A 107,022-nucleotide genomic window follows, 5' to 3' on the forward strand; every position below is an offset into this window, starting at 1 on the left:
AAAATGTGGCATTTTTATTAGTTTAGGGTACATAATTATAGATAATAGTACTTGGTAATTATATATTACTAATATACTAAAAATATTTGGGTAATTATATATTGCTAATATACTAAAAATATTTCGGTGTACAGCTAGCTACACACCCTTGTTTCTAACTGGATTCGCCACTGAAATTTTTATACACCAAGATCGTATCGTATGTATATGTACACAGTACATGCATATTGTATTATGGGGGCGGGCTAGTATTAAACTATATGGCTATACGCGAGACTCACCGCGTGATGATTCTCGATGGGAGTGACGTCGTGAAATGTAGGGCCCGGTCGGGCAGTGATGTGTGAGGACAGGAGGAGGAGGAGGAGGAGGAATGTTGTGATTATGCAAATAGTGGTGGTCGTGGTTTTGCCCATGATGTGGATTAATTTCTAAGTAAGGCCAAGTTAGGCAAGCTTAAGTTGGGTATATATGTAGATGGTAAGAGATCGGATGGTCAATATTTTACTACTAATTAATGTTGGAAATTTATATTCGGACGGCCGAAGAGATTTTTCAGCGTGGCTAAAAGGATGCTACGCCTCTATTTTTGACTAATTATAAATTTATTAAGGAAATTAGTTTACTCCCATTTGCTATTTTTAACTTGCCAAAATATTCTTACACGGAGAACAAATTTTAATTTTCTCCCTTTATATAATCTTATCTAGAACACAAAAACAGCAAAAAATATTAGAGAAACAGAGCATACCTAAACAAAAGGAAAAGCTAGGTTACAATTACATAAGAGAAAAAAAGAGCTATACAAACATATATACACTACAACCTACAAATCACCCCTGAAAAATGGTCCTCCAAAATATGAGGTGGAAGTTCCCCCTACATTAGGGAAGAGGGTTAGGAAACATATGAGGAAGAGCACACACCCCCAAGCAAACCTGTCGTCTCCCAACGGCGTAATCTCGTCCTTTGCAGGGATCTCCTCTCCCCCTCGGAAGAAAGTCGCAAAGAGCCCCCACGCCAAACACAGCACGCTTCCACTTAAGCCGCCAATCCCTAGCAGGAGGGAAGTCGCAAAAGATAACAAAGTGGCACTGTTACGTCCCAACATAGCTTGGGCAATACGTCCTCCTTCGAGTCTCCCACAAGGGAGCAAGTTCAAAGAAGTCACAACCATGCCTGTCCAAGAAACATCCAGTTAGAAAGCCGATTGTAATGGGCCATGGGGTAGTTATAAATATGTTCGGATCACAAGGAGACGAACCTAGCAGTCCAGCAAAAGCAAGAGGATCGACAGGGACTCCCACACCTTCAACTGCATATGGCAGCACATTGCCAAGGTCGTCCGTGTATGGCCCTACCACGTATTGTATAAAGGAAAGAAGGGGATTGTTGTAGAAGAACTGAGGCCTTATGTACCTGCATAAAAAGAAGGGAAACTGAATCCAGTGAACGTGAGTGAGGCACTATATTGTATGAAGGAGAAAAGGGTTTCTTACAGTGCGTTGTCACCCCCATTAAAGCTGCCATCAGCTATAAATGCAGCAACAGTGAGGACCAATGATGTCAGATAAGCACTGGCTGTTCGTGCCACGGGAATGTCAAACAAAGCCTTCTTATTGGGAAGTAGAGACTCGTAGTTATTCATAACACCGAGGCATCCAGTCCAAGTTGACGGAACGAGAAAGGAAGGACTGAGTTTAACTCCATAACGAGCTGCAGTCACCCTTGTTGCAATCTAAGGAAAACAAAGAGATTACCTACACAATTCATAGTTCTGATGTGGACAAAATATAGTAGAAGGCTATCATATGATCCAAATATCCAAATAGTAGTCTTGACACGTAAAGGAAAAGGTGAAGAAAATGAATGCATCAAACCTAACACACCCAAGGTTTCTACCACAATTCCACTCTATGTTCAGAAAGTTTTCCTAGAATACAATTATTATCAAAGCCAAATTATTCTTTCAGAGTTATGTAACTAAGATTGTATTATGGATACAAATTGGCACCATAGTACAATCAAGCATTTCCTAACATAATATTTAGTCGTCAAGTGCAGTAAATCATCTATATACCAACATTTCAACCAGGAAACTCATTATTTAACACAAAATAATGATAATATACTAAGAGCTTATGAGTAATGTTACCTTCTTCAACTTGTCAATAACCATACAGCAAGTTGGGAGATTAATTCAACACGTACCTCAGAGACCGCAATAATGGTCAAGAATCCACCAAACAGAGGCGCAACGTTATTCAGGTAGTCGTCAACGGTAGCATCAGGCTTCAGGAAAAAGCCACTTGTCAAAGCACTTGTCCCAAATGTTGTAACACATAGTGCTACTGCACTAAGATAACCCCATGGAGTACTTAGTTTCGTAGATTCAAACTGGAGATCCATCTCGGCCTTGGGCTGCACCACACATGCCTAACAAACACAAATAATCAACTGAGAATCCCAATATGATACGGCATGAGAACTCTATGTACATAAATAACAAAGAAGCTATATACTTCCAAACAATGCTAAATTGAAATTTACATTAAATGCTAAACATACCTAACAGACAAATAATCAACCAAGAGTCCATATACGTATACGCAATTGGGTTAGCAGGTATTGAATATACCTGTTTAGTGATATCATTTGTATTCTCCTCCATAAACCACACAACCACGTCCCTCCCTGCAGCTTCCGACAACTTCTTCTCCAACTTAGGTATCACTTCTTCTATCGGTTTTCTCAAATTCCCAACAAAAATCCCACCATCTCCAAACCTCCTAACATCTGTGGCGAAGAACGTATCGAATCCAAAACAGCTCTTCAGCTGCAATTTGTTTCCACCCAAAAAAGGCAGGCAGACAATCAATCAATATGTTTTAACTCAACCAGGTCTTACAATGCGATCATAAACATGAATCAACGAAATCAATAAAGCAAAACATAATAACCTTGTTAAGATCAAGAGCCTTGAAGGTCTCTTCCACTTTCTCCAACCTTTCTTTCTCTTTCGACACATTTTCACGAACCAGATTGTTGAAGAAAGCAATTAGAGGGTTATCACTCCTTTCTCGATCAAGCTGCTTGAGCTTCCGATCAGCCCTCTTCTTCTCGAGCTTGATTGCAGCCTCAATCGAGGGGTTCCCCATGAAATTCTTGAACTCCTCATCAACCTTCCAGTCCATTTCTTGCCGCGCTTCTCTCTCCTCCGCCTCATCCTCGTGCTCGGGGCTACTCGACCCATTATCTAAGCGCAATTCTTTCTTCTCATTCACTTCATCTTTCGGTTCCTCCACCCCCACGGACGAAGACGAAGATGAAGAGGGCTTATCTGAATTCTCAGCTTTCACACAAAAATTGAATCTTTGGCGCGAAAATCTCGCCCTTTTGGAAAAGGAAGAGTGAGAAGAAAAGGATGAGATGTGAAGTGAGCTTTGCTCGACAATCCGCGAAGAAGAGGAGCACGGAACTGAAGTGAAGAGAACAGTTGCCATTGGAATTGTGATTGGAGTGATTCTGAATTGAATAATGAGGGAGAGAAAGAGGCTTTTTAGAGAGGAGCATGATTTTTCCAGAAAGGTGGAGGAGGTTCTGGAGGGAAAGTGAGACTGTGAGAGTGAAGGTAGTGACATGGACAAAGGGAAACAGGAAGACTGGAATCACATCAAACACAGATACCAACAGATGTGTTTAATCCGGAGAAGATAATGTGGGGATTACTTCAACTTGGAATTGCTGATGGATTTGTTGAGTTTGGATACATGAATCTGTCTTGTTTGTTCCTCAATCTCCACGTGTAAAGAAACAGAAAACTCTATTTCTATCTATGTTTTCGAAAAACAATTTAAAAAAAAGAAATTTCAGAACCTTTTAAAATTTGGGATTAAATTCGCTGACTTTTCAAAATATGAGATTGAAGCGCCGAATTTTTCGAGATAAGAGTTTTTTTCATTTTTCCTGTTTTTTCTTCTTCTTTTTCTTATTAATTCCATCACAAAATATATGATTCTGCTCGCATACTGATAATTTGAAACTTCCACTACCAAACCACCGTCTCACCCAACCACCATCCATATCTGATAATTTGGTTAATATTGTAATTGGGGAAAAACAAATAAATTTGTCCATTGGGATAAAGTATTCGATTAAAGAAGGGCTTAAATATCGAAAATAGGCTTGTTAAATTGTAAAATCTTCAACCCCCAACCACCGAAGCTAGAGAGAAATTGGGGTTTCAGAATTAGGGATTCAAATTATCAGAGACATGCTAAAATTGAGGTTTTAAATCTTGGGATAGTTTAGTCCATTCATATATTTTTTGATGAAATTAATAAGAAAAAAATAGAAGAAAAAAGTGGACAAATGAAAAAACCCTTATTTCGAAAAATTCGCACGCCTCGATCCCATATTTTAAAAGGTCATCAAATTGGATCCCAAATTTTGAAAGGTCAAGGAAATTAATCCCTTGTCCCTTTAAAAAATGTGTGAATTATTTGGAAAAATGAGTAATAGCGAAAATCGGCAACCAAGCATTATATGTACCCAAATTTTTCTGAAATCTCAAAATAGTCCCTCGAAAGTACTAAAACCTGTCAAATTCATCCGAGCCGTCTCTTGTAGTCAGAGCAGAGCTCCCGCCGCCGTCACCCTTCGTCCTCAGCATCTCCATTAGAGCATCCACAACCGTGCTCTTGCCAGCGGCACGGTTGTGGGCCCGGGCGGTACTATTCATGCCTGCTCTCTGGCAAGAGCACAACACCCACAACTGTGCTCTTCCGCAAGGACGAGCACAATTAATTTAAAATTCAATTAAACAATAACATTTCCATAATATTAAAATTCATTTAAAAACCACAATAAATATTACAAATGACAAATAAAATTAAACATTACATAATTAAAATCCTAAAAATGAAAAATTACATAATTAAAATCCTAAAAATTAAAAATTACATAATTAAAATCCTAAAAATTAAAAAAACCACTACTCGTTGCCGAATTTCGCCCACATATGGTTGATTAGGTCTTCTTGTAGTTGATTGTGGATTCGAGTATCGCGCATTGTGTGTCTTGTCTCGATCCTCTGGCCAACCGTCGTATGCTCGCCTCGGCGTGGGGGAGACCTCGCTGTTGAGCTTCCGGCTTCGTCCTCGTCGTAGAAGCTAGCCACCCTCGGCCCTTCGTCGGCTATTGAAACGAGGTGTTTTTTTAACACGTGTGCACAGAAATAGATCACTGCAAGCGCTTGGTCAAGACACCACGCTCCTTAAATCCACTAGAGCACAAGGTCTAGGAACTTAAGAGAACATAAAGTGCTTGGTCGTTGGACACACATCGACTCCCCTTCAAAAAAATATAAATCCCTCAACCCGAATACTATGAATTAGTATAGGGAAGTGGGGTCGATCCCACAGAGATGGACTCGCAAAGTAGTGCTCAGAGACTTTGGACAGACAAATGGCTGCTGCCACGCAACAAAAGGGTTGAGAATTTTAAACTAACTCTAGACCTAGGCAGAAAATGTAAATGCTAGACCTAGGACATGTTAAACTTGTAAATTCAGACTTCGACAACAAGAAACATAACCACTTCCTAGACAATGTAAACAACTACCTAATCTAGCTAAACAGAATATGACTGAAAGTGGGGACCATAATTCCAAAAATGGCAAGTACGGAAAGAACTGCAGATTAACAAACTCTGACGCTAGCTCGCAGCAAAATGCATCCTCTCAACCGAATTAAACTTGCAGATGAACAAAACAGAGCAAAAAGCGAGATTCGACAGAATATAGAGATTTGGTCGTCGTTATCTTGCTGCAACTCGGAAACACATCAGATCTGCGTACACTAGACGGAATGAAAGAAAAACACATAAACTAAGCATGAAAATCAGATCGAAACTACTCAGATTCACGTCAGAATACTTGATCCACTCCGGATCCAAGACATCCGAACCCAACAACCAACAAATCCAGCAAATCCAACCAAAATTCTTCCACAATCCAACTCCAATCTCCCAGATCTGACCATTAACCTACAATAACTCAGTAACAGCTGCGAAACGCATCCAACTCAGACAATTTAAAACTCCAAAATCTCAATAAGCGAAACGATCAAACCAGAAATCAACACAATCGCCATAACGGAAAATCAAACTTGCATTTAAACCAGAAACTATTCGGTGAAAACAGCGAACCGAGCTTCGAACAACGAAGCTCGGCAGAGTAAGTAAAATGCGGAAAGCGGAAAATAAATTGTTTCTTCGCTCCTAACAAGAGCGGTGTTACACCATATCGGAAGCTAAGATGAAACCCGAACGTGCGAACTGAGATCTCCTCAAAACTAGTATCAAGTGTGTGTGTGGGAAAGTGAACTAAGCAACAGGCTGTGGTGAGGTCTCCCCCCGAGAAGATCCCTCCAGCTTGCATGCTTCTGCCTTTTATAGATGCGGACATAGCCCTTGAGTCTTCGTAGAAATCCCTATTCTACCCTTCAACTCTGGAGCTTCCTCCGTCGAGCAATTCTCTTCATAATCGTTCACTAAATCGCCAGTTCCTCGACCTTGTGATTTTTTGGTCTTCTTTCCTGGACCTGGCGAATTCCTTCACACACCTGGCTTAAAACGTGCGTTAGTCCTAGTAAAATCATGAATTAAATCCCTAGACCCATGCATGAAATTAGCCTTATCAAACTGCTCACACTTAAACCATGCTTGTCCTCAAGTATGAAAGACAAGAAAAAGAAATAAGGCGAATTTCAATGCACGCCCCCCCCAAGTACTATTCTACAAACAAAACAGACTCCTAGACCTAGACAACTACAACACGAAACACATAAAAATCACAAAAGAAAAGAAAACACATAAGCGCATAAACTGGTATTTTCCTAGCAGCCATCCCCACAAGTTTAAGGTCAATCCAAGCGTTTACAGCCTCAGATTCCTCCCCTTCCCTTCTTCTATCTAGTCGAGTTGTCAGTTCGTCAAGATAGCCTTCTGACTTCCCAATTGTTAGATTCACTCGATCACTCATTCCTCACCAGGGATGTTAGGATCGGATCGCTCTTAAGTTAAAGTTACTCCACTGATGCATTGGGTTATGAGAGTTTCTCCTTCCTACCGTCTCCTTTTTATTCCTGGGTCTGGTTACTACTGCTTCCTGCCCTTAAATTTTTTTTTTTTTTCCCTGGACTTCGTCCAGCTTATACCTCCGGTTCTATTATTTTAACTCCTCCCCTGGACTTCGTCCAGCTTATACCTCCGGTTCCTGGACTTCGTCCAGCTTATACCTCCTTTTCCTGGACTTCGTCCAGCTTATACCTCCTTTTCCTGGACTTCGTCCAGCTTATACCTCCTTTATTCTCTACTCCCTAAGCATCAAGTGGTAGCCCATTCTTTTTACAAGTTAGCTCAAAGTGTATAGGCTTATAACTCGCTCTTATAGTAGGGCTGCACAACTGGGTTATCTAAGGCATCCTCTATCGTTCTTACTTCATCCAACTGACTTTGATTTATTAAGAGAAAAGGATTCACAATTTAGCATGTATTTTCTCTTCAATTACTCTCCCTAAGGGGCTTTTTACTATTTATTTTACCAGTTATGCAAACACGAAACCTAAAAAAAAAACTTCTACAAACTCCTAGACCTAACAGAATATGTTCAAGACACTAACTGCACTAACTGCGTCCCCCCTCCCACTTCATTTATGCTTGTCCCCAAGCAATCCGTATGAAGTGGAAAGCAGGCCAGTTAGTGGCGACATGAAACGAACTCAACAAAACACAAACTTCTCACACTTAGACCAAGCATTGGGCTAAGTGGGAGAAGGAACAACATACAACACAAAACATGTTATGACATATAACCCCTTCTCACACTTAGACCAATGCTTGGTCTAAGTGGAAGGGTTCAACACATATATACAGAACCTAGCATGCTGGCAGGTAAAACAGAAATAAAACGAAAGAACTGTTAAATAAAGAAAGAAAAAGTTACTTGGGTTTGAGGGGAAATTCAATTCGGTGTCTGGCCCCCGTGGGAGCCAAACTTTGGTGGCACCGTCGGCTGGGTCACCTTTGCTTTCTTCCTGGCCGGCATCTCCGGCTTCTCTGGTCTGTCATCAGTAGGTCGGGGTATGGCTGTCCTCAGGATCACGGGTCTAGCGGAAGAGGGGGTGATGTGAGGCCTCGGGCCTTGTGATGGCTTCTTCGCGGATACACTTCCTGGACTTAGCGTTGTAATGTTGCCGCTAGACCCAGGAATAGTTTCTGATGCATCCGGGAACTTTTTGTGCAGCCATTTCAGCATGGTCGTCATCAAAGCAACACCCTCCGCCATCCTGTTGGTTTGCTCACTTGACGAAGCCACCCAATCGGTGATACGTCCCCTCAGGACTGCGGCCTCTTCCCTGCTTTTTCCGAATTCCCTTCGGATCTCAGTCATTTCCTTGCGTACCCCGTCGATTCCTTTCCTTACTTCCTCAACTTCTTTCTGAACTCCCTGAACCATCAGCCTGACTTCGTCCTCAGTGGCTTGATCCTTTACCTCCACACCATCGGGTTCCTGCTTGACTTGTGCCTCTGACTTACCGACCTCATAAAAACACACCTCCTTCCCTCGGGCGATCAGCAACCCCTTGTTGAAAAAAAAGTCGAAATTGAAGACTTCCGGGGCTGAGCACATCTTTACTACACGGCAGGCCTTGCTGATTTTAATTACAATGTTGCGCTGCAAATAGGCCCCGAGAAGATGGCACGTGTACAGATGCCTGGACGGGTTGGAGGTGACTTGATGGCAGGCTTGGGCTAACCAATAACCCAAATGAACTCGTACTCCTGTGGCCATGCACCACGTAAAGTATAGGTCGGCGGTCGTCAGGGCGTTTGGGCGAATCAAGTTGTAGCTAACAAAAGTTTGGGCGAATCGCAGGACCCGATTTTCTATATGGTGTGCCTTCGAAAAACTTGTTTTAAATTGACCCACTCTTGAGTGAGTCAAGAACTCCCACGCACCTTGTGCCTGAAATCCTGGCGTCAACTTCGGCGGACCAACCATTCTGTCGTTCCACAGGCCCTCATCATCTTCTGTTCTCGTTAGCAAGCCCATCCGCAGCGTCCACTCCCGGATACTCATCCTATGTTCTTCATTAAAAAGCCTGAAAGCTATGGAATCCGTATCCAAATCGGCGGTGGATTTGAACCGGAAGGTGGAAAAGAATTCACGGGCCGCGTCGACTGGAACTTCGAAAGTGCTGTGCTTTAGTAACCAATCAAAACCGATTGCATCTATATACCCCCTGAACTCATCGTTAGAGCTAATATGTTTGAGTTCCGCCGGGTGGTACATTTTTCCGGACTTCGCCACCTTTCCCTCAGCACTCTTTTCCTTGTATATGGCCACACGTTTTGGATCGTCAAATCTTCTCATATCGTCTAGCAGCTCTTTTGTAATCCAAATCTCCGTCGGCTCAAAGTTCAGTACATCCTCGTCTTGCTCCTCCTCTGAATCACTGGACCTGGCAGGATTCTCGGGCTCTGTGGCGTATGGTACCTTGGCGGGTGGAGGAAGTGGGGATTCAGTAGATTTCCCCCTCTCCTTCTCGGTCGAGGAGGAAGCAATTTGTTTCCCTTTCCTCTTCTTAGCCCTCGCGCGGCGCCCCTCTTCGTCACTCTCCCTTCCACTCGGCCTGGGGGAGTCTTCCTGCGCAGACACGGCTGTCGCTAGGTCCAGCGTATCCTTTTCCTTTTGTTGGGCAGATACGTCAATGTCATCAAGAATACTCCGACGTGTCCGTCTCCTTGTTTCCCTTAGATTAAGCTGCGAATCGGCCTCCTCAGAGACCTCAGTTAAATCCACTATCATGTTGAGTCCTGCATCGACAGTTTCTTGAGCACCCTCAGAATCGAGTGCTCCACTTTCCTCTGCTAACAATGGGGTTGCCCCCGTGATATAAACATGGGTTTCTAACCCCGTAAGATTTCCTTCAGGTTGGGCTTCAGTGCCCACAGATTTGTCGGGAGTCCTTCCCGCATCAACATCTTCCTCAGTAAATTGGGCTTCATCGCCCCCAACTACGTCTAGGGTTTCCTTTTCTACATCCTTCTCAGAATTTAGGGCTTCTCCGCCCACTTGAACATCATCATCATCAACAACGGCATCCCTCTCAACAGACGCCTCCAGAACAGGGGTTTCCCCCTCAACCCTACTAACAGTAATAGCGGTGTCCTCAACTACCGCAACAAGAGCATCTACCCCCCCAACAACACTCTCCACCAAATTCATAGCAGAAATATCAAGGTTTACTCCCTCTGAAACACCATCACCTCCAAACTTTAAAACAGGGGTTTCCTTCTGAGAATCAGAACCTAACCTGGGTTCACTTACGGCCAATAACGTCAGTCCCGCGGCCAGATCTGTCTCTACTTCGCGAATCTCCGCAATGGGTGATCCTGGAACGGCGGGCACTGCATCGTCCTCCGGCCTGGTGGCGGTTTCTGGGACTGTGTCCTGGGCAGATGTGGTTTCTTCTGGAATAATGGTAGCAGCCTCCGGTGCGGTTTCTTGTACAGCAGTGGGTGGTGTCTCGACAACCTCCGGTTGTGTCACGGTGGTTGTTGGAACGGCTGGCATGGGTTGTCCCATTGCAAACATCGCGAACGCTTGCATCGCTTTATCGGCCCCTCCGAACTTCTGAAATAGTTCATTCATGAACTCCGCCGCACTCTTCTCGGCGGATCCAGAAGCGCTGCTGGTTCCTTGTTGGTTATCCATGGTATTCTGCAGAAAATTTTGAAAAGAACTTGGGCGAAATTTTCAGATTAGGGTTAGAGAGAGATTGAAATTTGGGGTTTTTGATTTGGGAGAGAGAATATTTGGAGAGAGAATGAGTAATGAGAAAATAAGAAGGCCAAAACCGATCATAGTGTAGGCATTGGAGAGGACAGTTTCCTTTTGCAGGCGGGTGCAGGTGGTGACGCTAGCGACCGTACGCCTCCCCATAAAGTGCTCTTTGAAATCCGGACCGGTGCCAACTCCCTCCAAAACTCTTTTACCCCACAATTCCTTGCTCAAGTAAATTCCTTCTGCCAAAACACACTAAAAAAAACATCAAACTAAAAAAACAAATATGAAACGCCAAACTCCCCGGGTCTAGGATATGACAGCATCAAAAACATTCCCGATGGGTCTGGTGTTTCGAAAATATTTTTGGAAGAATAAAAATTTTTTATTTGTTTGGATTTTTCTTGATTTAAAGAAAACAATTAAATATTTACAAAATTGTTGTCAAGTGTTCTCAAAATTTCCTGGATCAGGGTATGGTCAAACTTTTAATTACTAGACCCAGGAGATATTTTAAAAACACTTCCTTCCTAGACTGGTTAGGTGATATCAAAGAGTGCGCGTAGTGGCACTTCGTCCACTACACACAACTCTGAGCTATCCCTAAAGACCTTTATCCTATGTCCATTGACAAGAAAAGGTATGGAATTTGGTGCACTTCCCTGGATTTCAACTGCTCCGTTTGCTCGAAGTCCCATGATGATGTAAGGCCCAATCCATTTAGACTTTAACTTTCCAGGCATCAACTTGAGCTTGGATTGAAACAAAAGGACTTTCTGTCCTACCCTGAGTTCCTTGACCCGGAGATTTTTATCATGCCAAAGCTTAGTTTTTTCCTTATACCACATGGCAGATTCATAAGACTCAAGCCGTAACTCTTCCAGTTCCTGGAGCTGCATCTTCCTCTCTTCTTCACAAGCCTGCGGATTCATGTTGATCTCTTTGACCGCCCAGTATGCTCTGTGTTCGATTCCCACGGGTAAGTGGCACATTTTTCCGAATACCAACCTATATGGTGACATACCAATAGATGTCTTATAAGTTGTCCTATAAGCCCATAATGCATCATCCAGTCTCTTACTCCAATCCTTCCTAGACGGGTTCACCGTTTTTTCGAGAATGGCCTTTATCTCCCTATTTGATATTTCTGCCTGGCCGTTGGACTGAGGATGATAAGGTGTAGACAACCTATGGTGGACTCCGTATTTCTTCATGAGAGCCTCTATTGTACGGTTCTTAAAATGGGTTCCTTGGTCTGAGATGACAGCCCTAGGGATCCCGTACCTGTTGAAAATGTTAGACCGCAGAAATTTGGCTACTTCCACAGCTTCGCAGGAGGTCGTAGCTTTTGCCTCTATCCATTTCGAAACGTAGTCCACCGCCACAAGTATGTATGTATTCCCATATGAAGATGGAAATGGACCCATAAAGTCCATACCCCAAACATCGAAAATCTCACAAACAATCACCGGAACTTGTGGCATTTCGTCCCTTCTAGAAATTCCTCCAATCTGCTGACACCTTTCGCAATTCTGGCAGAATTCGAATGCATCCTTATGTAATGTAGGCCAGTAGAAACCACTGTCTAGAACCTTCCTTGCAGTCTTCCTAGGTCCAAAGTGACCCCCACAAGCTAAAGCATGGCAATGATTCAGCACATCCCTTTGCTCCCACTCCGGAATGCATCTCCTAATTACCTGGTCAGCTCCCATTTTCCACAAATACGGATCGTCCCAAAAGTAGTATTTGGCTTCACTTTTTAATTTCATCTTCTGGGCCCGGGAAATTTCGTCGGAACTGGGCACTTCTCTAGTGACCAAGTAATTTGCTAGATCAGCGAACCATGGCTCTGCATTCGCCTGGCATTTCCTTTTTTCAGCATCTCCTGGACCTGTTGCTGCCATTACTTCTTCCCAATTGATAGGTCTAGGAGAATCGTTAAAATAATAAAGATGTTCTTCCGGGAACGCATCAGGTATTGCTTCATCCGTCTCACCTTGGTAAATGCGACTCAGGTGATCAGCCACCTTGTTCTCCGTCCCCTTCTTGTCTCTGACTTCCCAGTTAAACTCCTGTAACAGTAACACCCATCGGATCAACCTTGGCTTAGACTCCTTCTTTGCCAGTAAGTACTTTATCGCAGCGTGATCTGTGAAGACTATCACCCTCGACCCGAGCAGATATGGTCGGAATTTTTCAAAAGAGTACACGACTGCCAACATTTCCTTCTCCGTGGTGTCGTAATTTTTCTGGGCTTGATTTAGCATTTTTGACGCATAGAAAATCACGTAACTTTTTCCGTCAACTCTTTGACCTAGCACCGCCCCTACTGCATAGTCACTCGCATCGCACATGATTTCAAACGGCAAACCCCAATCAGGTGCTCTGATGATGGGGGCAGATACTAATCTGTCCTTCAGCAGCTGAAAAGCCTTAATGCACCCCTCATTAAAAACAAACTCAACATCGTTATGCAACAGATGAGTGAGTGGCTGAGCAATTTTGGCAAAATCCTTTATAAATCTCCTGTAGAATCCTGCGTGACCTAGGAATCCCCTCACTTCCTTTTGATTTGTCGGGTGGGGCAGTTTTGATATCACGTCCACTTTTGCTTGGTCCACCTGTATGCCCCTTTCCGATACTACATGCCCCAGGACAATTCCTTCAGGGACCATGAAGTGGCATTTCTCGAAATTCAAAACCAAGTGCTTCTCTTGACATCTTCTCAGCACTACATCCAAGCTCGCCAGACATGAATCAAATGAATCCCCGTATACAGTGAAGTCGTCCATAAAGATCTCGATGCAATCTTCCAGCAGGTCTGAGAAAATACTCATCATACATCGTTGAAAAGTGCCTGGTGCATTGCAAAGGCCAAACGGCATTCTCTGATATGCATACGTTCCGAACGGACACGTGAAAGTTGTCTTCTCCTGGTCCTCGGGGTCCACGTAAATTTGGAAATACCCACTATATCCGTCCAAGAAACAGAAATATTGCTTGCCTGCTAATCTCTCCAGCATCTGGTCAATGAACGGAAGGGGAAAATGGTCTTTCTTGGTTGCCTCATTCAATTTTCTGTAGTCAATGCACATCCTCCAACCGGTGACTAGCCTGGTCGGTACCAACTCATTCTTGTCGTTCTTGACAACCTGGATTCCCGACTTTTTGGGTACCATGTGTACTGGGCTAACCCATTCACTGTCTGGTATGGAATAAATGATTCCTAGGGATAACAACTTCAATACCTCCTTCAATACCTCTTCCCTCATATTGGGATTCAATTTGCGTTGAGGGTCTCTGCAGGGTTTCGCTCCTTCATTTAATCGAATGTGATGCATGCACAGATCAGGGCTAATCCCTACCAAGTCAGAAAGTGTCCAACCAATAGCGTTCTTGTTCCTTCGGATGACTTTCAGCAGCTCCTCTTCCTGTTCCTTGATCAAGTTGCTGTTGATAATCACCGGAAAAGTCTCATTCGCCTCAAGGTAAGCATACTTTAGGCCTGGCGGAAGTGTTTTCAACTCCTTCTTGGGAACATCTTTTTCCTGGGGCAGGGGGTTCTTTTCTGCTGCTCCAGTCGTCATCCCCTTAGTCGATCCAGGAAGATCTTCCTTGCTTGCCCCATAAAGTGTCTCCCTCGATCTGGCTAGCTCGGGCTTGGTGCAAAATTCCAGAATTGCTTCTGCTAGCTCTTCATCTGACAACTTGCTCGTATTCATTGCTTGGCACCAACTGGCCACCTCCCTATCAACAGCATGACTCATCTCTGAGTTCTCAATCTGTCCCTGCATTAATTCAGTCTCGAGGTATTCCTGGACCAAGGGGTTAATGATATCTACAGAATGCAAATTTTCAACATCAAGTGGCTTCTTCATTGCCTCATCTATGCTGAATGTATATTTATCCCCATTGTAATCGAGACAGATAGTACCATCAAAGACATCAATGATAGTCTTAGCAGTTCGCAGGAAAGGTCTCCCCAATAATACTCCGCCAGACTCTACAGACTCATTATCGCTCATCTTAATCACATGGAAGTCAGCCGGGTACAGGAAGTCGTGTACCTTGACTATTACGTTCTCGAGCACTCCTTCAGGGCAGATGCATGACCTGTCCGCCAATTGGATCACAACCTTCGTATCCACCATACCTACTCCCACTAACCTCTTGTATATGGACAGGGGTAACACATTTATGGATGCTCCCAAGTCACACATAGCATGCTCAATTTTTACATCGCCGATGGAAATAGGCAAGGTGAACATACCTGGGTCATTGCATTTCGAAGGCATCCTCCGCTTCTGAATTACCGCGGACACATTCTCGCCTATCAAGATTTTTCCACTAGGTCTAGCCTTCCCAGCTATAAACTCTTTGATGAACTTGCTGAAAACTGGCATTTTTAAAGCCTGTAAGAAGGGTAGATTTATCTCCAGTTTCCCGAAAATATCCATAAGATCCACTGGCTCATCCTTCTTTTTCTTTGCCTCTCCTCGGTTTGGGAAAGGTTTTGGTCGTTTCCCGGTTCCGGAACATTCACCTGCTGAAGATTCATCGACTCCTTTTTTCTCTACCAATTCCGGTTCTGGATCTAGGAAAAATGGTTCGATTGTCCTGGGCAGCCGTTTCTCTAAATCTCCTGCCTGAAGTTCATCTCTAACTGCAGGGTTGCTTTCAACCGGGTTTCTTGATTCAGTGGTTTTTTCCTCTGTTTCCTTATCCTTAATGGGGGTCGTGACCTCTCTGTACCTCATGACCGGCCCTTCGTACTCCTTCCCAGATCTCAGCGTGATCTGGCTAATATTGGCTTTGTCAGGTGGTCTTACCGATGCAAGAATCTTGCCCTCGTTTCCCCGCATATCACTCAAGGAAGTAGCTATTTGAGACAACTGTTTGGCCAACATATCCATTGCCGCCTTCTGTTCTTGCTGCGCATCCTGAAGCTTGTGGACCACATCATTGTTCGACTGTAAATTGTTCTGAATGTGCTGCTGGGAACTAACGAGGTCGTGAACCATCTCATCAAGGTTCCTTGGTCTAGAGCTTGGCTGACTAGGGCCTGGCCCTATATTTTGGTTTGTTCCACTTCCTTGGCCTGGGCGAATGTGCCCTTGACCTCCTGGATTGTTGTTGAAATTACTTCCTTGACCTGGGTAAGGTGCTTGGAAATTCTTTTGATGTGGTGGTACATAAGAATTCCCTTGATAATTTTGATTCTTGTTTCCCCAGGTCGAGTGATCTCCTTGATTACGGTTGTTCCAATTTCCTTGCCCCTCATGATTTCTCCAGTTACCCTGCCTCTCGGGCTGCGGTGCGGACTGTATACTCAGTTGGGGTGCTGGCTGGCTTTGCTCGTTTTCAGACCATCTAAAGTTCGGGTGATTCCTCCAGGGTGCATCTCTTTGTCTTCCTTGGTTCCAACTTCCATCAGGATTCCAACTTCCCATCGCGTTCGCCTGGGCCTGGTAATCACCTTCCTGAGGTCCGTAATATTGCTGGAGTTGATTATCTACTGGACCTAACAACTTAGCCGTTTCCTTTGGTGCGGCTGTATTAGTTTTTTCGATAGCATTCAGCAAGGCTTTCTCCAGCCTATCAATCCTTGCTTCAACTTTGTCATCCTCCTGCTCCCTCAATGCATTCACAGAGCCTCTTCTCACAGCATTCCTCGTACTGTCATACGCCTTCTTGGCGTCGATTAATCTTCCCAAAATCTCTCTTGCCTCACTTCCTCTCTTTCTTGTAAAATTCCCCCCGCTCGAGGAGTTCATCAAATCCTTAGACTCGGGAGTTGCCCCTTCATAAAACAGAGAGTAGGTCTCTGCCTCTATCATCCGATGATTCGGGCATGCGTCCAGCAATCCCTTGAACCTTGACCAGTATTGGCTCAATGACTCATCGTAATCCTGCTTGCATTCCACTATCTCCTTCTTCAGAGCGTTCGTCTTGTTGGATGGAAAGAAGTAATCTAGGAACTCCAATTTAAAGTCCCTCCATGTGCGGATAGAATCCGGGGGTAATCTCAACAACCATGTATTTGTCTCCCCCTTTAGAGTGAAAGGAATCGCGCGCAAGCGATAGTCCTCCTCTGTCGCATCATTAGGCCTCTTTTGAATGCCACATAACTTGCTAAACTCGTTCAAAAACTCGTACGGGCATTCACTCCTTCGCCCAGAAAATGTTGGCAAGACACCTAACACATTCGTTTTGATCTCAATAGATCTCTGACGTGGGTTCATCACTATTGCGTGTGCTGGCTCTCCATCGAGATGAGCCGTTAGTGACCCTATTTCTGGATCTGGGTCCGCTACGTGTGCCATCTCAACTTCCTCTTCCTCCCCTGTTTCTGACTCTGTTTCCGATTCTGGTGGGGACTCCGGATCTGTTCGTCCTGAAGATTCCCAGGATTCGTCACTCAAAAACTCAGTCGGGAACGGATCTCCCGTCGTGAACCCTGATCTGGTAGTCACGGTGGAGGCTGTATCCTTGATCTTCCAAACGAACTGACCGTATTTCCAACCAGACGAGTTACTCCGGTGGAAGCTCCTGCTCATGTACTACAAAGAAAACGGAAAGAAAAAGTAAATTAAAATTATTCACACCAAAAACTCTAGGCACTAACACAAAGTACGCCATCCATCCCCGGCAACGGCGCCATTTGAAACGAGGTGTTTTTTTAACACGTGTGCACAGAAATAGATCACTGCAAGCGCTTGGTCAAGACACCACGCTCCTTAAATCCACTAGAGCACAAGGTCTAGGAACTTAAGAGAACATAAAGTGCTTGGTCGTTGGACACACATCGACTCCCCTTCAAAAAAATATAAATCCCTCAACCCGAATACTATGAATTAGTATAGGGAAGTGGGGTCGATCCCACAGAGATGGACTCGCAAAGTAGTGCTCAGAGACTTTGGACAGACAAATGGCTGCTGCCACGCAACAAAAGGGTTGAGAATTTTAAACTAACTCTAGACCTAGGCAGAAAATGTAAATGCTAGACCTAGGACATGTTAAACTTGTAAATTCAGACTTCGACAACAAGAAACATAACCACTTCCTAGACAGTGTAAACAACTACCTAATCTAGCTAAACAGAATATGACTGAAAGTGGGGACCATAATTCCAAAAATGGCAAGTACGGAAAGAACTGCAGATTAACAAACTCTGATGCTAGCTCGCAGCAAAATGCATCCTCTCAACCGAATTAAACTTGCAGATGAACAAAAAGCGAGATTCGACAGAATATAGAGATTTGGTCGTCGTTATCTTGCTGCAACTCGGAAACACATCAGATCTGCGTACACTAGACGGAATGAAAGAAAAACACGTAAACTAAGCATGAAAATCAGATCGAAACTACTCAGATTCACGTCAGAATACTTGATCCACTCCGGATCCAAGACATCCGAACCCAACAACCAACAAATCCAGCAAATCCAACCAAAATTCTTCCACAATCCAACTCCAATCTCCCAGATCTGACCATTAACCTACAATAACTCAGTAAACAGCTGCGAAACGCATCCAACTCAGACAATTTAAAACTCCAAAATCTCAATAAGCGAAACGATCAAACCAGAAATCAACACAATCGCCATAACGGAAAATCAAACTTGCATTTAAACCAGAAACTATTCGGTGAAAACAGCGAACCGAGCTTCGAACAACGAAGCTCGGCAGAGTAAGTAAAATGCGGAAAGCGGAAAATAAATTGTTTCTTCTCTCCTAACAAGAGCGGTGTTACACCATATCGGAAGCTAAGATGAAACCCGAACGTGCGAACTGAGATCTCCTCAAAACTAGTATCAAGTGTGTGTGTGGGAAAGTGAACTAAGCAACAGGCTGTGGTGAGGTCTCCCCCCGAGAAGATCCCTCCAGCTTGCATGCTTCTGCCTTTTATAGATGCGGACATAGCCCTTGAGTCTTCGTAGAAATCCCTATTCTACCCTTCAACTCTGGAGCTTCCTCCGTCGAGCAATTCTCTTCATAATCGTTCACTAAATCGCCAGTTCCTCGACCTTGTGATTTTTTGGTCTTCTTTCCTGGACCTGGCGAATTCCTTCACACACCTGGCTTAAAACGTGCGTTAGTCCTAGTAAAATCACGAATTAAATCCCTAGACCCATGCATGAAATTAGCCTTATCAGCTATAATCATGTTGTGTAATATAATACACGTGAACATGATGTCGGCGATATTATTCACGTACCACAGCCGAGCCGGGGCCTTCATAATGTTGAATCGAGCTTGAAGGACCCCGAAGGCTCTTTCGACGTCCTTCCGCGCTGACTCTTGACGCTGCGCAAAAAGAACCCGTCTCGGGTCGTGCGGGTTGTGGAGCAACGAGCCTTTCGTGGGCTCCCTCCCGGTCACGATGGATGTAGCGGCGATTTGATCTAGTGCGTTGAGGAGGATGAGCGGGGGTATTCGCCGCGACATATGCTTCGTAAGCGGCACGATGTTGTTCGTAGTATTCTTGTTCTTCGCGCTCCGCTTCCGCCATGAGATGAGTGAAATCCATTTGATGTTTTGAGGGAATGTTGAATGTGTTGATAGTTTGTATAAGAATTATGAATGAGAGATGAATGAGAGATGAATTGATGTGATAAATGAGTGATGAATGTGTGTATTTATAGATGATTTTGGGAAATAAAAAATAAAAAAAATCAAAAAAATTCAGAAAAAACGGCCATATTTTTGGGATTTGGAAAATATTTTTATTTTTATTTTTTAGCATTATTTATAATTAAATACCGATTTTTTTAAAAAAAATAAAAAATGTTTAAACACAACGGCTATGCCGTTGACGAATGAGAGCGCGCCACGTGTGCGTCCGCTGGCACGGACGTGCTCGATACATCGAGCAGCGCCGTGCCAGCGGCGCGAGCGCAGCGGCGGCGGATGGCGTCCGTGCCAGCGGCGCGGACGGCGGTGGCGACGGACGCCACCGCTGCGCATGCTCTTAGGGCGTCCACTATAAGGCGGACACGCCCAATAGCCTCGCCCCAGTTTTTGTCCATAGCTCCAGTTTTGTTGTCCATAGCCCCAAAATTTTGTGTCCGCCACTATAGTGGACACCTCCAATAGCCCTCAAATTTTATAATCAACTTTCATCTTATAATGTTTCAAGTAATTATGAACAAATTTATCGAGCTATACGTAATTAGAAGAACACGACTATACGAAGTAGAATTAGAATTTAAATTTAAATTTAAATTTAAATTTAAATTAAAATTAAAATTAAAATTAAAATTAAAATTAAAATTAAAATTAAAATTAAAATTAAAATTAAAATTAAAATTAAAATTAAAATTAAAATTAAAATTAAAATTAAAATTACACACTAAATTAAAATTAAAATTAAAATTACCCACTAAATTAAAATTAAAATTAAAATTACACACTAAATTAAAATTAAAATTAAAATTACACACTACATTTAACGGCCGTCGCTACATCCTGAATCTCCGGCGGAATATCTCGGGTGGTTAACGGGGGTTATCCACAAAGTAATCATCCATTAGACGATGGTGCGCACCGACGTGGTCTCGTGGGATTGTCCGCCGATGAGTAATGGCACGAGGGATCGCATCCTCCGCATTCTCCTCCTCCGCCGCCAAACGGGCCGCTTCCTCCTGGGCGGCCTGGTGTTGCACCTGTTGAATCAGAGCATTCCAGCTGTCTCTCCACAAATTGTTCATTTTCGACCCCAAATTGTAGTGAGAGAAATTTTTATAGATATAGAGTTGGAATGGTGTGAAAATAATGAATGGAGTGGGGTGTATTTATAGGTGAATTGAAATGTAAAAAAAAATAATTAAAAATCGGCTATAGCCGCGGCTGTCGGTGCCGCCACTATAGGCGCCGCGCCTATAGCCGCGTCCGCCCCCATTTAGCCGCGTCCTTGCCCCGGAGTCGGCTGAAGCCCGTCCGCCCCCCTACCGCCCCCATTTCGGTGTCCGCCCGCGCTCTCCACTATAGCCGCCCGCCCTCCGCCCCAACCCGCGGCTGTAGCCGCATGCGCCTTATAATGGACACCCTTAGAGCATCTGCAACGGTGGACGGATGGCGTCCGTCCGTCAGTGCCACTGTGCTCGCGCTGCTGGCACGGCGCTGCTCGATGCATCGAGCACGTCCGTGCCAGCGAGCAGCTGACGTGGCGCGGGGATTGGGCAACGGCATAGCCGTTGCCTTTGAATTTTTATGTTTTTAATTAAAAATCAGTTTTTAATTAAAAAAACCGATTAAAAATAAGAAAAAAATAATTTTTTCCACTTCTCAAAAAAATATATCCGTTTTTTTACCACTTTTTATTTATTTATATTTTTTTTCCCCAAAAAATACATATTTTCATCTATCTATACCCCCACTTTCACACCCAAAAATTCACACCACCCTACACAATTCTCATCTCCATTCTCACATATACATTCTCATCTTCATTCTCCCATATCCATTCTCAATCTTTCTTCCACTCCCACGGTTGGAACCCCGAATGGTTCTCTTCACAACCGTTTCCTAGTCCGGAAATGGAATATTCGGCCCCTCCTCAAACCCAAAGTTCGGGCATTCCAGGTGGCTACCGGTCATACCCAATCGACGACCAAGATGCCCCCGAAGGGCAATACGGGTGGACACCCGAGCCTAGGCCCTACCGCCCCCTCCCAAACTCCGACTCCTCCTACTCGCGGTGTCCGCACACCGTACACTCCGGCGGAGATGGATAAATTGTTCGCAGCGTACTTGGAAATCTCTGAAGATCCGGTGGTTGGCACGAACCAATCCGGCGATCACTTTTGGTGGCGCATCGCTCGCCGGTACAATGAAAACTGACCGCCGGGAACAATCGAGCGCAACGAGAGTATGGTGCGCAACGCCATCTACCGAGCCAACGAAGAAATTGGCAGTTTAATGGCTATTTCCTCCAGGAAGAGCGGTCGGCGGGGAGCGGCCGCAGCGAGGTCGACATCATCACTGCCGCGATGAGCACCTACCAATCCATGAACTACAAGCCATTCAAGTACCTCAACGTTTGGCAGGAGACGCAGACGAACCCGAAGTATAGGGGAGGCATAACATTCTCCTCTATCGGCTCCTCCAAACGGTCAAGGTCGGTATCCCTATCCGACGCCGGCTCCAAAGAAGTGGCTAGCCAACTCGCCGGAGCTAACTTGAGTAGCCCCGACGCCGGCACGAGCGGTTCCCAACGCCGACTGCAAGGAAGGAAGAAGGCGGCGGCCAACCGCCGTCGCGCCGCGGCTGCAACCGCCAATGCTCCTGAACCCGTTCCCGTTCCCGTTCCATATGCGCCACCTCCACCCCCACCAACTTGTTGTGGACCCTCTTGGCCCAACTCAACATGGCCGATAGGTCAAATATGACCCCCTCGCAACTTCGATCGCTTAAGGCCATGATGTTGGGCCTCCAAAGACAATTGGGGGTAGTGTCGCAGGATGAGTAGTCTTCCACGGGGATATTTTTAGCTTTTAATTATGTAATTTTTAATTATTAGGAGTTTAATTATGTAATTTTTAATTTTTAGGATTTTAATTATATATTTTTTAATTTTTAGGATTTTAATTATGTCGTTTTTATTTTATTTGTCATTTGTAATATTATTTAGGTTTTTTAATGAATTTTAATATTATGAAAATGTTTTTGTTTAATTGAATTTTAAATTGAATTGTGCTCGTCGGAAGAGCACAGCTGTGGGTGTTGTGCTCTTGCCAGAGAGCAAGCAGAAAAAGTGGGGTCGGCCCCACAACCGTGCTCGCTGGCAAGAGCACCGTTGTGGGTACTCTTATTCTCACGGTTGTGGGTGCTCTTATTCTCCTCGGACATTACGTCATTATTCCTTCGTTAATTCTCATAATAATGATACTCCCTCCGTCCCACATAATTTAGGACACTTTGACCGGGCACGGGTTTTAAGAAATATAATGAAAAGTGAGTTGAAAAAATTAGTGGAATGTGGGTCCCACTTTTATATATTAGTTTTATAATTAAATGTGAGTATGAATGGGTTAGTGGAATGTGGGGTCCACTACCAAAAATGGTTAAAGTGAAATGGGTCAAATTATGTGGGACGACCCAAAATGGAAAATTGGGTCAAATTATGTGGGACGGAGGGAGTACGAAACTGGGGCCACCGGAATGTTGAACGGCAACCGAGATCCAAACCTACAGTGTGATCCTTCTTCTTGACATTCAGATGAAGGAGTAGAGAGAGTATTATCGAGTGAATTGATAATGCCGAGAGCTTCTCATCTCAGATCAGATCCAGATATGAAATGGAGATCCATATTTTGAAGTGGTAGAAATGCAGCGGATCGCGCGATGAGGACGAGCGGCCGGAACGGCAACCACAGGAACAACGTCGACGACCAGAGGAGCTTCGTCGACTAGTGCAGGTGGAGCTTCGTCGACTAGCGCAGGTGGAGCTTCGACGCCGACGAGCGCTGGAGGAGCCTTCTGCGGTCGGCGACGAAGCTCCTTCTGCGCTCGTCGGCGACGAAGCTCCACCTGCGCTCGTCGACGAAGCTCCACATGCGCTAGTCGACGAAGCTCCTCCGGTCGTCGATGTTGTTCCTGTGGTCGCCGTTCCGGCTGTTAGTCCTTGTTCCATCGCGCGATCCACCGCATTTCCACTACTTCCAGATATGGTGTATCGGAAGCTTGGTCGGCGACAAGAGCAGACTGCGTGCGGAGAGTTCCTCCGTCAAGCAGTAACTTAGTTTAATAAAAAGGAAGAAAGAAAACGTAAATTTTGGAGTAAACTTCTCATATGTTATTGATAGTTGAAAAGTTCCCCTTTTTATATCTAAGACCCTAGGGCGGTTCGACCTCCTATCTCTCGGGAAAGAACCACAAAGAAAACCCGAGATAGAGCTTATAAGTACGCTCGACTCTCTAATCCTATTACATTAGATAAATGACTAACTAACTTAATATATAACTAACGAGCTACTAGTCGAGAAAATGTGCTGGTGGGCGTCTTGTACGCTGCGGTCTGGTAGCATCTTGATTATCCTCAGTCTTGGTATCTTCTTCTTGGTTCGGATGATCATCAGGCTGGTTTGGTGATGGTTGAGCAGATGTATGGTGCGTATCAACTCCCCACGGATAGAATCTTCCTTGTCCTCAAGGAGAAGCGAAGGAAACCTTCGGAATAGGGAAGTAATCGGTTCCCAGGTAGGGATTGAATGAGCATCATCGGACCGTTGTACTAAGCCATGTTCCACAGGCTTGCCTTGCTGCATCACAACGCGTCTATCCAGTAACTTCACTGGTATACTGATTGGGTGAGACTTGAAGAAGTCATCAGGAAGAGCAGCAGGCACAAAAACAGAGTCTCCCGCAACAAATGGACGTAGAAGGCTGACATGAAAAACGTTATGAATTCTACATCCTTGTGGCAATTCAAGGTGATACGCAACAGGACCCACCTTGGCCACGACTTTAAAAGGCCCGTAGTAACGCCGAGAAAGCTTTGCAGATAGCAGACGTGCAACAGAATGTTGCCTATGTTGTTGCAATTTTAGGAGAACCATGTCCCCCACATCAAAATGCACATCACGACGATGTTTATTAGCAACATCATGCATACGCTGTTGCGCAGACTCCAAGTTTGATCGCAGTTTGATGAGCAATTCACCATGTTGACGGATGAGGTCTGCAATTGCCGGGGGTGTAGTCGAGGAAGGCGGGACAGCAACCAACGAAGGAGGTTCACGACCATACAATGCACGAAATGGAGAAGTGCCCAAACCCGAATGATGGAAACAGTTAAGAGCCAACTCAGCCCATGGTAAAAATTCTGTCCATTTCGACGGCTTGTCCGCTGTAAAAGCACGCAAATATTGTTCAAGACCCCTATTCCGTACCTCAGTTTGACCATCGGATTGAGGGTGGTAGGCTGTGGTGAAATGTAATCTCGTGCCACTTAAACGAAGCATATGTTCCCAAGTTGTGCTCAGAAAAATGGGATCACGATCAGAGACAAGAGTATTTGGAAAACCATGATGTTTAACGACCGTCTCAATGAACAAACGAGCAACACGCAAAGCATCAAATTTAGTAGGCAATGCCGCAAAGTGCACATATTTTGATAACCTGTCAACGACCACCATAATCACAGTATAACCGCGTGAAGGAGGGAGGCCTGTAATGAAATCCATTGATACATCGTCCCACACTTGTGACGGAATAGGTAAAGGTAGAAGAAGGCCAGCTGGACGTTGAGTCGAATACTTGGTTGTTTGACAGTCAACACATGAAGCAACATACTTTCTTATATCATGACGCATCCTTGGCCAATAGAAAACTGCTGCTAATCATTTAAATGTCCTATCCACGCCCGGGTGACCTGCAGCTGGAGTGTTATGGTATTCAAATAATAGCCGGGCTCGAGTTGGAGAGTTGGGATCCACATATATACGCCTTTTGAAATAAATCAAACCATCGCAATAAGTGAACTGTGGAGCTGCTGACCCATCAGCAATGGATTGGCGTACTGCAGTCAGCACAGCGGAAGAGGTTGTCTCAGCTCGTAAATCGTCCAGCAAATTAGGCAAAGGATGAGCCATTGCAGTGAAGAGGTCACCATCGCTGTCTGCATCTGGGTCGCGACGTGAGAGAGCATCTGCGACTTTGTTGGAAACACCCGATTTGTACTCTATTCGAAACTTAAAACCCATTAGTTTACGAACATAGAATTGTTGATCAGGAGTTTGAATAACTTGTTGAAGCAAGTCCTTAAGACTCTTTTGATCGGAGCGGATGATGAACTCTCTTCCCAATAAATATTACCTCCATTTCTGAACAGCTTCAACAATAGCATACAATTCTTTGTGATAAGTGGAAGCCGTGCGCCGTCGAGGTCCAAGCTTTTTACTGAAGAAAGCTAACGGATGACCATCTTGTAATAATACCGCTCCAATTCCAAAATCCGATGCATTTGTTTCAACACAAAATGTGCGACTGAAATCCGGGAGCCGTAGAACAGGTGCTGAAATCATAGCAGCCTTAAGAGCTGCGAAACTGTCATCTGCCACCGATGTCCATGTAAAAGAATCTTTCTTGAGTAGCTCGGTGAGTGGGGCAGCAATCATTGCGTAGTGAGCAATGAAACGTCGATAATAGCCCATCAAGCCTAGAAATCCCCTCAACTGTTTAACTGTCGACGGAGTAGGCCACGCCACCATAGATTCCAATTTAGTTGGATCAGCTTGAAGTCTCTCATTAACAATTATGTGTCCCAAATAATCCACGGACTCACTACAAAAAATGCACTTTGAAAGTTTGACAAAAAATTGATTATCCGCCAAAATAGAGAGGATCTCCGTTAAGTGGCCGCAGTGCATCTCAAGAGTAGGACTGTAAACAAGGATATCATCGAAGAACACAATGACAAACTTACGCAACAAAGGCTGAAAAATGGAGTTCATTGTCGCTTGAAACGTTGAAGGAGCATTCGTGAGACCAAATGGCATCACAAGGAACTCAAAATGACCATCGTGCGTCCGAAAAGCTGTCTTGAATATATCCCCTCTGTGCATCCGAATCTGATGATAACCCGAACGAAGATCAAGCTTTGTGAAAAACTTCGCTGCGCCCAACTCATCAAATAGCTCATACGCAGTAGGAATAGGAAAATGGTCGGGAACAGTGGCTTTGTTAAGAGCACGGTAATCGATGCAAAATCTAAACATGCCATCCTTCTTTCGAACCAGCAAAACCGGGGATGAAAAAGGACTTTGACTAGGCTGAATGATGCCTTGTTCGAGCATAGCCCCAACTTGTTTCTCAATCTCCTGTTTCTGAAAATAAGGATACCGATAAGGTCGAACGCTGACAGGTTTTGAATCCGGAAGTAAGTGAATCCGATGATCGAACTGACGTGAGGGTGGCATTCCGTCTGGCTGGCTGAAAACCGCCTTAAATTCGAACAGTACACGCAGAATTTGTTGTGGCAAACTAGCTTGAAAAATAGGCTGTTGATCTTCAACCGTCGGTTGGGAAGGCTGTGGAACAGCCACAATTTCAAACAAGTCTGGGCCGTCTGTATGAGTCAGAAGTGTAGCCAAGCCATGTACAGAAATCTGCTGAGGTGAAGAGAATCCCCCTCGTAAAACAACCAGAGAATCATCCTTGTAAAATTCCATGGCCCGGGCTACATAATCGTGTGTGACACGACCCAATGATTCTAACCACTCCATGCCAAGAATTATGTATGGACCGTGGAAAGCCAAAATGTGTAGATCAATACGGAAAATATGGCCTTGTAGATCGATCACCGTCTCCTTGCTGACATGAGAGCAAAGTAAGGACTCACCATTACCAACATAAACACGAAAAGGTTTAATTTTATTCAAAGAAAGACTTAGCTTTTCGGCTAGGCGGGGATGCATAAAATCATGGGAGCTTCCGGTATCAACAAGGATATTCACTGCAGTTGCATGGAGCGTGGCCATCATATGAATTGACTTCGCACGCTGTCGAACATCGATAGCATTCAAATGGGACAGATCTACTGTAATCACATTGTCCTCGGGTAGACTACTCTCTGATTCGTGAACATCAACATCGTCATCGTCAACACCCATGTAAGCAAGGAAATTCTGTTTGCAGACATGGCCGGGAGCCCATTTTTCATCACAATACCAACATAGGCCCCAGCTCGAGCGATCAGCCTTTTCTGCGCCTGACAACCGCACGACGGGAAGCTTCCCCAAATCGTTCATACGACGTGCAGAAGCTGGGCGAGGCGTTTTTGATGATTGCGCTGTGTTGGTGTTTGTACTTGCTGACGACGTGTATGGATGTCGTGACTCTCTTGGGTGGATGGCAGCAAATCAGAACGGCAAGCTGATAATTCTTTAGCTAGAGCAAAAGCCGCCGCAAGTGTAGACGGCCGGTGTAGCTTAACTTCGCGCTGAAGTGGTTGTTTGAGGCCGACAATATATATTGGTAAAAGGATATAGTCTGGCACACCCGGAAGCTTATTATGCAAACGCTCAAACTCAAGTTGATACTCCGAAACTGTACCATGTTGACATAATTTGGCGATCAACCCAATATAGCTCTCATAACAATCCGGGTCAAATCTGTTTCGAACTTCATTCAAGAACTCCTGCCAAGTCACAAAATCATTGTTCGAGCAATAATGTTTGATCCATTCAGCAGCTGGCGGATCAAACAAAGGAACGACATAGTGTAGGCGATTCGCATCAGGCATCATCATATGGTCAAAGTAGTATTGGATTTTGAAAATCCAATTTGCAGCATCAGACCCATCAAAACGGGGAGGATCCATTCGAACACCCCGAAATTGGTCCTGGAGTTGACTACCTCGAGTTGGCCGATCCAGAGACGGATACCAACAAGACGTTGGCCGGGGACCGGGTAGGTTGGAGTAGAGTGGACTGTCGAACTGGAAATGTGGATTATATGCACCAATTGGAACAGTCCCGACAGTAGGTCTGTATTGTCTCAGAGCTTCCATTCCATGAATAGGCGGTTGTGTGAAATGAGAAAATTGTTGTGATGGGTAAAAACCGCTGTGTAGTGACGGTCATGAGTAGTTACATCATTGATGTGGCCACTATTGTTGTGCTCAAGAGGAGGTGTATGCGGTTGATGTGGAAACTGACCCTCTGCAACCGTCGTTTGAAACTGCTGTTGCTGCAGGTGAGAGGCACGAACGGATGATGAAATCGGCACAGCATACGGTGGATCGGAATCAGGTCGTGGAGGAAAACGTTGTTCCATGGTCCGACGATCAGATGCCGCACAACGAGACTCCAATTTTGCAATTGAAGACATAATCCAATCCAATTCACCGTGTGGAATTACACATGGAGCAGGAACAACCACGGTTGGAATATCTGATTCGTGTCGAACATCGTCGACCTGCGACAAGGGAAGTTCCCGTCTAGGAACAATCGGAATGTTGTTGGGATTGGTAGACATGAGAACGTCAATGAAGGCACCAAATGATACGATGTTGATCGTATCGGAAGCTTGGTCGGCGGCAAAAGAGCTCAGCGACCAGAGCAGACTGCGTGCGGAGAGTTCCTCCGTCAAGCAGTAACTTAGTTTAATAAAAAGGAAGAAAGAAAACGTAAATTTTGGAGTAAACTTCTCATATGTTATTGATAGTTGAAAAGTTCCCCTTCTTATATCTAAGACCCTAGGGCGGTTCGACCTCCTATCTCTCGGGAAAGAACCACAAAGAAAACCCGAGATAGATCTTATAAGTACGCTCGACTCTCTAATCCTATTACATTAGATAAATGACTAACTAACTTAATATATAACTAACGAGCTACTAGTCGAGAAAACGTGCTGGTGGGCGTCTTGTGCGCTGCGGTCTGGTAGCATCTTGATTATCCTCAGTTTTGGTATCTTCTTCTTGGTTCGGATGATCATCAGGCTGGTTTGGTGATGGTTGAGCAGATGTATGGTGCGTATCATATGGTGTCGAGAAAAGCGCGCAGGGCTGTTTTACCCGTCCCTATCTCCACCAAATTGGTAAGATACTATTAATATTTGCCTACAAATAGCATTTAGGGTTAAATTCCTTATGCTTTGGTTTTTAATCTATAGTTCTACTATGGAAATTATATCATGCTTCCAATAGAAAATTAGAGAAGGGTAGTGATGATAATCGAGGTATTATGTAGCTCGAGCTTGAATTGGACAGATTCTGGGCTCTGGTTTTGAGGTGTGCATCTAGTTTGTTTGAAGAAAATGCGCTTGTTCATGGTATTTGATGCTGACAATGATAGTAAATATGAAACCTTTTGGTATATAAACATCGAACTTGGAATGCTGAAGTCAAGGTATAGATTGCAACTGCTCTATTAACAGGTTTCTGCACATTTAGGTGAAGCTGGTTGTTTTATTTTGCATCTTTTAAAAATAGTTATGAGAAATCTAGCCATCACAATCTTGCCTTGTAGGATCCTGTTTTGTGATCATGCTATCTGTTCCATTGTATTGGGATTGTTTGCATATTGCACATTATCATTTGCTTGTTTATTGCCTAGGTCTGTGTCTCGTGTAGGTCGGATTTGGGATGTAATTGTTCAGATTTCAGTTTTGCTCTACCAAGATGTTGCTGTATATAGAATATGTAATACGGAGTGATATATTTATGATCTCATAGCTATTCCATCTGTTAGTTTTTCTATTATCCAGTAAAAATTTGTGATTAATATTCTTAGTTATTATACACAGGCCTCTAGATAAAAGTAATTAATGTTTTGGGTAAATTATGCCTTGGTTACAAATTATGGTGGATGCTCTTTTTGCATCAAGTATTTCTGGATAAATATTTTTTGTCAGCGCCTGAACTGTTATCTCTTTAGGGGTGTTCGGTTAGCAAGATTAAATCTCATGATTAAATATGTATCATGTTTGGTTCATAAGATTGAACCCTTCAACTTAATCCTACATGGATAGTCTCATGATAATTAGTCATAGCCTCCCCCTCCAACTAAAATAATCCCACCACTTAATCTTAGATGGATAGTCTCATGATATTAGTCATGGCAACCAAACGCCACTTTAATATACAGGTCGGATTTGCTGTTAAAGGAACCATAATTTTGACTTTTATTTGGGTTTTGAAAGCTTTTCTTCAGGTAATGACTTTCTGAATTTTCTTCCTTTGAGTTTCTACCTATCATTGCCTTTTATATGTCATGATTTGTCCTCAGAGAGGCTGAGTCTTGTAATTCTGGCAAAAACTTGAAGATATGTGATTTTGTTGACGAGGAAATCGGGTTTCTAGGCTAGTTTACCTTTAAGATTACGTAAATGTACTCATTTTGTTATCTATTCCATAAATGGGAAAAACGCCACCCTCGTTGGCGTGTTTTTAAGTGAAAACGCCACCCTTATTGGCGTTTTACAATTAAGAACCGTATGTGGCGTTGTATTGCATGTACGTTGAAAAACGCCGACGTGGTTGGCGTTTTAACGAAAAACGCCTATGTAGTTGGCGTCTCCACCACCTAAAGACGCCTATGGAGTTGGCGACGATGAAAAACGCCAATCCCACTGGCGTGTTTTACAAAACGCCATCTCCGCCGGCGAGTCTACATAATGTTGCCTTCCGCCGTGGAAAAAAATGGCCAAAAATTCTCCCAAGTTATACGCGCCAATGGGATTGGCGTGTTTCAAATGGCCCATCTTATGAAATAATTTTTGGAGAGAGAAAAGATTTAGCTGAAAAAGTAGAGGGGCTACAATTATGCAGCTACTAGCATTTATTACTATATCCTTGGAGAGAGAAAAGATTTAGCTGAAAAAGTAATTAAAAGCCTATAACTTACTAGAATAAAGTAAATCTTCTACTTTAAAAATGGCATATGATATACTACTGCAGTAGTTGATGTGTAGGGTTGCGTGGTGAGGGAGAAATGTTAGGTACCTAAGATTACGCTTAAATTTAATATATGAAAATATAAATTAAAATAATTAAGCATTTCTATATTTGATATGTGGACTACATGAGAAAATATTATAGCAATAATGATTTAACATTGGTTACAGTATCTCTTTTAATTTTTGTGTTATTTTCCTGTAACACTATTTTTCCTTAGCTTGTTCCCTTTTTCATTATATATCCAAAAGCAGATATATGAATACTTTTTATTTTAATTTACTATTAGTGATAGGTATTTACTTTTATTTTTATTTTATTAAAGAAATATTAATTATTATTTCTTTCCTAATTAAGATGAAGGGGGTTTTTAGTAGAAAATAAGTACATATACAAGTACTTGCATTTATATTTATAATTTTTAGAATTATTCCATCATGAAATGGTTCGATGCAAAAATATCATGTCAATTTTCTCTCTCCAAGGATATAGTAATAAATGCTAGTAGCTGCATAATTGTAGCCCCTTTAGTTTTTCAGCTAAATCTTTTCTCTCTCCAAAAATATTTCATAAGATTGGCCATTTGAAACACGCCAATCCCATTGGCGCGTGTAACTTGGGAGAATTTTTGGCCATTTTTTTCCACGGCGGAAGGCAACATTATGTATAGACTGGCGTTTTGTAAAACACGCCAGTGGGATTGGCGTTTTTCATCGACGGCAACTCCATAGGCGTCTTTAGGTGGTGGAGACGCCAACTACATAGGCGTTTTTTGTTAAAACGCCAACCACGTCGGCGTTTTTCAACGTACATACAATACGATGCCACATACGGTTCTTAATTGTAAAACGCCAATACGGGTGGCGTTTTCACATAAAAACACGCCAACGAGGGTGACGTTTTTCCCATTTATGGAATAGATAACAAAATGGGTACATTTACATAATCTTAAAGGCAAAGTAGCCTATAAACCCGATTTTCTCTTTTGTTGACCATCTATTTTCTACTCAATATTATTTCAGGTTATTTGCATGCTTGGGAGCGTAGTGTTCGTGAGTATTTTGATTATTCGTGGAATATGAAGTGGGATTTCGTACTTGCAGGAGAATCGTAGTTATAGAACATATGAAGACGAGCCCCAGTCATGGAATCGGTCTCAACCTGCTGTGTACTTTATGGAATTCAGGTGAAAACTATGAAGAAATATTCCTGGTCGAGTTAGTTACTACCTGATCAAGACAGGTGAAATCAATTTTCTCTTTCTAATCTTGTACAAGTATAAACTATTCTCTAGAACAACTTCATTTTCCCTAGTTACTATCATTCTAGGGAGTAATCTTTAATTCCATTTTTGTACATTCTTTTCCCTAGAATAATTTCATCTTTTTTGTACCGATGAAATATGTATATAAGCTTCTATTCTGTAATCCCTCAACAAAAATATGAAGTTTTAGTCGTCAAAATCTATTTGCATTTCTAACAGGGTCTCTCTTTTTGGGAAAATGAGTGCATGTGATGCTCGGAAAGCTTTGGATATCCTATTATATAATGTACTACTAATTTATCTAAATCTCAAATAGTATTCCAAAAAGAAGAAAAGAAAGATACAATCTGGATGAACTTTTTATTCAAATTTTATGAGCAAGCTTTATAGCCGACTTTTTATATATAGCTGCAAAAACCAAATATATGGACTTCAAAATATGAAGATGACAAAATATGACCTTTCAAACAACAGTTCAACCGCTCATTCACGAAACAGCATTAGCAGAATAACATTTTATATTAAGTCCGACACAAGAGAGTAATGCTTTTACACATTTAAGTTATAAGGTGATTGACATGCATGGGAGATTTACAGAAACCCAATCTTTGATGAAGTGGAAATGCTGCTATACACGAAGCTCGTAGTCCTTCAATTAAGAGGGGGAGCAGTCTTATACATCCTCTCTTCTTCAAGTAATTCATAAGGATCAACATATGGGGGCGGAGATACTGGATTATCACGTCCATCGTGAACAAATTCTGCTCCAAAGTACTGCACCAGAGCATGGGGGTGGTCAGTTACAGTAGTACTGAAACCAAACCAAGCATAACATGACCCACGGAAAATGCAAGAATACATAACAAGTGCCATTCTGCAAATCCATTATTCTCCGCCACATGGCAAGCAGTTAAAGGCATTATATGCATAAACAAATTCATCAACCATCATAGAAATAAAAGGAAAAAACAACAAGAACAATCAAATAAGTTGTTTGTGATCGAGTAGCTCATATCATGGACATAAGCCTTAGTCTAATAGCAGGGTAATGAGTTTTAAAACTTTAAAACAAATAAAACTGGCTATAGCGCCAATAACTGAAATAATTATGAAGTCGTTAGACAAAGTTCTTTATCCAGGGCAAAGATTATATAAGGAATCAAACCACTGATGAGAATAACATTTGGTGTGGAAAAAAATCCATAAAACAGAGATTGCTGAGAGCCTCTTTTTCTGTCTTGTCTAAATAACACAAGAGCTTTAATTTAATAACATAGTCCTCCCTAGCAATCAGGTGTGAGATAGAACTGGAGGACTTTTAGGGACATCGCAACATGTGAGTCTTATGTGAGTGTAAAAGGTTTCACTGCTTTCCACTTTAAAAGCTTTTTGCTCCTTTTACTGAGATTGTACCGTGTTCAAATTATTATATTCTTGTTCATGGCACACATAGCATTGCACATACGAAAATTACATGCTTTTGAGAATCAAATGACAATAAAGTATTAAAATCAAAGAAGACATTCGTAGTTTATTAGAAAAAAAAGGAACGCACAATGAACAAGGACAGGAAATTACCAGGTACAGCACAAGGAAAAGTGCAACAGTTACAAGAATCAATGGCCAAAACGCAAGAAAAAATGTTCCTCCTAAGGTAAGAAGAAGTTTTCCACGTGGGATCAAACCCTGGAATCAGGAGCAAAAAGTTCAAACAAATACCAAGAATAAATCATAAATTAGGAGGTCTTCACTCCAAACAAAAATTTTAGCAAATAAACACAGAATCCATTTCTGAATGATAAGAAGAAACCCACAGTGACAACCCAAGGGTGGGTAACTCCTATCCAATAGCCTACAAAAAATCACAAAGGAGAGGCAATCGAAACTAGGCAAGCCCAATGTGACAGGCTCGACCTAGAGCAAGTTAGTGGGATTTGAATCCGGGCCTCCTAAATTACAAAGTGTTCTATGGTTTCCAGGTTAGTCACTTACACAATTGTACAAATCATAAAGAAGTGAACAGAATTTCAAAGGCCATATCTATCTAAGAATTGTTTATAATCAATGGCAGTACACTCAAATCTTCAGTTTCTAGAACTGACTTGATCACACATCATCCTTTCCATGTTTGCATGTATCAGTGCTTTTTCTCCTTGTCCCCCTAAAAAGATCATTTTCATCTTCTTGAACTGTTGTATCTATTCTTCTCCTACATTTTCTCTTGTACTATATGTTATGTATCTTCTTTCACTAACCATATTCTTCTTGCAATTGCATTTTAGTGGAGTAGTCCATCTATACTTTCCACCACCATCACCCTGTGGTTAAATCTCTTCCTCTCAGTGGACTCTTAGTTCTTTAAAGTAAGAAAAATAACAAATCTAATATATGTAATTATGTTTTCTTAAGGCCGCGTGATAGTTTGGAGCACCAGCAAGACCCTTTTGTGCTGAAGAGGAAAAGAAAGGATCTTACCTGAATAAGCTGACCTAAATCAGGCAACAAATACATTTAATAGTTGACTCATTATATGATCCATTCATAAGATCAATTGAAACTGAAAGATCTTCCTACCTCAAGACCTTCACTATTAAGTGCCATGGACTTTTCCCTTTGACCGGTCAGGTTTGTTTCTGCACCTGTTGTGATGCCATTTCTTCTTGAGTAACCCCAACCCCCATCTTCTTCCCTAAACTTGATCTCCTCTCTCACAGCATCTTTATTCTTTTCCTCAAGCAAAGAAGTGGGAGTCATCCCTCTTCGTCTTAGTTCCTTCATAAATAAAGACTCAGGAGGTTCTTCACCTAAGCATAACGACTCAAAGTTATTTGCAGATGTAACGTAATAAGCAACCTGAGGAAATTAATCACATGCTTATGCAGGAAATGCAATCATTGATAGGAAAAAGAGACGTGTGCTATTAAAAGGGACATAGGTGCAACATAAATTAGACAATCGCATGTATATCTACAAGTATGTGAATGTGCATGTAGTTGGGGAGTTAAGGTAATGATACAGTACACACTGCACATAAGCAGTTAATTCTTTTTTAGAAAATACTCACAATTCACTTTCTAATTTCCCACCTAACTAATCACAATTGCATGAGCATGGGGCCATTTAGACCTATACCCCTTGGTACATTAAATTTGTGTGTTTTTTTATCAAAGACTCAGATACAGGAATTAAAAAGCATTATCTATGTGAAACAGACTACTTTCATGTGTACATTTACTAAGGCAATTTGGATGGTGTGTTGCTGCCAGGCCTAATAATTACAGTGTTGCAAATGAATTTCCTTCTAAGATACCATCAATATGCGGTGGGATTCACCAAATATCAAATAGGATTCTGGCCATCACTTAATTTCATGTTGTTCATCAAACACAGCTAACACTTAATGAATGTCCTTTGAGTAACTGTCACTAGTCTAAAGTCCTAGAAGACTCAATTCAATTCAGGTAGATCACTGATGGATCCGCGAATTTCTGATGTTAATAAATGCTGGTAGAGGATGAAAACTACGACACAAAGAATTTACGTGGTTCGATTTACTGAAGTAAATCTACGTCCACGGGAAGAAGGGAGGGCAAGATTGTATTGCTTGATCTGGGATTACAGCTTACAACACAGACTTGCTATAGGGTATTTTATCTCTAGAGAGCTTAACCCTTTTCTATCTGATCTAAGTTCTATTTATACATTGAACTAAGGTCGTGGTTTGCAGCCCCACTAACAAGATCGTGGGTGAGCAATAACTGCTCAATAACTGCTTCGTACCACTAAATAGATCGTGGGTATAGCGGAGGTCGTGGAGGCCTTTCATGAGTCCACTAACTCCTAGTTCGGTCGAATGCTGAGACCGAACTGCTGGACTTTACCGATCAGCTCTTGCCGATCTGAGAGGAGAGCTTGACTGGTCGGCTTTTACCGAGCTGTAGGCTGAGTCCGAACTCTTGGGTCGTGCCGAACTCTTTGGTGCCGAACAGATACTCTTTCTTGGGCTCTGGGCTGATGGGCCGTCACTGTTATTGGGCTTGCCATTAGGGTTTAGTTCGTACCCCATCACTACCCCCCCCCCGAAAAGCGAAGTGAATCACTTCGGCGAGGTGAGTCACTTCGGCATTCTGGATAATGGTAAGGGGGAGGCTGACGTCAGGGGACGTGCCTTGCGCGTGCCTGCATTAAATGCGACAGTAAAATCCGGCCGTTGAATCCTGAAAAGGTGGGATTCGAAACGGCGCAACGATCTCGAAATCTTTCCCGAATCTGATAAATATGCTCCTTTCTTCATCATTGAAGCACTTTTGCTGTTGCGTCTTCTATACTCTCTCTTTTTCGAGAAATTTTCTTCCGCTTTCAAGAGCTTCTTCCGACTTTCTTCATCTTCAAAAAGTAAGAAAAATGTCTTCTTCTTCTTCGGAGTCGGGTAGCGGTAGGAAAGGGGATAAGGGGTCTTCTGGCCGGAAAGAGTCCGGGGAGAAGACTGTAGAGTATTTCCATAGTATTTTGAGTAAGGATACTGTGATATCCCTACCCGAAAAATACTTTTTTCCTGGGGGGAAGGCGGTGGTACCTGACGGTGATCATAGGGCTGACTCCCCGCCGGAGGGGTACGCCACCGTGTACGAGGCCTGCTTAGAATGCGGGCTTCGTTTCCCCCTCCCTTCTGCCTTTATAGATTTACTAGATTTTTTTCAGCTTCCTTTAGGCCAAGTGACTCCGAACTCTTGGAGGCACTTGTCGGCCTTCGCTGCCGAACTCCGTAGGTTAGGAAGGGATTTGTCTTTGAAGGCGATCCTTAAATTCTTTCAATTTAAGAGGAAGGGGTCTTGGTTTTACTTGATCCCTTTACAGCCCTTTAGGGCCTTTTGTAAAACGAAGTGGCCGAAGTGGCAAAATCGCTTCTTCTACTATGATAGGACCGCGGCTCCTAGTTTTCCCTGGAGAGGGCCGGAGTCCGTTATCCGTCATCCTCGGCCTGAACCGTTGGACGAGCTCGATGGCGAGCTCAACAAGATTCCCATAGTTAGGAAACAATACACGGAGTCTGAGCTCGTCAAGGGCGACGTCGTGTTCGACATCTCGTCTTCGGACGAAGAGGCCGAGGGTGAGGATTTCTCTTTATCTTTATGCTCTACTGCTTTAACGAAGAAAACCTGACTTTGCTTTCTTGCTTTTTGGCAGTGTACATGCTGAGTAAGGCTAGCCGCAAATCTTCGGAGCCCAAGGAGCCGGAGAGGCCGAAAACCACCAGCTCGGCGTCTGATGCCGAGAGGACTCCGAAAAGGCAAAAAACCTCTTCGGATCCGAAGAAGCCGGAGTCGACTTCGGCAAAGGGGAAGGGGAGGGCCCAGAAGCCCCCGAGAGTGCCAGAGAAAGATGTGGTCTTGGCGCCTCCTTCGGAACATATCTGTGAGCCGTTTTTATGGCCCACGGACTTCGCCGAGGTGAACTCTCTTCTTGATTTTCTGGCCTTGCTTTTTTTTCTGTATTTTTTGTGGCCCCTTTGTTGACTTTTTTCTTTATCCATTTTCAGAGGAACGATATGCTCTCCAAGCTCGTCGCCGTCGAACTCTCCAAAGCGTCCAATGACTATGCTGAGATGCAGAGGAAGTTGGCGGCTGCTTGTCATCGGGCCGAACAGGCTGAGGCTAACTTTGAGAAGGCCAGAGCTGCTAGGATTTCGGCCCAGGATGAAGCTCAGTTTGCCAAAAACCAGCTCGTCATCCAGCGAGAGCAGACGAAACGGAGGGATGCTGCCGCCGTGGCTGCCCGGGGGGAGGCTCTCCGTGTTTACACGGAGAAACTCTTTTTGAGCAGCCAGTTCTCGGCCTTTGTCGGTAGTCTGGTAAGGCTAATTGCCGATAAGGGCGAGCAGGGGGCCGACGTCGTGCTGCCTCTGTACAGCCGAGAGATAGCAGCTCGGCTTCAGAATCTGCCGCTCCTTGAGGAGCTCGCTTCATCTTCGGTCCTGCTTTCTGCAGACCGAGTCCGGAGTTGCCGAGCTGATCGGGACGAGAACCTGGAGGCTATCTTTGCCTCCGTGGGACCCGTTTCACCCGCTTCGACTTACAACGGAGAGGGTGAGGCCGAGCCGCCGGAGCTGGAGGCCGAAGTCGAGCGGGCCGGGCATCCGGAGAAGGAGGCCGATCAGGAGGCGGAGGCGAGGCCGGCAGGAGGCGAGGCCGGGGCTGAGGTAGTTCAGGAGAAAGAAGCTGAACCAGACCAAGGAGCCGGAGACGAAGCTGGCGGAGTATGATTTCGTCTCCCTTCTCTTAGTCTAGTTTCTTCCTTGTAAAATGGCCTTGAAGCCCTCCTAGTGTAAAAAATTTTCCTTGTGAATGAAAAATTCTCTACACTTGTCTTCGTATAGCTTTTCGTACTCGCCTTTATTCCTGTAGTATTTTACTATCTGCTCGGTACATCTGCCGAACTAATATAGCTGCTTTGTACTCAAGGAGATGGAGATACTTCACTGGAAACGGCTGTACTCTTCGGCTTTAGACGAAGCTGAGAAAAGAGCTATAGCCGATCAGACGAAGAATGACGAGCTTCTGGCTCGTTTAGTGAAGCTGGAGGCCGATAATAAGGACTTAGAGTCCGATAAGAAGGATCTGGAGGCCGAGCTGAATACGACCATTGCTGAGAGGACTGCGTACGAGGATTACATCCGTGTGCGCGGGGGCTTGACCATATCAGATGTTCAGAGTCGAGTTGACGAACTGTGGGAGGAATATCATGTACTCCGGAGGAACAATGCGCTGGAGAGCTCGGCTTGCCAACAAGTTGTGAAATCATTACGGCGCTGGGCTTCTCGGTACGACATTGTTCTTTCTCGGCGCCCCTCCATAGAAAGATTCCTTCGGCATATCGTGGCAACAGATGCTCGCACTCCAGATCAAACCTCTGGTTCCCTTGTTCAAAATCCTACTCCCAGTCAACAACGAACTCCGGAACAGCTGGAAACGTCAAGACGAGAACGGGCTCAGGAGCAACCGGAATCGTCAAGACAGGGACGGACTGAAATTCGCCGAGGAGTTGTGACTATGAGCGAGCACGATCAGCAGATGCTTATTGCAGAGACTCTTCATCGCCGAGGTGTTAGGACTTCTCGGGCTCGGGGAAGAGGCGTTGGGTCGAGGATAGCATCTCGTCGACCTGCTTATTCTTCATCTGCTCGGAACAACCGAACTCGGCTTCCAGAGGGTTTTGCAGATAGGTGGCTTAACTTCAGCAACCCTGGACAGTAGAATAGTCCTTTGTAATAGCGTAACGCCATTTTGTAGGGTAGCGGAGTTGTATGCCGAACAAGATTTGAAAAATGAAATTTTGTTTTCGCTTCTGACACTGTATTTACAGCTTAGCGAAAAAATTTCATCGTACTTGTCCTCGGTCTTATGAAGTAAACTTCTTTGACCGGACTTGGTCCTTGGTCTTATGAAGTAAACTTCTTTGACCGGACTCGTCTTTGGTCTGATGAAATAAACATCTTTGACCGGACTCGTCTTTGGTCTGATGAAATAAACATCTTTGACCGGACTCGTCTTTGATCTGATGAAATAAACATCTTTGACCGGACTCGTCTTTGGTCTGATGAAATAAACATCTTTGACCGGACTCGTCTTTGGTCTGATGAAATAAACATCTTTGACCGGACTCGTCTTTGGTCTGATGAAATAAACATCTTTGACCGGACTTGGTTTGTGTTCTAATTTGGCGATTTTTGTCGCCGGGATCGAACTTTCCCTTGTCCTAATTCGGCGAGTTTTATCGCGTGGATCGGACTTTCCCAGTTAACCGAAGTGGTCTTATGCAGTAAACCTCTTTGACTGGACATGGTCGTCCCCGGTCTTATGAGGTAAACTTCTTTGACCGAACTTGGTCGTCCTAATTCGGCGAGGTTTATCGCGTGGATCGGACTTTCCCTTATTGCAGTTCGTTTCAGACGAAGTGCTTGTTAAGCTGAATTGCGGTCTTGTATCCTCCTTGGAAGCTTGGACTCACAATCGTTGGCTTATTGCAGTTCGTTTCAGACGGACTGCTTGTTAAGCTGAATTGTGGTCTTATATCCTCCTTAGAAGCTTGGACTCACAATAGTCTTTAATAATCGATCTAAAAAGGGGATCAGTCTTTAAAGAACGATATACCTTGGTACCATTTGTAAGAGACGACCAGCACATAGAGACAAAACACATAGAGAAAAAATGAAAAAGACGAAAGAAGAAAAAAACTTTAAACTTTTTATAAAACGACAAGTAAAAGGTACAAGTAAAAACAAACAAATAAAAACATGTACCCCTATGACCGAACTAGACACAAGACAGACTGACCGGACTTTGTCTCTTACAAGTGGAACTTCTTGAGGTTGGAGACGTGCCATGTTCGGGGTACTTGTTCTCCTGACATGTGAATCAATTTATAAGACCCTTTGCCGAGGACTTCTGACACCCGATACGGACCCTCCCATGTGGGCTCGAGTTTGCCCAGCTTTTCTGCTCGGCTTACTTCGTTGTTTCTCAAGACGAGATCTCCCACTTGAAATTGAAGCTTTTTCACCCTTTGGTTATAATACCGGGCTACTTGCTCCTTATACTTGGCTGCTTTTATGCACGCCAATTCTCTTCTTTCTTCGGCGAGATCTAGTTCTGCTCTCAGTCCGTCGTCATTCATTTCTGGGGAGAAATTTAGAGTTCGGGGACTGGGTACGCCGATCTCTACCGGAATTACGGCTTCAGTGCCGTACACCAGACTATACGGAGTTTCACCGTTGGAGGTTTTGGGCGTAGTTCGGTAGGACCATAGGACTTGAGGGAGATTTTCTACCCATTGTCCTTTGGCTTGTTCTAACCGAGCTTTTAACCCTTTCACCAGAATCCGGTTCGCTACTTCCGTTTGTCCGTTTGCTTGGGGATGGGAGACCGAAGTGAACCGCTGTTGAATGTTCAGCTCTTGGCACCAATTCTTGAACGTCTTGTCGGTGAACTGAGTCCCATTATCCGAGATGAGGATGTGGGGTATGCCAAATCGGCACACTATGTTCTTCCAGACGAAGTCCAATGCCTTTGAGCTCGTTATCGTAGCTAATGGTTCAGCCTCCACCCACTTCGTGAAGTAGTCCACGGCAACGATAAGGAATTTCATTTGCCGAGGAGCTTGAGGAAGTGGTCCCACTATGTCTATGCCCCATTGCATGAAAGGCCAAGGGCTTTGCATAGTGTATAGATCGGTCTGCGGCATCCTTGGGACATTTGCATGAATTTGGCACTTCGTACACTTCTTGACGAGCTGCACTGCCTCTTGTACCATGGTTGGCCAATAATATCCCCATCTCAGAACTTTTTTAGCTAAAGCTCTGGCTCCGATGTGGCTACCGCACGATCCTTCATGAACTTCTCTGAGGATGTAGTCCGTCTCTTCTGGTCCTACGCACCGCAATAACGGCTGGAGGTAAGACTTTCTAAAGAGGACTCCTTCATGAAGTTCGTACCGAAGTGCTCGGCACGTGATCTTCCGAGCTTCTCTCTTATCCTCGGGCAATTGTCCTTGATCCAGATACTGCAAGATCGGCGTCATCCAGTTCGGCGAGCTGGATACTGAATGTACCTCGGCTTCATCAATGCTTCGATGCATTAATTCTTCCGCCTTTGAGCTCGGATCTGAGGCCAACTTACTTAAGGTATCTGCTCGGCTATTTTCCGCTCTGGGAATGCGGATTATCCGAAAATAGGAGAAACTTCGGCTGATGCTTTGCGCTTTGTCCAAATACTTCTTCATTCTCTCGTCACGGGCTTCACTTGTACCCAACATGTGATTTACTATGACTTGTGAATCACAATGGACTTTGAGAGATTTGACGAGTAGACTTTGCGCTAACTGGAGTCCGGCCAGGAGGGCTTCGTACTCGGCTTCATTATTAGTAGTGGGGAATAGGAACCGAAGTGAGTAGGCTACCTCGTGTCCGTCGGGAGCGACAAGTAAAATACCAGCTCCACTTCCCATCTTGTTCGAAGCTCCATCTACGAACCCGCTCCAGCAGTCCGGCGGCTCTACTTCGGATTCCAAGGGCTGTGCTAGTTCGGCACTGGCAGAATTCTTCTGTTCGGCAATAACAGGAATTGCTTGATCGAACTTCGCTTCTGCAAGAAAATCTGCCAAGGCTTGTCCCTTGATGGCTTTCCGAGGTAGATATTCAATTGTGTGCTCTCCCAACTCTATAGCCCACTTGGCGATTCTGCCTGATGCTTCTGGTTTGGTCAACACTTGCCGAAGTGGCAGATCAGTTAAGACGCATACCTTGTGAGCATAGAAGTATGGCCGCAGTCTCCTTGCTGCATTTACTAATGCCAGAGCAATCTTTTCCAGAGGTTGATACCTGGTTTCTGGTCCTCGTAATGCTCGGCTTGTAAAATAGATGGGAAGCTGCTTTAGGCCTTCTTCTCGTACAAGCACCGCGCTGATGGTTTGATCCGATGCCGCTAAGTATAAGAATATTACTTCGGCTTCGGTTGGAGCAGAGAGAATAGGAAGCTCGGCTAGATAACTTTTGAGCTCGTCAAAGGCCTTTTTCTGCTCGGCTCCCCACTCGAACTTTGGTGCCTTTTTCAACACCTTGAAGAACGGCAGTTGCTTTTCGGCTGCTTGGGAAAGGAATCGATTCAGTGCGGCTAGACATCCGGTTAGCCTTTGCACGTCATGTATGGACTTCGGCATTGCCATGTTCTGAACGACTTGAACTTTTGAGGGGTTTGCCTTGAGTCCGTCCTTTGAAACCCAACAACCCAGAAACTTTCCCGAATCTACCAAAAAGGTACACTTTTGGGGATTAAGTTTGAGGTTGGCTTTCTTGAGCACGTCGAGAGTGGACTTGAGGTTGTGCTCGTACTCCGAAGTGCTTTTGCTTTTGACGACTATATCGTCAACATACACTTCGACCTCCTTTCCAATCAGGTGCCGAAAAAGCTTGTCTACCATCCTTTGATAAGTGGCTCCGGCATTCTTTAAACCGAATGGCATCTTTTTATAAGCGAAAATGCCGAAATCAGTAATGAAGGCCGTTTTTGAAGCGTCAATCTCATCCATTAAAACTTGATGGTATCCTTTGTACAGATCAAGAAAACAAAAAATTTCAAAGCCTATCAAAGCTTCTACTTTTTTATCTATGTTCGGAAGGGGATAGCAATCTTTGGGACAGTGCTTATTTAGATCGGTGAAATCTATGCACATCCGCCATCCTCCTTCCTTTTTCTTGATCATGACAGGATTGGCCACCCACGAAGGATACTTCACTTCGAATAACACATCCGCCTTCAATAATTGACGGACTTCGTCATGGATGACTTGACTTCGTTCTGCCGCAAAGAGTCTTTGCTTCTGTTTTATCGGCCGGACTGAAGGATCAATATTTAACCGATGAGTGATTACCTCGGGGGGCACTCCGGTCATGTCCCACGGAGACCATGCAAAGACGTCTTTATACTCCTTGAGGAGCTGGATGGTTTTTTCCCGAAGTAGGGGCGTTCCCGCGAAGCCGATCTTAACCGTTCTGGATGGATCGTCTTCGTACAGCTGAACTGTCCTCGAGTTCGGCTCCGGTATGACTTCGGTCATCGCCTCTGACTCCGGCTGCTGTGATTGCTATGCTTGGTGGTGCCGATCTGACTGCTCGGCACTTCTAAGCGCAATTTGCAGACATTCCTTTGCTCTCTTTTGGTCACCTCGGATGACCGCTATCCCTCCTTTAGTGGGGATCTTGATGGTGAGGTGATATGTGGAGCAAACGGCCCGAACTGTGTTGAGCCAGTCTCTTCCCAGGATGACGTTGTACGGGGACCGAGCTTTCACCACGAAAAACTCAATCATCGTACTAGAGCTAGTAGGCGCTTTCCCCACCGTGATCGGAAGGCTGATAATACCTTCAGGGCGGGTGTCCTCCTGGGTGAAGCTCTTCAGGGGAAGCGGAGCCGGACTGAGCCGAGCTGGGTCCGCTTCTAGTTTGTCGAAGCACTCTTTAAAAAGAATGCTAACCGACGCTCCTGTATCCACAAACACCCTGTGGATCAGCTTGTTTGCCACTCCGGCTTGGATGACAATGGCGTCTTGGTGAGGAGAGATGGCCGGGACGGGATCAGCAGCCGAGAACGTAATCACTTCGTCCTGCTTCAGCCTTTTATGCGTTGGCTCCTCTCGATTGGAGCCTCTGCGTTCTGACTTTAGGGACGACTTGGTCTTCCCGGCAGGGAGCGCGTCAATAGTCTGGATTACTCCATCATATTGCGGCTCGTCATCGTCTTCGGGATCCGGCTGCCTTTTCGGATCCTGAGGAGCGCAGTTCGCACCACTCTGCTTTTTATTCTTCTTTGGCTGCTTGCTTCGGTATTTTTTCAATGTCCCTGCCTTCACAAGAACATCGATACCTGCAGCCAAGTTTCTGCACTCCTCGGTATCGTGACCGTGGTCTTGATGGTAGGAGCAGTAGTTATCCTGGGGTCGGCGCGCGGCTGATTTCGTCATCCGCTTTGGCTTTTCGAACAGGTCAGAGTGCAGTTCGAAAATTTCCGCTCTCGGCTTGTTCAGCGGTACGAACTGAGCGGGCGGCTTCTCGGGATTGAGACGGGGTCCCAATCTGTCTTGCACCGGAGCCCTTTGAATTCTTTCAAATGGAGTCCGGCGAGGATGCCCCTGATCGCTATGATCGGGCTTCCTTCTGTCTCCTCGGGACGATGAGCTGTCTAACGACCGTTTGCGACGGTCTGCCTCATCGGCCCGGGAGTACTGGTCCGCAATGTCCCACATTTCCTGAGCTGTCTGCGGACCGCACTCAACGAGCTTCCTGTAAAGAGCTCCGGGCAGGATTCCATTTTGGAATGCCGAGATGACAAGCAGATCGTTGAGATCGTCTACTTGCAGGCATTCCTTGTGGAATCTTGTCATAAAGTCGCTGATTTTTTCGTCGCGACCTTGACGAATGGAAAGCAGCTGAGCCGAAGTGATTCGGGCTTCCGCTTTCTGAAAAAACCTCCTGTGGAAGGCATCCATTAGATCTCGGTAAGATCTGATGCTGCCCTGGGGGAGGCTATCGAACCACCTTCTCGCGTTCCCGATGAGCAGCTCGGGAAACAGCTTGCACATGTGGACCTCGTTGAGACCCTGGTTCGCCATGTTATATTGATAGCGCCCCAAGAAATCGTGAGGATCCACGAGCCCGTCGTAAGTCATCGACGGAGTTCGGTAGTTCTGTGGTAGGGGAGTTCGGGTGATGTCGTCCGAGAACGGAGTCTTCAGTGCTCCGTACACGGCGAATCCGATATCTCGTCGGTATGGAGGAGATTGAGTTCTCCTGTGATTCCGGTACCGAGGAGGAACAGGAATATGTCGGGGTTGAGGATTCTTTCTCCTGGGAGATGCGACACTACTGCGGTAGTGACTTTCTTGTGCGGAGGGAGAAGGAGAATCCGTCGTTTTCGTCTCCGGCTGCTTTTGGCTTTTTCGCAGGAAGGTTAAGAATTCCTCCTGCTTTTCAGCCAAAAACTGCTTAACAGCCTCATTCAAATCGGGCTGCTGGGAAGACTCAGTGGGACGATTTTTGGAGCGGCTTGTTCCTTCGCCATGAGAACTGGTGGTGGATTTATCCCTAGGCTGTTTTCCCGACCTATGGGATGGATTGGCTTCCTCCTGGTTCTCACGGGCAGGAATACGGGTATTCTGCGATCTGGTATGCATTTTTTGGGTGGAAAAAATGGATCAAAAATTCGCTTTATCACAAATTTTGTTCTCTGTTTCCCACAGACGGCGCCAGTGATGGATCCGCGAATTTCTGATGTTAATAAATGCTGGTAGAGGATGAAAACTACGACACAAAGAATTTACGTGGTTCGATTTACTGAAGTAAATCTACGTCCACGGGAAGAAGGGAGGGCAAGATTGTATTGCTTGATCTGGGATTACAGCTTACAACACAGACTTGCTATAGGGTATTTTATCTCTAGAGAGCTTAACCCTTTTCTATCTGATCTAAGTTCTATTTATACATTGAACTAAGGTCGTGGTTTGCAGCCCCACTAACAAGATCGTGGGTGAGCAATAACTGCTCAATAACTGCTTCGTACCACTAAATAGATCGTGGGTATAGCGGAGGTCGTGGAGGCCTTTCATGAGTCCACTAACTCCTAGTTCGGTCGAATGCTGAGACCGAACTGCTGGACTTTACCGATCAGCTCTTGCCGATCTGAGAGGAGAGCTTGACTGGTCGGCTTTTACCGAGCTGTAGGCTGAGTCCGAACTCTTGGGTCGTGCCGAACTCTTTGGTGCCGAACAGATACTCTTTCTTGGGCTCTGGGCTGATGGGCCGTCACTGTTATTGGGAAATTGGTGCCGAACAGATACTCTTTCAATTCAGGTAGATCACAATCACATTCAACTTCATCCAAAAACAGCAAACAACAAAGCTCTCCACTCAATCACACACACCTTTAATCTTTATGATCATAGTAATAACTCATCACAGGGTTTGAATCAAGCTGTTCCAAATTAAAAACAAGCACATCAATATTTACCCATAATTTACCATATTGAGTAATATACAGCAAAATTCTGCGTCATATATTAAAAAATTACCATTGCAATGAACGCACCTACTTACCGTTACTTTGTTTACCACCATCTTCTACTTTACAAGTAACCCTAAATCTCCTGTAATTATTTTGGATTCCGGAATTCCGAAGTCTAATTCTCCTTTTCTGCAAACTGAAATCCGCGTAGAAGCAGGCGATTTTGGACTGTGAATTAGATGGAGTTGATTTTAACAGCTGAATACAAGCCATTACAAATCACAGAAAACTCAAATGAAAATTTTAAAGAGAAATGAATTTATCTGAGGTAATGTAAGGATTATGAATTTTGCTACAGAAGAGAAAGAGTGTGTGAGGTAGCTGTAGCACCCGTGGCGCATTGTAGAAAATGACAGACGTGGATGGCTATTTTGCGCCGGGCTTTGTTTTGTGGCGCCATTTTTGTGGTCAATAGGCTAAGTTGGAGGTTAGTGGTCTGGAGCCGTTGGATATTGAGGAAGAGTTCAAGTATTATGCTGGCAAATATGATTTGAATTAGACATTTCCTGAAAAGAATTTTGTCGCACTTAGTGGAAATTGGCATTACATGACACAGGTCTTATCACAGGCAGCAACAATAATTTAACTTGATATTCAAACATGTTTGAAGCATAAAATTTAAAAACAAAAAACAAAAAACTTGAAAGTTAAAGCAAACTAAATAGATCAATCGTTAATCAATCCTCTCCAACTACAACACACTTACTCAATAGTTTTCACCTGAATGGACTGAAACACAGTCTGTGCCGTGGAGGTCGGGATGATGTCGGATACGACTAGCACCGTATCGCCATTCTTTATCAGCCCTTTGGTCTTCAGAAGATGGACAGATCTGGTGATGTTAGCTTCAATATCATCTGATAGATCGACAAGAAGAGGAGTGACTCCCCAACGTAGGTTGAGGGCCATCCTCGTGCTGCTGTCATTTGTGAATGCGAATATGGGAGGATTTGGACGGTTGCGTGAGATCACTGATGCCATCTGCCCGTGCCTTGTGTACACGAAGATAGCCTCAAGCCCTAAGTTGTTTGCTGCAACGGAAACAAAAGCATGTAAACATGACTGAAGAAAAAAATTGCAAATTGAAATGATGATCATATCAGATATCTTGGATTGAATTTGGCAGAAAATATACCCATTGCTGCAGCAGAATTACAGATTTGCTCAGCAATTCGGTCTGGCAAAGATGCTTCAAGATTATGCTGTAACAGAACGTCTTGCCTGTTCTCTTCACGACTCCACAGTTCCATCCGGCTACTGGTCATCCGCAGCACAGAGAGAGCTTTCTGTCCGAATGGTCCAATAGCCGACTCTCCAGAGAGCATCAGTGCATCAGCATATTGGCGAACGGCCTCTGAAACATCAGCAACCTAGACAATAGTAGCAGACGAATAACCAACACATTAAAAGTTCTCAATTCAAATTTTGCAATTAATACTAAAAATTAGTTTGATGTAAACCAGCAGAGACACATATTTTCGAAAATTTCAAATTGTGCTTAAATTGCATTGTGCAATGTCAGTTAAGGATAAGAATTAGCTACCTCAGCTCTTGTTGGGGTGGGATATTCGACCATCGACTCCAAAAGCTGAGAAGCTACCAATACTGGCTTGTTAAGCTGCCTGCATACGTAGGTGATTTCCTCCTGTACTGTTGGAATTTGTTCTAGTGGGATTTCGACACCAAGGTCTCCTCTTGCTATCATGATTCCATCAGAAGCTGCAACGATCTCATGCAATTTATGAAGAGCCTCCAAACTCTCTATCTTCGCCAATACTTGTATCGATCTGTGAACAATAAACTTCCCATCACATCACATACTATAGAAGATAGAAATGGAATCCACGCCTAAATAAGTAATGGTCTGCACATTCCTACGAGAAAGGACATGTTTCTTACTTGGAGGATTTGGTGGAAATATAGTTCTTCAGATGCGTGACAGCATCAGCGCCATTCACAAATGACATAGCAATAAAATCAACACCCTCAGAAATCCCAAAATCTATATCGGACCAATCCTGATAAATCAGACAAAAAACCTCTATAAACATTCTAGTATCAAGCAAGTCAAGCAACAAAGTAATAGTGCTCATGTGTAATTTTACTTCTAGTTTGTCAATCAAATCCCTTTTTGTCATTTTCAGTTAGTGCATGAAAAAGTTTCTGAGGATCACTACATCAATCAGCTGTGTTAGCATCAGGGACTTTATTTACTATCGGATGCAGAAACTATCTGTTTATCACATGATAATTGCATGAAATTTAATCATATAAGTTGGATTTGCTTCACCTTAGGTGACAGAGTAGGAAGCTGATAATTTTTTTCAACAAGCTTCCCATCTCTCCAAAAACTTAGTTTAGCTCGTGGCAAGAGCAGGCCAGGGTCTGTGCACTGACAACGCAGATCATTCCCAACCTTTTCCACCACTTTGAAGGTTGCCATTCCTCCATCAAATACGATTTCATCGCCCACTTGTATACCTGTAGAATAGAAGGACTGAAGCAACAACCAAAACAAGAACCCATTTGTAGCAAGTAGAAGTCATCAATCCAATTTCACAGCCTACACACATACCTTCAGCAAAACCTTCATAATTTGCTTGAATCGTAAAGGGACGAGAACCCTCAAACTTTTCATTGGTAAAGAACCAAACTGAGCCTTCCTAACAATCCAACAAAAATTGAAAACACTATAATAACAAAAAAGAAAATCAACTTTTTCAACTACAAGAGTATGATAATTGTGCCACAAAATCAATACCTCTGCTTTAACAGTGGAAGGAGCACCATGATCAACCACTTGAATCTGACTACCCTCAGTGTCAATCATCAGAGACACACAAAACCCCTTTTCTTCATTCAACTTCTTAATCTTCCTAATCAAATCCTGATGCCACTCCCTAGTGTTGTGGCACATGTTGAGCCTAGCCACATTCATCCCTCCCATAGCCAGCTTCTCCAGATCATCGAGAGAGCAGCACGCCGGCCCTATCGTGCACACGAGCTTCGTCTTCCTCAGCCCCAAGAACCCCTTCTCCCTCAATTCCACTTCTGTAACCACATCAAACCCCAGAGCCCCTTCCAAACTCTTCGAATCTGGAGAAACCCCTGCATCATTCTCAACTCCTACGTGCATCACAGCCTGAACTCCACCAATTCTAGAGTACTCACCAGCTCTCAGCTTCCTTAAATTAAGTGCACACACATCATTCCTCTTAATTGGGACACCAAATATACCATTCTTGAAAGCAAAAGCCCCCTCTTTCTTGATCATCCCACCAAACTTGACTGCAAAATCTCCCACAGCAGCCATGACCTTTTAATTCCTATAAATATCAAAAGTTGCTAAATAGTAGTACTAGTATAAGGAAGAGCGAAGGAACCCAACTCTGCAGCAATCAAGAAAATCAAAAGCTGTGGAAAAATCGAAGGTCGTACCAAAACAAAAAGCCTTTTGTCAATGTTTAGGTTCGGTAAACCCGTCTGGAATTCGTATTTAATATGCCAAGATTTTCGGATTTAACAAGAAAAATAATAGTAGTTGGTTGGTTACTGCCGCTGACATCTATGTATCTATATATAATGTGATATCTTTGGCTGTGTACATAATAAAATTTATCAAATCCTAATTGAATTGAATTGTGAGAAAAAAATACGAGCTAATTAATTTGAAAAGTAGGCACAACTGAAAAGGGCGGCATAGTACGTTCCAATTAAGGGAATTGTCCGATTTTAACGTTCAACACGTGACTCGTGGCGTCTCTGTCACTACACAAAAAATGGCGACTCAATTTAATTCTCTTGTTCTTTTTTTCACTGCATGGCCCCTCAGAGAAAACAGTAAAAAGTGCTGATCACATGGGCACGTGGAGTGCTTTATTATACTCCATCGATCTATGAGATTTTATATAAATTTATTTTGTGGGTTAACTATTAAGTGACATTAAAATAAGAGAGAATAAAGTAAAATAAAAAAAAAATTCATTTTTAATTATGAAACCAAAAAAGAAAATGAAATATTTTGAATGAGACGGAGGAAGTAATATATAATCAAAATCTTTAAATTATATAGCGTAATCATATCCACTTATTGGATATTTTGGATAATTTTTTTGTGTATATACAACATTCATCGTTCATCCATGTCGTACTGGACGAGGTCGTCGACTTCCTATTGTATTTGTGTTTCTAAACCCTTTTGTGGAATCAGTTGGTTCCTGACGCTACCAACTGTGATGTCACTCATAAGTATTGGAGCTGACTGCATTGCAACTCCTTGCTGCTTGGGGAGTGTTTGTAGTCAGAGGTGTGCTTTTATGCACTTTGGTTGGACCTCCATTTGCTATTTGCCCAATTTTCGAAGCATCAAACTTTCTCCATGTCTTGGTATATTTTATAGGGTTCTTTATCTGCTTGATAGATGGTCATCGCCTCTTGAATAATATTTGTTTCACTTGAACCTCGATTAGTCATAATTTCTCCTAGTTGTTGTAGATGTCGCATAAATTTTATATTACCGGGTCAACTCGGTTCATGGGGTCAAATTCATATTATATCACGTGCGTGCGGCACTACATAAAATCGGGTTAATCACTACCAAAGAGCCTTTGTTTTTGTTAGTTTTGACGACATTATCTTCGTTCATATCGACATACACTTTGAAAATATGTTTCATTTACTTGGAGGCACTACAATTGTAAGGCTATCAATGGCGGATCCAAAAAATGAAATTCGAGGGTCGGATATAGTAAAGGATATTTTTATTATTTTTCGACTTTGGTGACGTCCTTTCCGTTACTTCCTACTCTGTTGTCAACTTCATAATCCTACTAAAGTATTCAGATTTTCAAATATTATCAACATCTAAACTATTCTTTTCATGCTTAATACTTCGTCGTGGTTTAGAAATCGCAACTCGCCTTAAATGATATTTGTATCCTGTTTTTTACTTCATTGTTAATGTAAAATCATAAACTCGATAAGAAGTATTTTGAAGAAAGAGTACTGAGATGGACAAATATATCGACATTAATGGACAAATATATCGACATTAAAAATTGACGTTTGACATATGTTTAAATTAGACAAAAATAATATGATGCCTTTTTAATATTATAAATAATTATCAATCCATTATATAGAAAATATCGTGGTAAGTATTAATTTCATATTAGTGGCCATCACAGTTAATTAATTATTTACTCCATCAATTTCTTAACAATAGGAACTTTGGAAACGACATAAATTTTAATGCAAAATTGGTAGAGTAAAAGAGATGAAAAAATAGTAAAGTGAAAGAGAAGATGAGAAAAAATAATGAAAAATAGTGTTAGTGGATTGTGGGGTTCATCTCCTAAATTAAAAGTTTCTATTTTGAGGAAACAGATAAAAAAGGAAAGAATTTATATTTTTAATATTTAACACGAGAGATAAAAGTGTTATATTAACAAACCAAAAGTTGGGTAACACTCCCTCGTTCCACCATTTAAAGAATTATTTTGCCATTTTTGGGTGTCCACCATTCAAAGAACCATTTACTTTGTTTTTCACTTTTTGATATACGAACCCCACCCCACATTCCACTAACTTTTTATGCACATAATTCATTATAAAACTAATACTCCCTCTGTCCCATAATGTGTGTCACATTTGATGTGGCACGAGTTTTAAGAAATGTAAAGAATAGTCGGGTGGAAAAGTTAGTGGAATATGAGGTCCACTTGTTTTTAGAATAGAATGTGTGACCTACTTACCATTTATGGTAAAAAAATGTAAGACACACCAAAAATTTGAGTCTTATTGTAGGATGGACGGAGTATAAATATTAGATCTCACATTCCATTTACTTTCTCCCTTTACTTTACTTCACAAAGTCAATTAATTTTTTAAAACTCGTGCCGAGTCAAAATGATTCTTTAAATAATGGACGGATGAAGTCTTCTTCTTCTTCTTCTATAACTCCATTTTACCCTGCAACTCAAAATTTTAAATTCTTCTCAAATATTCAAACAACTCCTCTCAGTCTATGAATTTCTTATCCCATTCATATGACCGCCAAGAATCATGACTGCCCTTTTTCCCTCTCCGACACACCTTGGGGTCGGCGACAACTTCAAAGGCCAGAACTAATGGAGTTCCCTCTGCCTTAGTAGGCCGACACCTTGGGGTCGGCGGCAACTTCAAAGGCCAGAACTAATGGAGTTCCCTCTGCCTTAGTTGGCCAGCAGTGGGGTGCCGACCCTGCACAACCCCACTTGGATCCGCCGTTGTTGGCTATTATGAAGCTTTGGTTCATCGGAAAGTTGAATGTTGTTCAAGGCTTGGGCTAGTAAGAACCTTGACTAACGTCTCCAAAAGATATTGTTTATTACTGAAATATGAGTTATAAGAAATTAATATTTCTTAATTAATGTATGCATCTTGGGGAGTCGACGAGTGGGGAGTATTACTTAGATTTAAAGGTGCCCACGGTTTTGTTTCCAACAACCGTGAGATTTTACTAGAACCGAAACCGTCAATTTTAGAACCGTGGTTCGGTTTAGGTTCAAAAATTGACGGTTCGAACCCTGAAAACCGTCAAAAACTGACGGTTCAGAACCGAAATCGTGCCGGAATCGTGAAAAACCACCGAAAACTGACGGTTCGAACCCGTGAAAACCGTCAAAAACCACCGGTTCAGAACCGAAACCTAAACCGACGGTTTTGAAACCATAACCGCGAAACACCCTCGCGGTCCGATTCCGGTTCGGAATTTCCGAAACCGGAACCAGCTGTTTCGGAATTGTGGGCTCCTCTACTTAAATTTATCAATACGTGGAGATTTTTTGTAACTGGATATATCAATCACATATTGGGTGCTAATAATTAATGTCTAAAAGGTGCTAAAATTATTATTGCATCAAATCACGTCTTGATGCGGGTTGATAATATACTATTAAGAATAAAGTTTTATTTAAATAAACTCAGGCCAATTGAAATATAACTCAATTATAATAAATAAATATCATGAACAAGATATTTTTTAGAAACTAAGTTAATAAAGTAAACCAACAACATATTCAATTAATTAACTAGTTAGTGCAAAGGTGTCCCAAATTATTATTATTAAGCTTGAAATTAAAATTATGAATCATACTCTCTACTTAATTTCATTTTAAGAAATAACTATAATTACACTATGATTATAATAATAAAAATTATATTTTTATTATTATATTTATAATTATTATGATAATTATAATATAATTATTTAAATTATGTACTCCCTCTGTCCCAGTAAAAATGAAACGTTTTTCTTTTTTAGTCGTTCTATTAAAAATGAAACGTTTACTAAAATAAAAATAACTATATCTCTACTTTTTTTTCTCTCTCTCTCACTTTACTTTCTCTTCTTTAACTCACAAAACAACACTACATAAAATCTCGTGACGAAAAACAAACGTTTCATATTTATTAGGACGGAGGGAGTATAATTTAACAAATAAAAATATTATTAATAATAAAATATTTATTACGGAGTACTATTTTATAAATCAATAATTAATCAACAAAGCCTTAATGAAAATTTGAAATTATAAATTTTATTCAATTATAATATCAATAAATATTTATAAGTAAATGTTTATTTATGATTATAATAATATAAACTAATAAATTAAGAAAATATTTATAAGTAAATGTTTTTTTCTTCTTCTGTTTAACCAGGTCACAGGCCACATATCAGCTCTTGTGCATCACTTGAAGCTCGTCTTGGATGGGTCTGATTTCCCTCTCATTTTCTTATATTGTTGAAATTTAAATTCATCAAATACTTGAGTGTAAAGATGGGTGGAGATCTGATTTTTGTGCACAAATATGTTTCTTCAGTTATTTTGTTAGATTTTTTTTGTAGATCTGGATGTATTATTAATTTCTGGAAAATGATTGCCTCATGAATCATGTAATATATTTTGCTTTGTTTTGGTGATACATGCACCCCCCCTCCCCCCGCGCGGGGGATTTTGCTTCTCCACTGCTGGCATTCTTGGGTTAACAATTTGAAGGGTAGTGGGGTGTGCTGTTATGATGGCTAGATGTTAGGGTTTTTTCTTATTTTGTTCTAGAGTTGAACTTAGATTCCGTGTTTGTACTGAACTTTTTTTTTGTTCCATGTTTGGGAGAGACGCATGACCCTCATGCGTCTCCTTTTAATGAGACGCATGACAATTATGCGTCTTTATGGGAGACGCATGAGGGTCATGCGTCTCTAAATTTTTTCGAAATTTTTTTTAACGACGCATGAGAGTCATGCGTCTTAGGGAGAGACGCATGTCCCTCATGCGTCTCTAAGTTGATTGCTCCTCTATTTCTTGGACAATTGAAGTTGTCACGTCTTTTCCCCATTCAAGCATCATTGCTCTTTGAAAAGCAAGAACTTTTATCTGACAATTGAAAGTGACGTCTTAAAATGTCTTGTAACTTCATTATATAGGAAAACTGACAACAATTAAATGGAGGGAAACAAACTAATTTTTTTTACCATTTCTATTTTCTAGAGCTCAAAAGCAAAATTGGAAAATAAAGATAAGTTTTTTGATTCTTCATTTCCTGTATACTTATGATAATATTTTTTTCTAATTCAAAAACATAAAAAATGCAAAATGTATTTTTCATGGACTAATTTCGAATTTCACTTCTTTAAAGTATCTGAACACACCACCTTAAATATACTTAATTAGTTTGTGCATGTTACTTGATGATGGTTTGCAATGGAATATATTTTTATATTTATATATAATAGAAATACATTGACGTTCGTGCTTTCCTTTTCTCTTTTTCTATTTTTTATAAAAAAATTGTTACTTTACCCTGCATTGTGATTTGCTCCACCTCATTTACATTAATAAATTATAAAAAAGTTCTTGCTTTTCAAAGAGTAATGATGCTTCTTTGGATTAACATGCTATCCTCTTTTTCAAGCACACAACAAAACTTATGTTGAATGGGGAAAAGACATGACTGACAACTCCAATTGTCCACGAAACAGAGGCAGCGGCAGAGCAACTCAGAGACGCATGAGGGACATGCGTCTCTCCCTAAAACGCATGACCCTCATGCGTCGTTAAAAAAAATTTTCGAAAAAATTTAGAGACGCATGACCATCATGCGTCTCCCATAAAGACGCATCTCCGTCATGCGTTTCATTAAAAGGAGACGCATGAGGGTCATGCGTCTCTCCCAAAGACGGAATAAAAAAAAAGTCCAGTACACTTAAGGAATGTTATTTGTGGTCTAGAACTAAAGAAGAAAAACCCCCTAGATGTTATTATCAGAATATTAGAAGTGTTTATTTACTCAGGAGGGAAAATTGTTTCTTTCGCCTTTTTAGTTAATGTGACTTGATGCAAGTGTTTGTAAAACAGTATCAGAAATCGTTGGAGAGTGTAGCTACATGATTAATTTTTCATTTATTTTGTTTTGTAATGGACATAGTCCTTAGTCAGTAATTAATAGTACTGATATTATGCTTCCTTCTTAAAAATAAGAGCAAATCTGGAATCTTGGGTGTCGGCGATTAGGTCTAACCTTAAAGTCTAAGTGCTCAAGAAATGTTATCGTTGCATGCTTAGATGTGCTTGGTGACAAATACATGTTCTACTATCTTATGTATGTAGTCTTCCTCTCGCTCTACTGTCAAAATAGTATTTTTCTTAAAAATTACTCCCTGCGTCCCATAAAAATAGTTTCTTTTTCTATTTTGATCCGTCCCACAAAATTAGCTTCTTTCTATTTTTGGCAAGTTTTTTCTCTGTTATAAGGTGGGCCCCATTCTTCACCAACAATACTTCAATCACTTTTCTTTCTACCTCTCTCGTACTTGAGGACGGAAGGAATATTTGGTAGTTCACTGTACCAGCGTAATTTTATTTATCTATTCCATCTCTTAAGTGAGGCACCCGTTTTGCAGGAAAAGTGACGAGCTTAGAAAGGATGCTGTTGATGCACTTTGTTGTCTAGCTCAGGCTCTTGGAGAAGACTTCACTATCTTCATTCCCTCTATCCGTAAACTTTTGGTCAAGCATCGAATGCGGGTAACGTAGGGATGTCATAATGATTATTCTCTGATGTCTGCTTTCCACCTTTATCTGACATTGCTTCTTGAATTAAAAGGCACAACTTGTGTCCACGGAATTGATCCGAGTTGCAATACTTTGGCATGAAATTTGGCATGAGGCTTTGGAAGAGGCTAGCCGCTTATACTTCGGCGAACATAACATTGAAGGCATGTTGAATGTATTAGAGCCATTGCACCAAATGCTTGAGGAAGGAGCAGCAAGGAACAATTCCACTATAAAAGAGAAAGCCTTCATTCAGGTAGAGCCCCTTTTTACAGTACTGCTTGTTTCTAATATCATGAGCATATATTTTTAAGTTCCAAAAACATGTAATAAGATATTAAGATGGTACTCGTAATAGTTTTCATTTTCCTTTATACATATTCCTCTATGTGCAAAATGATCCTCTCTTCTCTTGAAACTATCACAAGAAAGAAAATTGACCTTTTTTTATGAGTTCAATCATTCCAGTTTCATTTTTGCTTACGTTGAGAAGCAATTTGCTCTTCAGGCATACTGGCATGAGCTTTTGGAGGCCTATGAATGCTGCATGAGATACAGAAGAACTGGAAATGATGCAGACTTGACTCAGGTATGATTTGTTAAGGAATATCATCATGTTTCCACCTTTGTTGAAATTATGTCTGACTTTATTACTACCTGCTTATTTCCTGGCTTGGGATCTGTATTATCACGTGTTTCGGCGTATAGATAAGCAGCTTCAATCGCTGACCACTCTGGATTTGCAGTCAAGAAGAACTTTCTAACTGGTGTTTATTATTTACTTTGGAGAAGTTGCTGACTGATTTTATTTTTATGTTTTTTTGGCTAAACTAGTCTGTCTCTCCAGAGCTGTTGGAATGTCGTGATCTGAAACTAGCTGTGCCTGGAACCTATATAGCTGGTATAGTTGGATTATTTGTCAAGCTCTGTGCTCCCCCCAAAGCCCCCAAAAATACATATGTACACCCCATGCGGATATATATACATTACGGATTGCTATATTCTAATGAAGTCACAATTTGTTTCCCAGATTCACCTGTGGTGACAATTGCATCATTTGCACCCCAGCTTGTTGTCATCACATCCAAACAACGACCTCGGAAGCTGACAATTCATGGAAGTGATGGGGAAGAGCATGCTTTTTTGTTGAAGGGGCATGAAGATTTACGCCAAGACGAGCGTGTCATGCAGGTGTGTTATTGATACTTGTATACTCTGTCAATAGTGGTTCTTCTTCTAATATCGAAGTGTCATGCTGTAATTTTTTAATCTTGTAACAGAGTGATCCATTGTCTTTTCCATTTTAAACAATTAATGTTGTTGCATTTCTCCATCAGTTGTTCGGTTTGGTAAATACTCTACTAGGCAATTCTAGAAAAACTGTTGAAAAGGATCTCTCTATCCAAAGATATTCAGTCATTCCACTCTCCCCAAACAGCGGCCTCATAGGATGGGTGCCAAATTGTATGTAGGTGTGTGTTTGTATGTTGCATATTGTTGTTTTACAGAATATGGAAGGCCTCCTTCCTTCCTCACCTGCAGAGTGATATTTCGTGCCACCTTATCTCTAATGTCTCATTTTATCTGAAAGATCATTTAAATGTGGAGGAGATATTATGTTCTAAAAGCATTTAAATGTCGACATGTTTATAAAACCATGACAAAAGTTAATAATTAAATGGTGATTATGAACTACCGTCATATGTGTGTATGTATGGTTCAGAGTTCAGACTTTCATGTATGTTTGACGTAATTGTGGAATTATATATACAAAATTCATATAATTACTAAAATACAAAATATATAATTATAAAGAGATTTTTAAATGAACTATTGTTGCTTGTCCATATTGGAGTACTTTGTAATTTAGTGTAGAATTTCAATGGCTCAGTGTGATATTTAAAGTACTATGTTAGTATATTGGGATTAGGGGTACCTTAGTGTCAAATTTTCTTCTCATGACATCCCTGAAACACGGTGTGAGATATTCATCTAGCTCTATCAATTAATATAAAATTTGAAGTGATCTCAATGTTTTGATGTTAAATACTGATCATTTTGGTGTAGAACAATGTCAAATAAATTGAATACTCCCTCCGTCCCATAAAAACATGTGCACTTTTCATTTTCATCAATCCCATAAAAATATGGGCATTTCCATTTAAGGAAAGTTATCCCAATTTATTACCCACCCCTATACATCAAGTTATTTACAACTTATACCACTAACAATAATGGGGTCTCACTATCCACTAATACTACTTTAACTACATTTCTCCTCATCTTTCTCACTTTACCAATTTTGTCTAATTTCGGTGCCATTTCATATGACCATATTTTTATGGGACGGAGGGAGTATTATTTAAGTGTTGGCAATTTACTGTCAATGAAAAGGAAATAGTTTTCTGCCCTAAATTTGAATAATATACATTTGTTTTTATCGCAGAATTCTCTTGCATGTTGAACATTTTCTAGCTTTAAATTTTACTCCCACCTTTTCCAGGTTGGTTACTTGCTTGGTTTGGGTGATCGGCATCCAAGCAATCTCATGTTGCATCGGTTCAGGTACCAAAGATATAACAAATTTATGATTGTCCATAGTTTTCTTGGTTTATTTAGAAAAGATATTTTTGACAGTGGCAAGATACTGCACATTGACTTTGGCGATTGCTTTGAAGCTTCAATGAACCGGGAAAATTTCCCAGAAAAGGTTGGACAGTAAATTGTTTTGTTTTCTTTCCTGTCTTGGAAAAAGTGGAAGTTTGTGCATTTGTCTTAGTAATAAATATTGGCTGGTCTAGGTTCCTTTTCGGCTCACAAGAATGCTTGTTAAAGCAATGGAGGTCAGTGGTATTGAAGCAAATTTCCGCTCCAAATTTATTTGTTTTCTGGTGATCACTTGGTTCAAAATTGTGTTGTTATCCTTGTATATTAATTTTCCATATTTATTTAGGAATTAAAATGATAGGCTTCTCTTGTGTTTGGACAAGTAGGTTAATTGTAATAGGGCATTCTCGAATTCATCAACCAATATGCTACTCCAGAAGTTGATTCAAATATGCAACACTCCCATCTCACTTAGGGTTGACTAATTGAAACATACTTTTGTATCATTTTATGTCAGCTATGTTATCCTGCTAGGCATTTCTATATTATCTCCTTAGAGTTGGAACAGTTTTGACTTCATCCAAGACCCTGTGATGTAGTTTCACAAATCCATTTATCCTCTCAAATAGTATAACAATATCTGGTTGGTGTCCAGGCATTTGTGCATGATCCCTTGATAAACTGCCGTCTTTTCAACTTAAATGAAGTCCCTCAAATACCTACCCTCACCCAACCCACTGTCAACGAAGAGGAATCTATCTCCAATGGAGAGATGCTTCAACCACAGCGAGGTGTTCGCGAGAGGGAGCTCCTTCAGGCATGTCTCGACAGTCTGAACTTCTCTCTCTTGTAAGCAATGCTCATGACGTTAAACAAAACTGCTTTGCAGGCTGTAAATCAACTGGGCGATGCTAATGAGGTTCTGAATGAAAGAGCGGTAGTTGTCATGGCAAGGATGAGCAACAAACTTACTGGGAAGGGATTTCTCTTCCATACCGTCAAGCTCCATCCAACTTACCGGTGACACTCATGAGGCTGACCATGGATTATCTGTCAAATTACAAGTCCAGAAGCTTATTCTTCAAGCAATGTCACACGATAATTTGTGCCAAAACTATGTGGGGTATGTTTTTTGTTATAGAATTGATGGTTGTTCCAAATAATTCAAATTCCCTACTTATCTAGATTGTCCTAATGAATCTCCTTATGTTGTCTTTTTAATTATTTATTTGCATCTTCAGGTGGTGTCCTTTCTGGTAAGGTGTGAATAATTTAGCTTTCTTGGACAATTAAGAATTCTTTCCAATTTCCAGCTGCTGTTGTACAGATCATTATGTATATTTGTGTAAATATTGTACAGATCGTCAAGTTATTTGTAAATAATATATATACTTCATGCCCCTTCATATCGTAACACTAAATCGATTATTTTATTGTTTTATAAATTTTGAAAACCTAATTTATGGGTATAGTAGTTATTAAAACTTAATTCGCCCGATTACTATTCTGCTCGAGTTGTTTCCTCTTCCCATCAAAAAAGAAAAGAAAACTAGTAGTATAAGTTTTTATTTGGTGCACAAAATTTCAACTTTTTCTTCAAACACATAATCGCATGTCGAAAATTTAGTTTAGCAATTTTGTAGGTACGTTATGGATTTTATAGATTAAGTATCCACGTCGATGTTACCTATTGATTTGGTAACATTCATCGTTTTACACTTTTTAAACTAAATATAACATTTTGATTTTACTGAGTCAAGCAAGAAAAGATAAAAATCGGGCAATCAAGTTGGTATTAAACACACAGAAAGGTCAAATGTTGCAAGCATGAAGGCACTCATAAAAGAAATGTTGCAAACTAAGTCTAAATCACAATACAAGAACACTAATCAGAACTAGACTGTCTGTTTCACATCAGAGACGTGCCTCAGCCGTTGGTATTTCTACTTCTACTTCTACTACCTTCGCTACACCATCACGTAGAACGGGTGACCTGCTTCCTGATTCTGCTTGATCGCCTAACAGGAGTCATAATCTCCTCATCTCCACCGCCCTGCATACATACGTACATTAACATTCAACTTTTATACATTTCATAACAACGTGATATATATGCTTTGTGACACTCACATTAGTCTTGATGGGAATTCTCTCATAAGTGGTGAAGCTTCCATAAGAAGGTGATCCCGATGAAGAGGCCAACTTCGAATACTTTCTGGCCTTCCTCTCCGAGCTCTCTACTTCATTTCCACCACCACTCCTTGGGTAGAAGCTGCTGCTCATTTCCCAACTCTGTGAACAACCTTCCTTTTCTTCCTCCATAGCCTTAGTTTTGCTGCTTCGACTAACTTTAGATGATGATCTCGGAATCATCTTGTACACCAAGGCCGCAACCCCAATTACACCTGCAACAAAACAACTTATTCCCACCGCCATAACACTTCCTGTTGATTCTGTGTCAGCATTATCAGATGATCCAACACTGATGTCGCCTTGTGATTTCTCTGTTTCCATCGCAACTTCAGCTTCACTTTTTTCATTCTGATGAGCAGCAGTTGATTGATCAATTGCAACTTCAGTTGCAGCTTCCACCTCAGTTTCTACATTCATAGCTGATTGAATTACAGAATCTGGAGCAATTTCTTGATTCATAGATGATTGAATCACCTCAGTATCTTGATTCATAGCTGATTGAATCACAGAATCTGGAGAATTTTCTTGATCCATAGCTGATTGAATCACAGAATCTGGAGCAGTATCTTGATTCACAACTTCCTCAATGTAGTCATCAGCTTCTGCATACTGTTCTTCCTCTTCAACTGCATCGATTTCGTCTTCAAGATCAAGCTCCCAATCAAACTCCTCATCTGCTTCTTCTGTTTCAGTATCCAACTCCTCTTCAAACTCTTCTTCTTCTTCTTCTTCAATGCTCTCCACTCGTTTCAGAAAATACGCTTCCTTCCAAGCATTCTCTTGCAGACTAGACAGGTTCATGAACTGCACCTGCACGGGAGCTTGTTTCTCGCCTTCAACCAACTCGAACAAAAGAGCCACAGAACTGGCCGCTACACGGCTCAAACTCACTCTTGCAGAAGCAACAACAGCTCTTGATTGTTCATACAAGTCAGACAAGCTCAGGTCATTCTTGAACAACGACTCATCAAATAAAGGAGCATGCGTCATAGAAACCGACACACAAGCTGCTACAAGCAAAACCAGAACCATAGAGAAACACATCAATCTAGCCACCCTCCTTGGCTTCTTCCCATCACTCCCAACAAATTCCTCCACCAACATCTCCTCAGCTGCAGCTGTACTAACCGGCAATGCCAAAGAAGGCTGCTCGGAGACATGATCAACAGCTTCAATCTCTTCATCCATTCCAATCACCATATCTGCTGAGGCCTCACAAGAGTCTGAAAAGCCCTCAGACATCATCATCTCTGCCATTAAGCTATATTCAACCTCATCCGAATCCAGCTCGGTTTCCTTGTTCAAAAGCATCTCAACTATGGGATTCGGCTTGTAACGAATAAACTGAGGCCTCGGCGACAAGTAGTTAGTTGTCGGATCATACGGTGGGAGAGAAGGATCAGCATCAAGTGGCGTGATGGGAGTCTGAACAACCTTTGATTCCACATTCAAACCATCAGAATCAGTAATCACCGATTCAGCTGAATGCTGAGAATCCGATGGAATCTCCGCAAACGACACCTTCTTGCAAGGCTTCGAAACTGGTTTATGACTCTCAACAACAGCAGCCTTCTTGTTTTCGGAGCCAGCAAGATTTGAGTCGGAGAATTTCTCATTCTCATTAGAGAAAAAGAGGGCTTTTCCATTAGTCAACGAGATGGAGGTCCGAATAGGCTCGTTCCTCTCCACCAGCACCTTCTTCCTCGGAGAAGGAGTGAACTTCGAGGCTGCAGAAATCGTGGGCGCCATGAAATTCTTGCAACCCTTCGCCGGCGATTGAAGTTTCGAACCTTTCAAAATGCAGTCTTTTTCATCATTCTCTTTCTCTTCCCAAGATTTACCCACAGATCGTCTACCCCCAAAATCTGCCAATAGCAATCAAAATCAGTCAACAAGAAACAGAGAAAGGGGTGAAATTTCGAATCAAGAATCAAGAATCAAGAAGAGTGTGAAATGAATGAATTACCTGAAGGGCTATTAGCAGGAGTGAAGGGATCGAAGCGTCTCTGATTGGTGAGAAGCGAGGGTCTGTTACCACTGAAGCTTCTGCGGATTGTTGGATTGGTTTCGGGGTTTCTTGGATTTGGATTGAGGGGTCTGGAGGAGAGTGGGGAGGGGGATCTGTTGGAATGAGTCGCCATTGATGATGGGGGCTTTCAAGTTTCTTTGCTTTGGAAATTTGAATGGAGATGGAGGATCTTGATATTGAATTAATGAGGATTATTTTCTGGGTTTGATATGATTTGAAGGAGGTGATGTAACGGCTAGTTTTGAATTTGCACTGTAAATTCAAATTGATTGATAAGTTGACCGTTGCCAAAAGCGGGTAGAAAAAGGATGAGTGACAGCCGTTGGATCGACCCGTATTACATTGGTGTATGATTGTATCTTCACTTTTTTCTTTTTCTTTTTCTATATCGTATTTTATTTTTGTATTCTTCTGTAGAAGCTTTTATGAAGTATGAAATTCTTAAACAAGATGCAAAAATTAAAAATATATACACTAATACATGTGCAGTATTGGAGAACAAATTAAGCTTGATTAATTGTACAATCAAATTAATGTCTTGGTAGTTTTGATTATACTGAAAAATTAAAAGAACTTCACTGTCCACACTTTACACTTTTTCAAATGTTTAATTAGATTGCATACGGTCAATTTTTTTTAAGTGACCGGTGATTGTGTATGACAACAAGCAAGCTAAGTGAGATAACCCTAACAATACTCCCTCTTGGTATATAGAATGCTAAATTGCTCTATTCTCTTGAAAAGAGAACACATTTCCTATTCTACCCACATCTTCCCCCACACAAAAAGCATAGCTTGAAAATATTTCCGACGGTGGCTTCACTGTATCGATACTACTCCATATTTATTCTTCAATTAATAATTAAAAGAGGAATGAATAATTAAAGTACTAAGTACTATAGTATGTTGTTACCTACACACATATGACTCACATATGCATTAATTAAGTAGCTAGGTATTATTCACCACTTATTTGAAACTAGGATTGTAGTACTATTACACAGGCAGAAATTTCAAGTACAAGAAGGTGGTCATATTTTGATATATTGTGTTGTACACAATATACTGGGACATCCTTCCCATATCCACCGCACATTCGATAAAGTCCTTGCAAAACGGAGAATCCTTGGACACCCTCTCCTTGTCCATCTTCTTCCACATCTCCCTGATCATCCACTTCACATTCTCTCGCGCCTCTTCCTCCGTGGCATTGTTGTCATTCATGTAGCACTGGATTGATTTTGCCACATCCCCTCTGCTAACTTCATGCTGACACAAAATAAAATTAAGTAGAGTTAATTGGTTGTAAACTGATCAAGTACTTGCTAGCTATACAATCAATGGCATTATGTTACCGAAGAGGTTCCTAGATCATCAGCAAGTCGCAAAATCATTGCTGAGCAACGAACTAAATCGTGGTATCCGTAAAATCTGTCGTACTAACACCTGTGTTTGACCTCTCAATCCTCCAATGGATTGGGATATCAAGAAAATAACGTATCGATGGTACAAGGTTAGAGTCATCAATATCATCATTCACTAGTTTTTGCTGCAGAATTTTGGTTGCGAATTCTCTAGCTAGCTCGAGCGTGCTTTCACCTTCCGTTAACAAGAACGAACCCTCATAGTCCATAGAGTTGCAACACGCCTCTTGTCTCATCAATAAGGCTTTGTTTGAACTCACCCTCCTCGTTCTTGAAGCTGTCAAACACATCTGCCAATAACGAGAATCAGTTATAACTGAAACATGAATTCATCAACTTGGATAAATTTTTATATACCTTGACCAACTTGATAACCATGCTGTCTTAGGAGTCTGAAGGCAAGAGCTGTGGAGTACAAGTCCATATTACTCTTGTCATGTGTAGTATCCAAATATATACTATAGTTTAAGATTTCTTTGAATTCATTCTGGAAATGTTGAGATACACCTAGCTAGTCTTTGCAACTCATCAATCAACTCAAGCTGTCGGATGGGATCGGTTTCTTTCTCCACCATCTTCTTCACTTGCATAACTAGCTCACTAGCTCTTTTCCTGTGCCTTTCCTCCTAAAAAATTGAATACTGTCACACTAGAGAACTTATTGATCAGTATACATGCATGTATATATCATATAGACATAGTAATACCTTCTAATCACTGTGGAGTGATTGAATATCGTCGACATCCCAACGGGAAGGACTTTAGTTTCCAGATCGTCGTTCTGCTGGAGCTGATCAGCGTTGGGTTGCAAGGAGCAACGGAGGCGGTGACAAGCATTACTAATTCTGTTAGTAGAGAGTTTTGAAGGCTTGTTGTCTGAGTTATGAAAATGTTTAGTTGGGTTGCTAGGAAATGCCATTTGCATTACAAGGCTACACACTTTGAGATTATAATCTTTTTAATTTGCTCTCTTGAACTGTGGTTTTTTTTGGCTATTGGGGACATGTAATAGAGCTATTTTAAAGGGTGATGTTTCTTTCCTCAGGTGCTTCAACTACCACAATTGTTTCTATGCAACGCAACTCTACGTTAAGAAATCGTTCGCTTCTCATTAGTGGAATTAAATACTACTCCAATGAACAAAACCTCTCTATGGAAAAATCTTTAACTAGTAGTACTATTGTTGTCTCATTAATGGAGTAGTACTATATTTTGACTTAAGTAGAGAGTAGTGCAATTGGATCCAAAACCTCTCTATGAAAAAATCTTTAATCCTTGGAGTTGGATGTCTCCAATGAACATTTCTCGTGAATTTACATTAATATTTAAAAGATTTATAACTTAATACTTTATCCATCCCTGAAAAAGTATGAATTTGTGAAGAGTTTTAATGTATAATTGTAAAATAAGAGAGATAAAGGATAGTATAGTAGAATTAGTGAAGAGTAAACTCCAAATCATTAGTATTATTGTATAATAGTATAAGCTGTAATTAAAGTTACATATAAAGATAATGTATTGTTTAACTATTTCAAATGTGTATCGTTATATTTATATGAGTAAATTTGTTCAAAATTATATTAACCAACAATTATGATATATATTAGTAATTGAATGAAATCTATATCCTTCATATTTTAATCCAATAGATGAAATTTAGTCTTAATTATGTACTGTACTCTCTCCGTCCCAACTAAGTTGAGTCAAAACTTTTGAGCAGGAAGATTAAGAAATTATATTAAAAAGTAGGAGAAAGAAACAAAGTAGGAAAATAAAGAGAGAGTAAACTAGGTGATAGAATAAAGTAAAAGTGATTAGATGTTTTATTTCTTGTGAAATGACTCAACTTAGTTGGAACATCAAAAAATGGAATACGAATCAACTTAGTCGGGACGGAGGAATATCATGATAGAATTTTTCTTAAAGTCAGAACACATTACTATATCATTTCACAAATACATTGATATCAATTTGGATCACAAAACATATCAGTTTTTTACTTATATTAGTAACTAATTCGTGAAATCAGAGTTTGCATGTATATACGTATTATATGAGTCAATATCAGTAACTGATATGTTGATTCATAGAATCGTTTTCTAACTCAATATTAGCAACTGATAAATTTTATGATGTCAATTATATTAATGTATCAAAGACATGATATAATTTTTCAGTTCTTAAAATTCACATTCTAAAAAAGTATAAGTATTATATGACTGTATATAAGTATTATCTGATTCAATATCAGTAACTAATATGTTGATTCATAGAATCATTTTCTAACTCAATATCAGCAACTGATAAATTTTGTAATGTCAATTATATGAATGTATCAAAGGCATGATATGATTTGTCTGTTCTTAAAATTCCTATTCTAAAAAAGTTCTCATTGGAACTACTCTCCCATAAAGTAACCATATCATGTAAAAAAAATCAAAATCTAGTATACAAAATAAAGTAAAATTTTAGCAATTAACTTTGTAACTATTTTTGTTTGCATATATAATAATAGTTAATAGGAAAATTGATGGGGGACCAGGGCTCCCCGTTATGGCTTCGCCACTGCTCACGTATAGGCATGCACAAACCGGCCCGGCCCGCCGGTTCGGGCCCGCCGGTTCATGAACCGGAACCGGGCCCGAAACCGGCGGTTTGAACCGGCAGGCGGGTTGAAGGGTCGGAAGGGCCTGTTCAGGTTCGGCAATATATTGAACCGTGAACCGGCGGTTCGGCGGTTCGAACCGCCGGTTCAAAGGGTCGAACAGTGTTTCGTAGGTTAGGGGTTCGTAGGGTTCGCGTAGGGGTTTAGGATAGCCGTTGGAACCGACGGTTTGCGGGGTAAACCGCCGGGTTGAGGGGTAAACCGGCGGTTTGTCGGGGTAAACCGGCGGTTCGGGAGCCGGTTTCCGACGGTTCCGGCAACTTTTCAGAGGCTAGGTCGTAGGGTCAGTGTTTAGGCCTGCAAAACCGGTCATAAACCGCCGGTTTTCGGTCAGAAACCGGCGGTTTTCTGACGCAAACCGTGGCGAACCTGCCGGTTTAGGGTTGAACCGCCGGTATCGGCGGTAAACCGGCGGTTCACGGCAGATTTCAAAATTTCAAATTTTTTTTTTCATCCAATTTTACTCCTATAAATACCCCACTTCTCCTTCATTATTCCTTGCCCCATTCCTTGAATTTTCGAAATTTCATTCTCAATCTCCATTTCTCTATTCTCTCCTCATTCTCTCTAATTGCGCAAGTTTAATTCTACACTTTCTACTCACTACTATATTTGTTGTGCTCATAATTTACCACTTCTTTTATACTTCATACATATTTCATTCCAAGTCCATATTACTTTTCATTTATCAATATATTCAATATGTCTTCTTCTCGTGGTGGATCGGGACGTGGTGATCGGGGCAAGGGAATAGCCCAAGATCAAAGCACTACGCGTCCCTCAAAATCTCGACGACCTAGTCGTCGAGATGTTATGGAAGAGGTTTCCCGATTGGCAGCCGAACGCATGCAAGTAAGTAATGAAAAATGAAAAATGGAAGATGTTATGGAAGAGGTTTCAGTGAGATTCCTAACGTGTTTTTGATTGCAAAGGTATTGGATCCAAAATGGAAATTAGCAGGTACCTCTAGAATTTTAGATTTTTATTATAACAATTTGAGTTCAATTGATCTTGGTCCCCTTCAAGCAATCCAATCGGATACCAGTGACGAATTTGGAGTCGACCTCTCAGAAACCTTTCAAATAAACCTCCCGGACCGGTCAGTTGTACAACAAAACCTCGAGTATAACTTGCGCTCTCTCTACACCGAATATGAAACCAAGTATAACACCACTCACCAAGTCAGAAGACCCCCTCCTCCACAACATAACTATGGCTTTGCATTTCAAGCCGATTATGATGACCCCGACGCGCAATCCCAACTAGCCGACCTATACAACTACAGCACCGGCGAAAGGTCCTCAGGTATGGTCAGTGAATTAGATTTATATTTTGAATCACTCTTTTCCTTTGGTGATGAAGGTCCTACTCCTCCCGCCCAAATCGACGTCCTCGATTGGTGGGGAACCCACGAGAAAGATTTTCCCATCCTTGCTTCAATGGCCAAGGAGATTTTTTCTGTTCCGACTTCCACCGTCGCCGTCGAGTCCGCTTTTAGTGTTGGCTCGCGCGTTTTGGATGAATCAAGAAGTAAGCTCTCGGCGAAAAACATGGAAGCCGTGATGTTACTTGATGATTGGGCCAAAGCTGACGTCCGAGAACAAGAAAATGATTGGAATGATCGTCAAGAGGGATCACAAGATGAATTCACCGGGGATGAAGATTAGGCCAACCGTCAACCGCCGCCGGCCAAGCCAAATAGGTAAGTAAGGTAAGAGAACTACGTGGACTTTGATTCCCTAATGCAAATGAGCAATTGGGATACGTAGGCACCTCAACTTAAATTTTTAATTTAAGTTGAGCTCAAGTCCTTTTTCTTTTATTTCTTTTTTTTCCCATTAATTCCTACTTTAAAAATATGTAAATACAATTACATAATTATATTTGTATATACTCTAGTCGATGAAGTATATTTCTCTATACGGCTAAATGAGGGAAACTTTTGACAATTCTACTATAATTATTGATTGTTAGACGAAACTCAACATTTAAAGTTGAATTGCTAAAGGTGTCCTTAATTTAGTTATGTAGAAAGATCTTCTTCGCCGGTTAAGAGTATATATAATACACTTATACGTTTAAGAACTTCAACGCGTTTCTTGTCATTTATAATTAGTTCTTCACTAGTAGTCTCATTTGTATTTAAATTTTGTTTAAGACTTCAAGACCGCATTATGTTTTCAATTTGTAATTGTTGTAACTTGTAACGTGTAATTTGTAAACATGCAATTTCAATAAAATTGCAACTTTAGCCGTATTTTTTTCAATTTTATTTACTCACATTTCATACAAAAACAAACTTGAAAAGTGTAATGTAATTTGATTAAAATTGAAAAGTTGAAAAATGCAAAAAAAAAAAAAAAATATTCGTCGAACCGTCGAACCGGCCCGGAACCGGCGGTTTTGAACCGCCGCGTAAACCGCCGGTTTTTTTAACCGGAACCGGAACCGCCGGGAGCTAGGCGGGCCGGTTCAGGTTCATGGAATTCTCGACCCTTGACCCGCCGGTTCGGGCCCGGAACCGGCGGTTCCCGACCCTTGTGCATGCCTACTCACGTATATTCTCCCACACTAACCTCTCTAACTCTAAGTGAGTTTTACCCGCAGACCTACAATACTTTAGCACAACTGCAATTAAAATGATACTAAATTTTAGGAGATATTACTTTATGTATTAAATGGAGAAAGAAAATATTTATATAAATATTTTATTGTTTTATTATGGAGTTTATTTTTAATATCCTAGTTTCGTACTATTTCATTTTGAGTTTCTAGTGAGTTTTCTAAACAATTATAAATAACAAATGTGTTTGTTTTTTATTGCAGTTTTGATTTTATTATATTAATTTTTTTCCGAGAAATTAGGATTTCTTTGATAACTTCCTGTTTCAGTAATTCTTCTTGTACATGTGCAGCTACATTAGGCTTCCATTATATGCCCTCATTTCTCAGGTGTTCCTATTATATTGATTTTTCTTTCTTGGTAAATATATATGCATTATGTATTCAAGGAGAATTATCTAAAATGTCCCTAACTATGAAAATCTAGATGGGTTCAAACATGAAGATAACCATCTTCAACAAGCATACGCCAAGCATAGGGGTATTTAATTTGTCATCCACTTTTCTTCTTCCAATATCTTACAATTCCCGCAATAAATATATAAAATGGATATTCAATTTATGTTACAAAACCTTTTCACTTCCACTTCTCTCAATATAATATAAAAATAAAACATTTTTACTTAATAATTTTATTTAAATATTCATAATGGCATTATTGTTAATTCTCCAAAATTCTCATTTTATATATGTATGTATAGATTATATGAATATCAAGAGGGAATGTATTAAGATAACAACCTTTTTAAAGTGACAACGTACCACCAATCTCGTGTTGTCACGTGATACGTTATCTATTAATATTAGGGGTTTATCCAGCAATATTCATTTAGTAGGCGTTTACAGATTGCATGATAGTAATAGGTGGATTGCAGTGTAGATTGTTGAATATTGCATTATATGCATAGAATTTTTTAGTTGCAGTATATATATATAGACGGATTGTTTTTGTATACCGTTATTTTGCTATATAGAAAATAATGCAATACTCAGTACTTTACACTGCAATCCACGTAGTACTATCATGCAATCTGTAGAAATCAATATAAAACGCTTACTATGATATTGCTGGATACGCCCCTAATATTTCTGAATAGCGTGCCATGTGGCAGCACGAGGTTAGTGGTACGTTGTCACTCTAACTATAGTGGCACTGAGTCAAACTGTTGTGGATACGCCCCTAAGAGCATCCGCAGCGGTGGCGAAAGTCGCCACCGCCGTCCGCGCCGTTGGCAAGGCGAAGGACCGCCGCCGCTGCAGCCGCGCCGCTGGCACAGCGCTGCTCGATGTATCGAGCACGTCCGTGCCAGCGGACGCACACGTGTCGCCCTCCCATTCGTCAACGGCATAGCCGTTGAGTTTAAAAATTTTTTATTTTTTTTTTAAAAAATCGGTTTTTAATTAAAAAACCGATAAAAAAAATTTTCACTTCCCCAAAAAAATATATCCGTTTATAACCGTTTTTTACACCTTTTTAATTTTTTTTTCATTTTTTTTACCCCAAAAATACACACTTTCATCTATAAATACCCCCAATTTCACTCCCAAAAATTCACACTTTCACTACACAATTCTCATCATCATTCTCTCAAGGAAGGAAGAAGGCGGCGGCCGAACGCCGTCGCGCCGCCGGATGCGTAGTCTTCCTCGGGTAATATTAGCCAATAATTATGTAATTTTTAATTTTTAGGAGTTTAATTATGTAATTTTTAATTTTTAGTATTTTAATTATGTAATTTTTAATTTTTAGGATTTTAATTATGTCTTTTTATTTTATTTGTAATTTGTAATTTTTATTGTGGTTTTTTTAATGAATTTTTGTATTATGAAAATGTTTTTGTGTAATTGAATTTTATATTAATTGTGTTCGTCCTTGCGGAAGAGCACAGTTGTGGGTGTTGTGCTCTTGCCAGAGAGCAGGCATGAATAGTACCGCCCGGGCCCACAACCGTGCCGCTGGCAAGAGCACGGTTGTGGGTGCTATAATGCGTATAAATATGCATTCTCCAAACTGTTGTGGATCCATGGGCCCCATGCCTCAGTGTAAGTCCGCACGTATAATCGTGTTTATTATCCAAAATCTTTTGCTGGGGTTCAATAGAAAACAAATTTACAACTCAAAATCTATTTAGTTGATTAAGTGCACGTTCGGTTGGTAAGATTAAATCTCATGATTAAATATGTATCATGTTTGGTTAATAAGATTGAATCATACAACTTAATCTTAGATGGATAGTCTCATGATAATTAGTCATAGCCTCCCCATCCAACTAAAATAATCTCAAACTTAATCTTAGATGGATAGTCTCATGATATTAGTCATAGCAACCGAACGGCACCTAAGTGGATTAACTGAATCCCGCAATTCAAATTCCAATTGAAAATATACGACTTTCACCGCATTTTCCTATTATTTCCCGTTTTTCTCCTATTTTTATCAAATTGAAAATAGACGACTTTTACCGCATTTTTTAACGCAAGTAGCTCATATCATACCTTATAAGTTTGTTCAAGAAGCCAATACCACCCATTTTATAAGTTAATTTTCTTTGTACCATTTCAATTATGGATGTTCCACATGCCACATAACAATGTAACCTAGTAGTATACGTATTATTTTACTTAGAACAGTCACACTTTATTATTTAATTCATTATGAGTTCATAACAAAATTCCTTGAATTAAAATTTGATATCAAATATTAACAAATAAAAAACCTAGAGTTTAGGCTGGTTCACCTTTAACTTTTTCTCTCTAATATATTTTCAGATATTTAATTAAATATTGCAGACTTTATGAAGTAACGGATGCATTGCACTATTATGTTGAAATAACTTACAATCGTCTCTAAATAATCATTTCACTCTAGATCTTGAGTTTATGCTCTCAATTTAATACATATGCTTTTAAAGAAAGTTTATGTTACAAAAGGGATTGAATTAATTCATGTTTTACTCTTCACAATCAGCATGAATGTCGAAATAAACGTTTCCCCTTCGTGATTCTCTTCCTTGATATCACAAAAGCAATACACAATAAAGTGATAAACAAATTGAAGTTGACCAAGGCACAATAAAAACAAATAAATCATGCTAAAATCCCATGATGGTAAGAAACATTTTATATCATGTTGACCTGAGCTTCAAAATAATTAATTAATTAATTAATTAATCATCATTCAATAGGGATAACTAAGAAACAAACTCACCTGAAAAAAATCCACCCAATAAAGGAGCAAGATCTCGAAACTCCCAAATCATATGCAAAGAAATGAGTTTTAATGATTGAATATGTTCCAATCTTTAATGATTTTAACAATTTTATCCTAGACTTTCAAATTTATCCATTTATTCCTAATTTTAATATTTTTATTATTTATATCTTAGATTTTTCAAGTAACAAATTTTGTCCCAGTTTTTCAATATCTAATCAGTTACTATTTTTGTTATGAAAATAAAAATAAAATATCAATATTTCTGTATACATCTTATTTTTATTGAAAAATAATAAATCGCACACATAAATTACTAATACATGGAGTATTAAAAGATCCATTAAAACAATTAAAGATGAGAGAATGAATTCCATCATAAACCTCAAAAAAATTGCCAGCTTTCCTTCCAAAAACACCTATAAATTCACCACAAACCTCCCATTCTCTCTCTCAAACCAACTCACATCAATCACCTTCTCACAAACACACACAAAAAAAATTCATTCAACCAACATGGCAAAGAAGCCTAGCATGGGAAGACAAAAGATCAAGATCCAGAAAATAGAGGTGAAGAACCACCTCCAAGTGACCTTCTCGAAGCGCCGATCAGGGCTCTTCAAGAAGGCGAGCGAGCTCTGCACGCTCTGTGGCGTGGAGATCGGCATCATTGTCTTCTCCCCGGCCGGGAAGGTCTTCTCCTTTGGCCACCCCAACGTGGAGTCCATCATCGACCGCTTCCTGGCCCGCAACCCGGTCCCCAACGCCCACGACCCGTTCCAGCTTGTCGAGGCGCAGAGGAACGCCAGCGTGAGGGAGCTGAACCTGCAGCTAGGGCACATGCTCAACGAGGTGGAGGCCGAGAGGAAGAGAGGGGAGAGCCTGGACGCGATGAGGAAGGCGAACGAGAGCCACTATTGGTGGGAGTCGCCGGTGAGTAAGTTAGGGTTGGAGCAGCTGGAGCAGGTGAAGGACGCCATGGAGGAGCTCAAGAAGAATGTTAACCAGCAGGCCGCGAACTCGGTTTTCATGGCGAATAGGGTTTTTGAGCAGTATGAGAACAAGCCGATGCCGGGCCATGGCTCGAATATTAATAACATTGCGGCGGCGGCGGCCGCTGCTAACGGCAGCTTTGGATATTGCCATGGATTTTTCTGATCGTTTTTGTTTGCTAGTATCTCACTAGCTTTTTATTGTTTTTTTAATTAATATATATTTTGTTAAGTTTGGCATCGCGGGATATGTATGTAAATGCAAATAATGGTTGATACGGGTGTGGTCTTATTAATCATAGGCCGAAAAATTCCATTAAATTCAGTTTCTGGCTGATCACCCTTTCAAAGGTTGAAGGTCACTCTCGTGGTTTTTGTCTGTCGTGTAATAAGGTCGCACCGACCTGCATCAGATGTTGCTTGCTACAATCTTGATTAATTTAGTAACTACATGAGTATAATATGTGATGAACTTGTACAAGGTATAGATAGATTTTTGCCATATCAATTTCCTAATGTGATAGGAGTATAAGTTACACGGGTAACGGAAACTTATTTTGATTAATTCCAATGGATGTAATATCAACAAACATACTACACAGAATCGATACACCCAAACTAGAATTTGATGCACACATATAATTGACATGCACTCCTCTAATTAATTGATATATTCTTGTTCTTTTCTATTAATTTTGTGCTGCACTATATTAAAATTGAATAAAATTAGAGATTAATCAGGGCCAAATGTTTCCATTACTAATGAAGTTAATTATTACGGAGTAATACTTCTTCCGTCCATTACCTGAACTTACTTTTTTATCACGGGATTTTAAAATGTGAAGAAATATATATGATCAAATGGGAAAATTAATGAAATGTAGATCTTATTTTTATATGTTTATTTTATAATAAAATATGAATAAAATTGATTAATATAATTACTATTTATCATAAAAGTGTAATAAGATTTCTATTGGTTAAATACTTTAGAATGACAAAATGAGACTTCTATTAACCTATGGATCGAGTGTCTAGTAAAGTAAACAATTTTGTGCTTGCTAAATGCCATTTTTTTTACCGTGGGAATAATGTAACTGATCAGGAGATAAATACAAGAAGTCCGTAGCTTTACCCCATCGTATCATGCATGCCAAATTAAGAGCATTTGATTTCAATTAGTGATCATTTCTATAAATTTGTATATATATAATGCATTCAATCCATATACTATCATTAATCTTATAATTATTAGCAAGAATCACGAAGAATTCATAATTTTTTTATATCACGATGGATTTGATGCTTTTACAAAATACACAATTAAATTATTATTGTTTCCCTATTAGAATCTCCCGCCTCTCAACACAATCTCTGTGACTTAGTTACCTTTCTTGCATAATTTCCACAATTAGTCACGATCAAAACGATTACTATGTTTTAAATTCTCAAATTATTAAACTTTTAATAATAAAGTCCTAGGACTCGAGTTTTGGTGATGAAATATCACTTGGCACACTAGAATACATACCGAATTTTAGCAAAAAAAATTGGCATAAAAAGCGACATCATTTTAAAGCATCTCGTTGTTATTTCAACTGTGAACTTCGAAATGGGGATGTTTTAATGTCAATCAACTTTTAATTTCTTTTCTCAGAATCTAGTCCAACTTTTGGAATGCCAGTGGAACTTTCATTGCCAAAAAGTACCACCTTTCTTAATTTCGAAATTTTGATATTTTAGATATATATACTATAAAGGAAATCATATAAGTTTAAGCAAAACAGTTGAAAAAAATATAGAAGCTGGTTGGCATGGTAGGTGAGGGTGGGAGTGGGTGATGAATCGGCGAATTTTTGATGATGATGAATGCTCGTAAAAATAAATTACGACACAGAGAATTTTACGTGGTTCGATTTACTGAGGTAAATCTACGTCCACGGGGAGAAATGGGGGCAGGTTTGTATTGCTTGATCTGCGAATTACAGCTTACAACACAGACTTGCTATATGATTATTTCTCTAGAGAGATTCTAACCTCTCTCTATCAGATCTAAGTTCTATTTATATATTGAACTAAGATCGTGGCTTGCATCACCACCCTAAGTCGTGGATGTCGTGTAGGTCATGGCCTAAGATCGTGGCCTGAGTTGACGCCACGTGGTAGTGGGTGTGTTGGAAGTTGTGGAAATCCTGCATGGGTCCACTAACTCCTTGTTCGGTCGAATACTGAGACCGAACTGCTTTGGTTGCCGATCTGAGAGTAGAGCTTGATGCCGACCTGAGAGCAGAGCTTGATTGGTTGGCTTTTACCGAGCTGTAGGCTGAGGCCGAACTCTTTGGTAATGCCGAACTCCTCCGAACTCTTTGGTAATGCCGAACTCATACTCTTCCTTGGGCTTTGGGCTGATGGGCCGTCACTGCTGTTGGGCTTGTTTAGTTCGTACCCCATCACTACCCCCCCCGAAAGACGAAGTGAATCACTTCGGCGAAGCGAGTCACTTCGGCATTCTGGATAAAGGTACGGGGGAGGCTGACGTCAGGGGACGTGCCTTGCATGTGACTGCATTAAATGCGACAGTAAAATCCGGCCGTTGAATCCTGAAAAGGTGGGATTCGAAACGGTGCGATGATTTTGAAATCTTCGCCGAATCTGATAAATATGCTCTTTCTTCCTCATTTGAACACCTTTGCTGTTGCGTCTTCTATACTCTCTCTTTCTCGAGAAATTTTCTTCCGCTTTCAAGAGCTTCTTCAGACTTTCTTCACTTTCAAAAAGTAAGAAAAATGTCTTCTTCTTCTTCTTCGGTGTCGGGTAGCGGTAGGAAAGGGGATAAGGGGTCTTCTAGCCGGAAAGAATCCGGGGAGAAGACCGTAGAGTATTTTCACAGTATCTTGAGTAAGGATACTGTGATATCCCTTCACGAGAAGTATTTTTTACCTGGGGGGAAGGCGGTGGTTCCCGACGATGATCATAGGGCTAACGACCCGCCGGAGGGTTATGCCACCGTTTACGAAGCCTGCTTAGAATGCGGGCTTCGTTTTCCTCTTCCCCCACCTTTTGTAGAGCTTCTTGATTTTTTTCAACTCCCTTTAGGTCAGGTGACTCCGAACTCTTGGAGGCACTTATCGGCTTTTGCTGCCGAACTGCGTAGGCTAGATAAGGATCTGTCTCTGAGGGCAATCCTTAATTTTTTCCAGTTTAAAAGGAAGGGATCTTGGTTTTACTTGATCCCCTTACAGCCTTTTAGGGCCTTCTGCAAAACCAAGTGGCCGAAATGGCAAAACCGTTTCTTTTTTATAATAGGACTTCGGCTCCGGGCTTTCCTTGGAGAAGGCCGAAGTCCGTGATTCCCCATCCTCGGTTAGAACCGTTGGCCGAGCTCGAGGGCGAGCTCAATAAGATTCCTATGATTAGGAAACAGTATTCGGAAACTGAGCTCGTCAAGGGCGACCTCGTGTTCAATATCTCGTCTTCGGACGAAGAGGCCGAGGGTGAGGATTTCTCTTTATCTTTATGCTCTACTGCTTTAACGAAGAAAACTAACCTTGTTTTCTTGCTTTTTGGCAGTGTTCATGCTGAATAAGGCTATCCGAAAGTCCTCCGAGCTTGAGGAGCCGGAGAAAGAGAAGGCTACCAGCTCGGCGCCTGATGCCGAGAAGAATCCGAAGAGGCAAAAGACCTCTTCGGGTCCAAAGAAGCCGGAGTCGACTTCGGCAAGTAGGAAGGGGAAGACCCAGAAGCCCCCGAGAGCGCCCGAGAAAGACGTGGTCTTGGCGCCTCCTTCGGAGCATATCTGTGAGCCATTTTTATGGCCCACGGACTTCGCCGAGGTGAATTGTCTTCTTGATTCTTTGGCTTGGCTTCTGTCCTGTATTTTTTGTGGCCCCTTTGTTGACTTTTTTCCTTATCCATTTTCAGAGGAACGATATGCTCTCCAAGCTCGTCGCCGTCGAACTCTCCAAAGCGTCCAACGACTATGCTGAGATGCAGAGGAAATTGGCGGCTGCTTGTCACCGGGCCGAGCAGGCCGAGGCAAACTTTGAGAAAGCCAGAGCTGCTAGGATTTCGGCCCAGGATGAAGCTCAGTTTGCCAAAAACCAGCTCGTCATCCAGCGAGAGCAGACGAAACGGAGTGATGCTGCCGCCGTGGTTGCCCAGGGGGAGGCTCTCCGTGTTTACACGGAGAAACTCTTTTTGAGCAGCCAGTTCTCGGCTTTTGTCGGTAGTCTGGTAAGGCTAATTGCCGATAAGGGCGAGCAGGGGGCCGACGTCGTGCTGCCTCTGTACAGCCGAGAGATAGCAGCTCGGCTTCAGAATCTGCCGCTCCTTGAGGAGCTTGCTTCATCCTCGGTCCTGCTTTCTGCAGACCGAGTCCGGAGTTGTCGCGCTGATCGGGACGAGAACCTGGAGGCTATCTTTGCCTCCGTGGGACCCGTCTCACCCGCCTCGACTTACAACGGAGAGGGTGAGGCCGAGCCGCTGGAGCGGGAGGCCGAAGTCGAGCGGGCCGGGCATCCGGAGAAGGAAGCCGATCAGGAGACGCAGCAGATCGGCTACGGTGGCGCCGAGCAGGCTGGGGAGAGCAAGGAGGCAGAGGCTGAAGCTGAAGCAGATAAGGAGAAGGAAGCTGAACCTCACCGAGAAGGTGGAGACGAAGCTAGCGAAGTATGATTTCGTCTCCCTTCTCTTAGTTTAGTTTCTTCCTTTATGTAAAATGGCCTTGAAGCCCTCCTTGTATAGAAAATTTTTTTTCTTATGAATGAAAAAATTCTTCTTTCTGCTCTTGTGTCTTCGTATAGCCTTTCGTACTCTCTTACTCCTGTTGTGGTTTACTACCTGCTCGGTAAGCTGGAATGCCGAACTGACGTAGCTGCTTTGTATTTTTAACTCTCAAGGAGCTGGAGGTACTTCACTGGAAGCGGCTGTACTCTTCGGCTTTAGACGAAGCTGAGAAAAGAGCTATAGCTGACCAGATGAAGAATGACGAACTCTTGGCTCGTTCAATGAAGCTGGAGGCCGATAATAGGGACTTAGAGTCCGAAAAGAATGATCTGGAGGCCGAGCTGAACACGACCATTGCTGAGAGGACTGCGTACGAGGATTACATCCGTGTGCGCGGGGGAATGACCATATCAGATGTTCAGAGTCGAGTTGACGAACTGTGGGAGGAATATCATGTACTCCGTATGAACAATGTGCAGGAGAGCCCGGCTTGCCAACAAGTTGTGACATCACTGCGGCGTTGGGCTTCTCGGTACAACATCGTTCTTTCTCGGCGCCCCTCCATAGAAAGATTCCTTCGGCATATCGCGCCAACAGATGCTCGCACTCCAGATCAAACCTCTGGTTCCCTTGTTCAAAATCCTACTCCCAGTCAACAACGAACTCCGGAACAGTCGGAAACGTCAAGACGAGAACGGGCTCAGGAGCAACCGGAATCGTCAAGGCAGGGACGGACTGAAATTCGCCGAGGAGTTGTGACTATGAGCGAGCAAGATCAGCAGATGATTATTGCAGAGACTCTTCATCGCCGAGGTGCTAGGACTTCTCGGGCTCGGGGAAGAGGCGTTGGGTCGAGGATAGCATCTCGTCGACCTGCTTATTCTTCATCTGCTCGGAACAACCGAACTCGGCTTCCAGAGGATTTTGCAGATAGGTGGCTTAACTTCAGCAACCCTGGACAGTAGAATAGTCCTTTGTAATAGCGTAACGCCATTTTGTAGGGTAGCGGAGTTGTATGCCGAACAAGATTTGAAAAATGAAATTTTGTTTTCGCTTCTAACACTGTATTTACAGCTTAGCGAAAAAATTTCATCGTACTTGTCCTCGGTCTTATGAAGTAAACTTCTTTGACCGGACTTGGTCCTTGGTCTTAAGAAGTAAACTTCTTTGACCGGACTTGTCTTTGGTCTGATGAAATAAACATCTTTGACCGGACTCGTCTTTGGTCTGATGAAATAAACATCTTTGACCGGACTCGTCTTTGGTCTGATGAAATAAACATCTTTGACCGGACTCGTCTTTGGTCTGATGAAATAAACATCTTTGACCGGACTCGTCTTTGGTCTGATGAAATAAACATCTTTGACCGGACTCGTCTTTGGTCTGATGAAATAAACATCTTTGACCGGACTCGTCTTTGGTCTGATGAAATAAACATCTTTGACCGGACTCGTCTTTGGTCTGATGAAATAAACATCTTTGACCGGACTCGTCTTTGGTCTGATGAAATAAACATCTTTGACCGGACTCGTCTTTGGTCTGATGAAATAAACATCTTTGACCGGACTCGTCTTTGGTCTGATGAAATAAACATCTTTGACCGGACTCGTCTTTGGTCTGATGAAATAAACATCTTTGACCGGACTCGTCTTTGGTCGGATGAAATAAACATCTTTTGACCGGACTCGTCTTTGGTCTGTGTTCTAATTTGGCGATTTTTGTCGCCGGGATCGAACTTTCCCTTGTCCTAATTCGGCGAGTTTTATCGCGTGGATCGGACTTTCCCAGTTAACCGAAGTGGTCTTATGCAGTAAACCTCTTTGACTAGACATGGTCGTCCTCGGTCTTATGAGGTAAACTGCTTTGACCGAACTTGGTCGTCCTAATTCGGCGAGTTTTATCGCATGGATTGGACTTTCCCTTGTCCTAATTCAGGCAAGTTTTATCGCGAGAATCGGACTTTTGTTGCAGTTCGTTTCAGACGAAGTGCTTGATTTTTAAGCAGAATTGTGGTCTTGTATCCTCTTTAGAAGCTTTGACACACAATCTTTGGCTTGTTGCAGCTCGTTTCGGACGAACTGCTTGTTTAAGCTGAATTGTGGTCTTGTATCCTCTTTAGAAGCTTTGACGCACAATCGTTGGCTTGTTGCAGCTCGTTTCGGACGAACTGCTTGTTTAAGCTGAATTGTGGTCTTGTATCCTCTTTAGAAGCTTTGACGCACAATCGTTGGCTTGTTGCAGCTCGTTTCGGACGAACTGCTTGTTTAAGCTGAATTGTGGTCTTGTATCCTCTTTAGAAGCTTTGACGCACAATCGTTGGCTTGTATATGTTCTAAGAAGGGGATCAGCCTTCGAAGAACAAGATACCTCAGTAACATTTGTAAGAGACGACACGCACCGAAACAGACAAAACACACAGACAAAACGCACAGAGACAAATAAAGACCAAGCAAACCAAAGAAAGCACATTGACCGGACTGTCTCTTACAAATGGAACTTTTTGAGGTTGGAAACGTACCATGTTCGGGATACTTGTGCTCTTGACACGAGTCAATTTGTAAGACCCTTTGCCGAGGACTTCTGACACCCGATATGGACCTTCCCATGTGGGTTCGAGTTCGCCCAGCTTTTCTGCTCGGCTTACTTCGTTGTTTCTCAAGACGAGATCTCCCACTTGAAATTGCAGCTTCTTCACCCTTTGGTTGTAATACCGGGCTACTTGCTCCTTGTACTTGGCTGCTTTTATGCAGGCCAATTCTCTTCTTTCTTCGGCAAGATCTAGTTCGGCTCTCAGTCCGTCACCATTCATTTCTGAGGAGAAATTGAGTTCGGGGACTGGGTATGCCAATCTAAACCGGAATCACGGCTTCAGTGCCGTACACCATTGAGTTCGGCTCCGGTGTGACTTCGGTCATTCCGCCTGTCTATGACTCCGGCTGCTGTGATTGCTATGCTTGATGGTGCCGAACTGATTGCTCGGCACTTTTAAGCGCAATCTGCGAACACACTTGCTCTTTTTCGATCACCTCGGATGACCGCTATCCCTCCTTTGATGGGGAAGGTGTTCGGCGAGGAAGCCTCTGATCGCTATGATCGGGCTTCTTTTCGTCTCCTCTAGATGAGCTGTCTAAAGACCGTTTTCGACGGTCTGCCTCATCGGCTCGGGAGAACTGGTCCGCAATGTCCCACATCTCTTGAGCTGTTTGCGGACTGCATTCCACGAGCTTTCTGTAGAGAGCTCCGGGCAGGATTCCATTTTGGAATGCCGAAATGACAAGTAGATCATTGAGATTATCTACTTGTAGGCATTCCTTATGGAATCTCGTCAGGAAGTCGCTGATCTTTTCGTCGCGACCTTGATGTATAGAAAGCAGCTGAGCCGAAGTACTCCGGGCTTCCGCTTTCTGAAAGAACCTCCTGTGGAAAGCATCCATCAGATCTCGGTAGGATCTAATGCTGCCTTGAGGAAGGCTGTCGAACCACCTTCTGGCGTTCCCGATGAGCAGCTCGGGGAACAGCTTGCACATATGGACCTCATTGAGACCTTGGTTCGCCATATTATACTGATAGCGTCCCAGGAAGTCATGAGGATCCACGAGTCCGTCATAGGTTATCGACGGAGTTCGGTAGTTCTGTGGTAGGGAAGTTCGGGTAATATCGTCCGAGAACGGAGTCCTCAATGCTCCGTACATGGCGAACCCGACATTTCTTCGGTATGGAGGAGATGGAGTTCTCCTGTGATTCCGGTACCGAGGATTCTTTCTTTTGGAAGACATGACACTACTGCGGTAGTGACTGTCTCGCATGGAGGAAGAGGGAGAATCCGCCGTTTTCGCCTCCGGCTGCTTTTGGCTTCTCTGCAGGAAGGTTAAGAATTCCTCCTGCTTTTCAGCCAAAAACAGCTTGACAGCCTCGTTCAAATCGGGCTGCTGGGAAGACTCGGTGTGACGGCTTTTGGAGCGGCTTGTTCCTCCGCCATGAGAACTGGTGGGGGATTTATCCCTAGGCTGTTTTCCAGACCTATGGGGTGGATTGGCTTCCTCCTGGTTCTCACGGGCAGGAATACGGGTACTCTGCGATCTGGTATGCATTTTTTGGGTTGAAAAAATGGTCAAAAATTCGCTTTATCACAAATTTGGTTCTCTGTTTCCCACAGACGGCGCCAGTGATGAATCGGCGAATTTTTGATGATGATGAATGCTCGTAAAAATAAATTACGACACAGAGAATTTTACGTGGTTCGATTTACTGAGGTAAATCTACGTCCACGGGGAGAAATGGGGGCAGGTTTGTATTGCTTGATCTGCGAATTACAGCTTACAACACAGACTTGCTATATGATTATTTCTCTAGAGAGATTCTAACCTCTCTCTATCAGATCTAAGTTCTATTTATATATTGAACTAAGATCGTGGCTTGCATCACCACCCTAAGTCGTGGATGTCGTGTAGGTCATGGCCTAAGATCGTGGCCTGAGTTGACGCCACGTGGTAGTGGGTGTGTTGGAAGTTGTGGAAATCCTGCATGGGTCCACTAACTCCTTGTTCGGTCGAATACTGAGACCGAACTGCTTTGGTTGCCGATCTGAGAGTAGAGCTTGATGCCGACCTGAGAGCAGAGCTTGATTGGTTGGCTTTTACCGAGCTGTAGGCTGAGGCCGAACTCTTTGGTAATGCCGAACTCCTCCGAACTCTTTGGTAATGCCGAACTCATACTCTTCCTTGGGCTTTGGGCTGATGGGCCGTCACTGCTGTTGGGCTTGTTTAGTTCGTACCCCATCATGGGACATCTCCATATGTATATGGGCTGCTCACTGCTGTCATAATTATTCATTTTTATTACAAAGCCACAACACTGGATATGTGTTGTCCATCTCACTTCATAGTCGCAATCCCCAATTTCCAGATCATCCTAGTTTTATTTTTCCCGCCATATTTTTGATTTTTCATTTATGTTTTCATCATTCATATTTATCTATCTCCATAGTAAAAAATAAATATATGCAGTCATAGTTAGCCATAAAAAATTCTTTATTAAATAATTGTCGCACTTAATACTCACTTAAAATAAGAAAAATAATGTAGTACATATAGAAACAATATTTGTGAATTAATATACATGTATATAAAGAACTAAAACAATTTTAAACATAAATGATGTTTTTCGAATGACCTAAGAATGTTGAAGTGTGTAGTGTAATAAAAATGAAATATGCAGTATCAAATTAAAAAATCTGCTGTAAAGTTTTCATCTTAAGTTATGGTTTTCTGGATTGATTGATGATTTACTGAACCCTAGACTCGTATCAAGAGTTATAGAATCACCTGTTTGGTTTTAATTATAATTGAAATTAAATTTCAATTTTAATATCAATGGTTAAACCAAATAATATTAACAAAAAGGAATCACTATAGTTGTCAATAGCCATATATAGGTTTAAACGTTTTAACAACGTCAGAAAAAAAAGGTTCCAGCTATTAAAGAAGCGGTGTTTTAGTTGAATTCAAGACAAATTGAAGTTATAAAAAAGAGTGTATAAATAGAAACATGTATATTCGAATATTTGTTCCTCTTTAGCTTAAGATTGATGATGCTTTTTTATGGAAATAGGGGGATTATTGTCCATATTCTGCTTTCCTTGCAGCATTAAATAAAATGATTTTTTTCCTAATTCGCTTTCCTTGTATCCAATCAGAGACTAGTCGATATGTTACGTGCACCTCCAGTTCATACCCCACGAACAGCCTGTCTCCACTCCATCTCCACTTAATATATATACTCACTCCTTTCCTCTCTCTCTCTCTCTCCACAATTCTCATCATCACAATGGATCCCTGCCCTTTCCTGACCCCAGATTTGTCTTCTTGTTCAATGGAGAGCCCCGCAGGTGTTTCAGGTCAATGGGAATGTTAAGCAGCCGGTTTTTACTTGCATGTTCGGTTTGAGGAATTCTACCGAGAGATCTAGGTGAATATCTTCATTCAATTACTCTTTCAACTTTCAATTACAGCTCTAGTTTTATAACATCATTCAACCTTTTTCTGAATCCTCAATTGTTTATTGTGTTGCTATAGTTGAAATTTGTGTCACATTCTAGGATTTAGGGTTCTTAAGAGTTACTACTTGATTGTGAATTTTTAGTATTAGATCATTGATTAGGGAAACTATATATATCTAGGAAGGAAATTAAATTCAGATCTTCTCCCAATTAGTAGTATGCATTACAATTTACAACCAATATTCGATGAAATTATGAACAGATGTAGAATTCATGTGTGGCATTTAACAATTTTGCTATTCGGATTCCATTGTGGCAGCTTAATTAGCAGTATTTGGTTAGTCTAATCATTGATTTGTTGTTGAACATATCTTCTCTATCAGAACCAAGCACCTCAGCAAGCTGCTTCGGCTCCGGCGGCAAGGGGCATCCTGTAAAAGAGAGAAAAGGATGGTCCATCACCATCCACGACTTGTCCGGATCCCCGGTTGCTGCTGCCTCAATGGTGACTCCGTTCGTGCCATCACCGGGAACAGACAGAGTGAGCCGGTCCAACCCTGGGGCATGGCTGATCCTAAGGCCGGGGCACAGCACGTGGAGGCCGTGGGGGCGGCTTGAGGCGTGGAGTGACGGCAACCACCTCGGTTACCGCTTCGACCTCATCCCCGACAGCGGCATTGACGCCATCACCCTCGCCAACTCCAGCATCCCCACCAAGACAGGAGGGAAATTCACCATCGACGTTATCACCGGCCCAACGCCAATGACGAGCCCCAATAGCAGCTTCGACCTCAGCTCGGGGTCGGGTTCCGGGTCGGATCTGGGCTCGGCGTCGGGGTCCGGGTCGTTGGCGCATCTGTTGTACAGAGGGTTCGTGATGTCGTCGACAGTGCAAGGAAACGGCAGGCCGGAGGTGGGAGTCGGGGTGCAACACGTGAGTTGCACGGAGGATGCGGCCGGCGTTTGTGTCGTTGGCAGCTGCGATGGATCTCAGCATGGATGCTTGCAGGCCGTTTTCAAGAAAGCTCCGCAAAGAGCTGCGCCAACCGGATCTCGAATAGGTCCATACCCTCTTCAGTTCGGGTCGGATCGGGTCAATGAGTGTACAGTCAACGGCAGTTATTTGTTTTTTCTTCTTCTTGAATCATTATTTCCACCGAGTCAATTCTTTTGTACATGAGCGAGAAGTTTTAATTGGACAAGTATTTCTTTGGAATGCTGTTATTTGTGAGCTTAGCTAAGAATGAGAAAGTATTGGTGACAGGTTGACATATATTTCAAAGTGGCCAATATAAGCTTTAAAATTTTGTCTATTTTCATTTATAATAACTAGTTGAGAGTTCACATTTCTCACTGCATTTTTTAAATTCAATTACATATACTCCTATAAATAGTGAAGAACATGATACTCTTATAAATAGTGAACAGTATGCTCTTGAAATAATATAAGAGCATGAAATAATATAAGAGCATGAAAGTGAGACTGAGTTCATAAAAATTGAAGAGAATGCTGATGCCCCAATGAGCATTCGACATTCCAACTTCCCTGTTTCTAGAAAGTTTCACTTGTTGGTAACCTACTCTAAATAAATAAATAAAATAAAGAGGATGTCCGCAGGGGCATAGCGCAGTTGGCAACGGAAGGGCAGATCTTGCTGCAATGAGCTGGGTTCAAATCATCTCACTGCTCATGTGAGTGTGGGGGCCGCCAAGGCTACAGAATTGCCTTTTTGCCTCAATAAAATAAGAGGATAATAGTTCAAATTGCACGGCTTATTTCATGCCCACATATATGTTAACCTACCCACTTTGTCATTTATTTCATGAAAATTTACAATAGCTCATCGTGTCGTCCCACTCATTCAATATGAATTACTCTCTTTATTCGATTGTAGTGAAACGTTTTTCTTGTTGGTACATCCCAAGTTAAATGAAACATTTTTTTTGCAATAATTAATTGATTCATCTCTTCTATTTTATCTTATTATCTCTTTTTATTTTATTCTTTCTTTCTTTTATTTTATTCTTTCTCTTTTTTATTTTATTCTTATTCTTATTTTATTACCTATTTCTCTTTCTTATTTTATTTACTCTCTTATTTTATTTACTCTCTTATTTTACTATTGATAATTTAATTAACTAAGCACCATTACCTAAAATCTTACTAAAATAGAAACGTTTCAATTAGGCTAAGACAAAGAGAGTATTAGAATTTCGGAGTTATGATTACTAAAAATAAAAAGCTTTTCTAACTACATAGTAAAGTGATCAAATTTTAGGAGTTTCAAGAGTGTAGGTTTCATTTTCTTTTTAAGTATATTGATTTGGTTTGTATATGTGTTAAGAGTCGTCTACTCTGAACGGAGAAGTTCTGTCCAGTTTCCCCAGTAACACCCCAATTCCGGCGCCTTCATCGAGAAGGTCGGCGGCTGATTCCCGTTCTGGCGAGAAGAACGCTCTTCGTCGGCAGAGATTAAGATTCCTAGAGTATTACGCAAGATAGTTGGGAAAAATAATTCTTCATTGATTAAAAGACGGAACAATGAATAACCCTTTTTATAATCTATGGACCCTAGGGTTGGTTCGACCTATCCTAGACATCGGGAAAGAACCAACAAAGAAAACCTGACCAAAAAATAGAAAATAAAGTAATTCCATAATTATCCAAAAAATATCAAAAATAATAAATAACAAAAGACTCTATTTTAGCTAAGGAATCGGCTGGGAGCTTTCAGCCGATCTCTCGGTCTCAACGTTCTGCCCGACTCCACTGCCGGCGCCGGCACCTGCGTCTCCTCCTGCGCGTCTTCCTTCTGCGTCTCCGATGCCGCCTCCTCTGCCTCGGCTGGGACCAATGCGCCAGCCGCCTCCTCCGATGTGTTCTCCGTCGATGGGGTTGGCGCATTCGTAACAACTCTCTCCCTCTTAGCGACACCCTTGTCCTCAAGGGGAATATTCGGGAAGCGCTTGTGAATCTCGGCCAACGGCTCCCACGAAGGCGAGTCAGTCACGTCCGACCAACGCACCAACACGTGCTCTACCGCCTCTCTGTCATGCCACATTGTCTGCGACTCCAAAATGCTCACCGGATGAGCAATGGGCCTGCTCCCTTTGAATGCAGCCGGCAAGGGTACCGCCTCGTTCGCCTGTACGAACGCCCGCAACAAGCTAACATGAAAAACGTTATGCACACGGCTGCCCTCGGGAAGCCGCAGCTTGTACGCCACTGGACCTATTCTCTCCAGAATTTCGAAAGGTTCATAAAATCGTTTGGCCAACTTAGCAGAAATCGGTTTTGCAACCGAGTACTGTCGATAAGGCTGCAACTTCAACCATACAAAGTCCCCCACTTCGAACTCAATGTGGCGGCGGTGTTTGTTCGCCGTTGCGCTCATACGCTGTTGAGCTTTCTGGAGATTACGGCGAAGCTCCACCAGAAGTGTGCCTCTCTCCCTAATCAAGTCTGCCACGTTGGGGGGAGTCTTGGCAGACGGCGGCGCCGCCACCAAAGTCGGCGGTTCCCGTCCATACAAAGCCCGAAATGGTGATGTCCCCAAGCCCGCATGATGAAAACAATTCAACGCCAATTCCGCCCAAGGCAGAAAGTTAGACCAAGTAGAAGGTCGGTCCGCCGTGAAGGCCGGGAGGTACTGCTCCAATCCCTGATTCTGAATCTCCGTCTGGCCGTCAGACTGCGGGTGGTAGGCCGTAGAAAATTTCAACTTCGTGCCACTAAGACGCAATATCTCCTCCCATATGGCATTCAAGAAAACCGGATCACGATCCGAAACCAGCGTCTTTGGAAATCCGTGATGGCGGACCACAGTGTTGACGAAGAGATGTGCCACGCGGAGGGCATCAAAACTGGTGGGCAAGGCCTCAAAATGGACGTATTTGGGCAATCTATCCACGACAACCATAACAATAGTATACTTAGTAGACCAGTGATAAAGTCCATCGAGACGTCGTCCCAAACCTGGGCTGGCACGGGAAGAGGTTGAAGGAGACCAGCCGGTTTCTGTGTCGAGTACTTAGTAGATTGACACACGACACACGCATCCACAAAGTCCCTTACCTCTTTCCGCATTTTTTGCCAATAAGTGGCTAACAGGCGGAAGGTGCGGTCGTTGCCGGGATGACCGGCTAGCGGCGTGCAATGATGTTCCTCCTACATGAGCTTGTTCATGGTCGACGATGCACTTACAAGCACTCTTCGATCAAAATAGATCAAACCATCTACCCAAGATAGGTGCGCCGGAGCCGCGCCGGACTTGATCGTCGCTGTCAACTCCACCAATTCAGGAAACGTCGCGGTCTCAGTGCGAAGTACGTCAAGCAGGCGTGGACGGGGATGAGCTACGGTCGTCAACAAGGCTGCTCCCGAGGCGCACTCATCCACCGACGACGCGGTCGTCCCCGACGGATCCGGGTCAACCTCTTCACGACGTGAGAGAGCGTCTGCCGCCTTATTCGATATCCCCTTCTTGTACTCAATTCTGAACTTGTACCTCATCAACTTACGGACGTACATTTGCTGATCCGGAGTGTGAACAATTTGTTATAACAATTCCTTTAGGCTCTTTTGATCCGATCGAATTACAAACTCCCTCCCCAACAGGTATTGGCTCCACTTTTGAACGGCCTCCACAATAGCGAACAACTCCTTGTGATAGGTGGAGGCGGCCTTCCGTCTGGGACCCAATTTCTTGCTAAAGAACGCGATGGGAGGGGCGTCCTGAATGAGCACCGCTCCGATGCCAACGTCCGACTCGTCCGTCTCAATGCAAAATGGTTTAGAGAAGTCTGGGAGGCTTAAGACCGGTGCCGAGGTCATCGCCAATTTGAGGGCATCGAAGGCCTCCCCCGCTGCTGCCTCTCATTCAAAGGAATCTTTTTTTAGCAAATCCGTGAGAGGGGCTGCGATCATGGCGTAGTTCGCGACGAAACGACGATAATACCCGGTCAACCCTAAAAATCCTCGTAACTGCTCCACTGTCCGGGGAGTAGGCCATGCAGTCATAGCCTCTACTTTTACCGGGTCTGCCTTCAACTGTCCCGCCGAAATGAGGTGGCCCAAGTACTCGACTGTGGTGCTACAGAACGAGCACTTTGTCAACTTCACAAAAAACTGGTGGAGGTGTAATAGTGATAGCACCTCTGTCAAGTGGTCGCAGTGGGCCTCGAGGGAAGGACTATACACCAAAATATCATCGAAGAACACGATGACAAACTTCCGAAGGAGGGGCTGAAATATCCCATTCATTGCTGCCTGAAACGTGGACGGCGCATTTGTCAGTCCAAAAGGCATGACCAGAAATTCAAAGTGACCATCATGAGTGCGGAAAGCAGTCTTAACAACATCCTCCCCGTGCATCCGAATTTGGTGGTATCCGGATCGCAAGTCCAATTTTGTAAAGAACCTGGCAGCTCCTAATTCGTCGAATAATTCGTCTGCAGTTGGAATTGGGAAGTGGTCCGGAACAGTAGCTGAGTTCAGTGTGCGATAATCTATGCAGAACCTCAATGATCCATCCTTCTTCCGAATTAACAGTACTGGGGAGGAGAATGGACTCTGACTCCTCTGTATTATCCCTTGTTCGAGCATTTCCCGTACCTGGCGCTCAATCTCATTTTTTTAGAAGTAAGGGTAGTGGTACGGTCTCACATTGATCGGTTTGGTGTTGGGAAGCAAATGGATTTTATGATCGAAAACACGTTTAGGTGGCATCCCTACCGGCAAGGAAAACACCTGCTGATGAGCCTCCAACACCTCCCTGATTTGCGGCGATAGATCGGGTGGGAAACCTGGCTCGACGGACAGCCGCTCCCCCGTCTCCGGCTCCGAGTCCAGTGGCACTATTTCATAGAATTCATGGGACGGCGAGTGAGCAGCCAGCAACATCAACGAGTTTAAGGACAACTGCCGCGGTCCGAAACTCCAAGGTTTTCCCCACAAAGTCCGCCGAGATCTTGCCCAGTGATTCGAGCCAGTCCATCCCTAGAATGACGTCCGCCCCATGCACCTCTAGAATGTGTAAATCTACCAAAAACTGGACGCCTTGCATAGTTAACTTCGTGCGACGAGAGACATGTGCACACACTAACGAGGCCCCGTTCCCCACATAAACCCTAAACGGCCGAATAGGCATCAAAGCGAGCTGGAGGTGCTCCGCGATCCGTGGGTGAAGGAAGTCATGGGTGCTCCCTGTATCAATCAGTACGCCCACCTCCGGGATCCTATTCGTCCCGTCACACGGAACGGCCGAGATCGGCTGTTCCCATTCAAAGAGTGCAAGTGCGATAGGTCCGCCGTGATAACATGATCGTCCTGTACTTGGCACTCGGATTCCAGTTGTGCATCCTCATCGTCGTCTTCCCCCACATAGCACAACAACTTCACCGCACACACATGTCCCGGGACATATTTCTCGGGGCAATGCCAACATAAACCCTTCCTCGATCTCTCCGACTTCTCTGCGAGCGATACCCTTATCGGCGCGGCTCTCGATTGGGTCGTCTGACCCCTAGACGGCGGGGGTGCAGAGCTGCTGGGAGGTGTACCCGCAGCTAGCCGGGAGTCCCTGTTCGGCCACTGTCGTTTCGGGAGTGCCAAGGCCTGCTGTGCTCGGTGCTCCTGACTCGCTCCTAACCGCAGTGCTAGCGCCATCGCCTCTGCTAATGACTGCGGTTGCCGCAATTCTACCGTCTCCTGGATCGGTTGTTTAAGGCCCTCAATAAAGATTGGGATCAACGCCTCATCTGAAAGACCTTGGACCCTGTCCAAATACCGCTCGAAGGTGTTATGGTACTCTGCAACCGATCCCGTCTGTACCAACTTGGCAAGCGGCCCCGTATAATTCTTAAAGCTCTGAGGATCAAATCTGTGGCGTACGTCCTCCAAAAAATCGGGCCAAGTGACATAGGGATTGTTTTTCTGATAGTTAAAGATCCATTCTGCCGCTGGCGGTTCGAATAACATGACTGTGTAATGCAGCCTGTCCTCCTCAGGCATAAGCTTGTGATTAAAGTAATATTCCACGCGGGATATCCAGTTCGTTGCATTAGAACCGTCGAAGTGTGGTGCCCCCATATTCACTCCCGAATTATCACCTCCCCCTTGTCGACAAGCAGCGAGATCCCTCTGTCGCAGACTGTCCCAGGCGGTTGGCCGACGGGGCAGAGGACCCCCGCGTGAACGCGTCTGCGGCAGATGCCAACTGGCCGTGCGCCGCTGTCGCACTCCGCACGGGACACCTTCCTCACGGTGATATGGATCCCGCCCGCCCTGTACATCTCGTCTTCCACCCCGAGGTGGTCTACCCCCGCGAAAACCGATATGAGTACTAGGGTTAGAACCCGTCGATGGAATATATGTGTCACGATGTAAGCGGTACTCCCGATCGTCGGAATCATATTCCTCGGCGATGAAATCCTCGTCCTGTAAAGGGGAACCCTCCATAACATCTATCCGACGGTCGGAATTGTCCATACGCATCTCCAATTGATCGAAACGGGCCATAATACGATCAAAACCTTGCGCGAATGGGTCGGCGCTCGCCCCTCCGAGGGGTTGTTCCCCTTCGCGAATAATATCGCGTTGCTGATGTCGCGGCTGTCCAGCGGTCTCCCTACTTCCCGATGGGCGGCGGGATACTCCCCGCCCTAGTTCCGTCGCGTTGCCCCCAGTCAGCGGCGGCCGAGACGGGCTGTTGATGTCCATCGCATCCATGAGTACAGGATGAAAGCACCACTTGTTAAGAGTCGTCTACTCTCAACGGAGAAGTTCTGTCCAGTTTCCCCCAGTAACACCCCAATTCCGGCTCCTTCGTTGAGAAGGTCGGTGGCTGATTCCCGTTCTGGCGCGAAGAACGATCTTCGTCGGCAGAGATTAAGATTCCTAGAGTACTACGCAAGATAGTTGGGCAAAATAATTCTTCATTGATTAAAAGACGGAACAATGAATAGCCCTTTTTATAATCTATGGACCCTAGGGTTGGTTCAACCTATCCTAGACATCGAGAAAGAACCAACAAAGAAAATCCGACCAAAAAATAGAAAATAAAGTAATTCCATAATTATCCAAAAAATACCAAAAATAATAAATAACAAAAGACTCTATTTTAGCTAAGGAATCGGCTGGGAGCTTTCAGCCGATCTCTCGGTCTCAACGTTCTGCCCGACTCCACTGCCGGCGCCGGCACCTGCGTCTCCTCCTGCGTCTCCGATGCCGCCTCCTCTGCCTCGGCTGGGGCCAATGCGCCAGCCGCCTCCTCCGATGTGTTCTCCGTCGATGGGGTTGGCGCATTCTTAACAATATGCGTCACTGTTTGATGTGGGATCAATTTTGCTACGAAACATAATTGACAGCTGTGTAATTAGTAGTAACAGACTGTATTTAATAGAGCAATTTAATCAAATATGATCAATTACAATATCCAACCAATTGACATCAAATGACGGACAGATTAAGAGTAGCTGTTATATGATGACTGACATCACAATCATTAAATCATAGCTGGTTGGATAGTCCGGCTGATCAAACCAATAAAATCATCGATACAGACGGCAATAATAATATTTACAGGCAATTATCGTATTTATTTCATTATTTGAGCTGATTATTCAAATATGTTCCAAGTTTTAAAGAATTCTCAAAAGTAACCAACTTATACTATTTTTTTAGATTTAAAAATGTTAGGATGGGACATTTTAAGCCAAAATATTAAGACGGTGAGATATAATTATGCATAAGTTGAGACATTTCTAATCCGGAAATGATACGTCGGTTACTTTTAGAGAATTGCCTAGATGAGAGTAAGCCATTTTCGAATAATGAACTCAAGGGATGAAATAAAATCAACCATTTATTCTCCACCATATTTATTTGAGGATAATCACAAGTATGAGGTTGGATGAGCTTTCTATATATTTTTATTGACTTTTCAACCCTTTTTTCTTTAGTTTGAAGTTTTGAAGTGGATTAGCTAAATTTTTTACTTTCAACAAAAGTCTTCAATGCTGCCAGATGATGGTGCACCCAACCTGTACCGTAATAATAGTAACAAATTCAACTATAAAATGGAGTACACCAAATATTTTCAAAATTGCATTCGAGAAAGCCATTGGAATTGATTAGCAAAATAAACAAGTACAAAAGTCCTTTCAAACTAATTCTGATATAAATAGCTTCACCTAATCTTAGACCATACCACTTCATGTCTAATGCTACACTATTTATGTTAAGGATGAAGTTCCTTAACTCGTAGATTTTGCGTCGAACGTCGCGGGAGCTTTTGCCCGTCGATCAATCCGGCGTCAAAATTATGATTTTGTGCGTTTTGCACGTTTGAAAGGAAATAGAGTAAGAAAAAATAAAATAGAAGGATAATTGATATTTCTTGAATTATTGAACTAAAGAACAATGTCCACTATTTATAATAGTGAATACTAACTTAATGAGCAAGACAAAAGATATGAAAAAGATATGCAAATCCATAATTAACTAACTAAATAATAATAATAATCGTATCAATTTACAACACCACATTTTGGCTTCAAAGTGCAGCATCTTTGACCCACTACATAGACATGGAAAACACAGTCCCTTTTTGTCAATGACTTCAAATTCCAAGCATGATTCATAGTCTATAAAGTATGAAGGATTAAAGAACATGGTTGCAAACTTAGTAACTTAAGCAAAAACAACATGAGTTGGTTGATACATTATGAGCCAGAAGCTGGTCGCCATCACCTTGCCTAAGTTTTACATGCAAAGTCGAAAGCAAAAGCTTAACATTTTCACACACAAGAAAAAGGACCAAAAATATACTGTAAGGAACCTGATATTTAAGGAAGAAAACAGGAGGTGAAACTTAAATTCGAGGAAATTGATGTGATTAACAGTACCCTGCTACCTCTATATTCACTCTGCAGCAACATCTTCGCTATTACTTCCCTCTGTTTGTATGTCAGGGAGAGTGTCAAGATCCACCCGTATATCTTTCTCCTCCATGGAAGTGGAAGTATCAGATATATCAATAGCATCCTCTTGAACTTCTTCTTCAGCATTATCAGCCAATGTAGAATCCAAGCTTTCATCTCTACCATCACTTGTATCTGATTTCCCAGCATCGAATTCATTGTTCTTTTCTGAGGAGGACTCTGTAGTGTTGTTCCCTTCTTCATTCGAAGCCTCTGACCTTGAATTATCTGATACAGAAGAGTCTGTACTGTTATCAGATGAGTCAGAAAACTCCTCGGGGAGTAATCCTGTGTCTTTTGTTTCACCAGAGCCTGTTGAATTAGAGTTTGAATGAGTACTGTCCACAGTTAATATAGAATTACTGCCCTGCTCTGGATCAACAGTTTTATTGTCAGATCCTTCAGCAGATGTACCCTCGGTGCCTAACTCAGGCTTGCTGTCTGTTGCATTATCTGAGGGCAACTCCTTGCTCTCTAATGTAACCTCAGTAGTTGTGCTATTACTTATCAAATGATCAGTGGATCCTTCTGTGGTTGCATTATTAGGAGTAGAACCATTCTCAGAGTCATGTAACGTGTCATCCTTGACTAAAGTGGTTGTGATATTTGGTTGATGACCATCACCAGCTGCCTCACTTCCATCCACCTCCAAATCTTTCCTGTTCTCACCTTCATAAGTTTCTTCACTGTCATTCTCTTTCGTCTCCTCTTCTAAAACATTTCCAGGGTGTTCATTTGAGTTCTCAACATGTTCATTGACGTTTTCTGTCGCAATTTGGGTATCATGTGTCACAGCACTAGAAGCGTCATCTGCCTTGTAATGTTCCTCGCGTGCTTCGTGGGCACTCATATCTTTTGCATCATGATCAGTATCATCAGAAGTACTTTCCTTCTCTGATTGGTCATGACTTTCAGAATCTGTTTCTTGAATTTCATTATCCTCCCCATCTTCCCTCTCCCCACCATCAATCAAACTTTGTTGTTTATGAACTTCTCCATCAAGTTTCTCTTGTTCGTGCTCTTCCCTTTCATCCTCTCTATCTCCTGCCTCGTCGTCATCCCTCTCTTCGACCTTCTTGTCTTCTGAATCATCTTCACCATGCTTATCTTCCTCTCCTTCTTCAGAAGTTTCCTCTTCTTCTGATGTTTCATCATGAATCTCCTCAGAGTTCGTTTTGTCAACTCGAAGACGGATATCTTTCCTTCCAAGTCTTATAAGTTCATCACTACTAGTTTTTTGAAGTGAGCTTTTGGCATCAGTTTCATCAAATCCTGTCTTCTTGTCATGGGAATGTTTAACTTGGTATAGCAACCAAAAGCAAGCAGCCAGCAGCAAACAAACTTGCAGGACATACTTAACCTTAATCCCTTTTGATCTTTGGTTCCTGCTGGGTGATTGTCTGTACATAATGATCTCTTCAGGTATTCTCCTTTCTCACTGCTATTTGAAAGAATCTGCCATTTAACAAACTCTTTAAATGACAAATATCCACGTGAATTCAAATTTTATAAATGAAACAAGACTCAGAACTCACTTTATGAAGTTTACAATAGAGCATATCAACATTTTCTAATTCTCTTTCAAATTACTTAATCAAATAAATGTGAAAAAATGTCATTGTCATGATGACAATCAACCACACTTCCAAAAACTTGTGATGACCAGGAAACCCTTTCCACTAAGAAATTCACAGCATTGCATGTTAGAAGAGGATCAATCATTACATATATCTATCTACCCATGGAAAATGGTTTTTATTCAAGACATGGGTTTCATATTTTTGGGTTCATTCAAGAAACAAGTTTGTATACATACCCAAAACAAAAATTTTGTGTCATATTCAATGTATAGAAGCTTATATTTAACAGAAGTTAAAGGATGCTAAATTTATCAGGACATCATTGATACACAGACTGACAGACAGCATAATATCAATATGCTAAGGGTGAATGGAAAAGGAGACTGATACACTCCTTAACTAGTGAGAGCGACAAACTTTCCTAATACAGTTTCTAGTCAATCTCCCTTGCAGTCTTCCACAATATATGGTTCGAGAATTCTTTATTTAGAATGAGTAGTTTTGTTTCTAATCATCTTTTTACCAGAGTACGCAGAAAAGGGTATGAACTGTACATGATTTTCTTTGGGACACTATTAACTTGAATAATGACATTGAGTAACAAACCAAGCTCGGCCGATTACCAAAACCACATTACACCACACTCCATGACATTGTGATGGCATTGTGCAGGGAGAATTGTAGAGTGCAAAAGCAATGGATTAAGTTGTACATATATTTAATGTAAACCTCAGAAGTATCATTTTGAATAACATAACATATATAAAAACGATACTCTTGTAAGGATAATAGTTGCAGAATGTAATCTAGAATAGGAAACAAATTATACCACCCTTCTTTGCAAACTTAGGGTATGAAAGAAGATACTAAAACCCCATTCACATACATAATTCGAGTAGTAAAAAAATTCTTTGGAACTTATGTGATTCGGTCAATAATTCTGCCGTATTGCAAACTAAAACTTTATTCAGTGACCACCTTAACTACCCCGGCCCCTCTGGAGGGCAAGCAAGCTTGCATTTGACTGAATCTTTAGATATACAGAAAAATTAGAGATCAAACTACTCCTAATGAAAGTAAATGCTGAAAGCTTCGTTTTCAAGTAGCGTGATTAAATTAGCTTTACTCAATATAGTTTTGACAAAGCCCTAGGAGCTCCAAATGCTTAATTCCAATAACAAGACTCCCAGAAGTTCGCCCAGCATCTCAATTTATCTTAGATTCTTAGGTTTCCTCTACCTTAGTCTACAAATCTAAAGAAAAAACAGAAATCTACCAGAGCAAGAATTTAGGCATAAATTAGAGCAGTCAATTGTAAAGGATCTAATCCAAGATACAAGCATATATAGAAAATGGGAAACTGCAAAAAATCCAACACACAACTCAATAAATCGTCGAGGCAAAATCTCAAGGAAATGAAGTCAAAATCGAAACTCCACAACATATTTCCAAAGCCGAAGCCAGAAACAATTCATTAGAAACAATAATACTACGACATTAAAAGGTCACATGCTCATTCGGAATCCAATACAGGCCATAACGAAGTTAAAAAAAATCAACAAATTGCGAAATAAATTATCAATTATTAAGTTAAAGAACACAAAAACAATGACATACCTTCAGCCGATAAGAAGTCGGATTGAAAAACAGGAAATCGGTATAAAAAAAAAGATTTATACTTAGAAACTCGAAATTGCTGGAAAATCTCTATTGGCTGTAAATAGGAGGCCTCATCAGCTCTCTCTCACACACTCTCTCTCTCCCCTCTGATCTACTGATAATAATGGAAGAAGGTTCTTCTTTGTTGCTACTGTAGAACAAAGACATACAGTTGGACTGGGACAGAGGCTTTAATTATTTCGGATTTCAGGTTGACCCATATAAGGACCGGGTCATCTTCGGTTTCTTCCATACAGTATTTTACAATTACGCTATAAGTCGCTTTAAATTTGTTAATGTAAAGTATTTTAAGGCGGCAACAGTGTTTAAATTTTGTTCAATTTTAATTATGAAATTTTAGTGTAATTAGTATTTCCTTCAACACCATATTTAGTATACTTCTATTGATGCATTTGAGCAGACACATTTATTTAAATAGACCACTAATACAACGGCCACGGTAACTAGAAACATTTGAAACGGCACGGGTTTTAATGCACAATTTGGTAAAGTAAAAAAGAAGGAGACCAACAATTGGTAAAGTAAGAGAGAGTGAGAAAATTGGTAAAGTAATAGAAATAGAGAAAAAAGTAATGAAATTAATGTTAGTGGATTATGGGGCCTACTTTATTAGTGGTATAAGTAGTAAATAAATTGATGTATAGTGGTGTAAAGATTTCCTAAAATAGAAAGTTTGAAAGTTGTTATTTTAAAGAACAGACTAAAATGGAAAGATTTGCTATTTTTAAAGAACGGAGGGAGTAAGTAACTAAAGAATTAGATGATATAATTGGCCTCTATCTAATTATTTAGTAACTTTTGTGTAACATACTTAAGATAATTGCTTCCTAACGCTACTACGAACTTAACATGACTTTCCGATATTTACATCAAAATTTTAAGAATAAATGTCAATTTTCTAAATATATGACCAAAATACTAATTTGATCTAAACATTTGCTCTTTGAAAACATCCATAACAAATGAAAATGTCGCCGAAGTAGTCCTTTTTTTTACGGTTTCGTAAAAAATTAACGGTCAACGCTAATTGCACGGTAGCATGACCGTTAGTTTTTTTACGGAACCATAAGAAAATGACCACTAGACAAGGATTTCATTTGTTATGGACCTATTTTTAAAAAGAGGGAACATCATTTTTGGTCCACAAACTTTGCCAAAGTATCATTTTAGGTCCGTGAATATTGAAAATATCATTTTAGGTCCGTGAACTTTGAGTTAGTATCATTTGAGGTACTTTTTACTATTTCCAAGTTTTTTTGGACAAAAATACCCTCAATACCTTAAAGTGTATATATTTTTAATAAATTTATCATATACTCATAATTTTTTATAAATATCTTTACAATATATTTTTGACAAATTTTCTAAATATAATTTGACCTTAAATATTACTATCACTTAATTTTGTGACATGCAAGTAAAATTGCTTCTTCAATTTTTTATATTATTATTTTTTAATTGAATAAAGAACTTTTCTTTAATAATAAAAAATTGAATAAAGATCTTTTCTTGCATGTCACAAAATTAAATGATAATATTGAAGGTCAAATTATATTTAGAAAATTTGTCAAAAATATATTGTAAAGATATTTATAAAAAGATCTTTATTTATTTTTTTATTATTAAAGAAAGTTCTTTATTCAAATTTTAAAAAAAATTAATATAAAAAATTGAAGAAGCAATTTTACTTGCATGTCACAAAATTAAGTGATAATATTTAAGGTCAAATTATATTTAGAAAATTTGTCAAAAATATATTATAAAGATATTTATAAAAAGATCTTTATTCAATTTTTTATTATTAAAGAAAGTTCTTTATTCAATTTTTTAAAAAAATTAATATAAAAAATTGAAGAAGCAATTATACTTGCATGTCACAAAATTAAGTGATAATATTTAAGGTCAAATTATATTTAGAAAATTTGTCAAAAATATATTGTAAAGATATTTATAAAAAAATATGAGTATATGATAAATTTATTAAAAATATATACACTTTAAGGTATTGAGGGTATTTTCGTCCAAAAAAACTTGGAAATAGTAAAATGTACCTCAAAGTTCACGGACCTAAAATGATACTTTAGCAAAGTTCGTAGACCAAAAATGATGTTCTCTCTTTTATAAAAGTGGATGTTTTGGTCATATATTTAAGACTAAAATTTATCTTTGCTCAAATTTAATAGCTTTTGCCGGTATCAATTACTATTTGGTTGATTGAATCCATTGGCATACGAAATGTACCGCTGGATTTGTGAAATTTTAGAATGATGAAGAATCTAAAGTGAAAAACGCACATGATTATAGAATGATGTATCGTGTCTCATCATCGATTTTTGCAAATTTTAATAATTCTATTAGTCCATCATATATATATACTTATAAATTTAATTTAGAATAAATGTCAAAATTAGTCCTGAACATATGCTCATTTTATGATTTTGACCCTAAACATTATTTTTTGAATTTTCGCATCCCAAACATTTCAACTCGAATCACAATCGATCCAAAACTAACTTGATTTTGACCAAATTAAGTCGTTAATTATGATTACTAACTCCCTAATTCGTCACCCCATTTGCATATGTTAGGAAATTTATCTTGCGTCAAAATGTAGAATCCAACCACCTCTTGATATAATGTAGAATCCAACCACCTCTTGATATAATTAGGGAGTTAGTAATCATACTTAACGTCTTAATTTGGTCAAAGTCATGATTAAAAACGTTGACAGTTAAAATTTGACGGAAAAGTTAGTTTTGGACCGATTGTGATCCGAGTTGAAATGTTTGGGATGCGAAAATTCAAAAGATAATGTCTAGGACCAAAATCGTAAAATGGACATGTGTTCAGGACCAATTTTTGCCTTTAGTCTTTAATTTATATAATAAAATCTTAAAAAATAGTGAGATTAATATTGCAAGACAAAAGTTGGATCAATAATTACACATAATCAGAAACAGTTGAGCTGCAATTAGCTAGCCCTTACACTTTATAATTTATATATTGTGTGGAGTAATACATTAGTTTTTTTTCATGGCTATAAAAGAGAGCCTCAATTTATTATAGAGCAGAAACCTTATATTTCCACTGCTTTCCTCTGTCTATAAATTAGCTTAATTATATTATGAATTATTAATAAGGCATCTCCCCTTCCCAGTTGCCTGGTTGATGGTAGCTGCAGACGACGTAGTACCAGCCATTGTTGCAACGGACGCGGGCGCACCCTATCTGGGTCGAGTCGTGCCACACCACCTGCGTGTAGTGCAGGCACTGGTTCGTGCCGATGCAGCAGTTGTTTGTGTGGTCATAATATTGCTTCTCCGCAGCCCACAGGTTCACCGCAGAGACGCCCGTGAAGGTGCTGCTGCCCTTGGCTAGGTTTTCCCCATACGGGCCGTAGGAGTGCGTCAGCGCGCAATCCCCGACCCTGGAGTTGGCATAGTTTAAGGCGTAGGTGGCCAGTGTGGCATTCCACGTCACCGCCCCCACGCCCACTTGGGTCCGGGGGCTATTATGGGCGTTCACATAGTCCTGCGCCGCGTTCTGGGCACGGGCAGTACTTATTAGGCCTAGAATGGAAACAAGGGTGATCAAGAAATATTTGTGGCAAGCCATTGTCATTTGTGAATATGTATGGAATGTTTAATTTTTTTTGTATTTTGAGTGATGGTGATGATGAAGGGATAACCTATTAGGTATTTATAGGGAATTATGTGGATTATTGTATGTTATGGTGCCCTAGTATTTAGCAAATGACATGTGCATGGAAAGGGGTATTTGTGACTGTTATGTTACAACAATTTTAAGCAACTCTAAAGTTGCTAATTTGTTTATTACATATTGGGGGCCTATTAGTTACTACAATAATCAAAATTGCAAAAGTTTGTGTACTAATTAGCAACTATAATTACTCCTTTAATTAGATGAAAATTCAGGTTTACTAAAAGGAGGGGATTAAGTGTTGCTAAAGTGGCGGATAATTTCTTCAGGTGGTTGTAATTTGTTGATTCTTCACTCAAATCCCAATGAAAAGTACTTGGTGTATAAGCATGGTTTTTTTAATCAGATGCAGCTTACTTGGGGTTTTATCAACTTTGACATTTTAATAGAATTGACTACATTAATTTCAAAATAAAAAAGATAAGTTAATGCATGCACGTAATAGGATGCCGCACAAGTGGCAAAAGGCTTATTATGATTGGAAACATATTTCCTAGTGAGTAATAATCACAATATATTTTGTCCTGTCTTTTTTTTATATTTGTAATATATTGGTCAAATAACAATTCTTAGATGACACATAAGTTAACACAGTTTGAAAGAAAGAGGTATGCCAAGATCTTAAATGCAAATATTCTAAAAAGGATCTTATTGAATGCAAATTGGAATAGCTTGATTTGCATTTAAATTCTAATTAATATACAAGAATGAAAAAATTAAAATTTAGGGATGAAATCAAGTTGAGAAACAAAAGAAAAGAGGTGGTTGCAATTTGTTAAGTCTCCACTCAAATCCCTAGAAAATTTGTCAAGAGTAATTAGAGCCTGATCAATAGACAAAATTTGAACTATAATTTCAAAGTGAAGAGATAAGTAAATGCATGCACGGATCAATATGCTTATAATTGGTTGAAACATATTGTTAAGGACGTTTCCCTTAACAAGCACCGGCGGCGAGTTTCGCTCGGCGGTGGAGATAAATTTCCGGCGGCCAATAGGCTCGGCGGACGATTGCAGAGTTTCTGTGCGCGGGAGTCGCTCCCGTCGGGCAGATAACTCGGCGATTGATAGAATACTCCGGCGTCCAATTAGGATCGGCGGAGGGAATCCAAAATTAGGATTGGAAAACACACGTTATATTTGGGAGAGAAAATATTTCATTAATTGATTGAATGAATAAAAAAGATAACAGTCTATCCTATTTATAATGCTACTGACTTAATGAACAAGAAAACAAAGATATAGAAAAAGATATGCTAAATCCCTATAATATCTAAACTAATAGAGGTTCGTATCAACTCCCCCACAGTTAAAATCCACCTTGTCCTCAAGGTGGGAACCACGAAGCAAAAAGGAGAGTTGAAAGCAGAAGCTTCGGCGAGGCAACTCCTCCTGGATCAAACACACACCGAACAGTTGAACGTCTCCCTTCTTCACTTCCATAAAAAATCAACAAAGGAGACCCAACTTTGGCGGAAAAATTCCTTGCCAAATCGAAAAGCTTGTCCACGCCTCCCAGAATGCCCAAGCATGGCATGTCATTACTCGGAGGGATCAACCTTGCATCTTTGTCGAGCGATGTTGATCGATGATTCATACTTGGAACATCACCGACATTCAAATCCACATTGACACAAGCAATTACGGGCAATTCGGTGTAAGCACCATCTCCTTTCTTGCCCAAACAATTTCCAACAATATTTTGGGATGACACTTGAACAACATTGAGTGAGGCGATTATCTTCTCCACTTCACCAATAGAACCATCCTCCTCTTTATCTTCTAGCAATGTCTCCTCATTTTCACCAATCTTCTCATCAGATACCCCAACGAGCACTTGCGGTGGCTCATTGTCGTTCTTGACAATCCCTTTGTTCTTGAGGAACTCTCCAGGGGACTCGTTGTTTGGAACATCAAGAGGAGCGTCGGTAATGTCATTGGGAACATCATCACCGAATACTATCGTGGGAGTATTATCAGTTTTCTCTTCGGCTAAATTCTCATCTTGAATGTTCTCCTCAAACTCATCCCCATCATCCGCATAACAGAGAATGCGTTGTTTACACACATGTCTCATCACCCATTTCTCGGGACAGTGCCAGCAGAGACCCAACCTGGACCGTTCTGACTTCTCCGCCTGGGAGACCCGTATTAGAGGCAGGCGTGGCTGCTCCGGAGTTTGACTGGTCACACGTGCGGTCTGACTGTACAGGTCTCGCATTGGCTTTTCGGTGGAGTAGCGGGGCTGGTGGGAGGCGGGCTGGACTCGCGCTCTCACCTCCTCCCAAGGGCGAGGTCGGTCCCAGCACGTCTCCGAGCGTCGGGGCCGATCAACGGTCGGGTAGCCGCGGTCCTGCTGTTGCGCCGGTGGGTCCCAACAGGTAGGTCGGCGCTTGGGCGGTGATGGCGAGTACATATCTAGCTCATATGATGAAGAATGTTGATATGCAGTGGTCCGACGGGTCCATGGTGGGTCCCAGCAAGTGGGCTGTCGGGTGTGGCAAGGGTGAAACGGCTGCACGAGTTGAGGGAAATTGTATTTACGATGGCAATAGCTGGCGTAGTCGTATGACATGTCGACGGACTGAATCGTGGTTGTGGTAGAAATGGTGGTGATTTATTTGGGGATATGGATGAACGCAGACGGAGGATGCTGAGCTCTGGATGAAAGCACCAGTTGTTAAGGACGTTTCCCTTAACAAGCACCGGCGGCGAGTTTCGCTCGGCGGTGGAGATAAATTTCCGGCGGCCAATAGGCTCGGCGGACGATTGCAGAGTTTCTGTGCGCGGGAGTCGCTCCCGTCGGGCAGATAACTCGGCGATTGATAGAATACTCCGGCGTCCAATTAGGATCGGCGGAGGGAATCCAAAATTAGGATTGGAAAACACACGTTATATTTGGGAGAGAAAATATTTCATTAATTGATTGAATGAATAAAAAAGATAACAGTCTATCCTATTTATAATGCTACTGATTTAATGAACAAGAAAACAAAGATATAGAAAAAGATATGCTAAATCCCTATAATATCTAAACTAATAGAGGTTCGTATCACATATTTTTTTATATGATATCCTATATTTAAAAATTAAAATAAAGTCGGTCAAATAACTTTGCTTGAAAGACACACATTAACACCATTAAAGGATAGAGTCGCGTAGACCCGTAATGCATTTAAGTAGCTAGATTATAGCAGATTCTTGTCATAATAAAGAAACGAAAAAAAAGGGAAAAAAAGGAATACTTAGGGATCGGATTAATCAAGTACTATAACTTAATTGATAATTTGGCGAAGAAACATAATTAATGATGGCTTTAGAATATAATGCAGAATATGACTCATTTAAATTCTCAAAAATTGTGAATTAACGCAGTTCAAGGCTATGGTTCAGTTGTCGTTTACCTTCGTAAATTTTCTATTTCTTGTTATATGTGATTATCATAATCATCAGGTAGATTAGGTTTACGGCTAAAGTTAGGATGTTATGTTCGTTGTCCCTTCATCTAGTAGTAGTGGTGGTGGTAGTGGGTATCTGGTTCATTTTTATATGTACAATATCATCTTGGACTTTTTTGTTGTAGTTATATTCCAAACTGCTTATGTACTAGTTCTATTATTCTTCTATTTATCTCTTTTTTACTCTGAATGTTTTGTGACACCAAAAAAATGGAAATTAACGGATTAATTTTAACATACTGCCATCAATTAACATATTTAATTTTATTATTATTCATTATTCGTGCTAATTCACTTTGCAATTTTTTTTTTAATTTTCAAAACATAAATATTTGCATAATTGACTGAGTACATCTTTATGGAATTTGATAATATTGATAACAGTTATGGACAAATGAAAAAAAGTACTACAATATTACTATATAGGGAGTAGTTTATTTGGTGTTATGTATAGTCGTCGAAGAAGAGTGTTATTAATAGCAGTTATGACAGTATCATTAGAGCTCTTTCGACACTATTGTCAGCTCTTTCGACATTGACGTTGTTTTTACGATATCCATCATACGTATATCTAATTTTTATTACTCATTATCTATTTATTTCTCTCTCCTTACGCATTTTTCTCTACAATCCCGCCCATGTTGCAGTTGCAGTTGCTTTTGTTAATATCGATACTAATAAATACCCACAAAATTATTAATAATGAATTCGGCTCCCAACATCAAAATCTTGCATCCGCTAGTTTAATGTCCAGCTAATAAGCTTTTAATCGTCATAGGTCAGGTGTTAATCGATCACTTCCGATTATAAGCTACATGTCTCTACTAAACCCACTTGTTCGAGCTTACCATAAGCTGTAAACCCAGTTGTCCAATTTTAGCAGCACGAATAGCAACAACATGCAAACGGCGCCCTTTATTTAT

General features: G+C 41.5%; 6 protein-coding genes and 3 pseudogenes across 18 annotated transcripts; 3 read left to right on the forward strand and 6 right to left on the reverse strand.

The window, feature by feature from the left end:
• Positions 1-730: 730 nt before the first annotated feature.
• On the reverse strand, positions 731-3,750 carry LOC121809938 (probable zinc metallopeptidase EGY3, chloroplastic). Its single transcript, XM_042210787.1, has 6 exons — positions 2,961-3,750; positions 2,639-2,836; positions 2,212-2,436; positions 1,500-1,738; positions 1,265-1,419; positions 731-1,179 (listed from the first exon to the last, which is right to left on the reverse strand). The coding sequence occupies exons 1-6, from the start codon at positions 3,639-3,641 to the stop codon at positions 827-829; spliced, it is 1,851 nt and encodes a 616-aa protein (XP_042066721.1). The 5' UTR covers positions 3,642-3,750; the 3' UTR covers positions 731-826.
• Positions 3,751-33,009: 29,259 nt separating this feature from the next.
• LOC121809287 (pyruvate kinase isozyme A, chloroplastic-like) lies at positions 33,010-50,709 on the reverse strand. 13 transcript variants are annotated; one of them, XM_042209821.1, is made up of 12 exons: positions 50,557-50,709; positions 49,880-50,444; positions 49,694-49,781; positions 49,409-49,599; positions 49,018-49,136; positions 48,662-48,905; positions 48,254-48,488; positions 47,839-48,149; positions 47,151-47,286; positions 35,084-35,313; positions 34,088-34,195; positions 33,010-33,283 (listed from the first exon to the last, which is right to left on the reverse strand). In XM_042209821.1, exons 2-12 carry the CDS (start codon positions 50,429-50,431, stop codon positions 33,161-33,163), a joined length of 2,337 nt encoding a protein of 778 aa, XP_042065755.1. In that variant the 5' UTR covers positions 50,432-50,444; positions 50,557-50,709; the 3' UTR covers positions 33,010-33,160. The 13 variants fall into 13 exon arrangements, with proteins under 13 accessions (XP_042065755.1, XP_042065754.1, XP_042065756.1 ...); XM_042209820.1 differs by having other exon boundaries at positions 49,880-50,670; XM_042209822.1 differs by lacking the exon at positions 34,088-34,195 and having other exon boundaries at positions 49,880-50,672.
• Positions 50,710-54,834: 4,125 nt separating this feature from the next.
• LOC121807087 lies at positions 54,835-61,218 on the forward strand (annotated as a pseudogene).
• A 380-nt stretch (positions 61,219-61,598) lies between these two features.
• LOC121810073 lies at positions 61,599-64,235 on the reverse strand. The gene is made up of 3 exons (XM_042210970.1): positions 63,982-64,235; positions 61,953-63,880; positions 61,599-61,875 (listed from the first exon to the last, which is right to left on the reverse strand). Exons 1-3 carry the CDS (start codon positions 64,154-64,156, stop codon positions 61,798-61,800), a joined length of 2,181 nt encoding a protein of 726 aa, XP_042066904.1. The 5' UTR covers positions 64,157-64,235; the 3' UTR covers positions 61,599-61,797.
• An 805-nt stretch (positions 64,236-65,040) lies between these two features.
• LOC121809107 lies at positions 65,041-66,402 on the reverse strand (annotated as a pseudogene).
• An 8,059-nt stretch (positions 66,403-74,461) lies between these two features.
• On the forward strand, positions 74,462-75,124 carry LOC121809108 (agamous-like MADS-box protein AGL61). Its single transcript, XM_042209653.1, has one exon. The coding sequence runs from the start codon at positions 74,483-74,485 to the stop codon at positions 75,122-75,124; it is 642 nt and encodes a 213-aa protein (XP_042065587.1). The 5' UTR covers positions 74,462-74,482.
• A 10,376-nt stretch (positions 75,125-85,500) lies between these two features.
• LOC121807023 lies at positions 85,501-86,956 on the forward strand (annotated as a pseudogene).
• An 8,387-nt stretch (positions 86,957-95,343) lies between these two features.
• On the reverse strand, positions 95,344-99,074 carry LOC121810078 (dentin sialophosphoprotein-like). The gene is made up of 2 exons (XM_042210975.1): positions 98,860-99,074; positions 95,344-97,117 (listed from the first exon to the last, which is right to left on the reverse strand). The coding sequence occupies exon 2, from the start codon at positions 97,068-97,070 to the stop codon at positions 95,604-95,606; it is 1,467 nt and encodes a 488-aa protein (XP_042066909.1). The 5' UTR covers positions 97,071-97,117; positions 98,860-99,074; the 3' UTR covers positions 95,344-95,603.
• Positions 99,075-102,054: 2,980 nt separating this feature from the next.
• LOC121809109 (pathogenesis-related leaf protein 6-like) lies at positions 102,055-102,546 on the reverse strand (the record flags this gene model as incomplete). The annotated part of the gene is made up of 1 exon (XM_042209654.1): positions 102,055-102,546. A coding segment is annotated over one exon (492 nt), but the record flags the coding sequence as incomplete, so codon positions are not given.
• Between the last annotated feature and the right edge of the window lie 4,476 nt (positions 102,547-107,022).

The sequence above is a fragment of the Salvia splendens genome, chromosome 6 (assembly GCF_004379255.2).
Source record: "Salvia splendens isolate huo1 chromosome 6, SspV2, whole genome shotgun sequence".
Taxonomy (NCBI): Eukaryota; Viridiplantae; Streptophyta; class Magnoliopsida; order Lamiales; family Lamiaceae; genus Salvia; species Salvia splendens.

Bases quoted from the DNA above. Each gene is read 5' to 3' on its own strand.
- LOC121809938 (XM_042210787.1), bottom strand. From the start codon at position 3,641: ATGTCACTACCTTCACTCTCACAGTCTCACTTTCCCTCCAGAACCTCC. The intron at 1,739-2,211 runs GTACGTGTTGAA...TGTTTTCCTTAG, and splicing joins CCATTATTGCGGTCTCTGAG to ATTGCAACAAGGGTGACTGC. The intron at 1,180-1,264 runs GTTCGTCTCCTT...TTTCTTGGACAG, and splicing joins TGCTTTTGCTGGACTGCTAG to GCATGGTTGTGACTTCTTTG.
- LOC121809287 (XM_042209821.1), bottom strand. From the start codon at position 50,431: ATGGCTGCTGTGGGAGATTTTGCAGTCAAGTTTGGTGGGATGATCAAG. The intron at 49,600-49,693 runs GTATGTGTGTAG...TCTATTCTACAG, and splicing joins TTATGAAGGTTTTGCTGAAG to GTATACAAGTGGGCGATGAA. The intron at 34,196-35,083 runs GTAGGAAGATCT...TCCTGATTCCAG, and splicing joins TTAATAGTGAAGGTCTTGAG to GGTTTGATCCCACGTGGAAA.
- LOC121810073 (XM_042210970.1), bottom strand. From the start codon at position 64,156: ATGGCGACTCATTCCAACAGATCCCCCTCCCCACTCTCCTCCAGACCC. The intron at 63,881-63,981 runs GTAATTCATTCA...TGCTATTGGCAG, and splicing joins TCCTGCTAATAGCCCTTCAG to ATTTTGGGGGTAGACGATCT. The intron at 61,876-61,952 runs GTGAGTGTCACA...GTATGTATGCAG, and splicing joins GAATTCCCATCAAGACTAAT to GGCGGTGGAGATGAGGAGAT.
- LOC121809108 (XM_042209653.1), top strand. From the start codon at position 74,483: ATGGCAAAGAAGCCTAGCATGGGAAGACAAAAGATCAAGATCCAGAAA.
- LOC121810078 (XM_042210975.1), bottom strand. From the start codon at position 97,070: ATGTACAGACAATCACCCAGCAGGAACCAAAGATCAAAAGGGATTAAG.